We start from the raw sequence: 144,179 nt of genomic DNA, 5'->3' as shown, positions 1-144,179 counted from the left end.
CCACTTGTTGTTGTTGTTGTTGTTGTTGTTGTTGTTGTTGTTGTTGTGGTTGTGGTTGTCATTGGGGTGGGGTTTCAAGTAGCCCAGGCTGGCCTCACACTTTCTGTGGGGCTGGGGATGAGCACATACCCCAGATCCTTCTCCTTCTGCTTCTACCTCCAAAGCACTGGGGTTGCAGGGAGCATTGCTACACCCTACTCCTGTCTCACTTCTAAGGGCTATGCTTGCTCTTTGAGCTTTCCCCATGGATTCCAAATCTCCCATGAAAAGAGCAAATCTCCAAAGAGCCAAACAACAGTGTTGCTACCCTAGAAAAGAGAGCTGCTTCCCTCATGCTATGCCCTTGCTCTTCCTGCCTCCGTATTTTTCTGCTCACCATTCATACTAAGCCTAGTCACTGTGATCTTTACCCAAAGCCTGGCTCTGTGGCTCTTCCTGTGGATAGACCTTCAAGGTCTGCCCAACACCTGAGATGTTTCCCCTGTACCAATCATATCATGTCAATTATATTTCAGTCATATCTCATGCATATTAATATGCTAGAGATGCCATAACAATGTCACAGAGATGACTTATACAACAGAAATTTATTTCTTCTTGGTTCTAGAGGCTAAAAGTCCAAAATTGCAGGCTTGGTTGCTTCTCAGGCCTCTGTCCTTAGCTAGCAGATAGCTGTCTTCTTACTGGTCCTGATACTGGATCCTGTCATAAGCCTGAGGCTTTAGTATGTACAACTCCCACCACCACCCACCACCCCTGCCTCCTGCCCTCACAGAATGATGTCATTGGCTCTGCTGAGCCCGGATACCCATCCCCCACTTGCACTTGATTCACATTCCCCTCATGACTGAATGGCCCTCTGTCCCTTTGTGTTCCTAGTGATCCACAGAAGAGGTCTCCTTTCCAAGAGAGCCTCCCTGAGTTATAACTACACATTCTCTTCTCTACATCTTTGGTGACATAGACTTGTTTAATATATATAAATGTTGACGTTTCATTACCTTTCTAAAACTATAAGCTTCCCAAAGCATAGAACCAAGTCTCTTTCATCTACTTTCAAGCCCACTATTGGAAAGGGCTCCATTCTAGTAAAGGAACAGTCGGACCACTCCACTGTGGGATGTCACTGTTTATTGACATATAGGTACCTTTGAATTCTACCTCCTGTAACTCAAGATAGAGTGACTGTAAGCCACAGTGGCAATATTCCTCTGTGTATGCCCAAATGCATGCACATGCAGAACATACATCTTCATGATGACACTGTGTAGTCAGAATGCTTACCTTTTAGCTAAACAAATACTTTTCCATACTAGGAAGCAATAGAAGGGAATCTCTCTCCTTGTTGGCACCAATGTTCATTCTTGGGCCAGTATAACAAACTATCACAAACTAGGTGGCCCGAAACAACAGAAATGTATCCATTCATATTTTAGAAGCTCAGTTCAGAGGGTAATATCCTACCTCAAAATCAGGCAGTCTAACCTTTTGACATCATGGCAAGATGTTCTCATTGTTCTCTATAAAGTTCATGCTTAGGAACCATGAGTTACAAAGCAAAATCTCATATTGTTTTAGGTAAGCTGATGATTTTGTATTGGGCTGCCTTTGTAGCCATTCACTCAGCTGCATGCCTTAACTCTTGTGGCTTCTGGTGGTTTCCAGAAATCTCGAGAGTTTGTTGGCTTGTATATGTGATGGATGGTTAGTCTTAATTGTCAAGTTAACACAATCTGGAATTATCTGGGAAGTGTATCATTGAGGGATTTTCTAGATTAGGTTCATTTCTAGGAATGTCTGTAGGGTATTATCTTGATTCTATTAGTTGAGGTGGGGAAACCCACCCAACTTGGGTGGCAACATTCCCTAGGCAGAGGATTCTAAACTATATAGGAGTAGACAAGTGAGTCCAATCATGTATGCATTGCTCTCTTTGTTCTTAATTATTGTTGCAAGGTGACAGTGATCAGGTCTCTCAGACTCTTGATTCTGTGATTAATATACTATGATAGACTGTAATTTAGAACTATGAACTGAAGTAAACTCTTGTTTCGCTAAGATTGCTTCTGTCAGGGTATTTTATCACAACTGGAAATGAAACTAAAGCAAGATGGGTGCCTTAGTCAGGGTTTCTATTCCTCACAAACATCATGACCAAGAAGCAAGTTGGGGAGGAAAGGATTTATTCAGCTTACATTTCCATGTTGCTCTTCATCACCAAAGGAAGTCAGGACTGGAATTCAAGCAGGTCAGGAAGCAGGAGCTGACGCAGAGGCCATGGAGTGATGTTACTTACTGGCTTGCGTCTCCTGGCTTGCGTAGCTTGCTCTCTTATAGAACCCAGGACCACCAGCCCAGGGACAGCACCACCCACAATGGGCTGTGTCCTCCCCCTTTGATCACTAGTTGAGAAAATGCCTTACAAGTAGATCTCATGAAGGCATTTCCACAACTGAGGCTCCTTTTTCTGTGATAATTCCAGTTTGTGTCAAGTTGACACACAAAACTAGCCAGTACAATGGGTCATCCCAATCCCGTCCATACCTGGCGTCATTTCTACCTGTCTCCCTTTCCTGTCTCTTCTCTGTAAGGACACCAGTTACATTGGATTGTAAGGTTGCCCTAATCTAGCATGGCTTCATTTTGTCTTGGTCATGACTGCAAATATGCTACTTTTAAGTAAGGTCACATTCACCAGTGCTGGAACATAGTGTTTCGACACAACTTTTTGGAGATGAAGCTCAAAACCGAGCCTCTTGTCCAGCAGATAAGTGAGAGCCTCAACTGATGACTCCCTGCACTCTCTAGCAGAGAGACAACAGAAACCTCAAAGCCCTTGGAAAAGAACCGAGAGTCCCTTAAGAAAACTAACTTACCATAAAAATTATCATATGTAACTGTAGTAAAAATATATTAACATAGAACTTAGCAACTCAACCACTTCTGGTTTCAGGTTCACTGCACTAAACACATTCATTCACACAGCTCTGTAACTGCCACAAAACCACCTTCGTTTCCCTTTTTTCTTTTGCAAACCAAAAGTCAAATCATTGATTGGCCCTAGTGATAGAACCTTCAGAATAGATTGGTATCATAAGCCAATGGTGCAATTAAGAAGACTTTTACATTGTTTATCCCAGAATGTGACTCAAATCCCTCATTTGACTGATGAAAGTATTGCCTAAGCAAAGTGACTTGACTGGGGTCCTTTGGGGGATGTCTGTGACAAACCCTCATGGGAAGTATTATTGGCCCCATTTGAAAGTACATGTCAATGAGTGTAGTCCTACAAATATTTGTTCACAGTGCTTATTGCTTATCTATGCCAGACACTGCTTTACATGTATACCTTAGCTGCATCTCTCACGTCAATCATAAATGTAGGCATTTAATATCAGGAAATATCTCTGGGAGCACATTTTTCTGTTGTTGTTTTGAGACTGGCTCTAATGTAGTCCAAGGTGGCTTAGACATTATAATGGAGCTGGAGATGACCTTGAATTTATAATCCTACTGCTTCTACTTCCAAGGGCTGAGATTGCAAGCCTTCATCACTACTCCTAGCTTAGGCAGTGCTTGGGCTGGACTCAAGGCTTTGTGTGTTCTAGACAAGGGGCTTTACTTACTGAGCTACATCCTCAGAGCTTATTTCAAGTTTTATTTAAAAAACAAAACTTAACCTAATTATTTGTGGGAATGAGGTGGGGTCAGGGTGGTAACTCGTATATGGATACATGTGGAAGTCAGAGGAAAACATGCTAGAGTTGGTTCATTCCTTCCACAGTTATGTCTTTAGGTCTGACAGCAAGCAAACCTTACTGAGCCATCTCTGCAGCCCTCTTATAGCTCATTCTGAATTCCTAACACAGACTTTATCTTTCAGTCTTATGATCACATATCCAATTGCTAACTAGGAGTTTCCTCACAGATGCTGTACTGGCATAATCCTTAAGCATGCCATGTTAGCTATCTTCCACTCTCAATGCTTCTCTTTATTCCATGTCCTCCCTCTTCCCATTTGCTGCCCTTCCCCACTTCTCTCTTCTTTCTCCACTAACATCCATCCACTTATTTTTTTTTTTAACCTCTGCATTAGTGAGACTTGGCAGGGGAGTAACACAAATCAGCTACAGGAAGAACTCTCAGTGCTTTCAGAGCTGGATCACAGGATATTTGGGGCTATATAAGAACTCATTAAAGACTTAACAACAGTCTCTGGTGACCATGACCTTCAGGCCATATGAAGAATTACCATGGAAGAATAGTGCCTAAAAATTTGGGACAGATTCCTCAAAAAACTGACATTCATGTTAGGGAGCCTACTCTATGGTGTTGGGCAAGTGAGTAGACAGGGGAGTGGATTGGGGGCTGGGCTTAGCCCACTCTGACTGTAAGGAGCTGACCAAATAGGAAAACAGGGAGATAAAAGTTGCTGCCACAGGCACCTGCACTTTGGTTCACAGATTGGATAAACTGGTATTAGAGGTCCAAAGCCACAGTGAGCATTTTAGCAGCTAGTGTTGTCTAGCACAGGAATGAGAAGTGAATACAAGTAGAGAAGTGAATACATTTACCCAAATGACTAGTATGCTTCTCTTCAGTGAAAATATAATACAAATACAAAAATACAATACACATGAGAATAGGGATCATGCACCTAGGGTGCATGATAGTTAGGGTTACTACTGCTATGTGAAACACCACGACCAAATGCAACTTGGAAAGGAAAGGGTTTATTTGACTTATATTTCCATATCACTGTTCATCATTAAGGAAAGTTAGGACAGGAACAGGGCAGAAACCTGGAGGCAGGACGTGGTGTAGAGGCCATGGAGGGAGGCTGCTCCCATCCTGGGCTCTATTAAAAAGCAGGCCTAGCAATTAAGAAATTGCCTCACAGGCTTACCTATAGTCAGATCTCATAGCGATATTTTTTCTTTCAGATGCGGTTCTCATCTCTCAGATGATTCCAGCTTATGTTGGCTTCACATAAAATTAGCTGGTCCAGTGTGTATTTTGTTTCTTTCTAAAGCCCTACTTCTTGGCACAGGTAGGCAATCAAGATTATTTGCTGGCTATAAGAATGGAAAAATAGAGGAGGGAAGTAATGAAGGAAGAAGGATAAAAGGCGAAGGAGTGAAAAATATATGAAGGAATTATATTATATTATTAAATTATATTTAGCTGGACTGGAAAGACTTCTGGGATCCATTAGTAATGTCTGTCATGAATGTATCTAGGATTGATTAGCAATGTCTGTCATGGCATAGGAGTGTCATAAACTTAGAACTGCACTGTTAAAAGTATATTAACTACTTCTCAGGTTTGGTGGCAGTGGAAGGAAGTGGTAACCTGATTCATGGCATTTATTAAGCTTATTAAGCATTCCCACCAGGGATGATCTTAAGTAACCAAAAAGTTTCAAACTGTCTCTCAAATCCCTGGACACTTAATAGTCAGCCTCCATGTCTTTATAAGAGCCAATCCCAGCACAGCACTGTATCTGTCAATGACAAGTATCTATCATTGGCCCTGAGCTTGCCCTTTTCTTAGAAGGGAATTGAAATTTAGAGATGAGGAAAACTGAATGAAGACCATACATAATTACCTCAGCACTTGAGAGGAAGAAGGATGGGTGAGAGTTCTGGGCTAACCTGGACAACTTACCAAGATCATGTTTCAACAACAACAACAACAACAACAACAGACAAATGACAGATTGACAGATTATCCAGCAAGGCTTGCACAGGCCTGTTCCTTGTTCAGAGGCCTTTTGTTGTGGTGGTAAAGACTCACAAAAGACTGGCAAAAAGAAACTACTAAGAGATACCCAATATATTCCTACTAGACATGGTCATTAAAAACATCATGTTTTGAGCAATAAAGACCTTGGGTTACAAGTCAAGTAGGCTTGCAGATGCCTGGTTATCTGGAGTCTGTTATGAGACTTCCAATCCTGCCTCTTGCTTGAGATTCCTAGCCAGCTTTTCTCCCCTGAACTTCAATTGTGTCCTCAGGCTACATGGGCCTAAATGAGAAAGCTAAGGACTGATTCACTATGTAAATGTAGTCTGTATTTTCACCTCAAGGATTACAATTTAGGGACATTGCAACATTTAGTCTTGTTATTCAAAGCAGAATTGAATTCAGAATTTAAAAGAACACTTAGAAACACACACACACACACACACACACACACACACACACACTCCTTATATCCATGCTCCTTCTGGGTCATGCCTCTTTATGTTCTAATACAAACGTGTTACATGTTATATTCGCCCCCCCCCCCAGGGCTGTTCATACAGTAAACTTGTAGGATCTTTGGAGATAGGAAGTTGTACCGGCTCATCTAATTATATGAGTGAGCAAATCAACATTTAATCAATCCTACTTATCAGCCACTTTGGATGGTTCATATTGCACAAATCCACATGATCCAAAAGAGATGGATCCAGAAGAAAGGAATCAAGGTTAACTTTGGAATGCCATTGCCATTTCAGTGACAGGAGGCTAAGAGGAACTCACAGCTGCCAACAGTTCTTCAACAGGGTCCAATTAGTCGGATGTGCTCATTCTTTCTTCAATGTCATCGACCAAGGTCTGACCAACTCCAACTTCCTCTGCTCTTGCATGGTCTGGGAGCCAAAGAGACTGTACATTTTAATTTTCTTTATTTCATTTTAAATTAAGTGTATATGTATATATTTATGTGGGTATGTGCATGGGCAGGTGCAGGGGGCCAAGGAGACCAGAAAAAAGCATGGGATTCTCTGGAGCTGGAGTTAAAGACAGTTGTGAGCCACCTAATCTGGGTGCAGGGAACTAAATTCAGGTTGACTGAGAGCACAATATATGCTCTTAACTCAGATGAGTCTTTTCAGCTCCTGTTTTTATTTTGTTTTGTTGTTGTTTGGGGGGTTTTATTTGTTTGGTTTTTTTCTTGTTGTTCCTTCAATTTGGGGGTTGACAGGCTCTTACTAAATAAGTAAATTTGATTGGCTGAAATTTGCTATGTAGACCAGGCTGTACACAGACTCAAAGGCTCATCTGTCTTCACTTCCCACATGCTGGGATTAAAGGTGTATGACAACACAGTGCCCAGTCATTTTTACATTACAAATGTATTTATTTTTTTTGTGTGGAGTAGTTTCCCTGTATATACTGTGTATAGTATGTGTACCACATGCATGCTTAGTGCCTGCAGAGACCAGAAGAGGGCATCAGATCTCTAGGATCTGACATTATAGACAATTGTGAGCTGTCATGTAGAAGCTGGAAATCAAATTTAGTAATGGTCTGAACAACTGACCCAACTCTCCAGCCCCGACTTTTACTTTTTTTTTTTTTAAGGATTGAAAAACCTTGGAAGAAGCTAGGAGGTGGTGGCACATGTGTTTAATCCCAGTATTCAGGAGGCAGAAGCAAGCAGATCTTTGAGGCCAGTAAGGTCTACAGAACAAGTTTCAGGATGGCCAGGGCCACACAGAGAAACCTTGTCTTGAAAACAAACAAACAAATAAATAAAAAGCCAAAAACCCTCAGAAGAATTATGACACATATGAATTTTACAAAATTCAGATTTCATTGTCCATGAACAATAAAGTTTTATTAGATGCCAGCTGTGCTTATTCACTTATGGATTGTCTGTGGCTGTTTTGGTGTTATAATGGTAGAGTTGAATAAACATGACAAATGCTCTATGACCTGTAGTGGTTAAGATAGAGATAATTTGGCTTAAGTGTAGACACTGGGCAATACTGACTCTTAGCTAGGGACTAGTTTGAGTATATTCGAGTAAAAATAAGAATTTCTTATGTTTATAGTTATAACTCCTGGGGCTCCTGTGGTGCGTGCGTGTGTGTGTGTGTGTGTGTGTGTGTGTGTGTGTGTGTGTGTGTGTGTGTGTGAGAGAGAGAGAGAGAGAGAGAGAGAGGGGGAGGGAGGGAGGAGGAGGAGGAGGAGAGAGAGAGAGAGAGAGAGAGAGAGAGAGAGAGAGCATGTGTGTGATGATGCTGAAAGGACTGCCATCAGTGTGTCTTTCTCAGAAGACATCACTTTTCTTTGAGATAGGATCTCTTACTGCCTTGAAATGCACGGGGTGGTCTACACTTGCTAGCCCAGTGACACTCAGAGGTCTACCTGGCTCCACCTCCCGAGCTCTGGTACAAGTGCACATCACATCATCCAGCATTTGGTTGTTGTTTACATGGAATCTGGGGATCAGACTCAGGCCCTTGAGCTGACACCTTACCCATGGAGTCATCTCCTCAGCTCTCCAGACCCCAAGAAATCTCAGGCTTGTGGTCCTGCTGTACCAGCGATGACCATATCTGTCTTATTTTTTTCTTTTTTGGCCTCACTGTTTCCCCAGCTATAATGCAGGCATGCGACACTAGAATTTGGAGATGCTCCTCTTATTTACCTATTTTACAAAGCTTTTCTTAGTACCTGTTGCATTCCAGGTTCCACATTCATTCTGGGGTTTACAGATCACATTTAAAATTTGGGACGATGGTCTCTGATTTCCACTGAAATAAATAACTTCTCCTCAGAAAAGGAAGTGAAAAAAAATCACCCTTGTGATTTTTATAATTATATATTTTATAATTAATAGCAATAATTTATTAATTTATTAATTAAATATATTATCACATATAATACATCATATATAACATGTAATGTATAACATAATATATAATATAGCATGCAGTGTATAATATATAACATATATACAGTATATGGCATATAACATATACTATGTAATATATAGCATATGTGACATATAACATATGATATATAACATGAGATACAACACATAATATATACAATATCAAAATACTATTATTGATTAATATATTTTTGAGAATTCCCCTCATTATCTTCTCCTAACACCTATCATACCCCAACATCCCATCCCCACAGTTCTTCTCCCAGTTTCATGTCTCTTTTTTAATGAACCACTAAGTCCAGTTAGTGATGTTTCCATTAGGTGTGGGGTCACTCACTGGAACATGAAAATCCTCCCAGTGACTGCATCCTCCAAAAAGAATGATTCTCCCATCCCCAGTGTCTTAGTTTGTCTTTCTTTTCTGTAAAGATATACCAGGACCAAGGCAACTCTTGTAAAGGAAAACATTTAATTGGGGCTGGCTTACAGTTTCAGAGCTTCAGTCCATTACTTTCATGGTGGGAAGCATAGCATCATGCAGGCAGGCAGACTTGTTCCTTTAATCCATGTCTACTAGGCCCTGTTCCCAATAATCAGGGCTTTCTTCATCTACTTCCATTCGCAGGGCTTATGTTCTAAGTATGCCACCAACATAAACCAGAGGAACAGTCACACCCTCGAGCCCCTCAGGTGATGCCTGCTTCTCCCATAGTCCCTGCTAAGGATCCTCCTTAGGTGACCAATTTATGGCCTGACCCCTTCCTTCTATTATCTTATTTTATCCAAGAGCAGTTAATGAATGATAACACTTTAGCTGCCAAGATCACTTCTAATGGAACTGAACTTTGCTATGAGAGTCTCAAAAATGAAAGCCAGAAGATGCAGACAGATTCATCCAACCCCAAGTCGGGGCTAAAAGTTCTAAAGAACAGAAGTACCTTGAGCTTCAAATTAGCCAAAGGTATGAGAGGAACAATAATCCGTGAATACACAGGATCAGAAAGACCCACAGGAGCTTGATGTTTGCTACAATTATCCCTGCAAACGACAGTGTCAGAGGTCCCACTGTTGGTATTCAAACCACAGAAGGGGCCTCTGTGGTTTTCTCTTATGCAGCCGTAAGGGACAGCAGTCTTCCTGTGAGCATGTTCCATTTGCCATGACCTTGCACACAGTTTTCACCATGGAGACAAACGTTGATTTTCTGAGCTTCTATGTCTTTCCAAGTTTTACATCACTGGACTTCCATTTCTGGAAGAAGTGCAAGGTAAGTTGTAAATGTTTTGCAATCCCAGGGGCTTACAAAAGATCTCAAAAATAGTTGGCAAGAGTGGGAGTCAGGGTAGCTCTGTGGTAGAGTACTTGCCTTATAGGCACAAAGGCCTTGGTTCAAAGCCCAACAATGCAAGGAAACAAAGTTACCAGTCGATGGCAGTCTGAAGGCTGAATGACAACCATCAGTTGTCTATAATTCCTTACACTAGACTTTCTAGGATGTTGGTTTTTTTGCTTTATTCCATTTTGTTTCTAGTTAAGCTTGTGATTGGGAATAGATATTTTGGGCAGCAGGCCTAAAAAGCCTCTGGGTTAGCTACGAGCCTCTAACCATGAGCCATCTACAATCTATAACAAGATCACCAAGGCCTTTCATGCCAGGCCAGGGAGTGCAGATTCCATCCTGTCAGCACAGGCATTGCCAAGAAGATAACAGGGATTTGCTAGAAAAATGCAGTTCTGATTCTAGCGACTTCTTTATTAACAATTACTGTGCAGAGGCCCCTTCTGTGGTTTGAATGCCAACCCTGGGACCCTTGTTGCTGTCATTTCCAGGGATAACGGGCAGGGCTGATACAATTCTAGCAAGCATCAGCCTCCAACACAGTTGTCCTTGTGGAGTTCATTGCTTTTGAGGCTAATATTATTTATTTTCCTGGTCACTCTCTGTCCTTATCGAAGGCTGGTGGCATAACAGTGCCAACATTTCCCACTGTCATCAGCTTTAGCACCTGTGCCAGCGATGTGTCAAACAAGAGGTGATCAGCTTCGTGGGGGCCAATGGGTCTCAGGGAAGTCAGTGTCTGTCACTGGAGAACCCTAAATATGGCTTGTAAGTCATTGGTGACTTCACATGATCCTATCAGAGCCCCGGTAGAGATGGGTAATTGATTTTATTTCTTATTTTGTTTCTACCAAAGGCTATTTGTGACCTCTCATTGAAATACTCTATAAAGAATTATGATCAGGCTCAATGGAGAAGTGTGTCGTTTTCAACTAGTAATGTCTGAGAGGGGTGAAAAGGAACAGTAGCAACACAGTGGGGATCACAGGCTGGGGACAGATACAGTTTCCTCCAGAAAAATAACCGTCGTTGCCCTGTGACAAACTGGAGGCACCTAAGGGTTAGACTGTTGAATTCTTCCACAATAGTTTGCTACTTTCTTTAAGTTTTCGAGCAAGGGGAGAAGCAGAAGAAGGAAATGACTGAGCCTCTAGTCAGTTAACCTATAGTAATGCCTTGCCCGAATGAGAGTTTTTTTTCCCATGGACAGTGCTGAGCTCCATCCTTTACTGGTCATGTCACCGTTGTAAAACTTAATCTAGATGTCTTCTTTTTTTTTTTTCATTAGAAAAAAGGAGGTAGTCTACTAAGTAGCCCTTTTCCTTACCATTAAAGCCATCCTCCTGGAGTAGAGACTAAATAGGAGAAGATGTTAAATGTTTAAGCTCTGCAGCTAAAGTAAAGCGGAGCACTCCATGGCCTATGAATTCTGAGGAGCTTGCAGGATTTACCATGAAAGATCACAAGGGAGGCGTGTGCAAGCCTAAATCCCAGTGCATACACAGGACCCTTCCTGTCATCAGCTTGGACTTGGAACCGTCATCCCTTTAAATGTCAAAGCAAGCAGATACCAAGGATAGGGATGACTTTGCTCAAAGAAAGTGGTGTCTGCTGGCAAGCAGGATCTGTGTGGCATTGGGTTTAGTTTGCAAGAAAGCTATTTAGGACATGCAGGATCAGGAGTCAAGACCAGTTTCTAATGCCTCCTCAGTTCAAGCCAGGCCTGAACATGGGATAGTCTGTCTCAAACAACCACCAGCACTCCTAACAATAGGTAGGTCTCTGTCCCCTTTCATGTGTCTAAGTGGTTTCCTGAGAATAGTACAGCCATCTTGAGACAAAGACCCAAAAGCAGATGGACGTAGATTCTGACTCCACTGAGCTGCAGTGTCACTCTGGAACCTTCTGCCTGCAGACTGCTTGCTACATGAGAAAAATTAATGCTGCTCAAATCAGTTCTGGTCATGTGTCTTATTGCCTACAGCCAAAACCCATCCTAATTGATGTTTATATAGAGAAAATCATATCTACCTTAGGGGATGTTTCAGTATTATTCCTTCTAAGAAGTCACCCAACCCTTGTAGCATGAAAATATACCCACTGGTTTCTGTTCACAAATTCTGTGGATTTGGAAAGAGCACAATAACATCGATTTGTACAGCTTGTGTTCCTGTAATGTCTACACCTAAAAAGTAGATGACAAAAGTCATGTGTAACTCCATTATCAAGAGTTGGAATACTTAAAAGTCTTGTTCTGGTAGGTCTAGTAAGTGTCACCTCACACCTTACCCAAGACACCTGTGTAGGAATTCTCCATGTGGTTTCTTGAACTTCCTTAGCATGGTAGCAAAGTCCTAAGCATGTACACCTGAAGAAAGCCTAGGGAAGCCATATTGTCTTCTGTAACCTACTCTTGAAATGGCCAAGCTAATGTATGCTATATGTGTAAGCCCACCCATACTCGAGGAAGGACTGTGGACACCCCACCCCCATCCCCCAGTATAAGAAGGGCCAGGTAAGAAATGGAGGTGGAATGCAGGTATTTTTGTAGCCAGCTTTGGAACCAGTATCTTCACACATGCTCACTCTGAGGAAGAAACAAGAGCATTATGTTGTACCCCGCATATCCCTGCTGTCTAATCCCCTTCTTCCTCTTACCTATGTCCGTCGTCCAGGCATGTATCCTGGGCATCTCCTCAATACCACACTTTTTTTCTGACGTACTTATTTCTCTGACACTCTCATTTTAAACACAGTAGGAAAACCTTACAGGGACTATTTGTCAGGAACTAAACCATTAACTGGCTCTTACTAAAAAAAATCTGAGGTAAACAAAAATTCTCAGGTATCTTGCCAGGATAGGCTTCCTTTAGCCTAGGGAAGAAAATTATTTTTGCAATTGGTAAAGGGATAAAGTTTTTCAAGATAATTTTGAATCCAAATTTTCTGTTTTATAAATTTTAATTATGCATTTATTTTATGTGGATAGGTATTTTGTGTCCACATGAGAAGAAGGCATTGAGTCTTATGGAGCTGCAGGTATAGATGGTTGTGAGTTGCCATATAGGTGCTGGCAATTGAACTCAGGACCTCAGAAAGAACAGCCTTAATGTAGCTCTTAAGTACTGAGCCTCAAATCCAAAATTTTTCTCTCAGATATTTTCTCTTCAGCCAGGAGCTGGACCTAAGGTCTCATTTTCTTGGTCAATATCTTTTTTTTTTCTTTATTAACTTGAGTATTTCTTATTTACATTTCGATTGTTATTCCCTTTCCCGGTTTCCGGGCCAACATCTCCCTAACCTCTCCCCCTCCCCTTCTATATTGGTGTTCCCCTCCCCATCCTCCCCCCATTACCGCCCTCCCCCTAACAATCACGTTCACTGGGGGTTCAGTCTTGGCAGGACCAAGGGCTTCCCCTTCCACTGGTGCCCTTACTAGGCTATTCATTACTACCTATGCAGTTGGAGCCCAGGGTCAGTCCATGGAGTCTTTGGGTAGTGGCTTAGTCCCTGGAAGCTCTGGTTGGTTGACATTGTTGTTCATATAGGGTCTCGAGCCCCTTCAAGCTCTTCCAGTCCTTTCTCTGATTCCTTCAACGGGGGTCCCGTTCTCAGTTCAGTGGTTTGCTGCTGGCATTCGCCTCTGTATTTGCTGTATTCTGGCTGTGTCTCTCAGGAGAGATCTACATCCGGCTCCTGTCGGTCTGCACTTCTTTGCTTCACCCATCTTGTCTAATTGGGTGGCTGTATATGTATGGGCCACATGTGGGGCAGGCTCTGAATGGGTGTTCCTTCTGCCTCTGTTTTAATCTTTGCCTCCCTATTCCCTGCCAAGGGTATTCCTGTTCCCCTTTTAAAGAAGGAGTGAAGTATTCGCATTTTGGTCATCCGTCTTGAGTTTCATGTGTTCTGTGCATCAGGGTAATTCAAGCATTTGGGCTAATAGCCACTTATCAATGAGTGCATACCATGTGTGTTTTTCTGTGATTGGGTTACCTCACTCAGGATGATAATGACTGTAGCCTGAGAAGGATTTTTTTTTTTTTAAAGAAAATACTTAGTACCAAGAACCACCTAGTACACAATTTATAACTTAACTCTAGGTCTTGGACTCTTGCAAATGAGAAAAATCTCCCTGTATCTTTATGCAGGCAACGTTAAAATGTTGGAGAGGACCTTCTAGCCAGTATTCCATCATTATAATGAAATGCCTGGAGTCATCAATATTTAGAGAGAGATGATGTATTTTGGCTCACAGGTTTGGAGTTTCCTGTCCATGATTCTCTGGTCCTGTTCCTTCAGGGTCTCTGGTGAGGATGCCAGATGAGGATGGCTATGGATGGAGGTATAATAGAGTCAAACAGTTTTTCTCATGGTTGACCAAGAAAGGGGGTAGGAGTCCAAAACCTCCTTCAAGGGCACATCCCAGTGATCTAAGCCACCCTTCCAAACTCTTCCTATTTTTTAAAAAAAGATTATTTATTTATTTAATGTATACAGGTATGAAGAGGGCATCAGATCCTATTCCAGATGGTTGTGAGCCACCATGTGATTGCTGGGAATTGAACTCAGGACCCCTGAAAGAATAGCAAGTGCTCTGAGCTGCTGAGCCATCTCTCTAGCCCACAAACTCTTCCTCTTAGTGGTTCCTTTAGTAGCACTTTCCTGAGGGATCCACCATCATAGTGGACACCGAGGACCCATTGAAGATCTAAACTATAGTAGACTCAGTCTCAAACCCACACTCCATAGAGTTGTCTGATTATTTAGTCATTGCCAGAGAATTAGTAATCGACATGCTTTTGGTGGAATGGCCCCAGTATTAGTTAATTAAACTGACTGGCCCAACCATGCAGATTTCACTAATCCTTTCCAAGACATAAACAGTATCTTCTAGAGCTTGGAAATGCTTTCAACTGCATGTGTCCATTCAGCACACATAATGACCCCTGCTATGTTGGGCACAGAATCAGGCATTGATTCTCATCTTTGCAGAGCCCGGGATCTAGTGGAAAGAGAAGAACCAGGTCAGTCACAGCCCCATTGTTCCGTGTCTTCTCCTTTCACTCTGGGGGTGCATAGAGAGAAAGAGTCCAAGGTGTGTTTCTCAAGATGTGTCTGGGGAGTGTTTTAAGCTCTGCGGTAAGCAAAAAGAGAGGAAATGTCCAGGTTAATTGCCCAACATTCTAGTGGGACAGTCTAATTTTTTTAAAAATATTTTTAGGTCTACATTTTAATACAAGATAACAACAAAATACTATCACTACTTTTTAAAAAAATGCCAAGTGGGGACATCTGCATTTAGAAAGATGGAATAGATTGATGATTCCCAAATTCTTCCTAATAGTGACCACTAAAACACTCTAGAATTTATATATAAAGCAAATACAAGAACATTCTGAAAGACACAAAACCAATCCAGGAGTGGACCCTGAGGAATGACACATGAAATGTTCCTGGAGTTTCCTTTTGTGTATCCCATGTATCCCAGACTTGGAGCTGAAGAAACTATCCACCTAAACACACACTGAAGAAGCAGCCAAAGTCAGACATCTAGCCAAAGAGCCAGGAAAGGCAACAGGGACTCCAGGCAACGAGTAAGGCTGTGTACCTCCAAACCACACACCACCTCCAAGGCCACACACTAGCAAAGACATAGCCTTCCACTACAAGTATTATAATTTTAAATTGACATCAAATAAATGTTCAAGTACCTTAATGAAAAACAACAAAAAGAATATAGAAAATCAAAATCTTTTTTAAAAAAATAAATATTTTTTATTTAAAATTTTTCTAGTTTATTTTGATGACATTCTTCCCCAGTTCCTAACTCCTTCCAGATTCTGCACCTCAACTCTCTCATTCTCTCTCTCTCTCTCTCTCTTTATATATATATATATATATATATATATATATATATATCAAAACAAATTTAAAAAAAACCTAGAAGGACAAACAAAACAAAAGCTGCACAAACAAAAACAAAACATAAAGCCTATTTTAGATTGGCCATTGGCTAACTACTCGGGTATGGGAGCGACCCTGGGTGTGGTTGACATATCCAGTGGTACTCCATTGGAGAAAATGGATTTCTCCGGCTGTAGCTGGTATCAGTTGCAAACAGCTTACTGGTTACTGTCAGATTTTGTATCCAATTCCTCTTCTCAGTGTGGAGAGTTTGTCCATTTGACCTGTGCAGGTCTTGTGCGTGCTGTCTGGGTCTCTGCGAGTTCACCTGGGTATTACTTCTCTTCAGGGAACTAAAACCAGAAAATAAAATCCATTCACATTGTGACCATATCAACAGCTACACTGACTGCAAATGATCTAAGTTTAGCAATTAAAATGCAGAAATGGTTAGACTTGATTAAATAACACAACCCAATTATCTGCTACCTCAAAGAAACTCATCTCAATTATATCAGGCAAGTGAGAGTAAAAGGAACCAAATATTAATCCAAAGAAAGCAGGAGCTGGTGTGTTAATATTAGAGTTTGGGACAAAGGAAAGCAGAGACAGAATAGGATACTACGTCATGGTAAAACCATCAAGTTGCCAAGAAGACCACAGCCCTAAACTCATGAATAAATACAAAAGAAAAAGAAATAAAATAAAAACTAGAGAGAAGAGGTGGGGAGAGGGAAAGGGAGAGAGCACAGACCTGAAAATATGTGAATTAAAACAGGCAAGACTGAGAGAAGTTGACATGTCAAGGCACGGCTATATTTAAAACTGCAAAGACCTTATCTCAAAAGAAAAATTAGACAGAAAAACCAGTAAGGTTAAAGAACAACAACCAAACCAACCAAGAAATCCTAAACCAACCTCACAGTCAACACACACACACACACACACACACACACACACACACACACACACCTAATAACCAACAGAACCTACCAAAAAACAGTGTATACTATTTCTAAAGGCCAATGAAATATATTTCAAAATAGGACACTTTCTGGACTACAAAATAACCTAGACAAATTTAGAATGAATGAAATGATATAGTCTGTGTTTCCTAACCACAAAGGGGTCAAACGGAAGTTAATAACTGAAAGACAGCAGTCTTCCACCAGCAGCCGTCAGATGAAGATGTAGAACTTTCAGTTCCTCCTTCACCATGCCTGCCTGGATGCCGCCATGCTCCCTCCTTGATGATGATGGACAGAAGCTTTGAACCTGTAAGCCAGCCCAATTAAAAGTTGTCCTTTATATAAGACTTGTTGCCTTGTTCATGGGCTATCATAGTAGAAATATAAAAGACTGAGAGTGTTACTGAGAGTGATTTGAACTGTTAGGACCTGGCCCAAGAGGGTTCAGTGGAGAAGAGTTTCAGTACATGGCCTGGAAACTGTTTTTTTTGGTATTTTGGGGGAAAATGTGGCTACTTTTTGCCATTGTCCAAAGAGTGTGTCTGAGGCTAAGGTGAAGAGATTTAGATTAATTGCTTTGAAAAAGGAAGTCTCAAAACAGCCTGATGTAAATTCTGTTGCATGGATACAAAACTTCACTCTTATGAAGAGTATTTTAATGGAAAGGAGCAAGTTGATAAAGTAAAAATACAAAATATATGGTTTGAGTATTAAAGGGATACTAGGAAATGAAATGGAGCTGAATCCTGTGTTCAAGAATATTACATTGAATTAAGGGAGTAATTAAGTGACCTTGGAGCAAGATTCCACCCAGCTACATTTAGGTCCAGGTATGGTAGCGTAAGCCTTTAATCCCCTTTAGACAAACAGATCTCTGAGTTTAAGACAAGCCTGAGACAGAGCAAGTTCTAGGTGAAGAAAGCTTTAATACAGGCTTGGTGGACCTCACCTTTCATCCCAAGGTTTAGGAGACAGGCATGCAGATCTCTTGTCCTGGAGCAAGCTTAGGCAATAAAGGAATTGGAAAACAGAAAACTGGTGATAATGTAATAGAACAAGGAAGCCATGTTCTAACCTCTGCAGCAGGAGAACTCAGCAGCTTTGGCCACATAGCTCCGGCTTTAGAGTCAAGAGCAGAAGGGACTCCTGGGACAATTGACACTGGTTAGCTGGGGCTAAGAAATTAATGGTGATTAAGAAGAGACCAGCATCACTAAGGTGAAATCATCTGGGAAGTGTTTCCTGAGAACACAAAGAAGCTATGTTCTGTAGATAATCAAGGTTGTACCTCATGCTGCAGGTGTACTTGGTAATATATAAAAGTCACCCAGGTGGTACTGGTTTTGAAGGCATGAAGAGCAGCTGAGGCTTGGCACTGTGAGAGGGTATGGAAAGCCATTGGTGAAGGTGTGGCCTCAGTTGCAGTTGATGGCCCAGGACTGAAGGGGGTATGCAAAGGATTTGAGGTTTGGCACCATGAAGAGAGCCTATGAGAGGCTATTGGTGAAGCCTAGTTGCAGTGGAAGACCCCAGCATGTTGGATGATCACCAAGAACAGCAGCAACAGTGGAGTGGATCATCCTGAGCTTAGAGTGCTACAGAGGGCAGAGCTGGAGAGGAGCCCAGAAGATCATGTGTGGATCCCACATGTTGAAGCAAGAAACTGTAACATTGAGGTTGCCTTGGAGATCCCCAGATGTTCAAGATACCAGAGTCATGGTCTATCTGCTGAGGAAAACTGCTGACAGGGAGAGGAACCAGCCCAGGAGAAAGAAGTTTGTTACTGTCAATAAAGATGAAAAAAGATTTGGAGATCTGAATATTGCTTTGACATCAGACATAGAGATGCAGAGTTTGGAATTTTCCCAGATGGTTTCCTATCTTGATTCAGGGATTATAGTTAAGTGATTGGATGGATCTCAGAAGAGACTTTGAACTTTGGACTTTTAACATTGTTGAAACTGCTATAGACCATGGGGACTTTTGAAGTTGAATTAAATGTATTTTTGCATTATGCTATATTTAGACAGAGACCCCATAGACTCATACATTTGGATAAGCCTATGGGAACCAGGGAGTGGAATGTGATGGTTTGTATATGCTTGGCCTAAGATGTGGCACTATTAGAAGATGTGGCCTTGTTGGAGTAGGTGTTTCACTGTGTGTGTGTGAGCTAAAGACCCTCACCCTAGCTGCCTGGAAGTGAGTCTTCCACCAGCAGCCGTCAGATGAAGATGTAGAACTCTCAGCTCCTCCTACACCACCCTGCCTGGATGCTGCCATGCTCCCACCTTGATGATGTTGGACTGAAATTTAAACCTGTAAGCCAGCCCCAATTGTCCTTTATAAGACTTGTCTTGGTGACTGTTCACAGCAGTAAAAACTTAACTAAAACAGGGTGTAAACCCAAGAAAATGGTATCTGTTGGTAGCTGTTTCCACTCTAAAGAAATTGTTAAGGGATTACCTTTTATTCTCTACAACTAAATAACAGACTCACTGTGCAAAGTGAAACTTGATTCTTACCTCCCAAAGATCCTGCTGCCATTCTTTGTTTCTGTAGATTGATCTTTCTGTACAGGATTTAAAGTTGTTTCATGGGGTTAAGATAGCATGTATTTTTATTTTTTAAAAACAATATTACTGTGATATAATGCATATGGCTTATAATATTCAAATTTGAGTTATATGATTCAGTGCTTTTCAGTGTATTTGAAGAGTTGTTCATACATAACCACAAATAATTTTTAAACATTTCAAAAAAAATAACTGAAAGACAACAGTAAAAATCTCCAAACACGTGAAACTAAACAACATATTTCTAAGTTACTCACAGGTTGAATAAGTCTAAGGAGGAAAAATTTAATTCATAGAAGTAAATAAAAATAAAAATGCAGTACTCTAAAATATACAGGACACAACAGCAGCTGCTCTGAGCGGGAACTGTATATCACTATCTGCTTATGCTAGGAAGGAGGATGGATGGCAAGATGGCTCAGCCATCTAAGCTTTCCTTAAGGAAAAAGAACAGTAAAATAAAATCAAAACAGGAGCTGAAGAGATAGCTCAGCTGTTAAGAGCATGTCTTAGGGTATTATTGCTGTGAAGAGATACCGTGACCAAGGCAACTCTTAAAAAAGCAAACATTTTATTGGGAATGGCTTACAGATTCAGAGGTTCAGTCCATTATCCTCATGGTGGGAAGTATCCAGGCAGACACGGTACAAGAGGAGCTAAGAGTTCTACATCTTCATCTGAAGGCAGCAGGAGAGACTCTCATTCCATGTTGTGTGGAGCTTGAGCATAGGAGCCTTAAACCCACCCCCACAATGACACACCTCCTCTAACAAGGTCACAACTTCTTCAATAATGTCACACCTCCTAATTAGTGCCACTTCCCATGGGTCAAGCATAGTCTAACCACCACAGAGCACATATTATCCTTCCTGGACTCAAACTCCTTTTCCCACATCTATGTCAGGCAACTCACAACTGCTTATAACTCCAGCTCCAGAGGATCCAATGCCTCTAGTCTCCCTGGGTACTAGAACTCATGTACATGACACACCCCCACACATTAAAATTATATATATATATATAATATAATGAAGAAACACTGCTCCAAAAATGTTCACCTTGAAAAGACTAAAACTGGCAAACTTCTGACAACACTGGTAATAAAAAGGAAAAATGCAACCCAAGAACTAAACATTAAGATAACCGAAGCAATGATGTATGGCTGATATGAATAGCTTCACATACATGGACCATGTAACTGCACTGACATATGTAAGTCATGTACTTCTCCAGCTTGTCATCACAAAATGCTTTCGCAATCCTATAACTATTAAAGACATTGAAGTCATAGTCTTAAACTCTCCCCTGGAGGAAATTTTCTTGTCCAGATAGTTTGCTGGAAAATTCTAACAACTGTATAAACAAAAACATGACCATCAAGAAAACAGGAAGGGATCCCCCTCCAATCAGGGCACAAAGTACTGACTGTCCTGATAGCCAAACCAGATATAAAAGAGAAAAATAGCTCTTCCAAATACAGCTGACAAAGTCCTCAACAAAATATTGGCAAACAGAATTCATCAATATATGAAAAGAATTATGTGCAATGAGCAAGTATATTTATTCCAGGGAATTTTTTCCCAGTATTTGCTCATTCGATACAGAGGACCACTTGAAAAGGTTAAAGAAAAGTCATGCAACAGGAAGAGTTTTATAAAATCCAACTCTTAACTGGTGACTAAAGAGATAAAATGTGAGTAGTGCTGCTGGGAAGGTTGGTGAGTGAGGATGTGTTTGAGCTTCCTTGCTTACTGAACTGTGGGCATGGCTAGTTGGAGCTGAGCAAACAGACTTGTCTTCATGTAGCATTGTCAGGTGGGCACTTAGAGGAGAAACCAAGGTGCATATTGGTAACCTGGGAATTGGTGCTGGAAAAGAGAAATTAGAAAGAGCTTTCAGTTACCAGGTTTCTTAAGAAGAGTATGGACTATCAGAACTCCTCCAAGATTTGCCTTTGTGGAATCTGAGGATCCTAGAGATGCAGAAGATGCAGTAAGAAGATTGGATGGCACGTTGACCGGTGGTTCTCCAGTAAGGATTAACTGTCAACAAGCGTGCCTCAGTGGGGGATGATGTCACAGGTGAGGCAGGTCCAAGATAGAAGGAGGCCTGTCATTGGATGAGAAGGAAGGATGGGCGGGAGAAAAGTTTGAGGGAGGAGGAGGAGACTGAAACAGAAAGGAGGAAGAGACAGGAGGGACAGAGGGAAGCTGCATCGGAGAGAACATGGAGGCTGATGTTAAGATTCCACTCTGTGTATTTACAGTTGTTATGAATGTTCTTAAGGGATGGATGTGGACAGGGCTTTGTATGTTCAGGTGGGCAGTTATATCTTTTTTTTTTTTTTTCTTTTTTTTTTTTTTTTTTTTTTTGTGTTGGGGCCCCAACCCAGGGCCTTGCGCTTGTTAGGCAAGTGTTCTACCGCTGAGCTAAATCCCCAACCCCGGGCAATTATATCTATCAATTGGATCAGAGGTTATTGTGTTGTGTGTTCTTTCATGTGGAGAATTGAGTTTGGGAGAGTGTGTGGGACGCCACAGAGTTGGGATGTGTGTTTCTGGCATGGAAACCCACCTTGGGAACTAGATAGGTAGAGAGATTGCTGCCAAGCTCAGAGAGAGGCCTTCAGCAGTGTGATATGGGATGGAGTAGAAAGGGTGAGAAGCTTTACTGATTGAGACTAAAATACCTAGCAGATATCTTGGGGCACTATGGTTCCGGACCTAGAGCAGGATAAAAGACAGCATTTTATTTTCTATATTTTTGCAACAACACCTCAGAGATCTTGTTTTTTTAGGCACCTGCCTGATGCCCCTTGGATCCTAATGACAGATGTGTGAGTGTGGTGAAAAGGGACATTATGGTTATGACTGGCATTGCTGTAGCCATCCAAGGAGAAGCAGAGAAGGATGAATCACATTCCCCACCCACAGGAAGGTGGTGGTACTCTCACACAGCAAGAAGTCAGGGAAAGGGTCAACATCACCATCTCCTGGACAATCAAGGTCTGAGTCTCATTTGTCTCTTCATAAATCAAGGTCAGCTTTCATAAGTTTCAAGAACCAGAGCTATTTCACATCCAAGAAGTAACCAACCAAAATTCAGATCTCTGTGGCCTAAAAGGAATCATTCCCTATAAGGAAGACCATGCAGAAGTGAAGCCCTGAAGGAGTGGACTGAAGTTCTCAAGTTCACCCTTTTGGAAAGAGTTGTTTGTTGATATTATTATTATATGGGATTTGTTTTGTCTGTAATATGTAACCCAGGAAGGATCTTCAACCATCTAATCAAAATGGATTTGGATTACTCTGTAAAATTCAGAGCAGTAAAATAATTGCTTTTGTTGAACGTATTGGCATCTTATAGTCCAAAAATGTGGGGTTTATCTGAAATATTAATATAAAATGTTTCTACTAGAAAAAAGGGTAAAATGTTATAGATGAAATATTAGCCATAAAAAATACAATTATGGGGTTGGGGATTTAGCTCAGTGGTAGAGTGCTTGCCTAGCAACTGCAAGGCCCTGTGTTCGGTTCCCAGCTCCGAAAAAAAGAAAAAAAAAATACAATTATCTAATATACAGGAAACCGATAGTTAGAACTGAAGATCATTATAGTAAGTGACTTCAGACAGATACAGAAGGACAGACATTGTAAGCTGTCCTTCATATATACAATCCAGGTATTTAAAAATATATGTGAAAGTATAAGAGGGCCATTTTGGTGATGGAGAGAAATAATGGAAGTATATGATATATATCTTTGAAAATGTCAGAATAAAGCCTACTTTTCATATGCATATTAAAGATTAATTTTTTTAAATTATTCTTATGAGTACACTGTAGCTGTCTCCAGATACACCAGAAGAGGACACCAGATCTCACTACAAATGGTTGTGAGCCACCATGTGGTTGCTGGGAATTGAACCTAGGACCTCTGGAAGAGCAGACAGTGCTCTTAACCACTGAGCCATCTCTCCAGCCATAAAGATTAATTTTTTTTAAAAAAATGACAGACTTCTGGTCTCTAGCATGATGAGAAAGTAAAAATGTGCTATTGAAAAAGAAAAAAAAACCCTAAAACAAATTTAAGAAGCCCAAAACAACAACAAGAAATAGAGCTTAGCACAGCCCCTTGGCCTGGCCTTCAGGGCCTCTGGGCTATCATCTTGGGGGTGCCACCTCCCTCTGAGTAGGAACAGAATAAATGTTTGTATGAACTTTAAAAAAAAAAGAAGAAATAGAGCTTAGCAAACTAGGTATGAAAGGGATTTCTTTGAATTGGTAAACAGTCTACACAAAATAGTTAACAGTGGACTAAATGTTGAAGGATGAGTAATTTTACCCATGACTAGAAGCAAGCCATGGATTGCCCTCTTTTTTTTTCTTTTCTTTTTTTTTTCCAGAGCTGGGGACCGAACCCAGGGCCTTGCGCTTGCTAGGCAAGCGCTCTACCACTGAGCTAAATCCCCAACCCCATGGATTGCCCTCTTATTCAATGCAGTCCAATGAGGATGGATGAAACAAGTTAAGAAATAGGGATGATGGGCACTGGAGAGATGGCCTAGCAGGTAAGAGCACTGGCTGCTCTTCCAGAGGATCTGGGTTCTATTCCCAGCACCCATGTGGCAGCCTGTAACAGTCTATAACTCCAATTCTAGGTAATTATACATGCAGATAAAACACCAATGCATATACAATAAAAATAAATATATTTAAAAAAAGAAATGGAAATAAAACTTAGCAGCTGCAAGAGTAAAACTGTCCATATTTGTAGATAACACAGTAGTTCATGTAGAAAACTCAATAAACCTGCCCTCCTGAATCTCAGAGCTGATGCATGTGAAAGTTTATTTACTTATCTTGAAGTCTTACATTTATTTATTTATGTATTTATGTATTTATTTATTGTTATGAGTGCTTTCCTGTGTGTGCTTACATATATCACAGGTATGCCTGGTGCCCGAGGAGGTCAGAAGACGGAATTAACTCCCTTAGAAATGGAGTTTCAGACAGTTGTGAGTTACCATGTGATTGCTAGGGAAGTGGAACTCAGGTCGCCTACGAGAGCAGTGAGTGCTCTTAACCACTGAGTCATTGTTCCAGCCCTCTTTGTAGACTTTTTTGGGTGTGTGTGTGTGTGTGTGTGTGTGTGTGTGTGTGTGTGTGTGTGTGTGTGTGTGTGTGTACAGGATCTCACTAGGCTGGATGGCCTGGAATTCAGCTGTGATGGCTTTGAGTTGGGAGACCTACCTGCTTCTGCCTCCTGAGTGTTGGGATTAAAGATGTGCTCTACCATGCTCGTCTTAAAGTAGTGGATGATATTCAGATTACTGTTTTATTTGCGAACTTTTTATTATGTTAATTTATTTGCAAGGGGAGGCCAGAGTTAGTTCACTCCTTCTATCAGCTGAGCCTAGGATTGATCTCCAGAGATCAGGCTTAGGGACAATCACCTTTTCTCACCGAGCTACTCTACCAGACCTTCACCTGAATTTCTAGACATTAATTACGAACACGGAAACATTAAACTTCAAGATGCAGTATTCTTAAAATTGCTCAAAACAACTTAGGTAAATCCAACAGAGCGTATGCGAGGCTTGTGACTGAAAATGCACATTGGTGACAAATATTAAAAAGGATATAAATAAATGGGTTCATGCCTTGAGGGCTCAGCATAGTTCAGAAGTTCATTCACTAGTCAGTACACTGCCTTAACGCAATCCTTATCAAACTCAGTAAGGTTCTTTTGTAGAGATAGAAAACTCTCGTGTGTGTGTGTGTGTGTGTGTGTGTGTAGCTCAAAAGACTCTCGTGTGTGTGTGTGTGTGTGTGTGTAGCTCAATAACACTAGAAAGAGCTAAGAAGTCTCTAAATTAGGATAGTGACGTGGAAGGGATCTATCAATATCTAATCAAAACTCATCAGACTACTTGGTGTCAAGACTGTGGTGGTTAGGAACAAAGAACCACAACACAGAACAAAGAACACAGAGTCATACAAAATTATGTATGCCCAACTGATCTTCAGTAAAAAAGCAAGGCAAGTTTTTGTTTTCCTGAGACAGTGTCTCACTATGTAGCCCTGACTTGTCTGTAACTTGCTACGTAAGCCGACTTTAAACAGAAATCCACCCATCTCTATCTTTGTTAGGATCAAAAGTGTGTACTACCATGTCCAGCTAGGTTTTTCAATAAATATTGCTCAAGCCACTGGAGTTCTAGGGACCAAAGATAAAATAAAATTTAAGGTTCATACATTAGACTAAAGTTAAAACAAAATTGTAAAAAATAAAAAGTAAAACGTAAAACACAAAACCCTCAGGGGGTGGGAAGTGAGAGAAAAATCTTTGGCATCTGGGGTTAAGTAGCACATTGCGGGTGTGAAGTTCAAACTACAGTCTGTGGGAGGAATGGCGAATGAGCTGAACTTTAGAGAGCTGAGAACCCTCGCTTTGTGAACAATCCTGAGGGGAGACAACTAAGCACACTGAAAGAAAGGAAAAAGTTGTCTGACAGAGAGCTACCTAGAATATTCAAAACTCAACAGTAAAAAAAAAAAAAAAAAGATCCAATTATAAAATTGGCAAGAAACATGGAAAGACATTTCAGCGCAGTGGGTTCACAGATGGGAAATATGCACATGGCGGTGCTCGACAGCATTAGCTGTTAGAGAAATACAAATTAAAGCAGCAGTGAGGAGCCACATACACCTATCAGGACAGCTACGGTGAGAAGCAGACAAGACCAAATGGTCGCAAGGAGGCGAGAAGTACATATTGTTGGTGGAAATGTAAGCTGGCAAGCCACTCTCGATGACTTTGGCACTTAAAAAAAAAAAAAGAAAAGGAAACATAAAATACCATATGACCCAGAAACTGTACTGCGAGGCGCTTAGCCCAGAGAAATGAAGACGTACTGATAGAGAGATCTCTCTGTATACGTCCTGGTTAGTTTTTCTTATCAACATGACATAGAGCTAGAGTCATTTGAGAGAATAGGAAACATTTGAGAAAACTGTCCCCATAAGATTGACCTATGGGCAAGCCTGTGGGGTAATTTCTTCATGGTTAAGGTGAGAGGGCCCAGTTTACTGTGGGTGGTACCATCCGAGGGCAAGCCCTGGGTTGTATGAGAAAGCAGACCAAGCAAGTCACAAGGAGAGAGTAAGGCAGGAAGCCCAACTCTTTCATGGTCTCTGCTGCAGCTCCTGTCTGGACAATTCCCTGACTTCCCTTCCGGATGGACTGTTAATGGGACAGGTAAACAGGTAAACTGAAACAAACCTTTGTCTCCCCAAGTTGCTTTTGGTCATGGGGTTTTATGACAACAACAGAAATCTTAGCGAAGACAGTACAGTCGTGATAACCAAAGATTAGAAATAACTTTTCACGTCCTTGAATGAATGGATGGTTAAAACGCTGTGGTACATTCATATCTTGGGCTAGATCTGAGGCCTGAGCGGAACTGCTGGCACTTGCTGAAATGTGATGAGTCTACAGAGAATTATCTTGCCTGAAAAGAACCAACTTGAAAAGTTACCCATTGTTTGATTCTATTTATATAAGTCTTAAAATGACAGAATTATAGAAATGGAGAACAGGTGCGTGGGTGGCTGTTAGGGAGGAGGGAAGGAAGAAAAGTGTGTGTGTGTGTGTGTGTGTGTGTGTGTGTGTGTGTGTGTGTGTGTGTGTGTGTACACGCCATGTGCCTGCATGCCTCTGCCACAGGGCGTGAAGGATCCTTGTGGAAATGCCCTGTCTTGCCAAGATGATTCTCAATATCCTAAAGAGTGTGGTGTTGGTGTGTAGTATTTTCCCTATTTTCCCAATGAAATGAAAGACTCTTTCTGCACAATTTCTTGCAGCTAGATGTATTTAAGCTTTACTTAAAAAACAAAACAAAACAAACAAACAAACAAACAAACCCCTGAAGATCCAGTTCAGCCATTTCACACTGAGTTTCTGATCTTGGGCTTCCCTTTTACCTCACTTCAAACTGCTGTGGGCCGATTCTCTAGAACCTCAATTTACAATTGCTGGGAAACCTGAGTCCAAGCACTTCTCTCAGGTCCTGACCACGACTCATCCCACACTTCAGCTGCTGTGGAAGGAGATAAAAGGAGAGAGTCACAAGAGACAGTGCAGATGTATCTCGTCAAAGAGTATCTACAAAACACAGGACCAAGACGGTCAAGAGAGAGGGCTGAGAAGGCTCTTGATTCCAGAGGATTACAAGGGCAGGAAGGAAGAGGAAGATGAGCAACCCAGTCTAAAGGCTCAGAGAAAGGACTCAAGCAGCAGAAGCAGGATTGTTCAAGGACATTCAAATTTCACCTCAGTTTGTTGGATTTTGTTTGTTTTGAGACAGGGTCTCTTCAGGCTGCTCTTGAACTTGAGAAGGTCCTCCTGCCTCATCCTCCTAAATGCTGGGATTGCAGGTGTGCACCACCATGCCTGGAGGCCTTTCAGTTTTATTCTTGCAAAAAGAAAGCCAGCATGGACCCAGGATATCAGAGATGACTTAGACAGGAATGAAGACAGTCAAAGCAGAGACAGCAATCTGACTTACTTACCGAGGTGTGGAGAGCCTGTACGGAACTGAATTAGAGAGTACTAAAGCTCAGATGGATTATGGAACTCTGTGTGTGTGTGTGTGTGTGTGTGTGTGTGTGTGTGTGTGTGTGTGTGTGTGTGTGTGTGTGTGTGTGTGAAAATAGCTCAATCAGTAAGATCACTGTAAGTCTAAGGACCTGAGTTTGATCTTTAGTACCTAAGTAAAAAGTCAAGCATGGTAATATGTACTTGTAAACCCAATGCTGAGGAGGGAGACACAGATTATTCCTGGGGCTTGCTAGCCAGCCAGCTTAGCCTAATTAGCTAGCCCTGGGTCCTAGTGAGAGCCCTTGTTTCAGAAAAAACAAAATACATGGCACTTGAGGAGGAAGGACATCTGAGATTGTCCTCCGACCTCCTTATCGACATGAGTCCACACACACACCTGCGCGTGCACACAAGCACCCACATCCACAGGGAAGGAGAGAGATGAGGGGACGGCGGGAAGAGTCATTTCTGTCATGGTATCCTGCATGTCAGAGCTGATGAGAAACTGTGACCTTCCTGAAGATGGATCGGCACTGTCTGAGGAAGTGCCTAAGAGTCTAAAAGCACAGCAGAAACATCATCTATTGACAGTGGCTTGCAAATTGGCTTACATCCAAAAAGCAGGTGGCAGCTTTCGAGACCAGAAACCAGTTAGAAACTAGAGAGTACTTGCCTTATGGGTGAGCATTATGGACTCTTTTAGTCTATCCTATATAAATAGCCCATAATGGGAGTGTAATTTTGAAAATGGAGACATTTATGGCTGGCATAATTGGAACGGAAAGGGTGGTGACCCAGGCATAAGGAGCACTCTAGGACTGGGGTGGGGCATGTCTGGGAATTTTTTTTCTCCCTGTGAAGTGGGTCTCTGCTTCCTTGAATTGATGCCAAAAATATTTTGTTCTGAGAGCAAAATATCACTTTGTGCTTCATGGAAATGTCTCAAAGGATAAGCCTGCTTACGCTGTTCATGGAGCATGGGAGAAAGCAAAGGAAAACCACTACTAATCCTGAGGAAAATGGGGGAATCTTACAATCGACAGCCCAGTGAGTGAGCGTTTCCAGGGTATTCTTGGGCCCCACCAAGGACAGCATCGGCAAGCAGCTTAAGTACCTTCTCCAGGGAGGATGGCTCCCAAAGCTTAGAAGAGGACTCTCTATGGGGATTTGGTGTGAATCTTACCATAGAGTCAGAATGAGAAGTCAGCGAAAGGGAGGCACCAAGAGGAGGAAGGCCAGGATAAAGGCAGCAGATGCATCCGGGGCCTAAGTTTGACTACAGTGTTACAGGCTGTTCAAACATAGTTGGCATGACTGGTTGTCTGAGGACAAACAGAGGAGCCCAGCTGAAAGGCATCTGGTGAAATCCACAGGGACAGGGAGCAAACCACTCTAACAAGGCCGTAGGTAGCACAGGCTGGCACCACACATTTGGGATCACTTATGTGTGACAGAAGCAGCCAAAAAGATTGTGGGGCTTGTCACCGAAAGACACACAGGCCTTTGCTGTCACCCTCTCTAGATCAGGATTTCGAGTGACATCTGTGGTGATCATCAAAGGAGAGGAAATTTGTGGCATCCTGTGGATGACTATTCTGTCTAGGGAGCTCCTGCGAGACAAATTGGCTCAGGATAGGAATATCCACTTCACTTTCAGAACAGAAACATGAGAAACAATGCCCTTCCCTCTGGCCCGGTCTTATGTGAAGGACCACAACGGTCCTTCCTCGTGGGTTCTCCATATACATTTGATAAACACATGAGGGCAGAAAGACACAATTAAAGGAGGAATTTATTCTCTCTCTCTCTCTCTCTGCAATGTGATATTGTGATATAGTTACTACTGATGGATTTCACATTTGACGCGGAATGTCCTGGCTGCCACGGTAGAATGGTAAGTGTGTTGAATTACTTATTCCTCACTGTCTGGAAGACCATACACCATCCCCCGAACAAATTCCAGAGCAAACTGATGATGAGTCCTGGGCTGGCTTCTAAGGTGGTTCTGCAGCAAATATAGCAATAGCTTTATGGCGACTATTTTATGGGGCCGGGGGCAGAATTCAGTGGTAAAGAGCATGCTCAACCTATTTAAGACTTTTCCCATGCCTATTCTCCACAAGGACCTAGCATGGGATCTTTGAGCACAAGTTGGAATCTTTTCCCAGTAGGAAGACAGAGTGATGGGCTCTCCGTGCTTTTTAGTGATCCAGCAGAGAGCTCAGAGCACACTGTAGAAACACTACTACACATTATCTCTACCGCATGGCATCAAATCCCGACTCCCTACCAGAAACAAGTAGAAAGAGACTTGTAAACTGGAGCTAGAGAGGGTCCTAAAATTGCGCAGCCTTTAAGTTGTTCCAGCACTGATGTTTGAGAGCTAGAGGAATCCCAGAGCTCAGAAGGGTAAGATAGGAAGATTTCAAATCAAGGCCAACCTGGGCTACATAACAAGATCCAGTCTCAAAACCAACAACAGGGTGTTGGGGAGGTTGGTTGGCTGTGATGGTCAGGCCTTTAATCTCAGCTTTGGGCAAGTGGAAGCTGGAGGATCAAAAATTCATCATATTTAGCTATATAGGGTATTTAAAGTCAGGCTCATCTACATGAGACATTATCTTAAAAAAACCTCAGATCCCCAAAGGCTGAGGATGTGGCTCACTGGTTTGATTCCCAGACGAGAAAAACAGAATCTTCCACTACCATCCTTACACACATTATCACTTAGCAGATGAGTTAACACATAGCTAGAGATCAGATCCTCCTCCGAGGACCACAAAACATTTATTCTTGGTTGCTAACGTTTTAAAGAATACAAACAAACCCCTCAGTTCCTCGGAAAACGCCCACCTGCATTTGATGGGTCCTGGCACCCTCTCTTTTCATGGTCTCCCAAGCATGAGATAAGATGTTTGGGCAGTTCTGCCCTTGGGAATTTTGGCGCTGGAAAACTTACATTCTTTCATGTCTCAGGCAATGCAGCCACTCCACCCCTTCCTTGGGATCCCCTATCTCCCTGGACTCCTCCTCCCCCCTCTTACCCACCCCACCACAGGTACCCCCATCCTTCATCTTCCAAGTTCACACTCATCTTGTGACGTCCATTTAAAAATCACGTCATGTAGGAAGCCTTCCTTTCCTGTACACATACTTCCACAAGGTTCTCTTGTCGGTTCCCTCCTCCCCCTCCCCAGGCCTTCCCGTTCACTAGAGCCACTGAAAGTTCTGTGAGGGCAGACGCTAGTTACTGTCTTTCCCTCTGTCTCTGATACTCAGAATATAGAGCCTAGCTCACTGTAAAGGTCTAATCAACATTTATCAAATGGTTGAAAGATTCCCTGGGTGGCCGTGTGGCACACGTGAGAAACTTGAGGATCAGAAAACGTTCACCTGAGGTTCAAATGAGGGCCTTTCAAGAGAACCAGCCTCAGGAATGAAATAACAGGAATGTACTGACTCTTCATGAAGTTTCTGGCACCGAGCTAAGTGCTATTCATCCGTTATCTGGGTCAGCCCTCATCAGATGACTATGAGGTCATTTCAAAGGCCACATGCCACCTTGGAGTTCTTGCTTCCCCACACCCTCTCACAGTCTGCCAACTCCACCCACAAAATATATCCCATCTCTGTCCTCTTCTCTGAGTCTCTGGAACTGATTGCCCAGGTAACTGTAGACAGCCACACGGTGATCTAACACCTTCTCCCCTTGGCCTGTGTGTTAGCTGCTTTTCTTATACCTGGGCAGAACACCAGACAAAAGCAACTTTTTTAAAAAGACTGATTTGGGTTTATGGTCTGAGAGAATATGGTCCATCATGGTAGAAGAGTCACAGCGGTGGTGACTCTTTGGTGACATGAGTGGTCACAGCTACGGCAGCAAGATCATGTGGCCGCTAGCTTACATTTCAGCAAACCAGAAGCAGGGTCAAGCTATAAGCCTCAAGATCTTAACCCCAGCAACCCTCTTCTACCTGGGCCTCAACTCCCAAAGGATCAACAATCTTTCCCAAACAGTGCCACCATCAGAAAGCCAAGTGTTCAAAGAACACAGGGGACATTCCATAGCCAAACTATATACAACAGCACCTCAAAATTTTCTCCCACTAATGGCTAGAGAGTTTGTTTACTTTTTCAAAAATTTATCTTCGTGTACTACTTGTATATGGGTATGATGCCGGTAGAACATCTTTGGGTGTCTGTCTGTAGCCTTCTAGCTCAGTTGAGGCAGCAGCCCTGTTGTTTATCTATGCATAAGCTGGACTAGCCTCTGGAGATCGTCTGTCTCTGCCTTCTATTCTGTCACAGGAGCACTGGGATTAGACAAATACTATCATACTTGGCTTTTGTGTGGGTTCTTGGGATTTGAACTCAGGTCCTCATGCTTGGAAAGCCAGTGTCTTACCTATGGAAAAGTCTTCCTAGCCCCAGAGAGATATTTTAAGAAATATAAATCAGAATCATGGGTAGTGGCTTATGTCTGTCATCCTATTGCTCAGGAACTGAGGTAAGAGGATTGTTGGACATTTAAGGACAACCTTGGGTTACAGGGTGAATTTTTAGGTCAGCCTGGCCTGCAAGGAGAAGACCCTGTCTCAAAAACAAAAACAAGTAAACAAACAAAAAAACCCTCAAAAAACATAACAAAAAGAAAAAGAAAAGAACAACACCCAGGTCAGACGCCATTCTTGAGTCTACAGCCCTTCCAGCCTTTCTACTAGTCAGTAAAGAACCGTGACTTTGCAAGCCACCAGCTCTGGCTGGGGCCTTGTTCTCTACTCTCCCCACTCCTTGTATCAGCTTCGCCATGCTGGTCCCTTCATCTTTATTCCCTGAGGTCACACAACTTGCTCTTGCTGTTGAGGCTTTGCCCAAGCTGTCCCATGAATGCTGTGGCACAGGGGGTAGGGGTGGGGAGCAGCTCTGTCCTCAAAAGTTCTAGCATCATGGAAGTCATGCTTTTTCATGCCATAAGCACAATGCTCATTTCTGGACTGTTCTCCCGACTTGCTCACAGTTCAGGCCAGATCCTGACACACTGGCTCATCCACATCATTCCAATATTTTTCAAAAGCCTCTATTTCAGAGAGGTCACCCCAACCTTCCCTTCATATAGTCCTCCTTAGGTACACACCATGCCCCTTTTCTTTATAGTTTTTGTCACTTTTGGAATCTCTGACCATCACTAATTACCTGCTTTCCTCACTACTGTGTTGACCTCGCCTGAGTTACTATCATCCTCCAAGACTTCCTCTGCCACATTTAGCCCTTGGTTTCTATACACTGCATGCCCTGAGTATGGCACTGTTTGAGTTAATGGTGAACAGTCATTTTTCAGATATGATAACTGAAGCTTAGAGTTCTCTATGCCCACACGTTTTAAAAATTGCAGAACCAGGATTCACCCACATGCAGCCTGTCTCCAGAAATTTTGTTCATCCTCAAGGTCCCCATTTCCCATCTCTGAGGCACTCAATGCTCAAATTTCCCTAGCATTCGTGATTATGTTTGTTTGTTTGCTTGTTCGTTTTTCCATCAGGATTTCTCTGTGTAGTCCTGGCCATCCCGGAACTCATTCTGTAGACAAGGCTGGCCTCAAACTCAGAGATCCACATGTCTCTGTCCTCCAAGTGCTGGGATTAAAGGCATGTGTCAGCACAAGAGGCTTGCATTCATGATTCTTAAATGGGAGGCCTGGGTAGCTTTCTTCTGTGATGGCTCTAATCCTCCAGACAAACTATGAGAAAACATCCCTGCCCCCATCAATTTGAGGAATTATCAAACCAAGGTCCTAATGGCCACACATGTCATGCAACCCAAGTGAGAAGACACTCCAGTACCTCCTACTGCCCTGGGGAGCAGCTATCACTCAGCCCTGTTCCCTGGGCTCAGCTGGGGAGAAAATTGTCCTCCCTGCTTTGGAGGAACAGCTTGGGAGACGGTGATATGTGCAAATGTACCTTGTCTGTGACTTGATGTGTACACAGGTCTCTCTACAACATTAGTTCTGAGAGCCTGAGATCATGCACAAAGCAGGCAAAATGGTGCAAGGGACTTCCAATGACGAAGTGCTATCCTGAGTCCATATAGGTCCGGCAGGTAGAGCAGAAATGCCCCCTCCCTACGTCCAAGCTTACTTCTCTGTAAAATGGTCATGGTAAGCCCCATTGCACAGCTCCTGTATGGTCATTGGCCAAATGATAAAGTCGAGGAGGGAGGAGTCAGAGGGAGATCCAGTCCCAGCCTTCCTTCTAGAACTGATAAAACATTTCCAGTGGCAGGGATTTGAAACATATTAATATTCCATTTCCCTACACTGAACTGTTGCGTCCAATGTACCTGCTCACCCATTATCCTTATGCTATCTGATGCATCTCAGATAGCACAGCCCTATTATCATAATTACTCCCATGAAGGTAATTAGGCAGATGATAGCCAAAAACTATAAGGTATGAAGGCTCGGAGATACACTGTTGTGTATTAATAGGTAACAGTAATGAGAAAACAAAGGCTGTATTTCAAGTTATCTAATATTTCAATCCATGTTGACATCTCTATCTGTTACTTACCTCTTCTATAAAGTGACTGAGGTCAGTCCTGCTCTGCCTGCCTTCCCAAGCTCTGGCCTTACGAGTGACAGGATTTCAGATGACCATCATGTGGGAAGGAAACATTGTACCTTGTCCCATTGGGGGATGTCATTGGTTTCTGCCTAACATTTTCTAAAGAAGAACTGGTTTTCTCAGAAAAAAAAAAAAACGACTTTGTGCTGCTTTCCAGAATCTGGGAGAAGATTCTAGCACTGTCTAGCATAGTCTACTCTTAGAACAGTTTGGTATAATTGCAGACTTGAGAAATATGAATCTGAGGTATCTCAAGACTCACAGCCACACCCAAGAGGCCTGGTCTCCCCACTGAGTCAGCACTCAACATAGGCTTTGTCTTCTCTGGGAGGAGGTCTCCCAAGGATAGGACCGCAGGCCAGAAATCTGCCCACAGAAGACAACTTCACCACAAAGCTGAAAGAACCGGTGCCTAAGCAGTCGGGGAAAGAGTCAGGCTGCCTGAGGGAACTGATTGTGCTCACTCTCAGGCTGAAGGGCCACAATTATTCCTGTCAGTCCATGCCCTGTCTGCCCCCGAGGCTGCATGTGCCACAGACAAGCCCCTCAGCGAGTGCTCTGTTGGTGGCCCCAGGCCCAGCACACTATGGCCCCCTGACCTCCACACACCATGCCTTGTCTTGCTCAATTCTCCACTTATTGTGCCATTTAGCAACAAGAGAAGAGGCATGGCCTGCCCTGGGGAGTGTCTGTGGCAAGAGCAAGCTCTGAATTGATTTTTAAGATTAACTCTCATCCCCAGCTGGGAGGCAGCATGGCCCAGAACTGAGCAATCTTCCTGGATTTCCTCCTGCTTCAGAAACACCTTTCTCTGCTAGGTGTCTGGCAAGGCTAGATTAGTGGATCTTGGAAGATCTCTTCTTGACACCGATAAACAAATGTCCAGCATGCGTGCACAAGCAAGTGCCAAGAGAGCTTCTGATATGATCTCACCCCACGAGTGCTCCATCTTTGCTGTGTGACCCTAGGCAAACTGCTATCCTATCTGAATCTTAGGCTTCTCCTCTAGAAACAGTCAATAACTATCCCCCCCCCCCCGTGCATAGGCTTGAGAAATTAGAGATAGTTTGTATCATGTGCCCAGTCCAATAAGGTTTTAATAACATGGCTGATAGTCACTACGCAATCCTCACTTCCCTCAAGTAACCAATCCCATGAAGGGCTATTTTCTCCAACTGGGTTATTTCCATTTTCACCAGTTATGTAAAACATTAGTGAATATTTGGGAGGTAGAAACAAGGAGAGTGCCACATGTTTGAGGCAAGCATGGTCTGCTTAGTAGTTCCATGTTGGTGAGGGCTTCATGGTAAGACACGGTCTTGAAAAGCTAAGAATGAACAAATAAGCAAAACAACAACAAACAAAGTAAAGAGAAGCCAATGAACAAATACTTTGGCAAAGAAACTTCTGTTGTTTCCATAGCTGGAGCTCTTGATTGTTCTATACCTTCGCCATTCATCGCTGACTTCTTCGCCAAATGCATCTGCCCATCCTTATTTATTTATAGGGTACACACTAGCTTGACTTCCCTGTGTAGCCAAGAATGCCCTTAAACTTATTCTCTTGCCTCCCCCTCTCAGTGCTGAGATCAAAGAAATGTACCACCACACCCCGTTTATGAGGTGTTAAGGAGTGAGCCCAGGGTATTGTGCATTCTAGGCAGGTGCCCTGTCAACTGAACTCCCCTGGTTCAAATCCCCTGGTTCCCATCTCACTTTTAGACGATTCAGGTCTCCAAAAGGGACCCAGAGATTATGTGTTTCCATCTTGTAGACCACTGTCAAAGCTCTTGCTCATAGCTGTATAACTTGTTTTCTCTTGTAATCATCCATGTCCTGTCAATGCACCCTTTGGCAAAGGATCCCACTCCCCACCTTAGTCACAGAATGCATAGTCACAAAACATCTGTTGAGAGTCAATAATGCTGTTGGGGATATGAATGCATTTTTTTATTCACCCCAGATAGGACACTGGCAACAGATAGAAGATATGACATGTTCTCCATGTTCTGCCCTCGACCATATCTATGCCTAGTATTCTAATTAGCTTCTTTATTGCTATGACAGGAACTAAAGGCAGGAACTGAAGCAGAGACCATGGGAAAGACATCGCTTTCCGTGGCTCGCTCCACTTACTTTTTTACTTTCTTATATAACCATGGATTGCCTACTGAGAGTGGTACCATGCAGAGTTTGACAGTCCCTCCCACATCAATAATTAGTCAAAAAAAATGCCCTCACAGACTTGCCTATGGGCAATCTGATAGAAGAAAGTCCTCAACTGAAGTTGCCTCTTCCCAGATGGCTCTCATTGGCATTAAGTTGACAAAAATCTAGGCCACACACCTAGCCAAGCATAATCTCTAAGGTTGAGGCTCAGATCTGCTTATTTGTCATTGTGCCTAAGGAAGTTTGAGGACCACTTAAGTGGTGCAGCCAAAAGAACTTTTGTCTGTGGGGAGAAGTGCATAAGCACATAAGTAAAGCAACCTACCCTGAAGAAGTGCTTGCTACATATGAACTACCTAGGATTGCAGGGAAAGGGCCTACTTCTTATTCAAGCTGTGTGTGTATTCATTTCCCAGCGTACAGCTCTGTGCAGCAAAAATTGTCCATCCAATGCTCAGGTCGTGTCTATCTTTCAATCTGATGGGCAGAGGAGGTAGAACTTGACTTTGACTTGAATATTGCCAGAAGGATTTTGTTGTATAATAATAATAGATTCCTTGATACCTACATGTTTGGTATGTTACCTATTTGAAGAAGATGCAGAGAAATGCCCATTTACCTCAGCTGGAAAGGTCAACAATAGGCCAGAGAAACAACTGCTTCTAAGACCAGCTTGAAGAAATGAAGTCTATTGGAGATACTTACGGGAGCACGGTGGAAGGATCACTTACAGGTAGGGCAGCTGCATTATTAAAAGCCCATGAAAACTGCATCATCTGAGTCCCCTCTACAACTTGCAGACAGCTGCAACATAGTCTATTCTCGCTCAGCAAGCTTTTGCTGCTTGAATAACCTCATAAGGGCTCTGTGAGAGTGTTATAAGTTCATGTGCTTCCGGAGTCTAGGCTTTGCCAGCTTCCATCCTCTCTTGAGGAGAGAATATTTGAATCGGGAGAGAAACCATGCCCGGCAGTACTGAAGGTGGAGACCACCTACAGATCAATCTCAAGTTCACTGGCCAGCCAGCTTAACTCAATCCATAAGCATTAAGTTCAATCAAGTTCAACCTTGTGTCAAAACGTAAAAGTAAGGGGCAAAGCAAAGATACTCAAAATGCTCAACAAGTGCACATGTACCCCCCAAACACACACACACATACAAGTGCACACACCCACACTTAATAACATATACATACATACATATATGGGGTCATGGATTTGGAAAACAAAGATATATAGTGAAAAGAAAGTAATGTTTATACTCATAATGTACCTAGTAGTCTGTCTTTGTATAATCATATGCCCACCCCCAAACCATCTGAAATAGCAATTATTAGTTACATCTTCATTTAAAAATGTTGTGTAATGCTGAATAATTTTTCCATTGCCCTGAGCTATTAAACAAAGCCCGTCTTCAAACTGGAGTCTGATTCAAGCTCAGCATTCTATCTCTTTTGCCTTTGTTTCTCTCCTGATGTATGTTGGGATGGTTCTTGTAGTTAAGAAAGAATGTCTATGTAAATCAGGCTCTACCAGAACACATAAAAGAAAGGCATACATCTCTATCGCGAGGTTGGGCTACATTTGAAAAGAGATATGGCACTGCAGAGGCTCAGAAGAGTTGGTACCACCGTGGGAGCTGGTGGTGGGGACTGGCCTGGAAAGATTGCCCCAGGGGAGAGAGAGAGTAAGCAGGCATCCATCCACCCTGGGAGCAAGAGCACAAGTAGAATCACACAAAGGAGGAAATAGTGAGTAATCCAGATTGACTGAAACAGCTGCTAAGGCCCCAGTAAAGGAAGGAAATGGGGACTTATAATATGGCCACTGGGTATCATTTTATACTTCTCCTATAATGCTCTGCACCCCTGGGAACTGGGGCAAAGGAACAATAGTGGAGTTTGTTGAGGTAAATCTGACCAAATGTCAGCTGCTTAAGGATTAGCAGGGGTGTTTTATGATTGGGATGGCCGACTCTGAGGCTTCATGTCTGGAAGGGAAGTTGGGATGAATCATGAGAACAGGAAGGATGGATGATGAAGAACAAATGTCTGTTTGAGTGGGGTAGTAAGGGGACGCCTTCAGCTTCAGGGACCAGAAAACTCTAAAGGAAACTAGTTTCAGTGATGATAGAGTATATGTGTCAGCCTAAATGGCAAGTGCTCCATAGGTAAGACACATTGAATGCATACTGGAAGAGCTCCAGTTCCTTTAATTCCCAGGCTAGTAGCAAAAGAACTACAGAGGCTATCTCATAAAGTGCATTATCCAGAGGAACAATTGTACTACCTCTTTTCTTAAAAAAAAAAAAAAAAAAAACTCTTATTAAGAAGGAGGAAACATTTCTCAAAACCACCAGATTCCCTCTCATGTCTCATCAGCCAGAATTAGGTCACCTCACCACCAAGTACAGCAGAAGACAGAGATTCCCATGACTGATATTAACTGGGGTAGAGGAGATGGTGAGACTCAGCTAAGTGGTCCTGCAAGGGAAGAAGGAGGGACACACATTCTCTGACCATGCCATTGGATGTCCCTTAGTCCCCAGTCATGTCCTACCACTTTCTCTTTACAAATAAGAAAACAGATGAGCTGGGAGACAGGCCTCTGCCCAGGGTCCCCACAGCACTGCCTACGCTGAAGTCCCCCATTTTTCTACTACTGCTCACTGCAGAATCTCAGAGCAGAGTGCAAAGACAGATGCTGTGCCCAAGAGGAGATTATGAGTGTTCAATGCTCTCCATTTCTTTGAAGTGTTACATGCTTGGTTGGCTTCAATGAAGCCCTTTAGGACTGAAGACTGAACACTGCAGTTGAAAGCATAAAAATGAAGACCAAAAAAAAAAAGCCAAACCAAACCATAAAATAACTCAGAGTCCCCCAACAAGACCAATAGGATTAAGGAAGATAGGTAATCTACTGGACACTCAGTGAAAAGGCACAGGCCAAGACTAGGCATGTAGCTCTGCTGACAGAGTGCTTGCTTAGCATGAACCTAAAACCCTGGTTTCCACCCACCAGAACCACAGAAAATTGGACATGGTGAGACACAATGTGATTCCAATACTTGGGAGGTAGAAGCTGGAGGATCCGAACTCAATTATACACTGAGTTCAATTCAAGGCCAGTCTGGGCTTTTTGAGACCCTGCCTTTAAAATGTCACATGGCTTGAGTTGTGAGGGAGGGAAGCTGGGTGTTTTATTATTATTTTCCCCCCTTTATCTTACTAAATAAGGACTCAGTTATCAGCCTACTGGCTTCCCTAAAGAACTCAGCCTTAAACATCATCCTACAGAAGATGGGACTTGATGGGATTGTGTCATCGCTTTCTTGAGCATCCACAGTACGGCTAGCCATGAGAGTGACCATCTGGTCATTTTGACATAGAAAAAAGAGTCAGGAACTACAGAAGTTGAGCTGTTTCTCTTGGGTCAGTAGAAGATAAGAGTCTTGAACCAAGATCTTGGCCTTGCAAACCAGTGTCACCTCCTCTGAAATTGAGGATTGCTATCGTGTAGTTGACAACAAAGATTGGTCACCAGCCTGGTATGACGGCCTAAGCTCATAATTCCAGCATTCAAGCAGCAGAGGCAGGAGAATTACTGTTTATTATTCAAGGCCAGCCTGGTCTATATTGTGAATTCTGAGTCGGTAAGACCCTCATTCCTAAGTAGATAAATAAATAATTAATTAACTATGAAACACAAATGTTTTCCTTAGAGTCCCAGCCCACTGCCATTGGTGTCCTCAGGTAAGCAAGCATGCTCACAGTTTCCCTGCTGAGTTGGCAGTTGACTCTTTTCAAAATCAACACTGATAGAATTTTCTTTATCGCTCAGTCTTGCCCTTGTTACAGCAGGGTCTACACAGGCGATGTGTCACAGTTTACTCTACAGCTATCCCCTGGACTGTTCCAGTAGTGTCCCCTTCCCTCTAGCAACCTGACACCACGCTGCAGTTTTGCTCTTTAGCCACTTAATCCCCACTCCATATTAATAACCCGGGGCTAACCCATCAGGAATTATTGAGGTTGAAAACATGTCGGCAGAAGTGGCCTGGACTGACAGCTGCTCTTTATTTAGGGCAAAGGTGATTACAATTCATCAAGAGCGATGAACTAGTTTGGAGGCTGACAGACTCAAAACCAAAGACTGGGAAGATTTGAAAGGATCCCAGATCTTGGACTCTAAAGCTTAGAAAACTGAGGAAGCTCTGCTGTCTTCCAGTCCCGAGTGGTGAAGTTCCTGTCTGGCTCTGAATCCCGTTAGTCTTGGTGATGGAAATGAAAGTATACAGCCTACATTCTCAGAACCTGCCTGCATTCCAGGACTGCTGGCCTCAAAGTTGGTTCAATAGCAGAAAGCAAGTAGAGTTAGTGACATCCCAAGGCATGCTTCACAACACCTGCAAGATGTCATCAGAATGTCTGGGGCTGAGCCCCAGTGAGAGGATGGGAGGAAGACATGGGCTTTGCTCCACTCTCATCTTCTTCACTAGAACAATTCTGATAATTAATGGCTCCTAAAGGAATGCTCTCCCCCATAACCTGGTTACTTGTATTCACCTCTGTCTCTCTCTAGAGTTGATCATGTCTTTTGGGGAGAGATCCGATTTATATCTGTTCTTTGATCCAAAGTTCCCTCAAAGTCTTAAGCATGAGAGACAACCCCAACATAGAGAAGATCTTCCTCTGACTGCCTTTAAATTCTGCAGACACTCTGGGCTGCCTCACCCTGTTCCCTGTATCATTACCCTCTGAATACTTCAAACATGGGAGGTAGGTGGTAAATATTTGTTTGCTCTGTCTATGTTTTAAAATCCTCAAATGTCCCCCATCACATGCAGAGGAATGTCAAGACTCTGTAAGGTGACCAGCGCTGCTCTTTGGAGCCAGTGCCTATCTCATTTCAGGCTCAGAAACATCTATTGTTTCATATTTCATACTCTAATGATCCTTAGCTCTCCAGTGTCCTCCTTCACAGGGTCTAGTGCAGAGTTGGCATTCAGTGAAAGATTCTAAGTAAGTAAATATGCAAGGTCCAAAACACTATTACAACACAGATACGAGTCCACATGTCAGAGGGGAAAAAGCTAAGTAGGGGGCAGGGCTGTAGCGAAGATGGCAGATGCCAGAGCCTAGAGACCTGGATGGGAATATCAACTCCCTTGGGGACTGAGTGCATGAAGAACTGGTTTCCTCAATTATTCAGCTGAGAGAGAACCTAATTCATTGGTTGCTGTGTAGAATTACAAAACAAAATAGTTCCTGTGAATTTGTAGCATAAACGGTTGTCACCTCTAAGTGCTTAATAAGTGATAGTTAATGTTCTTACCAATGGGAAACTGAATCCATTCTTAGAGAAGTATTTATAAATCTACTGACTACAGCTGAATGTCAGGAGGGGACAGTGGCACAGAGCTTGCATGTAGATGCCTCCAGTTACCATGAAGAGTCCAAGTCCTCCCATTATAAGGTGTCTGCCAAGACCAGGATAGAGAGAGACGCCTTTCCAGCCTGTAGTGTCATCCAGGAAGATGCCATCAAGGCAGAGAGACTCAGAGTTGAGGTTCCCCTGTCTCGGGAGCAAGACCCTGCACTAGAATTTGTTCCCTCATTACTTAGTGTCTGAGCCTTGAAGAAAACATGTAAATTATGCAGAAAGGCACCATATTGTCGGAGGCAAATGAGACCTTCATTATCCCTGTGTGAGCATGGCTTAGCCAACAGAGCAGAGAGAAACAGTAAACCCTTCAAGGTCTGGCAGCACAGATGGGTGCTCAGAAAGGTTCCAGGGACCCTCCGAGCAGGGCCAAATGCTGTCATTATTCAAGTGATTAACACATGCCCAGGCACGTGGTACGTCCCTAATGATTCTGCTGCTCTCCAGCCTTCTCCAGAGGAGGTAACTCATCTGCCCACCATGCTCACCACCACATTCTTAAAACAACCCACAGCCCAGGGCTCAGCAGTCCTCGCCCACCCCCACAGCTGTTAATAGGAAAGCCCATTCTCATGCGCGCCAAACAGCCTCCTGCCAGCCTAGTTTGTTCAATACCAGGCTATACTATCGTCTCCTCCTCCAGGGTTCCCGTATATCAATCCACTTCTAGTCTTCAGGTTTGTTGGGGATGGTGATAACCACTGTCCATGACAAAGCACTCATTCACCTTTGGCTGAACTTCGGTATTGATTTATGGTTTTATTCTCTACCTCCCTGCAGGGGCCATCAGGATCTGTAGAGAAAAGATTGTCCCAGCAACTCATCCTCCAAAGTATTGCTTTTGTTGTGAGGCAAAGTGCCGTGTAGGTGAGGCTAGTTTCAAACTCACCACTGTGTAGCCAAGATTGCCCTTGAGTTCCTGGTATTTCTGCTTCTGCCCCTCAAGTCCTGGGTTATAAGCAAGCACCACAGCCTGAGCTTTATCCTTCACAGTCCCGCTCTTCTTGCATCATTGGCCTTCTCTCCCACTCCAGAAGTTCTCATTCATAACCACAATTTGTACCTGCCAACATCTACCTCTAATATCTTAACCTTCCAACATCGTAAATCTGACCATAATAATCTTTCATTCTCCCATTCCTCTCAGGCTTGATCAAAACCACCACCAATTTCTCCAAATCCCATACTTCATTTCTTCTGCCACTACTCACAGGAAATATCCACACATATAAGTCTTCCCCATGCCTGGTGGAACCCCTAACAGGTCTTCCAACTCTTTCATATGGACATTGACTTTCTGAAAAGTGCACCATTCAGCAACCCTGCTTTTGATTTCTTACCCCATCTCTGAAGTTACTTCCTCCTTGTCAGATCTGATGGACTTTAAAGACTTACCATTCACTGATTTACCAGAAGCATTTGGCAAGCTTGGATGCTTTGTCTTTCTTAGAACTTTGCCTTTTGAATTCGTCTTTGTCTTGAGTTTCTCTCCTCTACATTCATCTTTGCCAGTGACTTTCTCTACTCTTTGGTTGGGGTCATTTTTTTTTTTACCTGTCAGTGTCCTAAGGGAATCTAACCCTCCATTCTCGGCTCTTCTCATACAGTGGCTTGAGCATGGCACTTATTCACATGGTTTCTTTTCTGTCTTGGTCCCTGCCATAACTCTCACATGTCTCCAGACTTCTCCCTGGAGCTTCAAAGACATGTATTCATCCACACATGGAAATGTTCACCTGGGTGGAGGATCTCCACTGCTAAAGACCCTGTGTCATCTGTTTTAATCGTCTCCACTGCACTGACTGGTTCTGTGTCAACTTGACATAGTCTAGAGTCATCTTGAAGGAAAGAACCTCATCTGAGAAATACAAGCTGCCAGCAAGCCTGTAGAGTATTTTCTTAATTACTTATTGATGTGGAAGGAGGCCCATCCCATTGGGAGCAGTGCTAACAGTGAGATGGTGGTCCTGGGTGCTACACAAAAAGCAAATTGAGCAAGTTATGAGGAACAAGCCAGCCAACAGCACTCTTCCATGGTCTCTGCCTTGACTCCTGCCTCTCAGTACCTGCCGTGTTTCAGTTCCTCCCTTGATTTCCTACAGTAATGAGCAGTGTACTGTGGAAGTACAAAAAATAACCCTTTCCTCCCCAAGCTGCTTTTCGTCATGAGGTTCCATCAAAGCAATAGAAACTCTAAGACCTTCATTCTCACATCTCATTTAAAGCCCACCAACCATCTCAGACACGTGAGCAATGATCTGACCTGGCGTTTTTCTTTACTGACCTAGATAGGTAGCAATGAGATCTGCAGCAACAGTGGAATGTCAAGTAACTGATACTACAGTGTGAAGGAGCTCACCCCCACCCCCACAACCCCCAAAAGAGGAGCTTACTCAGAAAAGGAGAAGGCTGGAGATAGGAACATCTTGGCCACTGGAACTGAGAGGCAATCCCCCAATAAAGCCTATTCTTTCCAGGAATTCTTTCTCATTTGGATAATATACTTGGAGTTTCTGTCTATTGAGCTCTGGAATAAAGTAAGTGAAGTACCCATCCTGGACAACCTCTCAACAACTCCTGCTCCCACCCGAGTCCTATCCACTGACATGACTGGTAGAAAGAAAGTAAAACTCATGTTTGCACATGGAAATTCAAGTAGCTAGAAGGGCCATGGCCACTGACAAGTAACTTAGCACTAGAGGTCAGCCTGGGCTATATAGAAATTTTCAGGCCAGTCATGGCTACCTGATAAGATCCTACCTCAAAACCAAATCAAAACAAAAAACAAACAAAAACCCACAAAAAGTAGATCGAGCTAATGAGCTCTACAGCAGCTACTCACTAGCAAGATCAGCCTTTTAGTTTCCAAATCTGTGTGTGTGTGTGTGTGTGTGTGTGTGTGTGTGTGTGTGTGTGTGTGTGTGTGTGTGTGCGTGTTGTTCATGTGATGGGTATGTATGTATGTGTGTGTGTATGAATGTGTGTGTATGAGTGTGTGTCCATGTGGTATGTGTGAACACATGCACATATGTTCTCTTGTGTGGGTAAATGTGAATGTTTGTGTAGATGTCTGAAGAGACCACAAATAAATGTAGCACGTCTTAAAAATTGCTTTTCACCTTATTTTTCAGACAGGGTCTGTCTGTTTGAACTAAGAGCTCACTGAGAAATAAAATTGGGCTGCCAGCAAGCCTGTAGAGTATTTTCTTAATTACTTATTGATTGGGAAGGGGCCCACCCCATTGGGAGCAGTGCTACAGTAGCAGTGAATTCTTGTGATCTGCCTGTGTCCATGTTGCCAGCACTGGGGCTACACAGGTATATGCTACAGGGGCTGGACTTTATGTGCGAACTGGAGATCCAATCTCAGGTCCTCATGCTTGTGCACTTTATTGAGCAAACCATCTCACCAGCTCCCTGATATTTGGAGAACAGACTCTTGCTATGTGGTCCAGGTTAATGTCACACTCTTTCTGCCTTAGCCCCCTGAATGCTTGGATTATAAAAATGTGCCACTATGTATGCCTGGCTGAAGAATTTGCTTGTGTTACTGGAGAGATTTACACTATGAGCAGGGCAGTATTTCTTTTGTATTCCATATTAGTCACAGGTAATTCACTTCTTCAAACAGTTGGCGTTGCATATAATAAGTACCACATCAACTTTCAAGCCTTTGTATGTGGCTGGTCAGTTCCTCTAAGCTGTGACTGGCTGAATTTTTTTTTTTTTTTTGGATGAATCTGATGGAGTCTAGTATCACATATGATGCAAGTTTCCAAGATAGCAGGTGTGATGGTTTGCATATGCTTGGCCCAGGGAATGGCACTATTAGAAGGTATGACCTTGTTGGAGGAAGTGTGTCCCTGTGGGGGTGGGCTTGAAGACCCTCCTCCTGGCTGCCTGAGAATGTCAGTCTGTTCCTGGCTTCCTTTGAGTGAAGATGTAGAACTCAGTTCTTCCTGCACCATTCCTGCCTGGATGCTGCCATGCTCCCACCTTTATGATAGTGGGCAGAACCTCTGAACCTGTAAACCAGCCCCAATTAAATGCTGTCCTTTATAAAACTTGCATTGGTCATGGTGTCTGTTCATAGCAATAAGACCCTAACTAAGACAGCAGGCTTCAGTGATGATTCCTGATATGATATCTGACAGAAGAGTTGTCTATGGAACAAAATACTTTTGAGTAAATATCTGGAACAATAGATGGTATGTTTCCCTACGTCTGTAATCACTAACAAATGATTAACCAGCATCAGGTAACACTCATTAGTTTCTACCCATTACAAACTCACCCACTGTCCAATTGTTCTTGATCCCTTCAACCCATTGCTTTTTTGCTTCAGAGGAAAAGAACTGCTTACCAAGTCTGGACATCTGATGGCCCTCTCTGAGGGGTCTCTCTGATCACACCAGCATCACAGTGTGATTGTGATGGATCTGTCATAGATGCTAGCATGTCATCTGTCATAGAAGTCATCATGAATCTGTGTCTTGTGTATTTTATGTGTGTGTGTGTGTGTGTGTGAGAGAGAGACAGAGAGAGAGAGAGAGACAGAGACAGAGACAGAGACATAGACAGAGAGATAAACAGAGACAGAGAGACAGAGGCAGAGAGACTTTATTATCCCCATGTCTTCTAAGAGCAAGACTCCATGAAGCCATCCAACTAATGTGGGGTGGAACAGCAATGTGTACCTATGTCAGAATGACTTCTTGTCCCTGGGCTCCTTGGAGCTCCTTATACATTGAGTCCTTTTAACATCCAGTAAGGTTCCCAGCAGGACTGAAAGCCTAGGCAGCAGGTAGTCATTCTTTCATTCTGCAGCCTAGATGATGCATCTTTTCTAATCCTTGGCAGTCTTCTAACTGGACTAGAGTCTTGGTACACTCCCTTTCTACCCCAATTCAGTTCAGTGCCTTCTCTCATGTCTGTCACTGGAGATGGTTATAGGCTAGGGCTCTCTATTCTCCACTATAAACACTTTTCTATAGTGACACTTCCTGCTTGTCCCCTTATCCTTGATATTTATACAGAGTTCATATCCTACCAAACACTGAAGGTTGAGCTTGTCATTACCAACTCTAACTCACTGCCATACCACTACTAAGCATGACCAAGGAGACATGCACACGCATACACACACACACACACACACACACACACAGCTTTCAGGATGAACAGAGGTGAGTCAATAATGAACGTGTGAGAACGGGAGAATGGGAGATTGAAGCAATGGTTGAAATACAGGACGGTTAAAACTCCAAAGCAGCTGTTCCACAGAGTGGTGAGGTAGGCTTCAGTGCGAACCATGGAGGAAAGAAAAAATGTGCAACATCAGAGGATTTTTGAGTGCAAATGTGACTCCAGCTCTGAGGACCATTTCCTTGTGGCCCTGCATTTCCACTCAGCTCCCTTTATGAAGAAGTGCTCCACCAGTTTCTGGAGTCTGACATGTTTGGAAGGCCTGAGTCTTGACTTCTCTTTCCACAACTCCACACCTGTCCGCTGGATGAGAAAGTAAAATCTGCATGCATCTCTGAGACTCAGACTACCATGACTCATTAACATACAACCACAACACAGCCGCACTGTAAAGGATGATATTCGTGTGCACCTGCAGTGTGACAGGCTTCTCCCACACTTGCTTAGCTCTCCCAATGCCACCAAGATGCAAGGATTTCACAGAAGAGGACATTGAAGGTTGAGAACTTCATAGTTTCCATAGAGTCACGTGTCTCATACCTGACAGAGACAAACTTTAAGCTCTTATCACCCTGCCCTACTGTCTCTCACCAAGCTCTCAGCTCATCCCACGGCTGGCTTGCAGCCTCCCTTCCTTTCTCCTGAATGGAGCGCTCCTCTCTGGAGACACTGACTTCATAGGAACCTAGCTGACTAATGGACCATTTTGAATCTCATTTTATAAACAAGCATGTTAAGGTTAGTGAAGACAGTAGAAACGGACAGTTATTACCTTCATTGACATATTCCCAAAAACCATGTTCTTTGCAAAGTGTGCCACATACCTCAGAAAAGGCTTTTATAGTTTTCTTTCTCATAAAGTGGAAGGTTTTGAGGTTGTAGGAAGAGCCCTGTGTTTGAAATCATACTATTTGTAGTCTGGTGATTTTCCCCTGCGAGCTACATTTTGGGCACATCATTTAACATTCCCAAGCCTCCATTTCCTAATGTGGAAGACAGGGCCTAACCATGACACTTTATAGGATTGCTGTGAGCGTTAGACAAAAGGCTGATGCCCAGGAAATCACCATGCAAACTTTTACCTGCCTAGAGAAGGGATTTGATGGTTATAATTGCACTTGTCCTCAGAATGAATAAAATGAACCTCACAGAGATGAAATGACTGCAGTAGACACAGAGAGTCGTTCATTAGACCAGGAATGAAGCCCAGATGTCCCTAGGCAGAGGTCCATGTGCCTTTTGCTTAGTGGCCAAGAATCATTATTTTGCAAGGGTAAGCGTCTGCCAGCACCACGTGCCTCCCCTCTTCCTACATACCTCATCTTCCCCTCCTCCTGCCCGCCCAGCTCTTTCAAGGCCCCTTGACATTCAGGGTAAAAACCTTTTTCCATCTTCGCTTGGCTTAACTGTTGAATTAAGTGGTCTTATTCTGTTAAGAAGTTCTACCCAAAATGAGCAATTTCAAGAGAAGGCAGCGTGAGTCTGCTCAGGCCAGCTTGTCAAGAGCCCTAGCGCCTCCGCTAATGAACATCGTTTGGGAGCTGGCTGGGATTAAGCCATTATCTGTGTGACCTTCACATGACCCGTTATAGACCCAAATTCATGCATCCCAATTCCGTGTCTAACTACGAAGGCCTTGCAGCTCCTTCCCCTCCACTATCATTCCTCTTCAATCTCCAGGACCCATTATACAGCAATTTTGCTTTCTCCAATTTCATTTTTTACTTTCAAAGTAAATGCCACTTGTCAAGCAACCCACATAGTCTTTGGATCCCTATCTGCTAAATTATTCCTGAACTTGATTTTTCTGGGGGGGGGGCCCACTCTAGGTGACCTAAATTCTTCTCTGTCTTCTACACTTTTCCCCTGAAGGCAGCCACTTGTGGCTTCATTGTCCGGAGACGTGATTCTGGAATCATTTATCTGTTAGCCCAGTCGGAGAGTTATCCTTCCTAGCAGAAATAGCTAGTATGATCTCTTATCCAAACTTCAGACAGAGCTGATCCTCTGAATGAGAACTATTGGTCGTATCACTCTCAGATGATCTCTCTAGAGCTAAGATCCAAGTCTTAGGCACATCTAAACACAAGCATTGTCTCTGCGTATAGCTTTCAAAAGACTGTGGCTCTCTTGGAAGGGTGAATCCCAACTAAGTTCTCTTCTGCCTGCAGCCCATCTCGTATTAGATGGCTTGTGCAGACTCTCAGCCTTCTGCCTAGTGCTGCCAGCTGGAGACAGAACATGTGATGGGAGAAAATGGTTCCCGTCTAGCAATGAACAAGTATATATAATTGCCTTCTAGAAGTAGCAGCTAAGAACTCCTACAGTGAAGCCATGGCTGTTAACACCTGGTAAAATTGACCCCACATGAAGGCCAACAGCTTTACTTACACTCTACTCTGAAGAGACAAGGGGCAGAGCACTGGGCTGAGTGTGAAGTACTCCAAATCCAAAGGATACAACCACATAGATAAATGCTCCAGGAATAGCCAAGCTTGTGAATCCAAAGGGCATGGCCACATATATAAATTCTGAAGGGAATAACCAAGCTTGTGACCAAAGTATGTGAAGCATGGATACAAGAATTGAAATACGTAGCCTGGAACACAGAGTGTATGTGGGTTAAGCCAAGTGGAAAAGTTTGTCTCGGTCTCCTGTTTTACAAATTAGAAACCTGAGACTTAGCACAGAACCAGGGAATAACCCGGGCGAGCTTTTTAAAGGGTAAGTGAGATCATTTTGTTTTGCCATCTAAAACCCTCCAATGACTTTGCCACTGCTCTTAGAATAAAGGGTCAGCACCAAGCCTTGGCCCCCACAGAAATTTCAAGTGATGGTGGGTGCTAGCTTTTCTGGGTTAGGGAGAGGACCAACACTAAGCTGCACCAATCAAGAGGCACTCCCACCTTCCCAATACCAAGACAGAAATTCACTCTGCTCTCTTATTATCAATGACACCATAAGCTGTGGCCCAAACCAGGCTGTGAGAAGTCCCAGATAGCAGTCATTGTAAGCTGATTTTCAGAAGCACATTCGTGCATGAAAAGGAGCTCGCCCACTTCATCTCCAGGATGATGAGAAACAAGAGCAGCCCGGACCAGAAAGTATGGAGTGACAAGCCGTTCCAGGAAGACAATGCACATCTCAAAGGAATGAATGATGACACCAGTGCACAGATGTAAGCCCATGAAGCCTCTTCCATTTCATTCTAAATAAAAAAGCATGATAACAGAAAAATCAGAGGTGAGTGCTTAAGGGTAGACAAGAAGTCTCTACTATCCCAGAGGTAAAACCTCTCTGGCTCCTGGTGACTCTTCTGAACATGGTCATTTTGCAGTCAAGTTAAATGTCAGCCCCACAGGAGCATTCCCTGCCCATGCTGTCTGAAGGCATGGGGCCTTGGAGAGCTCTGCATCAGCTCAGGACTTTGTGTATTCATTCATAGCACTTGTTGCCGGCTATCCTCATTTATTTACTTGATGGCTACAAAACTATGATCTCCATAAGGGTGGGAATCTTAGCCAAAATACTTAAGGTTATTAGTTTTCTTGTACTGCTTAACAAAGCATCCCCAGATAGAGTATCATCAAATAATAAACCCTGATTGTGCCGTTAGTTGTGAGTCTGGGATTCAGAAGCAGGTCTGCTGGACCAGGCCGTCTCTCTTCACGGGGCAATAGGTACAGTTCACTGAAGTTTTGGCTGGGGCCACAGCGCTGCTGTGTTCCAAAACAGCTCCTGCATTAGGGCTGCTGCAGGCGGGAAGCCTCAGCTTCTCCTCACATTGTCCTTTTTCTAGCTCTATTGAAGTGCATTTCCCCTCAGTCATCCAAGGGAAAGCAAAGCAGAAGCCATATTGTCTTTTATGATCTAGCCATGGAAGGTGCACATTGTTGGAGATTTTTCAAAAACTACTTTATATCTATAATTGCTGTCTTTACTTATAATTCTGACAATGTGGGTAGTAAGTTTGATCTAAAAGAACAAGCTAAAAAGTAGGCAAGAAAACTCCCAGAAGATAATACAAGTATAATCTGGACAAGTATTCAATGTTTAAGCAAATAAGACAAAGTGATGCTTTAAGTGTGTGTGTGTGTGTGTGTGTGTGTGTGTGTGTGTGTGTGTGTGTGTGTGTGTGTGTGTGTGTGTTTAAGAGGTTTAGCTGTCTATTTATAGATAGCACCACTGGGCAGCAAAGTTGGCTCATTGGGTAAAGAGTATATTGGACAAGCATTAGGACTTGAGTTCAGATCCCCAGTGCTCACATAACAAAGGTGAGTAGGGAGAGCTTGCCTGTGATCTCAGCGATAGGAGCTGGAGAAAGGCAGAGCCCAAGCTCACTAGTCAGCCTGCCTCCCTGAAATAATAAACTCCAGTTTCAGTAAAAAGTCCTTTCTCAAAATCAGGAAGGTATAAAGTGATAGAGGAGGATATCTGATGTCAACCTCTGGCTTCCACATGCCGCATACACTCTCAAATACAAACCTGCTATATATGTGTGTGTATGTTTAGATACATACATATGTACATATACATATATATACATATACATGCATATATACACAAACATGCACTCACATATACATTATATAGATATAGTACATACATAAATACATATTATATGTAACATATACACATATCATATTAATATACATCAATAAAGATTTAGCACATTTATCAATATAATAAATCAGAGAACATTTTTGAAAGGCCCAACTATAGTAGAGTGCTAATTTGCATTCGGTCGTAGGCACAGCCCCTGCCTTAAGTCGCTCGATTCTAAGGCAGAAGGAAAGCCCTTGATGATGATTCCTTCCCAGATTTTTGTGGAGATCTATGAACCTTAGCTAGGTTAGAAACGGAAGAAAGTGGTGGGTAGATCAATGCACCAAGGGTGAGGAATGGAGCCACAGAGTCCTAGGGCAGAAAGGACAGTGTTAGCAACATAAAGAAGTGGGGTCCCTGGAGGAATAACAAGACTAGAGTGTCAACATTATGCATCAGAGGGTAAGTGTTAGGAAGCACGGCAAAGAAAACATTGTAGGGGCCTGGATTCAACTCCACAATAGGAAGAAATACCACCCAGCACTATCATAACTTTGATTTATTTTTATCTTATGTTCATGTTTGCCTAAGTGTATATATGTGTAGCATGTGTGTGCCTGATGCTGATAGAGGCCAGAAAAGGTGCTAGACCCCTGGGACTGGAGTTACAGGCTGTTGTGAACCACCAAGTGGTGCTGGGAACAAACCTGTATCCTCTTCAAGACTGGTAACTGTTCCTAACCACTGAGCCGTCTCTCCAGCCCCCGAACTTTAAAAACCTTGGAGTTAATTTTTTCTTTATTTTTATTTGTTTATTTTGTTTTGTTTTTCAAGTCAGGGTCTCTGTATGTAGCTCTGGATGTCCTGTAACTTGATTTTGAGAGCAGGTTGCCTTCAACTTACCAAGACCCACCTACCTCAGCCTCCCAAGTGCTGGGACTAAAGGCGTGTACCACCACCATCCGGCTACGGATATTAATGAGGTTCACTGCTTTGACTGCTGGCAAGAAGGACCATGGTTTTTGTCTTGTTTTCATAAGAGTTTTGATTGACATAGAAGTATTTGCTCTGAGTTTACTAAAGCTGGAACTGATAGAGTATTTTTAAAATCCTACTCTGACACCAGGAAGATGTTTCTGAGGCAGTTGCACTCACTGTCACTGTTGCTACCTTGATCCTAGCTGAAGAGGTCCCAGAAATACTTGAATAACAATTTGCCTTTCAGAAGGCAAGCCTTCTAGCTACATCGGTGCCTTAAACACTTGATGACACTGAGTCTTCCAGCCCATTTTCTCCTTGAAGGTTAAAAATGGAATCCAACATTAAAAATACTAATGTGTTTACTTTTTTCCAGTTCCCCCCATAATGACATGACGTACTGTGACTTCTGTAATATCTTATTACACCATAGACTGAATCAACAATGTGAGGGGGGCTCATTCAAGGGTGAGTCTGAGCTGGAGTCCAGTGAGCTGCCTTGCAGGTCCAGCTACCACTCAAATCCTGTTTTGCAGCTGCCAACATACTGTTAGCGCATGGTAGGTTCCCAGTATACACAATGCGTTTATTTAACAAAAGAAAGAAGGATGGAACTCAATGTTACTAAGATCTGCAGCTGAAGTCAGGTGTTCATTCTCTTCCTATACAACAAAGCTATCTTTAAGACTTCCCTACCCTCGGGGCTAGTGGTTAAGAGAACTGGCTATTCTTCCAGAGGACCCAGGTTCAATTCCCAGCACCCACATGGCAGCTCACAACTGTCTATAACTCCAGTTCCAGGGGATCTGCCATTCTCACATAGATACATATACAGTCAAAACACCAATGCACATAAAACAAAAATAAATCATTATTGCAATTGACTCTCTACCCTCAGCTCCATTGTCCAACATCATCACATATATCATCATCTTTCCCAGATGTGCCAGAACAACAAACCCTGAAAATGAGCAAAGAAATGAACAAAGATACCATTGTGAAGAACACAGAAGGGTAGGACAGGGGTTCTGCACGGTGGAGAGGATGTGGGATGTCAGATGCTATTAACAACACTTTATCGCCAAAGCCATCACTATGACACTTCATCCTACAAATAGCTCAGCAGGGCATCAGCTTGGCCAGATGTCCTGGGTGGAGCTTAAGCTTCCACTGAGGTGATTGACAGGAATTTGAATTGCTGGTGGTAAGAGAGAAACCATCCCACTTCTCCAGTAGGTATCACTGAGGACAGCCTTGTGGAGGATGCTCACGAGAGGAATCCCAGCCATAAGCCTACAGTGTGGACAGAAAACAAACCAAGGGAAGATTAGGGGAAAGGTGGATGTCGAGGCCAAGACAGCAAAATGACTTCCTCAGTAGTAGCACCCTTGGGTAGGATGGAAGGATTATGGTTTTTAAAGGGCTTGGGGTGGGGGAAGATGTATTTGCAGGAATTGATGCATGTCTGCATGCACCTGTGTGAGCACATGCCCGTGTGTGTGCATGCATGTGTAAGTTAGCGTCGGGTAGCGCCTGCGAATCTGAGTCATTTAACTTGTTTAGAGTCAATTGCAATAAACCAGGTGGCTGTGTGTCACTCATGCAAATCACTTCTCCTCACACATGGTTGCAGCCCCAGCTGCCAAAACGTTGTCATGTTCTTGTCTCCAGAGCCTTAATAAGAAGAACAAAAAAACAGTCTGGAGTATAGATGTACCAGCAGTCCCTGGATAGCACTAAGCTTGTGTGGCTACCTCTGAGCCTGTTAACAGCTCATGACCAGTCTCTCCCAAGACACAAGAGGAGAAGAGAATGCAGATGGTGCTGCAGGCTAATGGGTCCAGTCTCTGAGGTCAGAGCATCTGCTGACCTACTTGGGGTATTCTTTATTTGAGCCACAGAATCTCGAATAGGGAACTAAAATCTCACCTTCCTGTCCTACATGAGTATGACTGACTAAATTTGGGCTCAAACATTATTGGTTCCAATATTTTTTTGTGAGAATTCAAAAAATCAGTCAAGATAACCCAACTATTTGATTTTGTGGTTTAGAAGACAATATTTAAATGGTCCACTTCTAGAAGGGACATTTAGTGAAATCTCTTAATGAAATTTTCAGTGTACAGTACTCATGGTTAGCTACAGGCACTGTGTTGTATGAAAAATGCCCAGAACACACCTTCTAGAACTGAAACTGTATACCCACTGAACAGGAGCACTCCGTTTCCTTTCTCCCCAGCTACTGGCAATCGACATTCTCCTCTGTTTACTTGACTATGTTGGGTCCTTCATACAAACAGATTCAACTGTTTGTTCTTCTGTGACTAGCCTGCTTCACCTAGCACAATAGTCCTCTATTTCCCTGCATGACATAGCATGTTCAAGATTCTCTCCTTTTCTGGTGCTAAATAGCATGCTGTCTTTTGGTAGTGATGACTGAGAGAAACTGGAACTTGTTTTCTTTTATATACTTAATTTTTAACTTAAATGTTTGTACATATGACTTATGTTTGCTATAGAAAAATCAGACAATATATACAAATAAAGAGGGAGAACCCCTCTGTAACTTTTCTAAGGATCTATTGTCATTACTATTTTACATTATGTGTATACTATGTACCTCTGTGTGGGTATATGCACATGAGTGCGGATGTCGTTCAAGTCCAGAAAAGGACTTAGAGTCTTAAGAGCTGGAAGAACAGGCAGTTGTGAACCATCCAAATGAGTTCTGGGAAGCAAACTCCATGCTCTACAAGAGCAGTACACAATTTTAATCACTGAGCCATCTCTCCAGCTCCCGTCTGTAATTTTTATAGCAGGTATAGCTAGGTACCTATTGCAACATTTTCCCCAACATGAATTACAATTTTTAATGTCACAATGCACATGGTTTTATTATCCGCAATGTTTTACATATATCATTCCCTATTAATAAGAACCTATAACTGTTTATGGCACCACTGTATAATATTCCATTGTATGAATCCAGCCTAGACTATGAACAGCTTCCTTTTTATCTTTTTCTATTGCAGTCAGTCCTATGCTCCCTGGTGTTAATCACCAGGCAAAGCTATATTAGCTCTGTTGTCTAACTCCGGCCTCCATTCATAACTCCCCTGTCTGTCCCTATTATAAATAATTAAAGTGTTTTACAGTTTATGCTTATCAAATTACATATTAATGGCTCCTAAGGCAAAAGATCATTACTATGATTAATTACAGCAGAGACAGTCGGTTCACACGAACTGAATCCTCGCTTCATATCAGAAGCAATGCCTTCATCCGCAGACTAAACTTTATAGGCCAGAAGGATCTTTCTCAAGAACAGATGTCATTCACGATCCTCTTTAGTAAGGACAGAATTACATCATTATTTAATAATACAGACAGGAAAAATTAAGTTGCAAGGTAAGAGGATTGGGTTAGAACAGTTTGCTAGATTATAACCAATATTGAAAGGTAGAAATGATGTGAGCTTGGATTAAATGCAGTGAAATGAAAGTTTGGCACGAACCCTTGTTTGCTGTGGGATGTTGAACATCTGACTTCTTTGAGCCTGGGCGTCTTTATCTGTAAGATGCTTCTTACCACTGAACGCAGGGTGCTCTCGTTTGTTTTTTTTTTTTTTTTTGTTTTTTTTTTTTTTTTTTTTTTTTTTTCTGCTGGGATAAAACATTATGATCAAAGCAACTTGGGAGCTAAGGATTTGTTTGGTTTACACTTCCAGGCCATAGTTCACCACTGAGGAAGTCAGTGCAGGAACTCAAGCAAAATCTAGTGCAGACGCCATTGAGAACCCCTTCCTAGCTCGCATTCTCAAAGGCCCATGACTAGCTAGCCTTTTATACAGTTCTGGACCACCTACCTAGGGTATTACCCACAATGATCTAGGCCCTCCTACATTGATTAGCAATTGACCCATGTCCTGATGGCATGTCTAATGATTTGGGCAATCCCTCAGTTGAGGTCCCCACTTCCCGTGTGACTCTAGGATGTATCAGGGTGACCATAAAAACTAACACAGAGTTATTTAAAAAGATTAAAATGATATTAATAATATCTATGTGGGGTTTCTTTTGTCATAGATTGATAAGGGGAGAGAAATCTCTTCCTATGCAGAAAGCTACAGAATAAAATAGAGTAAAATGTTCCCTGTTTGAGTATCAGGACTGGGAAATCAAGATTTTTCTGCAACTTAGAAGATACTGTCTCAGTCTGTTGTTCCTGAAAACTTGGAAGATTCCTGACAAAGTCATCACATATTGCTGGGTCTCATTAATAAAAGAATTTAATAATGGATTTAAAAAAGAAGCTCAGGGATCATTTTATTAGAGTTTAAAAGAAAAACTCTGGGGCAGGCAAGCTGTGATCTTGGCAGCTGCCTGGAGGGGGGAGATGGGGAAAAGACAGAAAACCATGCCATTTGGATTAAACCAACATGGCGAAGAGTCAAATGGCAGACATTCAAGCATGTGGCTGGGAGGGAAGAGTTAGAGAAAGAGTAAAGCCCAAAGAGTCAGGGACAGGATGCTTAGAAAAGGAGAAGACACTCTTCAGAATGATCCAGAATAATGCAGCTACAGCTTTCTAAGTGAGTGCCAAGGGAGTAGGAATTCCTGGAAGAAAAAGCACATTGTTTCCTTAAAGGGATAATTACTTCTCCTAGTTCTTTAACATGGCTCAAGCCCACCTTCCTGGAGGTGGTTCCTTGGCCAAATGATTGACTGCCCCACTGTCAGGTCTCCATTGAGCCAGGTATTCTATTTTCTTGATCTAAAGAAAGTAGTCTTTCTATTAGGGGAAGCTACTGTAACACAGTTCTATCTTAAGTACCTCAGACAAGCAGAGTCCTCCATAAAAGAGCAGGCAAAGTATTTACATCCACACCGAGACACTTTTCTAGACTTAACTGGGATATTATAAACAGTTGTTTCAGGCAACAGGTACAGGTGTGATTCCTTCTGGGTAGACCAGCCTTCTTGTTTAGGGGGAGAGGTGGGTGGGGTGCTGGGAATAGGATCTTGCTTAGGATAAGCACATGCTCTACTGCTGAGTGCAGCCTCCCAGCCTTAGCCATCTTGGTATTAACCTATTTACACCAATCTCTAGGAGGCAAAAGGGAAAATGAGGCCATTTCATCTCAAAGTACTCTATTGTTGCCCAAGTGATCAAGAAAAATAATCAGACACAGAAGCGTGCAGCTTCATTTAGTTCAGCCAGAATGATCTTCAGCAACTTCCTTTTGGAATTATCAAGTCTCAGTCTTTTTTTCATACTTCTTTTCCACTCGACATTTTTTACACATGCATTTTATGCTGCTCTAGGCTGAATCTACTGGAACTACAAAGATGGCAGAGGCATCGTCCTTGTTTAAAAACAAAACACAAACCCTTACTTTACTGTTAAGCCTGGGGGTGGGCGGGGGATGCAGGAGTCACTAACAAAGTTGTACAACACTGTCTGGGGAGATGGATCAGTGGTACAGTCCCTGACTCACGAACATGAGGACCTGGATTTGAACACCTGGTATCCAAATAAAACTCTGTGTGTGGTCATGTGTACCAGTGATGCCAGCATCCTGGGCAAAGACAGGCAGACCCCCCAGGAGCTTGCTGGCCAGTCAGCCTCCTTGAAACATACAGCTTTGTAACTGGCCTCTCTGCCAGGAATGAACATATTCTAAGGAGACACTGACACCCCTCTCTTTGGCTACAAGACCATTGGAAGACTAGACACCAAGAGCTTAGAATTGTTCCAAGAGTGTCTGGCTGGAAGTAGATACTGTTGAAGCCCAAACATACACAGAATTTTATATCTCACTGATGACCCTGTTTGAGAGAAAGACTAAATGCTGGAGAGCCTTGAGGCAAGGGTGGACAGGGGTCACACCTTAGTTGGACAGCTTAGATTTTATCTCTTGCTTTCTATTCAAGCCCTATGCTGTTATGACCCTCAAAGATGGACTTGGAAGGGCTGCTGGATCTCTCTGAATCTCTTCACAATGTGATATTAAATAGATCTTTTCTCTTCTGCTTTTCACCATGTTTGACTCTTTGAATTGGCTTACTGAGGATGGATGTCTAAACCTGGCTTGTTGGGGACACAAGCAGTGAACCCTAAGAACAAGATCCCTGATAGCCTCCTCTCACCTCCTCAATCTACACACAAGTAACCACATGCACAGATACACAGGAGCATACAGACACACACCGAACACAAACACACCCACAAAGAGACAATTTTTAAAAGTAAGCAAATGAATACATTGTAATACAGAAATTCCAAGATGATAGGTCTGAAGCCATGGGGGAGGCAGAGAAGAAAGCCATCAACCCCTCCAAAGTGGCGTCCCTGGAGTAGTGAGGTTTGAGATGTCTCAGTGCTTTCTAAGTAGGTAAGGAGGGCAGCAATGCATCTGGGCAGGTGTGGGGAAGTCTGAGAGCGTGTTGTAGGAACTGGAACCCTGTGAAGCAGGGTAATGAGCTGTCCTCCACACACTCTCCCATTGGCTATAACCTTCTCCAGCAGTGATATTCTAGCTGGGATTATCTAGGCTTCCAACCTCAGCCACCTGGAACTACTAGCCCAGAACTTCTCAGAAAGCTCACACCCATCCATTTTTGAAGTCTTTAATAGCGATGTTCCTTTCCTTCTCCATCTTAAAGTCTTTCTGTGAGCATGCACACGTGTCAATGAGGCCATGCGTCCACTGAGCTCCACTGGACTTCTGACATGCTTCTGTGCAAATGAAAGCTTTCTGAATGCTTGCTGCACCCTGACCTTCAAAACACTTATGCGTGATTAATACTTGGCAGAGTTTCTCTTTATAAGATTTGAGATTGTTATATTTATGTGAGCAACAAATGTGAATGCAGCATTCACCCCTTTTAAAGGCTTTTCCACTATCATTCACACAGGGTATAAAAAAAAAAAAACTAATGCAATTCTAAATAATCCTGACCTCTGGAGAAGGCAACAAATGCTGTATCTGATTCAAAATAATTTTGTTAAAGGCAACTGAGAAAAATGAACAGTTCAGCCATACGGAGCAGTCTGACCTATCTCAGAGGTCCCGTTTCCACACCAACAGAGATAAATGGGTGTGGTCTGTGATCTCTGACCTGGAAGAGCTGGACAGAGGGAAGGAAGGAAGAAAGAAGGGAAGGAGGAGGGGAGATGGCCTAGAGTTCTGTAAATGGTCCCTTACTAAGCCTTTTACTTATAAAGGACAGAGACTCAGTTCAAACTGCACTCAAGGAGAACAATAGAAGCTGGGTGCAGTGGGGTATCCTTTAATCCCAGAACAGGTTGGCAGAGACAGGCAGTTCTGGAGGCTGGGAATTCTGAGATCACGTGCCTGGTATATGCCGGCAACTATGTCATATATAGTACAGTACATATATAGTATAGTACCTCCCTCTTTTCCTCTCCCCACCCCCACCCATGGTTGTAGATCGAGATGTGACCTCTCATCTATTTCTTCACTGCACCATCATGGATGCTAATGTTCTGAAACTGTAAGCCAAATTAAATGCTCCTTGTATAAGTTGCCTTGGTCATGGTATTTTACCACAGCAATAGAAAAGTTACTAAGATAAACCAACAAAAGAAAGCAGAGGGATCTTCCAGAGGTAATGAGGCCATGAGGACTCCGGGAATGTGTTGGTGGTGGGAGTGATAATGACCCAAAGTCTGAGTTTGTTTCAGGATTGAGTTCTTCCCAGTTTCCTTCTCAGTATCATGGGTGATTATGTACTCTTTGCTGTGCTGTACTATATGTGACATAGCCCAAGAGCCCTTACCAGTTGCCACCATATACCAGGCACATGATCTCAGAATTCCCAGCCTCCAGAACTACAAACCAAGTAGATCTCTACTGTTATCAGCGGTCAAGAGCACTGGCTGCTCTTCCAGAGGACCTGAGTTCAATTCCCAGATCCCATTATACATGGGATCTGATACCCTCTCCTGGTACACAAGTGTACATGCAGATAGAGCACTCATGCATTAAAATAAATAAATAAATATTTTTTAAAAAGACAATGGACCTACTCAATGTCCTAGTTAGGGTTTTGCTGCTGTGAACAGACATCATGACCAAGGCAAGTCTTATAAGAACAACATTTAATTGGGGCTGGCTTACAGGTTCAGAGGTTCAGTCCATTATCATCAAGGTGGGAGCAAGGCAGCATCCAGGCAGGCATGGTGCAGGTAAGGCTGGGAATTCTACATCTTCATCTGAAGGTTGCTAACAGAATACTGACTTCCAGGCAGCTAGGGTCTCAGGTCTTAAGTCCACGCCCACAATGACACACCTACTCCAACAAGGCCACACTCCTGATAATGCCACTCCCTGGGCCAAGTATATACAAACCATCATACTCAACTAACCAAAATCTCAGATAAGAGAGGTAGAGGATGGAAGGCGGGTGCTTAGAAGGCACCACACAGGCCTTTTAAGCTGAGATACAAGACGCATGACTTACTGGTGATGACAGTGACAGGATTCCTCATCCCAAGTCTGTTTTCTCCTTAGACAAACATTCTAGTTGTGCCTTTCAGCCTCCCGACTGCTAGATATGACCATGAGACTGAGTTGCAGCCAATGGAAGGTGACAAAAAGTAATACAGATTTCCTTTAGGCCCTTGAAACCTGTCAGGGGCATTAGAAGCCTCCAAGAGAAAACCAAAGTCGTGGGAAGGCAGAAGGGCCTGGGTCCTTATGTCTTAATGATTTGGAAGAATGATGAGCAACGTGCATTGTGAACATTTTAGCTTGTTAGGAAATGTGTTTCAAAGGGTGTGCTTGTTATAGCAGCTAACATTAACTGGTTGAGAGGTACACATATGGACAGGAAAGAAAAGGATGGGTTTGTAATTGAGTGGGTGTAAGCTAAGCAGTTCCTGTCCACTGTAAACGTGTACCTGGAGCTTGAGATTTCAGCCATCCTAATCAGTCAGTTACCATGGTTTGCAGAGTGCTATGGTCCAGTAGCCTGCAAATATGGCTTCAATGCCTGACTGCTACCAGGCAGTGCCCAGCCATGGCTCTGTCACTTCCCACCAACCCTCTTTTTCTTCATGTGAAGTGTTGATGGAAAATCTGCCTGACTGTGAGAATCAAGTATAATGATGGTAATTCCAGTGTGAAGTAGACTACCCAAGGCTGGCCTCTGTACAGCCTGCTAATGACTTAACGAGCCCATTTCACTTGCTACTCACAGAACCTTAAAACTTAGCTAGAGAGATGGCTCAGTCGGAGAACTGGCTGCTGTCCCAGAGGATCCAGGTTCAAATCCAGTCCCCAGCTCCCACATGCTAACTTACATGGACCCCAGACACGAAGATGATCCATAAACATCAATACACACACAATAAAGTAAAACATAAAATCATATTGACACCAGGCTAGGCTTTGGGGGAAAAAAGACCTGCTACATACCTTGGTCTCTAGAGAAGGACCACACAGCCATGATCAACTCTACCATAAGAAAGCTTGAAGCTTCCCAACCCACTCCCTGTCTCCTTTCCCCTGGTGCTCAAATGCTATCATATGCTTATTCATTTGTCCCAGTGCTCCTTCCGTGGACATCATCCTCTCCTCACCTGTACTATAAAATCCAGCCACGTTCTTTGGTTGCAGACTGTCAAGTGAGACTTGTAAAACCTAATCATGTCCTATCTCTGGGAATAGAAGTCTTTGCTCTTAGTCCTTAAATCAAAGGTGCATGAAGCTCCTCCCAGCATTTGGGAACGTTCGCAACGTGTCTCAATCTACTCTCAACTCAAGCCAAGCACTAGCCAGACGATACTTTGCTGCATTCAGAATGGTTGGGACCAGGAGTCCAGACAACAGAAGAGCAGAGAATGCAGGAGGGATAACTGGAGTTGCTCACTAGACAAGTAGAGCCTAGACAATGGGTGGGGCATGGGGGTGGAGAAGAGAAAGAGTTAAAATGCAGCAGGGAAGGGTACTTGAAGAAGATTGATGGTAGGTAGGAAAGCCCTAACCACTGAAGGAGGGAACTCAAAGGTGTGGGTATGGAAGAATCTAAAGAGAGGAGCCACTCAGAGTACAAGTGACAAGGAGGCAGGGGGTCCTGGCTCCAGTGCTGCAGGATGCTCAGAGAGGCAGTGGGAGAAGAAGGTCATTGGGTCTGGCCAAGAGTTTTTACAGTGTTTTCACTGGAACAAGGTGGGTGGGAAGAAGCCTGCTGTTCTGAGAGAAGAGAATAAAGGAGAAGAAGAGAGAGGGGAGAAGGGGAAGGGGAAGTGAGGGGAAGGAAGGGGAAGGGAGGGGAAGGTACAATGGGAGGAACTGACCCTCTTCAGGAGAATGGCTGAGGTAACCTGAGTCCACCCCTTAAGAGGCAGTCCATTGTTCCCGACCTGTGGTGGTGGGAAACAGCTCCTTGTCTCAGCTCCTCGGAGATTTCAGCGGTCACCACCTGTTCCTTGTGGCCCAGCCAGGCAGCTAAAGCCTGAACATTACCAGAACTGGTTCAAAGGGACCGAACGGCAGGTGTTAAAATCCCAGTCACCTCAGGAGCACCTTCCTCCTCTGCCCACCTGGCTCACAAAATGTCTTCCCTCCAGAGCTCCTGGTGGATAGACCATGATGCTAATTCCATCCCAGCGGCGACCAGCAGCAGGATGGGACCTGAGCACAAGTTCCCGGAGAATCTAAACACAGTTCCTCTACTCTGCAGCTGTGTATGTTGCAAGGCAGGTCACGGTCCTACCAGACCCTCAGTCTCTTCTTCTACACAACAAAGACAATGGAGACACTTAAGGAGAACAGACCTCAAGGCCAGATCAGAAAACATGGCAAACCCTTCTCTAGAAGGTTCGTTGTCCAGAATGTGTGAACTGGTGATGCTTATTTGTGGGAAGCTGCAGCTGTCCCATTCACAGGTGATTCCTCTCTCACAAACTACAGCCAGCACTGTGACCACTTTTGCTTTTCTGTGCACCACCAGACCAATGGCGTCCCACCTCCTCCACTGCGACCACTGTAGTCAGCAGCTATGGGGACATCATCGCCATCCGGGAAACTACAGTCTCTGGACTGCTAACTTTGGGACTTAAGACCCTGCATCTGGGATTGGAGAGAACACGTCTGACCTCTTTGCACACCAGGCACACACGTGGTGCACAGATATACATGAAGGAAAAGCTCAGACTCATAAATAAATTAAATACATACATTTTTCTAAAATCCTGCAGTTGTGGGCTGGGGAGGTGATTTAGTGATAGGGAGTTTGCCTAACACACACTAGACACTGGACTGTATCCTAAACACTTAAAAAAATCCTTCCATCATGTCAACCTGACGTCAAAGCCTTTTCATTGTGTTTATAAAAAGGGGGGCACTAAATCTGCACCTCATAGAGTGCTATATATGATATGCCCTATGATGTGCTATATATGCCCTATGATGTGCTATATATGCCTCATGGAGTGCTATATATGCCCTATGATGTGCTATATATGTCCTATGGAGAACTATATATGCCTTATGGAATACTATGTATGCCCTATGGAGTGCTATACATGCCTTATGGAGTCAAATATATACCCTATGAAGGACTGTATATGTTTCATGCGTGCTATATATACCCTATGGAGTGCTATATAGTCTACACTGTGTTATATAGTCTACACTGAGTTTATGGGTATCTTGTTGCTGCATAACCACTTTCAGCCCTTCTCTAGGCTTTTACTCTGGCACAGCCTTACTTGTTTGTGCTTTATCATATTCAAGTCTTTGCTCAACCAATACCTTCAAGGGCCCACACGTTATCTTATTACAAACTGCACTCCCATGACCTAGCTCCCCGTTCCAGCCTTTACCCCAGGGCTATCATATTTCATCTCATTTTCCTATGGGCCGTCTCTGCAGAATCCTGACTATGTTGTGTTTACAAGGAAGCCCTTGTTTGCTGGGACAAGGGATTTGTTCTCTCTGGTTATTCTGAGAACCTAGGATGCTTCCTAGCAGGTGCTAAGCCTTCAGTATCTGTTGACTGAAAGAAAAAAAATGGATGAATGTACCTCCCATGTCTGTCAAGCGAAGGGATGTTCTCTATCCTGTCTGGCCTACCCCACAGTGCCCGGCTCCATATACAGATGGAGCACTCCCTCTGAAGCCTAGGCAGTACCCACTCTAAAGTGCAAATTGCTTGATTTGCTCTGTGGAACTGCTTTGCCTCAGTATCATGTCAAGCTTTGAATCAGCAGCAACAAGAATACTCTTTCAATTATTTTTATTATACAAACACTAAATTGGGCATGATAATTCACACCTATAACCCTGGGGACAGCAAAGCAGAAGGGCCATGAGTCCCAGGCTAGCCTGGGCTACAGGGTAAGACCTTGTATCAAATAAATAGATAAGATGAATAGAAACCAAGGGGCTAGAGAGATGACTCAGAGGTTACGAGGTTGACTGCTCTTCTAGATGACTGTGGTTCGATTCCCAGTCCCCACATGGCAGCTACAAAGCCTGTAACTCCAAGCCTAGCAGATCGACTACCGTCTTCTGGCCTGTGTGGACACCAGGCACACACGTGGTACACTGACATACATATAGGCAAAACACTCATACATATTAAGTAAATACAATGAGAAGGGTAGGCTGACTCCATGACAACTTCAAGTTGGCAGTTAACGAGACTAGGCCTAAGAACTGGGCAAGCCCAGACAGGTCAATTACTAATAGACCTTCACGCCACAGCGATGGTTCTGGAATGCCTAGAGATAGAGTAAGATAAAGCTCATCTACCCCAGACTTCCTCAGCAACAGTTTCCAGCTCCCACACCCCAATAATGAAATGACCCAGCTACCTGGCCTGAAGCAAGGACAATGGGTCAGCAAGTCTCCAGACCTCTCCAGTAACAGTTCCAGCCCTCACTCCCTGGTAATGAGATGTCCCTAGAGATGGAGTAAGATAGAGCTCACCTATCCCATAATGTGCTTTAAATCAGGCCCTCGAGCTCAATTGGTAGTCTCTCCATCTTGGTGATAGGAGACCCCAGCAACCTGGACTTCTGCAGAATAAAACACTCTTTGCGTTTACATACTGTTTGAGTCCGGGATATCATTCTTTGGCAGATCATGGACCCTTACAACATAAAGTTTAAAGTTAGATTAATCAAAAAGTATTGAGAAGTGGATAAATTCATTATAAAATACTGTATTCAAAACAATTAATAAACGTTTCTTCCTTCATCATTCTTCTCTAGTCCCACACCATGTCCCATCAAACACCACTGCTGTGTATCCCTGAAGACTCTTCCTGTGCCCAGACACAGGTCTACATACATTTAACTCTCTCTTCTAGAAGTCTGTGTATTGTGCCCAGTCACTCAGTCGCACGCTTTAGACATCCTCCTACCTGCTTTCAATCTACATTGCTGCTAGCACCTGCCTGGTGGTCCTGACCACAGATCAGGCCTTAGTGTAAGTCCTGTGGAACACATAGGCGAGCTCCCATTTGGGGCTAGGACAGATCCTGCTGCTGCCAGCTGTACAATGTGCTGCATATAGACATTTCTGTAGAAGAGTTACCTAAAAGACCAAGGGAGGTCAGAGAATACAATCATATTGATCGATTGGTTGATTGATTGATTGATTGATTTTTAAAATAATGGTGACTGGAAAGACAGCCGTAGGTGCCGAACTCTTAATATTTTTGGTTGTGACCCTAGCCTTTAATGGAGCTATCTTTCCAGCCTGTAATTGTATTTATGAGCAGTTGAAAATGTTATTAAGTTAAGGAATAATATTTCGTTAAAAGACTCACAATGTATGCGACATAGTGATATACGCTAGTAATTCTAACAGTTGAGAGCTAAGAGCAGGAGGATCAGGAATTTGAGGTAATCTGTGGCCATAGAGCCAGTTCCAGGCCAGCCTGGGCTACATGGGACAAAATAAAGTAAAGCAAGCAAGCAAACAACAACAAAACCACAGAAAATACCAACAAATCAGTTTACCAAACCCTTGGTAACAAGTTTGACGGCAGAGGACAGTGATTTGATAAGGACCCTCTTGTGGGTATATCACAATATTCCCGGCAGCTACTTTGCAAGATGGCGTTGCTGCTGTCCTTTGAAATCTGAAGAAATGCAGGTCTGGATATTGAGATGTCTTGTCTAAAGTCCCCCTCAATTAGGTGGCAGAACTGTGGCCCAAACCTAGGCCCTCCAAACACACTTTGGAGTTTCCACCTTCCCTGCCCCCTAGCTAATAGAAGAAAACACTGGTCTGTGAATCTTGGTCAGCTGCAAGTACCACTCTGAGTCGCCTGCTATTCCACCTAAACACAATCTTTACATTCTCACAGCTTATATGAAACCCTGAGGACCAAGCAAGGTTAAAAAAAAATCCCTGTGTGGCTTTCCCCAGGAGAGAGTAGAGAAAACTCTTTGAAGCTGCCTCCCATTTAGGAAAAGCCGGTTTCAACTGCCGCAGCTTTGGTGGATGAGTTTGATCTGGAAGAGTTCTGTCCAGTCCTGGAGCACAGAGTTAAGAGGTAACTGGGGGCCCACAAGCCGCACAGTTAGCCACTGCCAGGAACGGCTCCCTAGGTTCAAAAAGGCTCTGAGATGTTTTAGTAGCTTCATTCCCAAGTGGTTATCTGGCAAACAGAAAAGGCAAAGGGCCCCAACTGTAATCCAGGCAGAAATCCACAGCTGGGAGGCTGGGGAACAAAAGCCGTTGGAAATAAAGAGCCTGAGGAGCCGCTCGATCTGTGGAGTGCCGAGCATGCCTGCAGCCCTCGGTTTGATCCCTAGGACTGTATACATGGGGCATAGTGCGTTAGTGGAGGCAGGGGGAAGAAGGAGTTCAAAAGTCATTCTTGGCTATATATTGAGTTTGAGGCCAGCTTCCAATACATGGGACCATGTGTAAAAGAAGAAGAAAGGGGGAGGGGTGGGTTATGTAGAAATGGGCTGATGGATTTAGGAAGCCCCAGCCGGATGCGGGCTGGGAGAAGTGGGCTGGGAGAAGTGGGGAAGATCTGCCCATGTGACTTCCTCTCCTACAGAGATTAGCCCGCAGGTGTGCCTTGCACCCTTGATTATTAACCCTTCCCTGGGGACTCTGAAGCCAGCCTCCATTTCACTGCCACCACTGGCCATGGGTCTGCTCCTCTGGGACCCTCCCAGAACAATTTCAGTCGTACCACCCAGATACAGCCTTGGCAGCCTGGTGATGCACTGAAATTCTCCAGCCTCTAGGAACCTTCACAGCTGGGCTGAGGGGTCCAGGAAGGAAGCTTTCTTAACAAACAGGTCTAGCCTTTCTGGTTAGCAGCCTGCCGTCCGGACAAAGAAAACCAATCCCGCCTTGTCTTTTGAGTCTGCAGCCAGATTGGGAGGGAACAATAGCCTGGGAAGAAGTGGGGGGAGGCCCTGCCTCTTCACGTCTTAATGAAGGTGTGAACTTTGAAGCTGTATTATGAGCACTTGAAAGCCCACCCCTGCTTAAGCTCCTTTCAGCTGTTCACAGTCGCCCCGGATAATGAGGCTGCAGCTGTGTGGGAAGCACTAGGGCAGAGAAGGGGAGGACAGGGTTATCGAGGCAGGAGCCCAGAGGACCCTGGCAGAAAAGCCACCCTTGGCTTCAGCCCTGCCCTGTGACCAGGCCTCCGTTGCTCTCAGAGACAAGGAACTCTCTGTTCTAGCCAAAGGAGGGCAGCCACCTTGTTACAAACAGGAGGACGGCTGGGAGTCCTTTTGAAAACTTCCTCAGTGATAAAATAAAATAAAATAAAATAGTCACCCCTGGAGGCCATCTGATGTCCTCGTGTCATACTGATGCACACAGGAGTCTCTGTGGGGCAGAAGGGACAGTGGCCCTATATATGGTCACTTGGTCAATCAGTGGCAGGTCAACTAGCTCCAATTCAAGTCTTTTCCTACTCCACAGTCAACTCTTCCCTTTGAAGCCCTCGAGTGTCCACTGAAAGATCAAACTATAACTAGGGGCCAGCAAGATGGCTCAGCAGGTAGAGGAACTTGTCGTGTGAGTCTGGAGATTTAAATTCACTCCCCAGACCCCACGTAAAGATAGAGGAGAACACTGTGACACATGCACTCTGCCTGTCATGCATCCAATTGTCTTGTTGTTGTTGTTCGTTGGTTTGTTTGTTTGTTTGTTTGTTTGTTCCCATCTGGATGTACTTGATCACATGTGGGGATGAAATATGTTAGGTTGTACACTTGCCCCTGATTGGCTGGAGGCCCACAGGCAGGAAGAACATAGGGATATATGCTTGCTTCTGATTGGATGTAGGCAAAGGAGGTCCGCAGGCAGGAAGGACATCAGGATGTATGCTTGTTCCTGATTGGATGTAGGCAATGGAGGTCCGCAGGCAGGAAGGATGTCGGGATATATGCTTGCTGGGCCTGACTGGACCAGATAGGAGATACGATGGCCCTATTGGTTTGCCAAGGAGAAGGAGTTCTTCCTTAGGCTAAGAACGGAGTGGGAGTGGGAGGTTCTCAATGTGAGGAGTAGCAAGATCTGATTCTCAGATTATCCCTCCCTCCGACCCCCCATTCCCGCACTTCCAGTTAATGGGTGCCAATTGGATTGAAACAATTTATGAGAGTATAAACATGGAAGCTAAAACAATAGCCTGGGGCGAGGAGCAGACCAGAGGGAAGGACACTGGAGCTCTGGCTTAAAGAAAGAACCGGAGCTGGGCATGGTGGCACACGCCCTTACTCCAAACATCCCAGAGGCAGAAGGTTTGCTTACAAGTATGAAGCCAGCCTGGTGTACATGGAAAGTTTAAGGCATCAAGGGCTACATAAATCAGATTGTCTCAAAACAGTAAAGAGATGAGAGGGGAGGGAAAAGGAGGGGAGAGCAGGGGAGGAGGGGAAGGAAGAGAGAACAGGGGGAGGGAGAGGAGAAAGTGCAGGGGGGGAGGGGAAGGGAGGAGGGAGGAGGGAGGGGAGGAGGGAGGGAGGAGGCAGAGGAGGAGAGGAGAGGAGAGGAGAGGAGAGGAGAGGAGAGGAGGGAGAGGGAGGAGAGAGAGGAGAGGAGAGGAGAGGAGAGAAGGGATTGGGGAAGGATTAACTTATTAGCCATGGAGGTATAGGACAAAGGGTTTGGAGTAGAAGGAGCATTTGAGCAATGAAATTCAAGGTGTTCTGAATCTGTGCTGAAGAGCAGGTGCTTGTGGGGTGTGAAAACCTACGGTTGCCTGATCACACAGGTCTCATATCTTGGACTGAGGAGCTTGGACCTTAAATGATGCTACCAGGAGTATTTCTAAGATTTTAGTTTTAGAAACATCCCTTCAGCAAGAAATGCAAAGGACGCTTGGAGAATTTGGAAAGAGATAGAGCTCAAGAGACCACCCGGGAAGATGTTGAATAGTTCAGGGGAGAGGTGAGGCCAATATAATTTCATGACTACCAAGTGTTTGGGTGTAGGCTAGGCTAACATGGCTCAAATGAGACAGAAGTGTTTCTTTCATTGATTGAGGCCAGGACTGGATTTGGGTGACTGACGGTAAATAGATGGCTTTGCTTGACAGTCATAACAGGATCTAACTGCCTGGAAACTTCTGGCAGTCCACCATGTTGAGGAAGGCATATATGGTTAAAGAGATCCCTTCTGCTTGTAACTCCAAGAGAGGTGAGAACAGGCTGTCCTTAGTTGGGTGGTCATGTGTTTACCTGAAAATCAGGACCTTCTTTTAATCAAAGGGCACAAAGACAATGGGTGCTTGATAGAGTAGTCATCTCACAACTCCAGTAGAGAAAACTGTCAGAACCAAGGGCAGTGTTAAAAGTTGTATGTTTCAAACTCTAAAAGAAAGAATTTAAAAGGTTTCTACCACAATGAATGAAACGTTTGTGAATACAAGATGTTGAACCTACATGTGTGGACATGTATTTGTGCACCAAAACATCTCATATTTTGACATGGTACCCTAGCCTTTTGAGAGAAAGTTTCACTGGATAGTTCATGCTGCTCTGAAGTTTATGACTCTCTTGTCTCAGCCTCCCATGTGCTGGGATTGCAGACATATGCCCAACCACACTTGCCTTCTTTTGGATCAGGCAGTTTCTCAGACTTTCTTTGTTTATGTTTCTGACAGTTGTAGGAAACACACGGTCAGATATGCCCTGGGGTAGCAAAATGAAAAATAAATATAGCAGTCATAAAAATAAAGCCACAAGGAGCTACAACCACAAATATCATGTGACATCCTGGATAGAATCCTGGACCAGAAAAAGATGTATGGGAGAAACCCAGAAAAGCAGTTCATTTAATTTAAGATCAAAGAAGTTGTAGTTGCTAAAGAGATTATACCATTACAAAGAAGGCAAGTTCAGTCAGTCATCAGAGTAGATGGTAAGGCCCTATTGCTGAAGATACCACACACATTGCTTATAAAGAATATAGATAAAGCTGGAACTGAACTAGACCTTTCCTCCATGCTGGGCAGTGTTCATTGTACTGGGAAATGGTGTTAAGTTTCTGGGGAGAGAAAAAACATCTGTGGACCCTTTGTATCATAATACCAACTTCTCAGGTAAGATGTGTGGTGCCCATTCGTGCAATAGTCACATGACTATCTGGGATTATACATGGATATCTCTGTGTGCCGTGAATGCAGAGCTGCTTGTTCATGCTTCCTCTGATGTGTTTTGCCTTAATCTGGTTGTTGTATTTCATATTACTATTAGAATGGGTTTGCTCTAAGCCACTGGGGACTATGTAACTTCAGTTACCATATACTTAAGCTCGTGGCTAACGCTACCTTCACTGTCAAAAGAGACAAAGTTGGACTTCTGAGGAAAGGTTGGTATGTTGAGAATTGAGGACTCTAGGAGGTAGACTAAACTCACTTCTTTCTTTAGGATGGACATGACCTTCTGAGGACCAGGGGCAGAATGTTAGAGTTTGAATACAAAATGTCCCCAAAGGTTCAGCTTTGGTGCTCAGCTGGTGGTGCTACTGAGAAGTAATTGGGTCACAGGAGGGCCAACTTCATCTGGGGATTAACCTACATATGACTTCATAGCCAAATGGGCTGTTAGAAGGTAGTGTCTATTTGGAGGAAGTGGGTCACTAGAACATATTTTTGACAGGTATAGTTTGTCCACATATAATCCCAGATAATCATGCTATGATTGGGCACCACATATCTTTCTCTTCTCTCTCTCTCTCTCTCTCTCTCTCTCTCTCTCTCTCTCTCTCTCTGTGTGTGTGTGTGTGTGTGTGTGTGTGTGTGTGTGTGTGTGTCCTTCCTGTCATCCCATCCCCCTCCTTCTTTCTCTTCCTCTGGCCCCAAGAAGTAAACAGCTTTCTTCTTACCACATTCCACACTGGTGCTCAACCAAAACTCAGACTAAAAGCAATGGAGCCAGCTGACTGTGTGCTGAACCCTCTTTGTACTGGTCGCTTCTCTTCTTGCTATGCCCAAATACCTGAGAAGTTAGCTGCTTTAAGAAAGAAGAGGCTTGTTCTGGTTCACAATTTGAGGACCGTGAGCAGGGAACAAGACACAGTACAGGAAGCAGTCCACCTCAGCGGGGAAGGCATAGCATTGGTGACTGCATAGAGCCAGGAACATGCTGTAGGAAGAGGGAGGTGAAGGAGGAGGTGGAAGAGGAAGGGGAGGAACAGGAGGAAGAGGAGGAGGAGGTAAAGGAGGAGGCTGTGGAGGAGGAGAGGGAGGTGGAAGAAGTGGAGAAGAGGAAGTGGAGGAGGAGGAGGTAGAGTATGAGGATGAGGAGGTGGTGGAGGACTGATGAACTAATGAACCAGGAATCAGAGAGTGGAGGTTGATGGTCCTTGACCCTCAGCTTGTTTTTCCCTCCATTATATTATATTCCATTAGGGACCCCCCCCCCCAGCCTCTAGGATGGAGTCACCCACATTCAGAGCTGTCTGTACCTCTTTAGTTAATTCCCCCTGGAAAAGCCCACACAGACATACCCAAAAAAGTGTTCCTTCTCAATGCCCTAGGTGTTTTGTTTTGTTTTGTTTTTTAATCCTATGAAGTTGATATTTTTTTTTAATGGCTATAACAATCTGAAACTGTGAGCTATCTTTATTCTTTACAGTTGTTTATCTCAGGTACCTTGTCATGTGACAGAAAGTTGTGTAGCACAAGCCCTAATGGGATAGGAAAGGTTTCCAGTGTAAAGCATGTAGAAGGACACCCAGAAGTTGGTGACGATGAAATGAAAGGTTATTGGTGAATCCTGAGACACACGAAGTTTTTTCAAGATGATACCCATGGGCAGTGGTGCTTTTTAATTAGACTCACAAGTGCTGATTGGTAAAATTCTGGAATCTGGCCAACCATCGGACAAAGCCCAAGTAGCCTGAAATTGGCTGAAGACTTAACCATCTACACAACAGAAATTGGCAAACACAATATACATGGGCATTCCTTTTTCTGGAAGCTGGTTTAGAGGCCACTGTATTATTATTATTATTATTATTATTATTATTATTATTATATTATTATTTCTCTCTCTTATAACACAAAGCAGCCTTGTGGATGTGGAGCAAGGTCACTATTCTTATTTCTCAGTTTTCTCTTTCTTTTCTAGGATAGTATCTCTCTACATTGCTCAGGCTAGCCTGGAACTCTTGGTCCTCTTGCCTCAGCCTCCCAAGTGCTATGACAGCATCCTCGTATTCCAGAACAAAGCAAATGAGAATTAGTTCAAACAACTTGACTGCAGTCAACAGCAAGCCACAGATATTTCCCTCCCCAACCAAAAGTCCTGGGGTAATGTTTACCCTACCACACCAGCAGGAATCTATCAATCTAGTGGAGAGCCCTGAGCTCACACAGCTTCTGTCTTGGTTTCTGGCACTCGTGATCCTTTTCCAGCCACTTCAGTGGAGATGTCCTCTTCTGGGGGCTTCCGTTCCCTCACAATATGGCTTTACTTTCACATCAGTAAGCCAGAGCCCTCTGCTACCACAGAAAGGTTAGAGGGGTCCCGTTCCCTCTTCAAGGCTCCCTGTGTTAATTTCTCTGTGTGTCTATAACCACACTTCTGTGTATTCCTCACTGTTTGTGTAGCATCCTTATGTTAAGTGTCTTCAAGGATCCCAGAAGCGGCTCATCTCTCCACACTACAGTGGAGAGAGGGAGAGGTCAGAGCCTCTATTTTACAACTGAGGAAAGTTGACTTGGCCAAGGACACCTAAGGAATTGGAGGTAGTGGCAGCTGGCTCTCTTTTCACTCTGGTCCCGGCTATCCCAACCACTGGTGAAGGTAGAGCAGCAGTTGCAGCGGCTGCAGTTGTTCTCCAGAAGGAGGAGAAAATGTCAAGGGCTATCCAGACTCTAGCCGCGAGGCACGAGCTTATTACCAGTAGGGTTAAGGATAGAAAAATATTCCCTGCTTCAGGGATACAACCTACCAATTATGAACTTCACGGCAACAGTGAAGCATCCGCAGGGTTCACAATCAAGACTCTAAACCCATCCTGGGTGAGGGCATAGTTTGCATTCTCTGGCTATGAGACAACACTGAAGTAGATCTGGAAAAAAATAAATAAATAACACAGAGAGGTTTGGGCTGCCAGATTATTCGAGCTGACATTATTACTATCACGCCCAGTGATTAAGAAGAAAATAAAGGCTGAGTCCCACTTGTCTAATTTGATTATCAGAGAAGCCCTGTGTTGATTACTAACGTCTGCTTGCAATTGGGGGCAGAAAAGAGCTGGCAACCAGCTGAAAGCCAGGCAATCACACACAGGGGCCTGAGGTCTGCCTAAATGAAATTTAATAATAAGTGGGATGTGCTCCCAGATAAAGAGGTAAATAACAGACAGCGAGAAGGGAGGTTCGGCTTGTATAGGCAGGAAGGGGATGCTAGCCAAGCTGGCATGTTTGGAGAAATGGCCTATGTTGAAAGAGGAAGACAGGCTCAGGGCAAGAGGAAGGGGGGAGGCAGAGGACAGAAAGCAGACGGTGAATTAGAGATGAGGCTCTCGTGAGTGGGGTCTCAGGAGAGGATTATAAGTGCATTCAGGGTCATGAACAAGAAGTGTTGGTGTACAGAAGGGATCTGTGGCCGAATCACAAAAATCTCGGAGCCAAGAGAAGAAAGATTGCAAGATGGAAGGCCACCAGCTGCTGCTTAAACACTGCCTTCATGTGGCAAAAGGAAAGAAAGGAGTCATCTCAGAGGCTGCTCTGCTCCAGGACTAAGGAAAAAAACCAAAGAGTCAGGCAGCCCTGTGGGTACCAGCAGATCCCACTTGAAGTCACCAAGCCATCCCATAGCCTAAGGATACTTGCAGAAAGTAAAACCTGCAGTCAGATGTCCCAGAGGAACACCTTCTAGATGATGCTGATACAGGAGGGAGGAAAGGATGCTAAGCTAATGCTGGACCTGAAATTGTTCTGTTTGTCTGTCAAATGAGTACAGTTTCATAGTTCATATTGGAAATAAGAGAATGAGAAAGGCATTTAAAATAAGGGGACTAGGCTGGGGATTTAGCTCAGTGGTAGAGCCCTTGCCTAGGAAGCGCAAGGCCATGGGTTCGGTCCCCAGCTCTGAAAAAAAAGAATCAAAAAAAAAAAAAAAAAAAAAAAAAGGGGACTGAGGTCACCCTCTGCAGATTGTTAAAACTGCCAGATCTCAGCAGACATAATCAAAAGTCCCCCGCCCCTAAACCATAGTTCTCAACCTGTGGGTCGCAACCCCTTTGGAGTCAGAATGACTTTTTCACAGGGGTCACCTAAGACCATCTGAGAAGACAAATATTTACATTACGATTCATAACAGTAGCAAAATTATGAAGTAGCAACAAAAATAATTTTTTGGTTGGGGGAACCACAATAACACAAATTGTATTAAAGATCACGAGTTAAGAACCACCACTCTAAACAGTCAAGAAAGCACCAGGCAGGGTGGCTCATGACGTTAATCCTAGTATTCAGGAAGCTTAAGCCAGAAGACAGAGAGGTCACAACCAATCTGAGCTACATAGTGAGACCCTATCTCAAAAACAAATCAAACAACAAATGCTGGGCATGGTGGTGCACTTAAGGCCTGTACTTGGCAGGCAGAGGCAGGCAGATCACTGTGACCCAGAGATACATAGTGAGACCCTGTCAAAATAGATAGATAGATAGATAGATAGATAGATAGATAGATAGATAGATAGATAGATAGACAGACATATGGATAGACAGACCTAATGATACTGAACAGAATTTTGGACTGAATAGGAGATGAATCCATAGCAAAGAGAAGGAGTAGAGGCCGTACCTCTCCAGGAAACTCAGTTCCCGGACCTAAAGAGTTCCAGCCCCCTGAACAAGACTGTCCCTACGGAGGCCCTCTCAGTGCAAGGCAATTGCATATTCTAGCCATCTAACTCCACATCTTGGCTCTGGTCTCAACAATCTTAGCTTAAGCTTGTTTTATTCCATGGGGGAAATACTCTCTTAATTTAGAATCTCCCCAGCGCTTGCCCCTATAGCCTTCCTTAGAGAGCAAGGCCTATTTGTCCCCAACGGAGAAGGGAAAACACCACACCACCTGAGTTCTGAGCCTCATTCTCTGTGTCCTGCTGGATTCCCAGGTAGAGAGCTACAGCCAGCCTTGAGCTTTGCCTATGAGGAGAGCCAGTTTATGGGGATGTCAAGCAGGAACAACGATAGGATGTGGAAAAATGTCTCAAAAGACCTGCAGCTGAGCCACTCAGTGGCTGTGAGTCTCCTACCTGTAAAATGTGTGTGCAAGGCTCTAAACCAGCAACATGCACACCGTGATCTCTCAGGTCACGATAACCATGAGCAGACCCACGGTGCAGGGTAGAATGTGCTCTTTGTGCCCACTGTCCTCTTGACTTTGGAAACTTATTTCTTAGTGCCACTTTTTTTTAAACAGCTGTACTGTGCTTTCTCATTACAGATCCTATACAATTATCAGGACAGACACCCTGCTGCATGAAGAAAAGGCAAACAGCTTTGTTTAAAACTGAAACAATCATTTATAAAGTGAGGAACAGAAAGACCTTCTAACACATTCACAGGTTATTTTAATATGTTCCGAATAAATGCTAAGAAAAGGCAGTGTTTATAAATAGTCTTCAAAACAGCCCCCTCCACTTTGTTGATGAATGTGCTCCAGCTTGTCAATGTCCCTATTGTGCAGGGCCCCGAGCTGAATATAATTAAATCCTATTACCCAGGAAAACTTGCAGCATGGTTGGTCTGACAAATTTGATAATTCATTAATTCAATCCTTAAATGTAACAGGATGAATTCTGGGCCTGAGAGTTGGGGATGGATGAGGTGGTACTGTGCCATTCCTCCCCTCAAAGAGATTATAATCCAACAGAGGGCATGCCCATAGAAGTAGTTAGACAGTCCCAGTCAAAAATGGGTGGTCACTAGGACCCAATCAGCAGCCAGAAGCAGCAGCCTCTAAGCTCTTAGGTGACAAGGTTTTCTCTGCCTGCCTGCCTTCCTTTGTAGTAAGAGACAGCCCAGGAAAGTACCTGCATTTGTGACCTCCAGTCAGACTGGCAGGGTGTCAATCTGGTGGAGTGTGACTCCAGCTCTGGGCTCTTGCTTTGAGAAGTGGTTAACATCTGTCAGCCACAGTGTCCTCGTTTTTTGAACTAGGACCGACAGAGCTAACTACTTCATAGATTGGATAAAGAAGGAGACAATGGCCACAAAACAAACAGCAAAAGTGGACGATGGTTTAGTTGGTAAAGTGCCTCATCTCACAGGTATGAAGCCCCCAGCTTGGACCCCCAGAGCCCATGTGTGGTGGCTATTCTTGAGCATCAGTTTGACTACATCTGGAACTAAAATCCAAAGATCAAGGGCACAATCGTGGGGGACTTGTTTTGGTTTTGCTTTATTTAAAGTAGGAAGATCCACTTCTACTCTGGATCTCTGAGTTATAAATCACACCTTTAATCCAGATCTTTCAAGCTGGGAATCAGGATCTTGAAGCAATAAGATAACGTCATATCTATCTTTAATCTGGACCGCACCTTCTGCTGGAGGTCTACATGAGGACACAGAAGACTGAAGCCTTTGCTCTCTGTCTTCTTTCTCTTGCCTTGTTAGCGAGTCCATTCCTTCATTAACATTAGAGCCTGACTCTCTGGGATTCCACCACAGATTGAAGGTCAGCTGAGAAAGCCAGCTCGGTGAATGGAGCAACTACTGCATTCTTGGACTTTGACTTGACTACCAGTCATTGTTGGATTAGCTGGGCTGCAGCTTGTAAATCATTCTAATAAATCCCCTTTAGATATGTGTATGTGTGTATATACATATATGTGTGCATATATATGTATATATACATACTTATGTGTGTATACACACATAGATGATGGACAGATGATAGATAGAAGATAGATAAATAAATGATAGATAGATGATAGATAGAAATATTTATTCTATACGGTCTGATACTCTAGGGAACTCCAACTAATATACTATAGAAAAGGCTGGGTGAGGCAACTCCAGGACTGGGTTAGGGCATGGAGATAGGAAGATTCCTGAAGCTCATTGCTCAGCTAGCCTAGCCAAATCCATGAGTTCCAGGCTCAGTGAGAGACCCTGCCTCAAAAACTGAAGTGGAAAGGAAATGCAGGAAGATGCCCAATGTAAATCTCTGACCTCCACATGAATACATGTACATGTATACCTGTGTATACACACACACTTGCAAAAATACACATATGAACATGTACACACTACACAGACACACATGATAACACATGCTACATGGCAAATCAGTGTTCATCTTATCCAGCTCACTTTCCCTCCACACCTATCCTAAAGATGATTTATAGTGGGCCCCACTATTAAATGAGTAATGAGGCATAGAAAAATAAAACAAGGAAATAATGAATAAATTATTTAATGAAACTGTCATGAGAATAAAAGTGAGAAGAAGGACTCCTGTTGTTGTTTGTTTGTTTGTTTGTTTGTTTGTTCTATAGCTGTGAGAATCAATCCCAGGCCTTGTACATGTGAGGCACGGCTCTACCATAGAGTCACTCTCTAGGCTTCAGAGTCATTATTCCTGATCAGAAGCAGAAAGAAGGTTCTCAGAGGGCACAGCATTTCCATGACCCTTGGAGAGCACAGTAGATATGCGTGAAATAAGATTGTAGCCTTGGAAAGAACACGGGGACTGTAGAATACTTTGGTGGGAAAAGCGGGATTTTGGCAGAGACTTGATAGGATACTGACTTTTTCAGTGCCATTCTGGTCATACACAGAGAATGGTAGCTCTCTCCATATAGTTACAGGGCACCCCCATAGTTCAGGTGGGAAACAGAGAGGGTTGTGAGGCAGAGCAAATAGAGCAGCTGTAAGAAAGGGAAAGAATATAGGTGTGGGTGGCAGCCAGGGATGGGGGCGTGGGGAAGTAAATAAGGTCTGGGGGCTTCTTGCCTAAGTGGTCTGCACAGCTTTTACTACAGGAATCGTTATTAAACCACAGAGAGAAAATGATGCATAAACCAAACAATTGTTCAGCTATTTCTCCTGAATCTCATAATCCTAGATTATCGTAGATGAGACCAGGCCCCCAAACATTTACCATCTGCTGCTGCTTCGATTCTGCTCATCTGCGTCCTAATTCCAACAACCTCAGAACCTCTTTAGTTCTTGGAAAGACTAGCCTTACCCTGTTAAGGTGTACCTGCCCATCATTCCCAATTCTTGCTTCCAGCTTGGAGTTCTGGGAACTGGGACAATTGGGACCCTCTTCTCCACATGACTGTTGTGTCAGACACAGTCACTTTAGTAGATAACCAGGACTGGCACTACAATGTTTTAAATTGTCCATAAAAATAACATGAAATGCCTTGCTGCAAATTTGGCTGAAGATAACATGCATGGTGTCTGCCTTGATCTGCTTTATTATTTTATTCAGTCTGACCTTAAAAAACAAACAAAAACAAATGTTGATAGCACTGTTCATGAAGCCAGACATGAATGACCATCCATTTTTGTATAAGTGCATAGGAACAATTTGTGTAGTCATCACAAAGTTGACTTTCAAAGGTCAAGTTTATAAGAATGTGTTCTTTCTATATGTGCCTGCCTGTCTGTCTGTCTGTGTCTATCTCTGTGCATATCTGTGTGTGCATATCTGTGTGTGCATATCTGTGTGTGTACATGTTCAAAAGTGTGTGCGAGTGAACACGTGCACATGCCTGTAGACTCCACATCAACTTTTGTGGTTGTCCCTCAGGAGCTGTCCACCTTGTTTACTTTTCTGAGACAGAGTCTCTCACTGTGACCTGGGGCTCACTGATCAGTATAGGCTGGTTCTCCAGTGCTAGAATCATGAGTGTATGTGAGGGTGCCTGAGTTTTTACATTGCTTCTGGAGATTGGACTCAGTTCCTCATTCTTGCACCCATGGTGCTCTTTTTGGCTTTTTGGCTTTTATTTTTAAATTTCTATTCCAGTTATTGCCCCCCCCACCTCCCAGTCTACCCTCCCATGGTTCCTCATCCCATTCCTCCTCCCACTTGCCTCTGAGAGGGTGCTCTCCCTCACCATCGTCCAGGCATCTTCCTTCCTTGGGACCTCAAGTCCTCAAGAATTAGGTGCATCTTCTCCCACTGAGGCCAGATCGGGCAGTCCTCTGCCACATATATGCACAGCGCTCTTATATTTTTATATTATTTATTTATTTTTATATGAATATACTACATCAAAAGAGTGTATCAGATCCCATTACAGATAGTTGTGAGCCACAATGTGGTTGCTGTGAGATATCATGTGGTTTCAGGGAATTGAACTCAGGACCTCTGGATGAGCAGTCAGTGCTCTTAACCACTGAGCCACCTCTCCAGCCCCTCTTTTGTGTTGTTAATCACATGAAATCAGTAGACTCTTGCATGATCCCTACCACCACCGCCACCACTAACACACACACACACACACACACACACACACACACACACACACACACGTTGCCATGTGTATAACTGGTTGTGTCTCATCTCTGGGTTTCAACTCCAAGATATCCATCTACCCCCAGGGAAGTAATCTTCTCCATAACTCTGATGGTACAATACTTTTACAAGATCTGAAATAATTTTACTATTTGTTTACTATAAATAGAAGTTTCCTCATAACAGAGCTGCTGCATTTTTCTGGTTTGGGGTCCTAGCACGAGGCATGCCTACTGGATCAAGCATGTGCTGAATTCAGGTGACTACGACCACTGGCTTAGAATTCAATTGGCCCAGCCTCCTGTGTTTTTGGCTTTCACAAAGCCCAGGGTGACACTGCTGCTCTCCCCAGAGGTCCCTGTCATATCCACTTTGCTAAGCAATCTTTTCTACTTGGTCAGAATTAAGTCCAGGACAGAAGCTCCCTAAATCTCTTCTGCTTCTGGCTGAAAGATGAGATTATCAGCTAAGTTGAACAAGGCAAAATAGATCTGATGCCCTGGGTAAGACTGGATGAAGTGCCCAGAAGTTACTATCCCATACTGGTTGTCAAATGAAGAGTCTATATCCCTCAGAGGTCCCCTAACACCTTATATGCCCCCAACTTCATGAAAAGGGTGGATCTGCTCTGCCATTGTCAAAACCAAGTTCTCCATGAAACTAATGCTAGCTTGTGATTTGGGGCTTTGGTGAGTGACATTAGACCATGCTGATAGCTACCCATGGAGTTATAGTTCAGGGAAGCTTTGGTTGTATGGGTAAGAAATCACTCAGACTATATAAAACAGGAAGTAAATAATTGAAATTCAACAGGGCCAGTCATAAAGCAGAGGCATTAGACAGCAAGCTATTATTGTTGGCTCCTCCTTCTCCACCCTGTCTCCATCAGAAGCAACACAGCCTTGCATCTGTCCTGTCTTCTAGAGCTGAGTCACAGTTCTTCACCTACAGGGTGGCTTCTATTCTTATCCAAGATTCTTGTTCTCCCAAAACATTGACTTATATGTGTTATGCGTTTTTTCCCTTCATCATATTGCAAACTCCATTTCAAGTTTATGAGACCTTTCAGTGTAAGTACCCACCAATGAGGACTGCAGTCTGCTGGGTCAATTACTCAATGGACATAATTGTCAGAGAAATCACTAGCTAGTTAATGTGGGGACCTGTTTTGGAAGCTTGTTCTTGCTTTGGTGTGATGGGTAGTGCTGTCAGTTTGACAGAATCTAGAGTCATCCAGGAGGTGGGTCTCTAGGAAGGTCTCTGGGGGATAGCTTGATTGCATTTATTGAAGCAAGAAGACCCACCCCTTGTGGGTGACATCATTTCCTGGCCTAGATCCTCTACCCTAGATACAGTTGAGGAAAGAGGACTTGATTAGTAGCACATATTCATCACTCTTTGCTTTCTGATTATGGGTCTAATGTGCTCATCTGTTTCAAACCTCTGCTGCCTTGATTTCCCCACAACAGATGGACTGTACCCAGGAATTGTGAGCCAGAGTAAACTCTTTCTCCCTTAAGTTGCTTTTGTCAGAATATGGTATAGCAACAATAGGAAAAGAAACTAAGACAAGAAATACAGCTAGAGAGGTGTGATGTATAGGCTGCTCCTTCAAGTTAGTCTATTTGTTAGAGTCTTGGAGATGGACTACAGTAAGAGAGATCTCAAAACATTCTAAACACGCAGCATGATACTCTTGCTTGGTGGTGTTTCATGCTTGGTCATGCTTTGCCTCTGTGGTTTGAAGCCCACATCAAAGGTTTGCTCCATCCTCCACCTGGACATTTCTTCTCAAACAGGAAGTGGGCTTCATCTGTACGATGGACTCTCACAGTGCTTCACTGCTGTGTTTTACTGTATGTAGCATCACCGGGCACACAGTCACCTTTGGGTGTGGACACCTTCTGTACTAGGTACCAAGGCTCTCAATTATGAATGACAGCACCACCACCACAAGGCACGTCTAAAACTACATGGAGTCCTTTCAATGACTGAGAACAGCTACTAACCGTCAGTGGACAGGGGCCAGGACACCTCAACTTCCTACAGTAGGTAGTAAGTCCCTCTCAACAAGGACCTGTCTTTTCTAAAGTATCAGCAGGAGGCACACTGAAAAGCATAAGAAGTTGGAAAATCACCTAGACATCAGTGCTCCTGCTCAGTGTCTTTATCATTAAAATTTCAATGTAATTGAATCTGCATATTATTTAGAAATATGGAGAGAGATTCCAGAAGATCTAACTAGAGTTGAAGTGGCTGCTTATAGGTAATCGGTGGAAGGGCTGAAGTTTGCTAGCTTGGTAGAACCTCTTAATAGCATTTAAATATTTGGCTATGTATTCATACTATCCTTCCATACAACTTTAAAACTAATGCAAAGTAATTAAGCCTGTCTCGGGGGAACATGCAAGATGCTATGTGTTTATTCTTAATGTTCTAATGTCTCTACTTAGTAAGGCTGTAAAAGGTTTTGGTAGGTTATGTGGAAAGTCCTGTGAAATCATATCAGCCATCCCAACACAGAGTAAGCTGTGTTCAAAAAGCTTGCTTCTGTTTCTTAGCACCTCTGTTGAAAAATGTCCCCATTAACTCATTCAGCTGAGGGCAGAAAGTCAAACTTCCAAGAATCCCAGCACTGACAGACACAGTGTCGAGAACACATAATACCTACCAGAGGGGTAGGCATTAAGCGCTTGGAAGAAATCTAAGAAAGAGGAAGTGAGAAGAGAGAAAACAAGGAAAAACCAACCCTTGAGTCTGCATTACAAGGAAAGGAACACCAGGGACTCCCTGTGACTTTGGTGATCGTCCACTTTCTTATTTTGACTGGTTGCTCACCTGCCTCCTCCTTGTCTAACTGCAGGTTCCTAGCAAGAATTTGCCACATCTCGGTCCAGACTTCAATTCCAGCTGACTCTCTGGAGCCTAACGGGGCCCTGCCCATGCTCCTCACATAAGAGAGAGTCATTCCATGTTCACACCTGCAAGACCCTGTTCCACAGTCTTTCCCTGTAAGAGCACAGCTGTTTCAGCAGATGCTTTAAAAGGCAGGTATCTTTATCTCCACTGAACAGAGAATGGGATAATCACATTGCATTTCCCTGAAATCCTAGCTGTCTTATAAAATTTAATTTATAATTTCCCACATCAGTATCTATTGACGTATGTATGTATGTATGTATGTATCTATCTATCTATCTATCTATCTATCTATCTTTCTATCAATCATCTATTTACCTTTCTATTTATTATCTATCATCTATTAAGTTATTTCTCTCATCACTCTAAAAATGCAACAGAGGAGAAGGAAAAATGAGCTAATATTTATTGAGCTATTGTTTTACGCGCTCAACATTTGGAATATGCTATCTAACTGAACAATTTTAATAACCACTTGAGTCGGATTTCTTTTTTAATCTTCATCTTGCTTGTGAGAAAATTGAAGATGAGAAAAACGAAAAGATTGTCTTAAGATCCTGCAGATGATTAATTGAAGAAGCAAAGTTTGAGATGGGGTCTATTGGAAAAGCATATATTTCAAGATAGCCAGCCTCTAATATGACCTCCAAAGCTGCTCCTGGCATAAACCTTGATGGAGTTCTCCCCTAATTATCTCATGGTTATTCTACATGACCATCTGAAAGGATGATTTTTCGCTTTAGAGGTTAAGGCTATAAAAGACCAACTTCCTTCAAGTCTTCTGATTGATTTCCGTGGGCTAACAACTTGTACTTGATTGAAAACTGTGAAAGACTCTGAGCCAGAACCATGCAGTTAAGCTGCTCTCGGATTCCTGACCTTCAGAACCCATACAGAATAGCGAATGTTTATTCCAGGCTGGTAAGTGTTGGAATAATTAGTTACATAGCAACAACATCGTTCTTCCTCTGACAGGGTCTGAGAAGCAGTCATTTCTATCACATTTCCTCAGCTCCACAGGAACACTGTCTGCTTTTCCTGAGTCCAGGGCTACCGTGAAGTCAGCAGTCCAAGAGTAGCCACACATCTACAATAGCTTCATGATCAAGGTTAGCCTAGAGCTGGAACCAAACACAGTAGGCACAAGAGCTAACGAAGCCACTTTGTGCCTTTGCATCCTGAACCTGGACAGGAGTTTAGTGACATACAGAGAGAGGTCTTGTTCATCCTTCACATGTGTAATTTGTAACTTCAAAAGAAACACAGGAAATGACACAATTTAAGTTTTGGGAAAAACACAGGACATCAAATTTAATATATATTAAATTGGGGTTATGTGGCCACGAGCAGACAAGAGCATTTTTCAAAGCCTGCTGCATTCTTGCTGTTTTTTTCTTCATTAATTTATTTACATATTCTCTTTATATCCCAATATCTGAGTCCCCTCCCTACCCCTCCCCTCACACAGCTCCTCTCCTGCATTCTTGTTTTGTAGCAATTCACACAGCAGTAGGGACTGCAGAGTGGGCCTGCCTGTGCTTAAATAATAATCCTAAAAGAGTTATTTGTCTTTGAATACAAATTCTGTGAAGTCAGAAGACCAGGCTAGGTGATAAACTGAACAGAGTATGGGTGGTTCAATCAGCTTTGAATTGTTGAGATGATTAAATAAAAATACAGAAAGTGCTGAGGGAAATAATGAACAAATGAATGAATGGATGAATGAATGGATGGATGAATGGACAGATGGATGAATGGACAGATGGATGAATGGACAGATGGATGGATGGACGGATGGATGGATGGATGGATGGATGGATGGATGGATGGATGGATGGATAGATGGATGGATAAAAACATAAATGGCTAGCAGGGGCAACAATTTCCAACCTTACCTTTGTCTCCTGGAGTTTTGAGAAGCTATCATATAGATTAGGAATAGAGATGTCTCAACATTTTACAATCCACTTGTGAGAGTTCCCAAAACAAAAGTGTAACACTCAGGCCCACTGCTTCACCCATCAAAAGGGCCTAAAATTAATTCCTGCATCCCAGGATGGTGACCAAAGGGAAGTATGTGATGAGACTGCACTTGAAAATCTGGAGCTGGATGTGATGATGCCCTCCTGCAGTTAGACCACCCAGGAGGCTGAGACAAGAGAATCAAAAGTGTTAAGACCAGCTTCGGCTACGAGATCCAGGCTCAAACACAAAAGCAAAAAAAGAAAACAGGCAAAAATATTGAATAGAATTCACTCCGTCCAACCTTTTCTTTAGTTCTAACCTTCTCTCCCACCCCCCACCCGACAGTCAGATTTTCCACAACCAGGCTGCCCAACCCTTAGAAAGTGTGTGCTCAAAGAAAAGCGAGGTTCAAGTCTCATGTTGCTGTTTAAGTTTATTGCTTAAAACAAGCATAAAATTTCATGTCAGAAGCTTGTGTTTTAATCCCAGGTCTGCCACCTACTGGCTGTGTGACCTCAGAAAGCCACCCCACCTCTCTGAGGCGTATAGCTTCTGTCAGAGTTTAATGAGCTAACAGGTATAATTGGGGAAGATCAATGACCCGGGACAGCATGATCCTGTTAGTACCGAGTGGAACAGCAGTTTTGAAGTAGAGCTTAGCCTGCTGTGTCTTGTGTCCTGGCTTTCTAGAAAACAGAGCATGGCTGCCTGATGTGTTTATATCTCACCTCCTTGTAGAAGCCACTTAAAAAGATGCCCTCAAACCCTTTGGGATGGTCCCATGGACCATATTTTGCTCAGGTGAGAGAGTCCACCCCAGCAGCCAACCTCGCTGCCCTAATCTTGTTCTCGATATTGGTGCTCTGTGGGTCCAATGACCTATCATTGAGGATCCTTTCTCTCTTTGCCTATGACTCAAGGAGTCTCTATGTGCTAGGGAAATGATCACCTCAGTAGTTAGGATACTTTATGGGTATTTCACAGCTTACAGCTTCGTAAGAACAGTCTCTGAACCAATGGAGCTTTGGGTTCTGTGGCATAGCAGTTTGAATGAGAAATGTCTACCATAGGCTCGTGTATTTGAACACTTGGTCCTCTGTTGCTGGCTCGTTTTGGAAAAGTTATGAAACCCTCAGGAGGTAGCCTTACTGGAAGAAGAATGTCACTGGGAACTGACTTTGAGCGTTTATAGCCTTTTCCTACCCCCCAGTTCCTTCTCTCATTCCTGTGTGAGCAGTTGACAGATGCTCTCTCAAGCTTCTTGCTCCTGCTGCCATGCCCTGTCTGCTGTTATAGACATTTAGCCCTCTGGAACCATAAGCCAAAATAAACTCTTCCTTCAACTGCATTTGATCACAGCAACAAAGGTAACTAATGCATGAGGCTTGGACAAGCTGTCAACGTCAGCTGCCAAAACCAACAGCACGGTCAGCCCCTCCCCAACTCATAGAAATGCATCCATGCCAATAGATGCCAAGTTTTCAACCGTAAACTTTTTCTTGTACCCTAGGTGCCTATAAGGACTTTGCGATGCTATACTCTGGCATTGAATGTGTCTCATGTATTGAGCTAGTTTAAACTTTACATATTGATATTTTAAGGGTGTTTTGCAAATAGTTCACTTCAAGGTGTATATAACTCAACTATGCTGTTTTTCCTATCCATCTTTGTCCCCAGCTCACAGGACACACTAGCTATGAAACCCTCAAGGGAAGATAATGACACAATACTCTTTTCATGAGTTACCTCTGTGCCTGACTCCACTGTGTAATGTATCCCATACCTTCCCACTTGCTTGTAGAATCAACACTCCTTCACAAAAGGCTCCCTTTTTAAAACTTCATTTTTTTTCTGCATGTGCATGCGTGCATGTATGTGTGATGTGTGGGTAAGTGTGACTGAGGCCACTCAAATGACATGGCAAGTTTGAGAAGGTCAGAGGAAAACTTTCCCTTCCACCTTGCTCTAAGGCAGGGTCTCACTTGCTGCTTGCTGCTGCATACACCAGGCTAGCTGGGCCCAAGCTCCTTGTTTCCCCCTCCCATCTCACTGTAGGAGCACTGGGAGTGCAGATACAGTGCCTGGCTTTTGTATGGGTTCTGGATATTTGAACTGTGTCCTCACAGTCCTAGGGTAAGCCTTCTTCCCACTAAGACACCTCTTTAGCTCCCCAGCTCTTCATAGAAAACTGCTTCAATAGCTGTAGAGGCTCAGCCGCACCACTTCCTCCCCTTCGTCTCTCAAAGTCACTGTCCTTGGGTTTTGGGCTCCATCATTCCTATGGAAGAGTTCTCACCAAGGACCCCATGACCTCCATGTTGCAAAATCCAGTGTCTTTTTCTCGATTTCTCTCGTACCCTGGGTCTCAGCTTCTTCTTTCTTGGAGCAATTTTGTCACTTGTTGTCAGGACACCACTTCTGCATGAGTCTCTGTGTCTTGTCTAGTTCTTGGGGTCCTTTGCATGCTGCCTCTGGTGCCTTGGAACTCGGCTCTTAGGCTATGTGTCTTCTGTGTCTACTCTCACCCCCAGAATGATGACAATAATTTCATCCTGTACCATGTAGAATCTGACAACTGACTATGAGTAGCCCCAAGATTAACATGCCAATGACATTTTAGACCTCGCAAATCCAATCCCCAACTTCCAGCTCACATATGGCTGTTTTGGGTTTAGACTCATTCTGCCAGGTACCCACACATGGCATTATACCCTTAGTCTTTCATCTTCCAAATGCTCTTGGTGTCTGACTGCCTTTTGCCTCTCCGTGGTGGAACCACTGTCTCCTCTGCCTTGGTTCCACACAACAACCTTTTTTCTTTTTTCTTTTTCTTTCTTTTTTTTTTTCTAAACCACTATAACATGAGGAAGAAATATTTGCATTTGGCTGATGACTCTAAAGGAAGAGTCCACAATGATAGGAGAAGCATGGAGGCAAGAGGCTAGAGCAGGAAGCTGAGCGATCACATCTTAACTACAAACGCAGGACAGAGAAAGAGAACTGGAAGTGGGGACATACATCCTTCAACAAAAGGGCATACCTTCTAAGGATTCCATAAAGTCCCCCCAAATAACACCAACCAGGGACCAAGTGTTCAAATACATGAGCCTTTGGGGGCATTTTTCATTTGAGCCATTTCAGTGATCCTGCGAGAATGTTCTCTTATCCTAGTCCTTCTTCGTTCAATACATATCCATGGCTTTCTCTATCAAGTTCCCGATGCAGAACTCCATCTTACTACCACCAATCCTGTTCAGCACACTGCACCCCTCTGTCCTCACTCAACCTGATTCTTATGATTATTTCTTTGCCAGATATATGTATCTGTCTCCCTATGGAGCTAACGCTTCCTCTTTTACACTAACTACCTTATCCTTAACCAGAATAGTGTCTCATTCAGAGTACATATTGTTGAATGAGGCACTGACCCACTGGAGCAGAAGCATGAGCACAGACTAGGGTCTGACGTCAGGATGGAAAAGAGGTGGTTGGAAGAGCCTCTTTCAAGGAGAGATATGGCATGCTATGCAGTCATTGAGTGAACAAAGTAAAACATAGACTTAGATGCAATTCAAGCATCTCCACCTTCATTAAGGTCGTCCTTTCTGGGTGGTAAAGTGGTCAGCTGTAGGGGTCTAAGGATGAAGCTCAGTGGGTAGAGTGCTTGCTTAGCTTACAAAACAACCCTAGGTTTGATCTAGCACCTCACAAACCAGGTAGTGCACACCAGCGATCTAAGCACCTTGTAATCACAGCACTTGAGAACGGAAGCAGAGGGATCAGAAGTTCAAGGTCATCCTTTGGCTATATCAGAGCCAGCCTGTGTTATCTGAGACCCTATATAAAGAAGAAGAATAAGAGAAAAACTATGACAGACATCCACATTTCTTTCCTATAAAGAGATCCTACGCTTGGGGTGTCCGTTTCCAGTTGAAATGAAGACTTATGATGTCAGTATGTTCACATCCGTGATACTTCATTCTTCCACGAGCAAAAGAAAATTCACTCAGAGACTTTAATAAGTCATGTGTGGCCAAACCAGACCTAGAGGTTCCGTGTTCCTGGAGGTGGTTTGTTCTAACAGTGTTGCTGCACCACCACTTAGGACTGACTCACACTGACTGGCACGCCAGCCTGCCAGGGGTCTACATAGAGATGGTTAATGTCAGCAGCTGCCACTAGAGGGCTAGTCACAGCCAGGACTCAAAGGAGGCTTTGGGCACAGTGTGCTCTAGGACTGCCCCCACGGCTCAATGAACTTAGCAGAGAATTAGTCCTACTACTGTGGCTTTGATGTCCCTAGAACTCCATGTAGTGCCTCTTCTGCTCCCAACTCCCCTCTGGGATCATAGAAGGACACCCTTAGAAGTAGGACATCCGGGGTTGGGGATTTAGCTCAGTGGTAGAGCGCTTGCCTAGCAAGCGGAAGGCCCTGGGTTCGGTCCCCAGCTCCGAAAAAAAGAAAAAAGAAAGAAAAAAAAAAAAAAACAGAAGTAGGACATCCATAGAAGTATTACCTTCCATGGACCTTGGTAAAAGATGGAGAGACAGGAAGATGGTTTCTGTCACTCGAAAAATAGGTCTCTCTTTAGTAGCAGCGTTTGCAAAGACTCCAAACAAAAATTCCATGTTTTACGCTATAAATATTAAAGCATTTATGGGCTTCCTAAAAACCACATCTTTATGCAAGAGTTGAGAGCTCACAGTCTGAGAGACTCTCTTAAGAATCTTATGAGTAATGAATTGATAACTGGGAATAATACATCTGTTTGGCATACTCATGCCTGGGGCCTTTTGTTAAGTGGTTCTCAAACTCCTGTGGGGACAGATTAAAAGTACCAGCCCGGTGTATTTCAGACCTGAGCTACACACCTGGTGCACTTCCATTGTGGATTTTTTTATTAGGGTTCACAATTTTAACTATTTTAAACGTCACAATGTAGTAGTCTCTGGCACATTAATGTATTCAATCTTCATAATTATATAACTCCAGCCTAGGAAAGAAAAATATTTCTTAACACCTCTCTCACCCCAACTCCCAAAAATCCTGTTCTCATTGAATGATCACTTCTCATTCCACCCTCAGTCTCCTGGGCCCCTGGCAATGACCAATGTAGTTTCTGTCTCTATGATTCGTCTTTCATGCACACTCTGAATAAATCCCATTGTACAGTATGTGGTTTCTTAAGTCTGGCTTCCTCCACTTATTATGTTTTCAAGGTTCAGCCACTGCTATACATATCAGGACTTTATTCCTTTTATGACTGAATAATATCCTGCTATACAAATATATCCCTTTCCAAAGGTTGTTAATCCATTCGTTGGCTGACATTTGAGGTCTGTTCACTTCTAGGCCATTTTAACGATGCTGCTATAACCATTCTGTACAAGTTTGTGCTTGGATACCTCTTGTGTTTCTCTTCAGTATGTGCTGGGAGTTGAGATGTAATCAACACTGAATGGGTATCCTGGGCATCGGAGCACAGAGACAAAAGACTTGGTTCTTTCCTCCCCCCAAACAAAGTCTCTCCTTGCTTCCTGGGGGCTGTTCATTTGTACAAGTGCCTGCCAGACACTGGGAATACATCATACATCTGGGGACAAAACCAATGAGAGTCAAAGTCCTCGTGAAACTTGTACTCTTTACTTTCCTTAGGGCTGTGACTGAGAAAACTGACAAAAGCCGCCTAGGACAGGAAGAGCCTGTTGAAGCTCACAGTTTGAGGGCAGACCATTCCTGGGGGAAGGCAAGGTGGCAGCGCTGTGAAGTGGCTGACCACATTACATCCGCAGACAAGAAGCAGGGAGCCATGAACGCTGATGGTCAGCTCACTGTTGCGGTTAAAACTAAAAACAGCAGAACTGGTTCCCATGTGTACCCTGGCAGTCTCGCTCTCGCGTTCCAGCTCCAGCGGGTCATGGGAACTAGTGCTAATTTATCTCGGCGGCACCACATTACCCCCAAAGGACTCTCTGACCCAGGTGGGTGGCTGCCATGCCAGTTTTGTACAGAGACTGCCTATCTCGTGGCTCTCTCACTGTGGACTCTGTTCACATTCCCAGCTTCTACCCGCTGGTCCCAGCGGCGGCTACCCTCTCGGAACTCTCTGCCGCTGCTCTGTTTACAATGCCAACATCTGCCCCTAAGTTATGTATAAACTCCCAACAACCTGTTAAAATCAAGGCTCAACAAACTACAACCCATTGATAAGGATATAATTTGCCCATCTAGAAAACACAAAATCCTGTATACATCCCTTAAGATTAGTCATAACAACCTGTAACTATGCATAGTGAAGAATTTTAACATCTGCCACCATGTTCTCTCAGCTGTTTTCTTCTTGCTCTGGCCTCCTCTGCCTCTCTTAAACTTTTTTCCAGCCCATCCTTCCTTCTCATCCAATGACAGGCCTCATTCTATCATGTACCTGTCTTCACCTGCATAATGACATCAAACTATAGCTCACTTTTTCCATTTTTATTCAGTATTGTCCCCCAGTCCATGGAATGGTGCTCCCAAAGTTAGAGTGAGATTTCCCACCTGGATTACCTCAGTCTAGAGCACTGGTTCTCAACCTGAGGGTCTCAAGTCCTCTGAGGGTTGAATGACCCTTTCGTAGGGGTCACCTAAGAAAACCAGAAACCACAGATATTTACATTACGGTTCATAAGAGTAGTGAAATTAAAGTTATAAAGTAGCGATGAGAATAATTTGATGGTTGGGGATCACCACAATGTGTGAAACTGTATTAAAGGTTCGAAGAATTGGGCAGATTGAGAGCTTCCACTACAGACATGCAAAAAGGTTTGTCTCCTAGGTGATTCTAGAGCTACCAAGTTGACTAATCAGTATAGCTCACAGTCGAGAGAGGAGATGGGAATGAGGCAGGTGAAGAGATGAGTAGACGTGACCATTCGGATGAGGACACTGACAGGAAACAGTGGCTGCAAAGGCTCTGGGAAGAGGACAAACCTGACCTGTTGAATGACCCACCTCTCAGCCTCAGCCCTCTTTCCAGGACCCTGATGGCTGCCCTCTGTGCTCAAACTTACCAGTGGCCCCTACTCACCAGCCACACTCTCCTGCTTCTTACCTCCTTCCCCTTCTACTGTCTTCTCTCAACAGCTAGACAGAAATAAACCATTGACACTTGGAAATGTTGTCCTTAGACAATAAGCCAACTCCCCATTGGGTGTTTTCCAGCCATTAAACCACTTTTCCCATTCTCTTTACCCTGAAGCATATCAGGGGATATCTACAAAGGAATGACCATTCTCCTGCTGTTAATCCTTCAGTCTCCAGCACAGCAAATTGCCTTGTGTCCCTCAGTAAGAAGTCCCTGGATGTGTCTCCCCAAGGTCTCATTCTATTTGTCAAACCAAGTGGTACCTTTTCTGCCTTAGTTAATCTCTTAGCTATAGTGGAGACCCCTGAGCACTTTTTTTAAACTTTGTTTTCAATGAGAATAGATTTCTTCAATTTATTGTGATTATGGTTTTCCTCTACCAAATGCTCCCAGATCTTCCCTCCCTACCCAGCTCCTGAGTGCTTCTCACCTGTGCATGCTGTGAGTTATAGGTGTGAGCACTCCTTCCACTCTCCCTCCCACATACCTTTCCTGTTACCCATTTTTTAAATGTTGGTGACACTCGGGGCATATTCTAACCTCCCTTTTACTTCGTAATCCCTTCATGAGGTGGTATCAATCAATTAGTCATGATATTGAATGGATCATCCACATCACTCAAGAACTTTATCACTCAATAAACTTTCTCCATAATCCCATCATCTTTTAATGTCACGACGAACACAGCAACAGGAAGTTTAAGGCATCTGCTTACAGATTCCCAACTGAGGCTGACCAAGGCAGCACTTTGCCTTCTTGTTTTAGTTCTTAATAATTAGCATATTGCAAACTGGATCACCATCTTCATCCCATTTCTCCCTAATTCTCTGTTTCTCTTGGCTGTGTTAATAACTAAAGCAAAAGCATGCTTTTACTTCCGCGATCTATTTAGCAGCTTCACATTTTTGTCCATTCTCTTGTCCTAATCACAAGAAGTCCATGCTATGCCTTACGGAGAAAATATATTTTAGAAAAGCTTTATTATGGAATGATAATTTGGAATGTTGTTGGCCATGATCTCATTAGTCACAAGTCAACAATATTTAAAAAAAAAAAAGATGTTCTTAAGTGAAAACATACGTAAAGTTATATATTAAAGAGAGATGAAACTGTTGTGAGATTCACAAGACCCCCACTCTATCTTTCTGCTAGAAGCAATGGCTTGGTATTCCCTAATTTAGTGTTCATGGTAGCTTTGCAGAACTCTAATAAAGAGAATCAATTATACGATCCAAACAAAAATGCCCCTGAGAGAATTTTATCTGCCACTCAGGTGTCTCATCTTTTGTAAATTGAAATATTCAATTGTTGGGATGTCTAATCTTGACTGTCAACTTGACATGCTTAGGAAGAAGACAACACATCTGAGAAATTGCCTCTATCAAATTGTACCCTGGGCTTGTTTGTGGGAGCATTATCCTTGTTGCTAGTTGATGTGAGAGAGCCCAGCCTACTGTTGGTGGTACTATCCTTAGGTAGGTGGGTCTGAGCTATAAAAGAAAGGTACCTGGATGTGATGCTTGAAGCAAGCCAGTGAGCAGTGTTTTCTGTGGTCTCTGTTTCGGTTCCTGCCTCTAGACTCCTGCCTAGAGTTTCTGCCATAGTTTCCCTCAATGAAATAACCCTGTTCCTTCCCAAGTTGTTTTCAGTCATGATGTTTACGTCATAGCAACAGAGAAGTAAATTAGAACAGTTGTATACTGGAAAATTCTCCTCAGTGACCCCAATAACAATAATCAGCATATCCAAGACTGGACTCTCATCTCGGCCCCATCTGTTCCTGCCTTATTGTTCATCTTTGTAGTTTCTTTGTCCCCACTCACGACTATCTAGCAATGGTCCCAATATCTTCAATCTCTAGTCCCCGTATCTCAGCATAACTTCAGCATTGTCGTCATTGCAGCTTAAGCTCTCCCATCCAGCCATACACAACTCTTTCCCCAGCAGGAAGAACACATTCCTTTGTGCTTCCCTGGGCATTCCAGAGCTGCCTGATGTTCTGTCTATTTTTCCCTCCACTTGATCTTCCATTTTCACACATTCTGTCTTCTCCTAGCTTAAGGTGATAAGCCACTGCCTTTAACATTCTACAAATGCTGGGTTTTGTTTTTTTTTTCCTATAAGGATAAGTGCTTACTTCTACATCTCCAGGACTGAATGCTTCCTTCTAAAGATGGACCTCTGGCCAAGACATTAGCTTCTCGGTTTCAAGCTGCCTTCTGTGAATGAGAACTCGTCCTGTGTACCTCAGATGGCATTACTAAAGGCTAAACAAACAGCACCTTGAAAATTAACCAAGAATTTGGACGAAGAGACACTTAAACACTGCCACTACTCCCCAGTGCACTGCAGCATAATACCCTCTACCATCCAATTGCTGTCCCAAATGTCTTACTACTGCTTCTTCATTTCCCTCAGACACAATGCTATATGGATCATCTGTGATCTAGATTGTTCGCTCCCCACCCCTGATTCTAACTTTATTTATTTGTTGCCTATGGAGATGTGTTGAATTTTCTCTTCATTTCTTTTTTTTTTTTTTTTTTAGCACCAACATCTCTTTGTCCATTCTCAAAGCTGTTCCACCCTACTTTAAGGACTGATGTCCTAATGCTTGGATTATTGGTTATAAATCTTTATTGGTCTTCCTACTTTCACTACCCCAACTCTCCATGCTTTCTGGTATGGCGACCTGGTAGTGCACATGGGAAGTAGCTACCTTCTTGGTTGGTAATACTGAAAACAGTGTGACATCCTGCTCTTAGTGTACTGTGATGGCTTCTGGGGGCTGGAGAAATTCTTTCTGTCATGGTGACCTGCTCAGCATTTGGTTAAGGTTATAAGTGAGTCACAGAGGAGGAATACTAAATGACAAAATGTCTGGGAATAATGCAAAGAATGGGATTTCCTTCCCACTCCAACTTTCCAAACCGGTAAGTAAGATTAGCAAGATGCAAAGGTTAATGAGCTCTCAGGTCAACTTCCAATCATCACATACCACCCTAAGGGTCCCTCTTTTAACAATAGCTCTCATGAAAGAGGGAGGTAATGCAACTGCAAGAAAAGAGAATAGAATAGAAAGGGTGTGAAACACTCCGGAAGTCATTGACCTTTTGTTCCCAGTTCTGCACAGATAAGATGTGCTATGTGGGACCACACCTGAAGAGGAACACAGACCAACTTCACAGCCCTTTTGAATGAGCAATGACAATAGAGAGGCGAAGGTGCTAACAACAGAAACCATCAACCACTATTTATTCCAACTTGGTAGGCAGAACCTCAGATGGATCTGCATTATATCATTATACTAAAGGCCAATTTTATGCAAAGCAGTGAAAAGCAATCACCTAAAAGACAGATAATATGAAGGATCACTCTCGATGCTTTCAAAATGGCACCTCAGTTTTGTTTATCACCCACTGTGATTGCTTCTACATTTGGCCAAACTTAGATATTCATTCAGTTATGTAATTTTTTTTTTTGCATTGAACCAAATAAGCAAAAATCAAGCGTGTTGTCAGTCAGACTGGGATAAATAATGTTTACTACTAAACAGAATGGAGGCCGTGCTAGAGAGGAAATGTTTTCTTTGGAAGATTGTTGCTTTCCTGTCAGTGGTACATCTACCCAGCCTCAATTTGTTCTTCCTGCCTCCTGCACCAGCTTTTCTGAGATGCCAAATTGCTCACATCTTGTTGGCATCTAATACAAACCTAACAGATGTTTCTCTAGCCCAGCCTTCCACAAGCCCCTCAGATACTCCGCACCAAGGAGCTGTGTGTTCTCCTTTACACAGCAGACTCGGCACACCTGCACTTGTCTGGCTGCAGATGTGTTCCCTCGTCTTTGGTTGGCGAGCATCCACATACCAAATGTGTGGTGAGCCTCTGCTGGATGGCTAAGAACTGTACTTTTCCAAGAAAGCCAAGGGTTGCCTGGAGACGAGAGAGGAGCTGGATCAGTTCTATAGCTACTGATCTATATACTTCTATAGATGGGAAACAGAAATTAGAAAAGAAGTCTAGTTAGCAGAGGTTGGACCAATTGTGTATAGAGCACCAGGTTGTCCCTTCTCCATCACTAAAGGTCTCTGTGAAGTTATTCCAAATGGCACAGAATTGGAGTGGACGTGAGCCTCAAGTGAAGCCTCCAGACTAGAAGTTCTTGAACTGTGTGGCCTTGCTCAACCCAACAAAGTAAGCTACTTGTGTTACCTCTTTGTAAGACATTGAGCTAAAATTCATATGGACAAGTCATAGCTGGCAATGAAACCAAAAGGATTATCAAACATTACCTCACCCTAGGGGGAACTGGAGGCTCGTGACAGACAAGGAGAAGCTTGTCAGCGTGAGGGAGGAGACCAGAGGCTACATGTCAAGGGCAGAAGAGATGTCCCATGTGTTTGAGAAGTACAACAGACATTTTGTGCAACAACGGCCTCACTCCCATCTCTGTGGGTGATAAATTTAGACTTTTGTCTCCAGTCTCCTGATCCTCTCTGTTGATCGAGCTAATTCTTATCGATACATTAAAAGCCCTGCTCTGGATCACAGAGGACCAGGAAGCCTTTAAACAACCAACCTCCCAGGGCCAGTAACCAAGAGAGGAAAATAGAAAACAAAGGGAAGAAAGTGGACGTTATCTTTGTGGATTCGGGGTCGGATCAGCTAGGAATGGATAGCAAAGTCTAGGCGCAGGCAGTAAGATTCCACGTGGCACATTGTCAATGATGCCATTGTGCTGCTTTGCAAGGCATGATGACGCCCCTGCTGAAGCCAAAGAGAGAGCTGACTCCCTGGAGAAGCCCCACCACCACTATCCTCCAGTCTGCACTGAGAACCTTCTTCGCACCTTGTGACCCCACTTTATTTATCCTCTAGAATACTTACCGTTCTCCCTCCCCACTGCAGAAGTCCGTCCTCTAGCGTATCCTCTAGACTAGTGGTCCTCAACCTTGGGATGCACACTGCACCCTGCTCTTGACACCAGGTAGTGGTCATCGAGAATCCTGGAGTCAAGCATGCTGGTGCTGCAGCTCAGAACCCTACTCTAGATATTGACAGGAATCCTATGTTGTCCGTGCTGTCCCACGCAGTCGGCTAGCCACATGCAGTCACCGTACCCTGGAATGCAACTGGTGCGACTGAGAAGGTGCATTTTTTAAAATTTTATATTTAATTCCAACAAGTTAAATTTAGATAAGCACAAATAGTTTGTGGCTAGAGCACAAACCAAGCTCTTCTTCAACAGTACTCTAACTATAGTCAAATTTCACAGCCTCCTCAGCAAACTAGAAGTTCCCTGTGGGCGAGGAATGTGCTCAGACCCTCCTAGATGAACTCAGGCGTGGTCATCCGTAATGCTCCGGCTGTTGTTTTTCATAAAAAGTCAACATTTTTACAAACACAAGGGACTGCTGTCCCTTCGCTTCAGAGAGCTACCCTCTTGACAACCTCCAAAGCGCACGTTCTTTGTGTTCGGGACCAAAGGACTGCAGCACGCTCCTGCCACCTGGTGGTGATGTATAAAAAATCAGGCAAAGGCTCTCCCCTGTGAGGTGCTGTGATAGGACCAAAAGGCAGGACAGAAAACGAATGCTTTGGGACTTGGGACAAAATTATCTGTTAATGGAGTTATAAATCAGAGGGAGAAATCTGTTTCCAGATGAGGAAACTAAAGGGGAGACTCACTTGGTGACTCACTCACGTATAACATCAGCCGGGAACCCAGCCACCTCCAACCACGTGTTTCTTCCCCTCTGAATAATAAATTTTTCTCTCTCTGGGGTGAACAGAGACATTAGTGACAGATAAGAACTGACCTCTGTCTTAGGTGCTTGTTCACCACGGACACCAGTCTCTCTGAAGAGGGTACCACTTCAGAAGTGATAAATCCTGCTAGAGCTGGTTGATAATTGGCTCTTTTTGTTTAATTGACATCAGGTAGCTATGGGTCATCAAAAACCAAACGAGTAAATCCTTCCCTTCTGCTGAAATGGGCTACACGTTCATTTCTGATTCATGCGTCAAATATGCGTTCAGTGTTCCTACTTTGTGCTGGCTGTGACACTAGGTGACAGGGGTACAGGAAGGGGGAAATCCAATGAGGTTTCTGCTCTTGGGAAGCTCACAATTTGCTAGGCTCCCATACAAACTCTGTGCAAGGTAACAATAAGGACAGCACACATGGAGTCAGGGTGAGGAGATTAGCTAGGACCGAAGAAAACAGCCATTAACAGAAGCAGGATCAGTTACAGTCACCAGATCCGCAGAGGGAGCAGTGTCTCACAGAGCCAAAGTCCCAACGTTGGTGGTACCCAAGTGGCCAGTTTCAGAGTGTTAGGTGCCATTGACCAAACTGAAGAGTCAAGAAGGAGTGGCCATCAAGAAGACAATCTACGTAGACCTAAATTAGATCTGTGTGTCTAACGGCTCTGTCTGAGGTGGTAACAGGCTGGTCAGAACGGTGGGCCTGGGAAACCCAGTAGACAGGACTGAGGGAGGGTGAGGATTGCAGCACATCTTGCCACTTGTGTTCATTTACCTCAATGGTTCTCCACCTTCCTAATGCTGTTGACCCTTTAATACCGTTCACCCCAACAGTAAAATTACTTCCATTGCTACTTCATAACTGTAACCTTGCTACTGTTATGAATTGTTATGTAAATATCTGATGTGGAAGATATATTATATTCGACCCCTAAATGGGGTTGTGACCCATAGGTTGAGACCCACTCGTTTAGCTTAAAGCTGTTGGCTGGGGTGGGTGGGGGAGGGTGTCAAGGTGCCACATCTTCAATTTGATTTATTTTTCAAGCCCTTGATCAGCTGTGTTTATGAGCACTGATGGTCAAGGACATGTCTCCAGGGGAGGTCATTGTGGCGCTTTACAAAGCTGTTAGAGAAACAGCCTGGGAAATCCATTCTCTCCAAGTCAGTAGAACACCAGTCCGTAAGAGCTGAGGTCAAGCTGAAATGTTGGGTCCTTTAATGTGTCTATTCCAACATCTTCCTGGGAAGAATATTGATTCATTAAGATAAAATTTAGTCTGGAACAGAGACAAATGGAAAACGGAGATTGGCTGATTCGTGATGTCATAACGTGTTATCTATTTGTTGTCCTTGGTCTCCCCACCGTAACTTTCCACACCCCAACCCTGACCTGGGACCTTGATCTTGAAGCTCTGAGGTGAACTTCAGCCTCACTGGCTAAGGATCTGTGTCCATGGGGGATGGAGCCACAGGGCAGCATTGTGACCCTGTAACAGTTCTAGCTCATCAACTTGGCAGGCCCTGAGATAATTTTTAAAACAGAAAAGAAAAAATTACTGCTGGGCCCCAAAATAAAACGTTATCCTAGATATTAAATGTTGTCTAACAGACAGTAAATTTAATGGCTCTGAAGTGGCTTTAGACCTCTGAGAAGATTTTACCTCTCAGTCTTGGCGGGGACACCAAGTACTGCTCTTCTATTTCTGCTCTGCCTTCCAACTGTCATAAATAGTTAACTGTGTGACTCCTTTCCAAAAAAAAAAAAAAAAAAAAAAAAGCCTCCCAGGAGCATCTGACAATAGCCTCCAGGGGCTCGATGCACATTTCCTCGGGTCCTCCTCTTAATCTCTCCATATGGGTGGCTATGATTTATTGCTACTGTCACCCTGTAGACCTGCAGAAACAAAGGCAGCCAGGTTGGAAGGCAGACAGAGGTATCAGTATAGGGAGGGTCTCTTGAGAGATGGAACTGAGCATCCATACCGGATGAGAGTGCAGGCTTCAGAGATGTCACCTCTCCTTTTCATGATTTCTCTGCAACAAACGGAGAGAGGAAGGGATGTCATCCTGTCCCAAGATGCATTGAGACTTTCCCCTCAAATGTGAAGCTTCAACGGAGTCTCCCACAAGGCAGAACCTGCCAAAGTCCAAGGACTAGTATGACAGGGCAAGTGTACACTCATTACAAGGGGCACATGTCACCTCTGCCGTTTCCTATCTCCAGGCCAAAAGTGAGCGCTCTCCTGCCAGTTTTCCAGCCCAGTGGCATGACCCGAGGCTGGCTGTCCATCAGTAGCAGTTTGATACAGAAGGAGAAGGGGAAGCCGGGCCCAACTGAGGCACCTGCCTGCTCTTGCTGGCCGTGCTCTCCTTCCTTGTGTTTATCCACAGCACGGTCACCACCTCTGCGACACTGAGCTCATCCTCAGGGAAGCAGTCCCTGCCAATAGACCACCAGCCCAGGGATCCCCTGTTGACCCAGGAGGAGGATAGGGCAGGAACCTCCCCATCTGTCTCTGTGCCTTCTGTTTTCCCCTCAACACTCCTAACAATGCACCATGATTAGTTGCAGCTCAGGCCTCCTGACACCCCTTAACCTGGAAAATCAGGCAGACTTTCGAGACGGCAATCAGCTCCCAGACACATCCAACCGTAATGTGATTACTCCATTTACCAAAATGCAAAGAGAGCTACTTGAGGCGTTTCTGATTAGGGCTGACATTATCTCTCTAATGGGCCATGGCATTAATCAAAGCTGTTGCTATGACTATGGCGATGCTGGGGAAATAACCCCAGCTTGATTCTGGGCCTACCCAGTAGTGCCACTGAAGAAGAGGTCAGCTTTTGTTAGGGACACGGCGAGAGAATTGCTTCTTCCTGCCTGAGAAGGGTTTTCTGTTGAAATCACACCACCAGCCAGAAAGAGGCCTCTGTGTTCTCTCATGACGTTGGGTACTCTGGTTCCACAGTTCAAGATGACTTGGTGGCATTGTCCCAGGAGGAACTGTGTGTGCCCATGAATGCTGGGAGTGGAGGTACCAGGCTGATCCGTGAGCCTGTCAGAGGCTTCTGCTGTCCAGCGCTATGTCTTAATTGTCCACTGACACACCCCCAACCCCCAAGAACCTGGGGAGGAGGAGAAAGATCCTTGGAAAGGCCAACTTTCCCATGGCATCAATGCTCTGGCCTCTGCTGCTCTCTCTCCATTCCAGACCTCAGAAACATTTGGCAGAGACAAACCCGTAACTACAGAGCCTACATGAGCAGATGGAAAAACAGAGGCAGAATGAAATGGGTATGACAGGCCCCATGGAAAACCCTCTGGCCTCTGCTCTAGATGGCAGGGAACTCATGATCTGGAAGAGGCATACAGGGATCAGATGATGCCACTGGGGCCGGCCATCAGAACCTGTTCTCTTTTGCTAGTAATGAATTCTCCATAAACCCAAGTCTCCAAGTCTACTTTTTCTTAGGTGCAACTATGCAACTATGATCAGAAGAGGACACTCTGAGGGCATCGATATAGAGTGAGCACATGTACACACACACACACACACACACACACACACACACACACACACACACACTAGTTCTTGTCCAAATCTTTGCAGAATTTTCTCCGAGCTTTGGTTTTCCCTACCTTCAGGACGGGCACAATGGAAATCGACTCTGCTCTCCTCACAAGGGAGTAAAATAAAAACCATTGCAATTTGAGAGAAAGTGGCTTATAAAGTCTAGAGCACAGTCAGGGTTAAAGCTCTGAAGGGGGCCCCAGCTTAGACACTCACAGGTCTGGGAGGTACCTTGCACAGGGGAGGGAGGGAGTTTTGAAGCTCCCAGGGAAACCACTACCTCAAGGACAGTAACAAGCAGTACCTGGTCTGAGCCCTATTTCCAAAATGCACTTATATTTTTTAATGGGGACAAGAATTTTTAAAAACAAAAGGCCTCTGTGAAAAATCAAGAAAGAGAATGTATGTGAAAGTACGTATAACCCTGCACCCTGGATTCCTAATTAATGTTCAAGTCCCTCATTCTCTGCTTGGGGGGAAAGGTCTTGTCCTCAGGGGTGAGACCTCGGACAGCACCTTACTTCTTAGCTGTGTGACTGAGCCCAGTCGGGACGCTGAATGACAGCAAACACTTGTAATGCTCGCCATGCTTGATCTCACGTAATTATAGCAACAGCCTGGTGAGGCGGGCAGGGATCATTGTCACCAGTGTGAAGGGACATCGTAGGTGACTCAGGCTGTCAGTGATACAGCTGGGATTTTAGCCCAAATTTGTCTCATTCCAAAACTGAACTTCTTTCCATGACCCTCTTGGCTAGAACTGACCTGAGTCAATTTTGTTATTCACTATGTAGATGGAAGAGGTCGTCAGGCCATGGGTCCCTGTGCGCCGTAATGAAAGCAGGTGCCACAGAAAATCCTGCCACACGGGCTCTCATTTATTAGCGGAGCAGGTGCAAAAATAGGCCTGTGTCTCTTGCCGTGTGAGCTCAGACACATTCCGAAACATTGTCCCTTTAGTATTCCACCAGAGCTTTGCATGAAAGCTTTGCTCAGGGCATAGGTGACTTTTCTTTTTCTTTTTCTTTTTCTCTCTCTTTCTTTTTTTTTTTTTTCTCACCAGGATCCAGCTAACTTCGTCATAGGGTCATGAGGGAGAAAAATGTCTCTGGTCGTCAGCCAGATAAACACAGGATCCGTTGGAGTCCTGAGCTCTTGGTACTCTTCCATTTAGCAAACGCAGGAAAACCAGTCAGAGAACTGCCGGAGCATTCCAGACCTGGGCTGATAGCTCTGCTCATAGCTGTCGGGGAGGAAAGAGGGACTAGATTCCTCATAGAGCTCACTTAACACGGGGAGCCCCAAAATGCCACACACGCCACCAGTAAATGGGCTTTTTCAGAGTTCTGGAAGCCTGGAACCTACAACCAAGCTGTCCCCTCTGAAGGTTCTGGGACAGGTCCTTCCCCTTCACACACACACACACACACACACACACACACACACACACACACACACACACACAGTCGCCCCCCATTCCTCTCCTGGCTCCTGGCAGATGCCAGGAATGCTTGGTATTGCCTGGCTTCTTGTGTCCATGTTCCAGCATCCATTGTTATTATTGCTTTGGTTTTCCATATGTATGTATGTATGTATGTATGTATGTATGTATGTATTATGTATTATGTATTATGTATTATGTATGTATTATGTATGTACATGTGTCTGTGTCTCTGGGTTTCCTCTTTTATGAGGTTTCCATTATAGTGCATATAGAGACCTTCCTAATCCAAGGCGACCTTATCTTAATTAATTACATCTGTAAAATGTTTTTCTGTACTCACACACTACGGATCTGAGTGGACATGAGAGTCAGGAATCATATGTGTTTCTGAACCCCAACCTAAGTTGCAGACAAATCATCTTCCTTTCATCTGACCTTGACAGTGACTGTGAGTAACCCCGCCACCCCACCGGCAGTATTTCTTTTTGCAACACAAAAGACTGAGTCCAGAGTTTCACACATGGTAGTTCATCCTGCTAAATCTCCAGCCCTATTCACCTCGCTCTAAGCACCTTTTCCCCTTCTAGGCTGTGGTCTGTGTAAGAGCCTATTCACTACCAAGGAAGTGCTTACAGCATGCCTCCTGCTGAGGGAAACAGTGGCAAAGGAAGAAGGGATCACAGTGGGTTTGCACGTCTTTAATCTCGGTGCCCCAGACAAAGGTGGGAGTGGATCTCTATGAATTTGAAGCTCAAAGTAGTGAATTCCAGGCAAGCCAAGTCTACATAGTGAAACCTTGTAAACAAAACAAAACAAACAAACAAAAAGAAAACTTAAACCAATCAACCAAACTCCCACAATGAAAAGTTGCCCTTGGCTTGGTTAGCAATGTCAAGGAAAAGAGGTAGGTGGAAACTCCCCTGGGGTAGTAAACTGTGTGGCTAGCACAGGACAGGTGAGGGAGATAGCCCATCCCAACCCAGAGGGTCTTAGAAGTGACCTTTGGTAAGAGGAACAGAGGCAGCAGATTGGGAAGTAGGTTCAAGGGTTTAGCTGTAGAGGTAGAGGTGTGTTCTCTGAGGCAGGAGGATCTGAGGTAGGCAAGATAGATGAGGCCAAACTGATAGAAAGAGTAGAGTATGAAGTCTCTCCTGTGTGGATCTGAGAAGGCTGGGGTTCATCTAAAGAAACACAGGGAGCTGCTGGCATTCTTTAAGCCAGAGAGGGATGTAGCACCATTTGTATCGATAAGCAAGAAAATAGAGAGATTGGAAAGGTCTATGGAAAAGTCAAGGGCAAAGAATGATCTAGTCCTGGTATGTGTCAGCGACCCTAGGTGTGAGCAGAAAGGAACTGTCTTAAGCTTTATTCAGATGAGGGAGTCTTTGATAGATGAGAAAGAGGTGTGAAAGGGGAGCTAGTGAGTGCATAGGAGGAGTTCTGTTTGGGGTTTGTTCCTTTCCACTCTTCAGCTATCAGGAAATGTGTTCAGGTCAGAGTCCTGGAAAAACGTCAGCATTTAAGACGACACCAATCAGAGAGCTGGGAGAAAATCAGAGTCGTGTGAGAGGAGCCTGTATCTGCATTTGGGGGCTGTAAGCACAGAGCCGCTGGACAGCAGCTCTGATTAGAATTAGCACCCTGGTAAAGGAAAAGGCTGTCTGGCAGAGTGGCCCCTGAGAGGTTTAAAGTTTAGAAAGGAAGCTGAGTGAGACCAAGACCAAACAGCCCTGCACTGGGAAGCCATGGCATCCCAAGATCAGTGGGCTCGGGGCAAATGTTGCAACTGTTTTGTTTATTCTCTTAGCTTCAATGACCAAGCTCTTAGATTTCCTTGGGGCTGGTCCAGTTTTAAATCAGGGATCCTAGCATCCCCCCAAAAAATCTCCTCTGCCCCGGGAAAGGCAGGACAGCCAGTCACTCTGGTTCACAAGTAAGTCCTGCACATCTGCTATGCACCCAAAGTCAGGGAGAGATGTACAGTACAAAGAGCAGGCTCTTACACAGCCCACAGGGTAGGAGGAAAGGTGGATTACAAGTGCTTAAAACCTGGTAGATGGGGCTGGGGACTTAGCTTAGCAGCAGGATGCTGGGCTACCTGTGAGAAGCGCTGGACTCACCCTTAGTGTCTCAGAAACAATAATGCTGCAGGGTGGCAGGGTTGCTCAGTGTCACTGTCAGGGACAGGTTAAAGGAAGAGGGTTTGGCCATACCTTAGGTTGGGGTTCAGAAATGCATCAGACTTGGTGTGCACTCAGAATAGTATATGGATAGGAGAAATATTAATTTCTATTATCAAACTGGGAAGAGGCAAGCATTATCACACACACACACACACACACACACACACACACACATACACACACAAACTGATTGCAGCAGTTTCTTAAGAACTAACAGGAAAAAACTGTTTCTCTTATAAGGCTGTAGATAGGTAGGACCTGAAAATATATTGCGGTGATTAGCAGCAATTTCAGGTACGATTAGAGGGACTTGGTTACAGCTCAGAAATGAAAGCCCCTTTCAGTGCACACCCTTACCCCGGTGTAAATTTCCAAAGTTGTAAAGCACTGTCCCATCTGAATGGCTCAACACTAGAGGAATTCTCCCTCTCACAGCTGTGGAGGGCAGAAGTCCAGCATGGAGGTATCCTCAGGACTCCAATGGAAAGGCTGATGCTGGCCTCCTACAGCTTCCAGAGGCTGTTGACATAGACTGATTCTCTTTGACTGTGGAACTCCACCTCCTGCCTCTGTCCCCTCTTGGCCATGTTTTTTTGTGCGTGAGCTCTTCTCCCTCCCCACCCTTTCCTTTATTCATGTAAAGACATCTGTTACTAGGTGTGGTTGTGCATGTCTATAATCCCAGCACTTCGGAGGCCAAGGCAAAAGACCATGAGTCTGAGGCCAGCCTGGGCTATGTGGTGAGCTCCAGGCTCTAAAATAAAGACTTGTGTCATTGGGCCCACCCAGATAATCTAAAATGATCTCACCTCAAAATCCTTCAAGTACCACATTCTGCAAAGATCCTTTGCCCAAAAACGGCCATATCACGGGTCCTGAAGCCTAGGACTTAGTCATGGACTCTGGGAACCTCGGTTTGATCAACTACATGTCATTAGTATAATTTGAGTCCAATTTCCCTTCCTGTGTATTACAAAAGGTAAGGAGAGTCACCGAATCTCATGAGCAGAAAAGCCAATGACAAAGGCGCTCCCCTACTTCCCCAGTGGTGTGCCTGCTTAAGAGGGCTCATTTTTACTGATTTCAATTAGGGTCCCAATAACCCTGGGACATCCTGGCTGTTGACATTCATTGCTAGATGTCGTAATTAGGGCTCCTATTGCTGTGATGAAACATCGTAACCAAAGCAACTTGGGGAGGAAAGGCTTTATTTGACTTACACTGTTATATCACTGTTCATCGCTGAAGTTAGTCAGGACAGGAACTCAAACAGGCAAGAAACCTGGAGGCAGGAGCTGATGCAGAGGCCATGCATGGATGCTTACTGACTTGTTCATTATGACTTGTTCAGCCTGCTTTCTTATAGAGCCCAGGACCACCCATCCAGGGACGGCCCCACCCACAATGGGCTTGGTCGTCCCCCATCAATCATTAATTAATAAAATGCCCTACAGGCTTGACCAACAGCCTAATCTTACTTACAGAGGCATTTCCTCAGTTGAGGATCCTTCCTCTCAGATGACTTTAGCTTGTGTCAAGTTGACATAGAATTGTCCATCCCACCAGGACTGCCTTTAGTGGTTGCCAATAAGAGGACACAGTCCCAGCTAACCACAAACACTTTTCATGATCCTGCAAAATCCATCACGCCTCAGGAGAAATGGAAGAGGAACTGGTTACTTCTATGGGAAAGTTGTAGCATGAAGAATGGTTAAAAGGGACCACAGCCGGGTGGCTTCCCTGGGCAACCTCTTGTGAGTACGTCACTCTCTATGTTTAAAGCAGACAGGACTGAGAAGCTAAACGGAGGCCTATTCCCAAAGCTGCTATCCCCTGTCCCTGTACTTCATGTTATTGTCATTTGACATGTCGTTTTCTGTTGTTGTTCTGAACAGTAGCGCTCATATCAAAGGCTGTTCTTGAACATACTGTATAGTTGAAGACAACGTTGAACTCCTGATTCTCCTGCTTTCACCTCCCCAGTTCTGGGATCACAGGTGTGTAGCATCGTGCTGGGTTTATATAGGGCTGAGACAGGGATAAGGGCTACCCGCTGTAGTGATACCAAAGTCCCTTAGGTATAACAAATCCCCAAAGCCCTTCTCTGCCATTTTATTGAGACCCGACAATGATACACCATAATACACCCATTTTACAGAACAGGAAGTTCAATCCCAGAGAAATTAAGACTTTGCTTAGAAGGAAACTGGTCAGTTTGGTGGGGTCTAGGTCGCAGCAATGAATCTTCAAATTCCAGTTATTCCCATGTTTCTGGGAACTGATAGGCTGGGCTCTTATCAAAAGCCCCTCAGCCCAAGTCATAGGCGTGTCATTTAACACCCCCCCATGACATTTTTCTCTGTAAATAAAATGGAATAACAATCATCTGTGATGTCAGCACGGAATAGCCAATAAAAATGATTAAAAAGCAATCAGCAATCATTGAAATCAAACAGATAATAAGAAAGTAAATAGCTGTGTTCTGTTGTCCATGGGAACTTAGATATAATTAAAAAAAAAAAAAGACCAATCTCTGGATGTCTGCATGAATTTGTGGGAGTCATTAGTGAGTTAGAAAGGAAAGTACATTTTCTTGATGGTTTTATTAATAAGAAAAAATGTAGAAGTATACTGTGTGTCAAAAATTGAGATTTTTCTAGTAGCATATGGTAAATTAATCACTACAGCTCTCTCATGGCTCAGACACACTTAATATGTTCTCTGCGGTGTGTGTACAGAAAACCTGCACAATTCCATTACAGTGACTATTAAATGATTCATCAGGGCCACTTCCCCAGTAGACTGAGAATCCGCTGCTTATTCATGCTTCCCTCTTGGTAAGCTTTATTATCTCAACTGTGTTTGCCAGTGACTAATTAGAGGTGATGGTCCCAGCTAATTGCTAGAAATTTTCAGAATGGTGCAGAGTGTTTATTTTGGGGTGGGGGAGGGAAGTTGGGGTGTTACCATTCCATCTTTGGCAGCAGAAAAGAAGAGACTATGATAACCACGATGCATGGCTGTGGGTCCTGGAGAGGCTGGGAGCAGGTAAGCAAAGAACACGATTGGCTGATGGTCTGGATCTGGAGTTTAGATGTGAAGATTGCTTTCGATAGCCAGGGTCATGCAGGCCACGGCTGGGTTCAAGCTTGGTGACTTCCAATTCTAGAAGCCTGGGTTTGCCCTTGAGAACCTTGACTTGGCTGAAGAGATGGTTCCGTTGGTTAAGTGCTTGCTGTGTAATGGTGAGGACCGACGGAAAATAAACAAGCTGAGCATGGTGGCATGCACTGCTAATCCCACCTCTGGAAGAATGGAGACAGATCTGGAAGACTTGCCAGCCAGCAAGAATTGTTGGCTAATTGGTGTGATCCAGACCAATGAGAGATCCTATCTCTCAAAACCAAGGTGGCTCGTGTCTTGAGGAATGATACCTGGGGTTCGTTACTCACCTACAAATACACGCGCCCCTGAGTCACACACATGCACACACATGCACACACACACACATGCACGCACACACATGCACACAGGCACACACAAACACACAAACACAAAAAGAGAATCCTTTCACTTATAACTTTTAACCAGAGAAAACCATGGAGATAACAAGAAAGTCAGTTTCACTGGGGATGCCAGAGGCAGGAGTGATAAGAGGAGCAGGTAATAGAGAAGCGTGCAAAACAGTAGACAAGGGCAGGTTTCAGAGACACAAGGAAAGCTCCTGTGTCGGAAACAAGGAAATCCAGAGAAGCCATGTTCGGAGTCCATGCTGACAGTCCCTAGAAGTATGACATCTAAGATTCTAGAATAGGAGGCAGGAGGGAACAAGTGTATCACTATATGAGGAAGAATTCATGACATAAGCATGGCCATAGCGAAGACCCCAACTCCTCAGACCTGTGGGAATGGCAAGGCCTTCACAGGTCAGGCTTGGGAGAATGAATAGTAGGACCTTTCCCAGATGGGAGGAAGGATGTTGGCTCCGTGGATAGACATTATCAAGAAGAGTTTCCTCCTCAGACCACTGTAGCCTGAAACTACAGAGACCCCCACACATGATTAGCCAACTCCTTGAGTTTCCAGGCTGGTGCATCTCCACCAGAGAACATGGCCTATCTGATCCCAATTTCTATGTATGTGTGTCTACTGTTTGCTCATTCCTCATCCCCTCAGTCAGCTCATCCCTAAGCCATCTAGATGATAACAAGTGGGACAAGATAGAGGCTCATTTCTAGAGAGAAAGAAGAAAGAGAATGAATATTGAATCTCATAAGCAAAGGGCGTCCTGTGAGGAAGGGGAAAGATGCTTGATGCTGGTTCTCTGAGGCTGACAGAGCGTCCTCATTCATCATAAAGTTACATTGACACCTCATTCTTGAGCTATCTGCTTGGATCCAGCAGTGTCGGATGCACTCAACATCTGGTTCCCTCCCTATGGGCCTTATTCCTTTTGTGGAAGACAGGAAAGAGAAAGTGACCCTTTAACAGGTAGCACTTGCCACGTCTCCTAGTCAGGGTTTCTATTCCTGCACAAAACATCATGACCGTGAAGTGAGTTGGGGAGGAAAGGGTTTATTCAGTTTACACTTCCACATTGCTGCTCATCACTGAAAGAAGTCAGGACTGGAACTCACACAGGATAGGAACTTGGAGGCAGGAGCTGATGCAGAAGCCATGGAGGGATGCTGCTTACTAGATCGCTTCCCCTGGCTTGCTCAGCCTGCTTTCTCATAAAAGCCAGGACTACCAGTCCAGGGATGGCACCACCCACAATGGGCCCTCCCACCCTTGATCACTAATTGAGAAAATGCCTTACAGCTGGATCTCATGGAGGCATTTCCTGAAGGGGGGCTCCTTTCTCTGTGATAATTCCAGCTTGTGTCAAGTTGACACACAAAACCAGCCCGTACACCATCCAAGTTCTTCTAGCAAATTAAAGGCACTCAAACCAGATCTAAAGTATGAAGTCAAGTAGACATCAGTTTCCTGTTCCTACCAAAGCTCTGCTTAGAAGTAGTGGGGATCAAGACTAGTGGCACCCCTCACTTTTGCACTGCAAAGACTAGGGCTAATTAATAGCCTTGCTTCTGTGTTCTGAAACCCACCCCATATCCACCCTTACTTCTTATACCCACTCTCAGCCTGTGATGGAGCTCAAAAGAGACTTGGGGTCCTCAGGTAGGTGATGCAGATGGATGGTTTACATATACACACTCATATTCTCTCTCTCTCTCTCTCTCTCTCTCTCTCTCTCTCTCTCTCTCTCTCTCGATTCTCTGGTGTCAATTGAGAGAATTTGGTAGAATATTGTCTGCAGACCTCTCCACTGGAAACTGCTAAAGGGCAGCTTCCTCTTAATGTTGTCCCTTACATGTTCAAGGGAGAGGAGTATAGAGAAAGGACTTAATATCAATTTTTGCCATGTCTTGCTTGGTTTTGAATTAGTAGTATGTGTACTAGGTCCTCTTGGTTGGCTTTCTAATCTACATATCAAATATTTTATATTCTGCTTTATTCAGCATATGTCTCATCTCATTTTTCATACACACACACGCACACACACAAATCGTATATAAACAACCCCATTTTGCAGATGAGAACAGTGAAGTCTGTGGAGTTTGTACAACTTTTGCAAAACTGCATGGCTACTCAAGCAGAAGTTTTCTTCACAACTCGCATGACCAGCACCCAGTTAGGACCCCTAGAAGGTGTTTCACATGTAGTTTACTCTACATTTATACTAGAATGTATCTATTCTAATATATACTCAGAGGGAATGCCAGTACCCAAACCTAAGCTCAGCAGAGTTGACTTGGATAGAAACTGGGAAGCTTCATGGTTGCTTTGGAGCGTTGCAGCCATATCTATACTGACTACAAATACTTGGTAGAACACATGACATGCCGTCACGTTTGAAGTTTCCATAATGAAAGGGTAGTTTTCCTGGGCTCGCAGCCATATTTGGAATATATTTATACTGAAATATCACTTTTGTTTATTTGAAGTACTGGTTTCCTCAGGTGTCCCATATCTTCAGCTGTTCATGCTAATGATCCCCACAGTAATTAAGAAGTCTTCCCAGGGAAGCAGGGTTACCGTGTCCAAAGCTGTGGTGTGAAGTACCAACCTTTTTTTTTTTTTAAAAAAAAAAAGGACAACAGTAAAGAAAAGCAGCTAAGCCGCTCAGCACATTGCTCTGAAGGAGACACTGGTCCCACATCCTGTAATAACTCATGGTAGCCTAAGAAACACCAGCAAGACCAGCATCTCTGTCCCGTTCATCTCACAAACAACTGAGGAAGAGAAACTTGCCCCAAGACTGGCGGTCAGCAAGCTGGAGGGCTGGGATTCAACCTATGGTGTCAATTGCTAAGACTAGGTATCTACATACTGAGTGTTTTCATGGAAAATGACATTCCCGCAACTCCGGCTTCCACAAACACAAAGTTTTCCCACCTGTCAATAATTTAGACCCTATTTCTCCTCGAAGACATGCCACTCCTCAGAGTGGCAGGGATCTAAGAGGAACTTGAGTTTGTTTGTTCGTGGACAGGGTCTTGGCTGCACCATGTAGACCTGGTACATGTGACTCAGGAAGTGCCACCTGCCTTCTGCCTTGTGAAGGCTGGAGTTCAAGGCCTGCACCGCAATGCCTGTCATTTTTAAAACACAACTTTCTTGTTGTTTTTACAAATATGCAAAATCAATGTGTCATATATTAATGCTTTAAGATTTTAGACTTTAAAAATAAATACTAAAAACGCCAGAAAGTATGAAGAATCTAAAAAAATTGCCTTCTTTCCCTTGTTAGCATGCCACAGTCTTCCTGTAGAAAAGTATGTTTTCTTAATTTCCTTTTTAAAAAATTAGAACCTCTTTTATTTATTTATTGACAATTTCATTTATGTGAACGAGGTATCTTAATCACACCCCCTAATTCTCTTCTTCCACTCCCCGAGGCACCCTCAATATGCTCCCTCCTCACCTCATGTCTGCTCCTTTTGGCTTCTGCAACTCCACAGTCCAGTTAGTGGTGCTTGTTGGGATGCTGGCTGATCTTGGTGGCTTGATTTTGTGCAGGTAACCAGGACTGCGGTGAGTTCCTGGGTGCAGTGGTCACATCATGGCCAGAAGACAGCCTTTCACAGCACTCCTTCCTGACCACCACTCCTCCCTGACCGCCACTCCTCCCTGGCCTCCACTCCTCTCTGGCCTCTACTCCTTCCTGGCCTCCAGCTCTTGTATTCTTTCTGCCTGCTCTTGCTCGGTGTTCTCTGAGCTTTGGGTTGGCCATTAGTGCAAATGTCCCATTTCGAGATGAGCTCTCCAGTAAACTAAGTCTCCAGACTTAGTTTCAGCATTTTGCCCAGTTATAAGTCCCTGCCTTAACTGCTAACCACTGCAGAGACGCTTCTCCAGCCTAGGTATGGCTGCGCACTCGGCTGCTTGTAAATACAAAGCCTGAATCTGAACCATAGTTAAAAATGCATTGCGAGCGCATCTGTCTTTCTGAGTGCTCACAGAAGGCTATGGAATGTACCCACTTCCAAGTTTATATGCTGAAGTTCTAACCCTGATGTGATGGATTTGAAAGAAGGAGTGATTAAACGAACTTGTAAGAAGGAGGCTCCACTGGATTTGTGTCTTTTTGTTTTTAATTTAACTTTATTTTATGTGTGCAAGTGCTTTGCCTCCATGTATGTCTGTGCACCACATGCATACCTGATGCCTGAGGAGGTCAGAAGATTGGATTTCCTGGAACTGGAGTGGCAGACAGCTGTGAGTCATTGTTTGGATGCTGGGAATTGAACCCAGGTCCTCTGGAGGAACAGCCTGTGCTTTTAGTCCATGGAGTCATCATTTCTCCACCTCCGGGATTTGTGTTTTTATAAAAGGTAGCCTGCAGCTCCCTTCTCATCCTGCCATATAAGGTTACAGTAAGAAGGTGGATGTCATCTCATAGTGGGAAGGGGCACCAAGGCCTGACACTATTACTGATGCTATGATGTGCTTACAGACAGGAGCCTAACATGGCTGTCCTCCGAGAGGCCCTACCAGCATCTGACTGAGACAGATGCAGATAATTACACCCAACCTTATTGGACTGAAATCCAGAAGCCCTATGGAGGGATTGAAGGAGATGAAGGGGAGGACAACCTCATAGGAAGACCAGCTGTCTCAATGAACTTGGACTCCTAGGAGCTCCCAGAGACTGAGCCACCAACCAGCATCAGCAGGTTGGTCCGAGGCACCCAGGACATGTATAGCAGAGGACTGCCTGCCCTCAATGGGAGAAGATTTGCCAAATCCTTGAAGAACTTGAGCCCCCTCTCAGAGGTAAGGGGGAGGAGGACTGAAATGAGGAATTGTGGGAGGGGGACCAGGAGTGTGAATCAATGGATGGAATATAAATAAAATAATTAATTAAATTAATAAAAAGAAGAAGCAGAAGCAGCAGCAGAAGAAGAGGAGGAGAAGAACAAGAGGAGGAAGAGGAAGAGGAAGAGGAGGAGGAGAAAGAAGAAGAGAAGAAGAAGAAGAAGAAGAAGAAGAAGAAGAAGAAGAAGAAGAAGAAGAAGAAGAAGAAGAAGAAGAAGAAGAAGAAGAAGAAGAAGAAGAAGAAGAAAGTTGGATAGTTGGATTTCTGGAATCCAGAAAGAGAACCAAGAAACCTGCAGTATTTTAACCTGGAGCCTCCAGCCTCCATAACTACAGGAAAACACATCTGTGTGGTTTAACTCGTTCAGCCTATGATACCTCATTTTACCAGTCCTAGCAGAAAAGGGAATTCATGGGCTTTTCAGAGCTGTAATGCTCCAACTGACAAACATACCAAAAGGTATTCAACAAATTTCCTATTATAATCCCATAACTTCCTCATAGACTTACCTTCACAAGCAATCCCTCTTAACTTTTCCTGGCTCCCAATATAGTTTTCTGGAGGCAGAGTCACTGTCAGAGTAATCAAGTGTCTATGTTCCTTGCCCTAGATATTTTCCATGGCTTTGTATTGAAAATCCCATGTCTTAGGACACCCCTCAGTCAGTCCTGGTAAACTGGGACAGTTAGCCACTCTACATGCTTTCTAGGGCTTTCTTAAATATACTGCAGAATCTTCCATTAGACCTAAACCAAATGCCACATTCAGTACGTATAAGATTTAGTGACTTATCTGTCATTTACATGAACACATTTTAGCAGAGGTAGCAGGATGTACACTAGAAATGAACAGTCATCTGTAACCTGGGAAGAATTAATTCATCTCCAAAGCACCCTAATCAGGAATCCGCATTCCAGAGGTGGCTGGTTAGCATTTGAAAGCCCCTAATCAGGAGCCTGCACTCCAACTGCACAGCTTGCTACAAGCGCTAACACAAGTGCTTGTTTTAAATACCACTGGGTGAAGCTGCATGGGGAGCTTATTAATTAGTGTAAGAGATATTAGGAATAATGTTTCAGTGGCAAAGTGCAAACTATCCAAAGAATACCTGCCTTGTATTAGCAGAACATTTTGACAAGCCAGGTATCAAAACACAGAAGCCCAGCATCTTTGGAGCCGCATCTTGGGACCAAGAGCTCTGTCTTATCCATGATCTCTACATTTATCAGAAAACTTTAGAGATTTAGACATGGGATGTGGAGGTGTCTTGCAGTTTTACCACAGTGAATAGGGTTAGCAGAATACATTGTCTAAGTCCAGGCTAACTGCCCTACAGTGCTCAGAACAGACCAGCATGCAGAATGCCATGGATGCTGGGAGGCTTCTAAGTTATTGTCAAAACTTTCTGATATTTTTACCTCAAAGTAAACTTTCAAGATCGGATGACCCAATAACAGATGACCTACATTCCAATGCATTTAGACAATAAACCTGGTTTTGTGTCTTTTTGTTGTGATTATGTTAAGGCCTTTTGTCTATTATCTTCAGTGTTTCATGTGTCTGTGTGATGGTTTGAATATGCTTGGCCTAGGGAGGGGCACTATTAGGAGTTGTGACCTTGTTGGAGGAAGTGTGTCACTATCAGGGTGAGCTTTGAGACCCTCCTCCTAGCTGCCTGAGAGACAGTCAGTCTGCTCCTGGATTTCTTTGGATGAAGATGTAGAACTCTCAGCTCCTCCTGCACCATGCCTGTCTAGACACTGCCATGCTCCTACCTTGATGGTGATGGACTGAACCTCTGAACCTGTAAGCTAGCCCAGTTAAGTGTTGTCCTTTATAAAGAGTTGCCTTGGTCATGGTGTCTCCTCACAGCAATGGAAAACCTAACTAAGACAGGCTGGAAACCAAAGACCTAGGGACCAGGAGTTCTGATGTGCAAGTACAGTAGAAGATGATGTCTTCACTTAAGAGGACACAGTGCATCATGCTTTGGCCTTTTTTCCTTTACTTGATCCTCCACAGACTGAATGATGCCCATCCATATGGATGAAGGTAAACTTCTCCATTGGGTATGTAGAATCAAATGCTAGTTTCTCTGGGAACCACCCTCACAATCACATCCAGAAGTGGCCTTTCACTAGCTATCTTGCCATCCATCCTCCCAGTCAAGTTGACACATGGAATTAACCACCACTCTTGTCCACGAGAAGATCCACTGAGAACTTGGATAGGCCACGGTGTGTGTAGAGCAACAGAAAGGGACTCATGATATTTAAAGAGGTATGCAAGGAGAGGGCGAAAACTGAGATTAGAGGGTTTAGGGAGAGGAAGTTTGTTGGTACTGGGGGACAGCCTGGTGCCCCTGGCGGCCAGTGTGTAGGAAGTTCCAAGGGGCAGAACTAGCCCTGTGTAAATTCTTCTCATCACTCAAAGGAAGAACCATGGTGCTTTTCTCCTCCTAACCCCTTAATTCCTACCTGCCTACCACTGGGGCCATGCATCTCTAGGCAATAGTCCTTCATCCCAGTTGTGCACTAGAATCACCTAGATAAGTGTAAGGTCACAGGGCTCAGGAAGAGACTCTGAGTTAGTTTTCTGGACGAGGTCTAAGCATATTTGCTTGTTTGCTTTCTGTTTGTTTGTTTGTTTGTTTGTATTGTGGAGTTTGACTGTTTGTTTGTTTGTTTGTTTGAAATAGTGTCGCACTATGTAGACCAGGTCTTGAACGCACAGAGATCTGCCTACCTCTGCCTCCTAAGTGCTGTGTTTATTTGTTTTAAATGTTCCTCCAGGTAATCCTAAGGGAGACTAGTATCTAAAATATGTTTCACAAAACCTCAGCAAAGAGTATGTACTACTAAAGAAGTTTTGGATTAAGCCATCCTTCTTGATGTAGGCTATAGCTAATGTCACCTAGGGAGCTTTTATGATTTCAGTGTGAAATGTCCCTAACAGGCCCATGTTTGGACATTTGGTCACCAGAGGTGTGGTGTCGTGAGAGGCTGTGGATCCCTTGGGAAATGGAATTTAGCTGGAGGAAGTTGGTTACTGGTGACACTGGAGTAGATGCACTGATGAGTTATAGGTCAGCTCTGCTTCTAGCCCAAGGTTTCTGCTTCCTGACTGAAGACATGATGTAACCAGCCACCACACCCTTCTGCTGCCACAGCCCTGCTGTTTCAATTGTCGTGCCTTCTCTCCACAATGGACTGGGTCTCCTTCAACTGTGGGCCAGGAGGAGACCCTCTTCCCTCAGGTTACTCCTTCTGGGTGTTTTCCATGGCAACTCCAAAAGTAACGAGTACAGGAACTTTTAAAAAATATTGATACCTGGATCCCACCTCTGGAGGTTATGACATCTTCCGTCTGCAGGCACAGCAGCAGTATCAGTGGCTTTAAAAGTTCCTCCAGTTGGCTCTAATAAATGGCCAAGAAGAAATTTACTACATCAAGTTCTAGGCCAGAAACTGTCAGTGTACTTAAATGTACAAAGTTTATAGGTGGTTAGACAGCACTTTAATATTGATATGAGCCAAGCATGGCTATAAGTCACATGCCTTTCATCCTAGCACTTAGTAGGCAGAGGCAATCAGATCTCTGTGAGTTTGAGGTCAGCCTGGTCTAAAGGGTAAATTACAGGAAAGACAGACCCTGGCTCAATCCCCACCAGAACATGTTTATCAAGAGGGAGCTACCACGTGTTCTTTATTACCCTTCTTCAATCAATCAAAACTGTACCAAATGGGTTCTCTACTTCAATACAAATTGGTCCTATAATGAGTTCTATACTAGAGTTACTTCCTACCTCATAGAAACATAGGATGAAAAAATATTATAGTAGAAATATTATAGGGCCAGAGAGATGGCTCAGTAGTTAAGAGTACTTCCTGCTCTTCTAGAAAAGTTCGGTTCATTTTCCCAGCATCCACACTGAACAGCTCACAGCTGCCTCTGATTGCAGCTTTAGGGAAGCCAACACTCTTTTCTGGCCTCCTCAGACACCCACATCCATGTCATACATATATATAGACGCACACAAATGAACATAAAGAGAAAAAATAAATTTGAAAAAGAAATATTATACTAGCTATTTTCTTAGGGATATGTTGTCCCAAGGGCCTTATATTAAAAGGTCCCACATCTTGTTACTAATTGCCAAAGGGGTTGGCTGCCTAATGAAGGCTTGAGAGATGACCAGATCTTTGGCCTTTGAATGACTCTTTAATGTACAAGTTGAATACATCATAGCAGATCTTTTTAAGCCTTTGCACCAGGTCATGTGAACTCTTGTCCCAGCTTGCTAATAAGCATTTTTTGGATAAATATTTGTACAAATGGCAGAATTTTTTTGTGAAGTTACTTGAAACCTGTTGGGGTATAACTATTTTAGTGTCATCCACCCCATACTGGAGAAGCCCCTAATGGCTATCAGCTTCTCAGAGCAAGCCCATCGTACCCTCCAATTGAACTTGCACAAGGCCTCTCTGGCAGTTATGAATCAAGATGAAAGCCAAAAAGACCACTCTGGATTCATGACTAAGCGCAAACGCACAACCAAACCAAAAAACTGTCTAACCAGTATCTGGTTCTCCTCCATGCTTTGTCCTTTTAGCTGCATCTGCTCCTCCCATCCCTTAGATAAAATGGTAAAAGGATTCTCAGTCATAGAATGACCACAACTCTGACAGCATCCAAACCCTGATCACTCATCTCCCTGTAGATCCCCCTAACAGTTAAAAGCAGTAACTGTTAGCTGTAGTTAAAAGTCTGTAACTTCTGTACTAAAACACCTCATTTAGTTTTATCCACCTAATTGCAATGAACCAATTGTATTTGTTTTCTAAAATAATTATTTGTTCCCATATAAAAACTTCTCATAGATAGATGTTTAGAAGCACCAAAAGGCAGAGCAAGAATAGTGCATGCAGGCATAATCCCAGCACTCAGGAACTGAGGCAAAAAAGTCACACGTTCAAGGCCAGCCTGCCCTAAATACTGAAAACTTTTCTTAAAAAGAAAAAGCCCACAGACATATTGTTCCACATTCTCCATAGCTTGGGAGTTTAAATATGAGCAGTTAGGTAGGTCCTCTGCATAGATCCTTACAAGCTGAAATCAAGGTGTCTATCAGATTATGTCCTCACTCGCCACTTGTCTTTATCCCAAGCAACTCTGGGTAGCAGGCAGTTCCGTTCTGGGTGCATGTAGAATTCTGGCTCTGCTTTCTTTCTCTGAGCTCTTTCTGTTTTTCTTTTGTGATACAGGGTCTCACGTAGCCCAGGATAGCTTCACATACAATGTATAACTGAGGATAAACTTGAACTTCTGGTCTCCACCTCCTACATGCTGGGGTTGCAGGCACACCTCATTCATGCCGTGATATAGATTAAACCCAGGGTCCTGGGCATTCGAGCAAAGCACCTGAGCTTCCTCCCAGCCTTTTGCTTTCTCAGTGGCTGTTGATCAGGCATTGCTTTCTGCTCCCACAAGCCACCTTTGGCTTTGGCTATGTGACCTCACCACAACACCACCTGCAGTAATTCATGACTTGTTCTTGCCTTGTCTGAAGCTGACAGAGCAATCTCTCTGGCACTTTAATTCCCTTTAAGAGCTCACCTGTATAAGCCAAAAGCATACACATTAAAATAATCTACCTTTGGGCTGACTCTAACCCAGTCACGGGAGTAATGTTCCCATATATTCATTTTTCCCATTTGAATTTAATTCAGATTCAAGGATAGAGGGTTATAGAGGTCATGGCCACCAGGGTGGCAGAAATCCTGAGTTTCATCTGCCCATCACACCATTACCTTTAACCTTCTTCCTAGCCATCTATTTTATTAAAAGGTACCAGCACTTTTTAGCTGTGATTTCTAAACAAAGAATTTAAGACTATATACAGTCAAGTTGTGTCAAGTCAGTCCATAATATTGGAATGAGAAACCAACAGGCAGATTTACAGGTGCCCCACCTGGAGTCATGGGTCTTTTCTAATAACAGAAGCATTTAGCACCTTTGACCACCAGAAAGGCAAGTGAAACTTGAGAACTAGAGTAGTGAAACATCACAGGCTTAACATGAATCCTTTGCTCAATGATCTAGTCACCAAGTTTGAACTATTTCTTAAATGATTCATCCTCAAATTATAACTTTACCCACTTGTTAAAATTTATCTTAAAGAAGTTCTGGGGGCATAGTTCAGTATAGCAGCATATATTTACAAATCCTGAGTGATTCTCCAGTCCCGTTCTTGGGAGGGTGAGATGACTCAACAAGTAAAGCTCTTGCCTAGAAAACCCGATGACCTAATAAGCTTGATCCCCAGTAAAAAGATACACACAATAAAAAGAGAGAACCAAGTCCTGACAGTTGTCCTCTGACTTCCACACATGTGCCACCTCCTACACATATACCCACAACAACAACAATAATTGTAAAAAAGACTAATCTTCTTGAATAAATTTAGTAATGTTAAACATATTATACTCAAGCGGGACACGACTAACACTCCCCTCCTATGAAAAGCAAAGGAGTTTTGCTAGCTGAGCAAATAAAAAATATTTCTATGATTTATAATTCTTAGTACTTCCAGTCCCAGAAGTCCATTGGAAGAGAATATGATTGGCTAGGGACCCGGAATTCCCGCCCACTTGAAACATCTCTGTGAACATGTTAGGTTGTCCCCAGAGGAGTCAATTAGCCTTTAATTGATGTAAACACATCCAATTACCTTCTTTTGACCATTCTTTCCTTCATTTGCTCACTCCTCGAGTCAATGGATTTTTGAGCACCAACTATACACCAGGTGCTCAGTATGAAGAGAGCAATGAACTGTGGACATTTCCTTATTCATAGAACTTTCAGAAATGTAACAAAAACAAACATGTGCAACAAATGACCTGGAAGGAAATACATAATTATTCATCCTGGCAATTGCTGTGTAGGAAAAAAAATGTACAAGGAAGACAAAAATCTGTGGTTGTGATAGCTATATTAACCTGGGCATGGAAATTGTGGATGTGCATGTTTTCTCTTCTCCCATTTCTCTGCAAAGATTGATTAGGAAGATACTCACCTTCCTGAGAAAAGTAAAGAGCAGTTACAAGGTACATCCTACCCAGGAGAGAAGACATTCATTCACCGTTTCAAGGACTGAAAAATGGATCAACTCCATCACAAGGCCTTTCACACACACACACACACACACACACACACACACACACACACACACTGCTAAAAATCCTCTTGTCTCCTGATGGTACACAGTGAAAATCAATTTTGTTGCTAAGTCAGCTAAGCCAAAAGGCCCTCGTTGAATAAGAAGGTAAAGGGAGCAACATTGGATACAGAAGATGACCATTAAGCATGTATGAAAATCAGGGATATGTCCATTTTAGTTTTTTGCAAATCTTAGGTCTTAAATAGCACTGTGCAATTTGTTTCACTATGTCCATTTGGAAATAAGGGTCCTCCACTCTAATTACCCAGGCAGTCAGTTACTCTCTAAAACCTCCCTTAATTTCCCCAGGCACAGTTATTAATGGCCATGTCCTCTGTGCTCCCATGAGCCTTCCATTTCAGCTCACTTTTGCATTGTGCCATAAATATCCTGAGGTCTTTGAAATTATTTTTCTGCCTCTCTTACCCAGTTGAGGACCTTGTAGAGAGCAACTTGGCCATATTAATTTGTGTGCCCTTAGTAGCTGGTAGAGTGGCAAGTGGATAGGAGTAAAAGTCAATAAAAGTTTAAGTACATGGGGGAACAAAGATTGAATAGATGGAATCTCATTATAACGCACAGAGAAGGGTAGGATGTGACTTTTGCCTCTGACCCTGAATGAAGAGATTCTCATACAAAATTGCCGTGGAAATACAATTTATGAGAGACTGGGTGTTAGGGTTGTGAGCGGAGGAAGGAATACAGAGGAAGGAGACTACTATGGCAGTGGAAGAGAGTATGGAGCAAGAGAGCAGAGGAGAAGGCAAACAGTGTCACCATCTAGAGTCAGCAAATGGGCTATGAGTGTGTTCTAAGCAGAAGAATTGCCTGACACGGTTTATAGTCTTAAAAGATCACTCTGGCTGTTGTTTGGACAATAGGTTCTAGAGATGCATGTTTGGAAGCAAGAAAACACTGAGATGCACGGAGCCATATTGGATTTGGGCCTAGCCGCTTTTTGACTGCATGGTTCAAGGTGACTCTGGGCTGTTTGGCCACAGAGACTCACCCCTTAGATGACTGCCATAAGTCTTAAGATTGTTGGATAAAGCCTCTCCCATGAATTTACGGCACAGGAGTATAACATTCAAGGGATGCCTCAGCTCAAGCAGATACCAGTTATCTCCTCAGTCAACACCCAGTGTCTCCACCACCTGACCTCATCGCCTGACTTCTTTGCCTCCAGCTATCACTGCCTATACCCTCATCTCCCCCTCCTTCATATTTCACAAAGGTCACGCCCCCTACCTGAAAGCCTTAAAAGCTGCAATGTTCATCCCAATAAACGAGACCTTGACAACAGAACTCTTGCTTGGTCTCCTTCTTCTCTTCACCCTCATTTGGCCCACAGGTAGAAAGCCTCCTGAATAACTGGGTCCCTGCTGGGACAAGTGGCGCCAACACAGGGACCCAAGCAAGGCCGACTACAGGACGACGGAGATAAGAGAGCTGCAGCGAGAATCGAGGACTCTTCAGGCCGTATAGCTCGTGCGTCGCTGGAGAGGGAGGTAAGGACCGGTCGAATAATTGTCGTCTAATTGCCATGGGGAAGGTATGGATTTAGGAGGCTTGTTTCATAGGAGAGATCAAGCGCTCACTCAGGGAGAGAGGATTAAGAGTTAAGAAAAAGGATTTAATCAAGTTCTTTTGTTTTATTGATGAAAAGTGTCCATGGTTAATTTTAAGTGAATTTTTTTTGTCTTTGTGTGAGAAACTTGTCCTTGGTTTATTATTGAAGGAGCAGAAATTAATTCCTATAGTTGGAATAAGGTTGGAAAGTGTTTAAATGTCTTATCCTAAGAAAAAGGATCCTAGGTGGTTCCGATTCAGGAGGTAGTGTTGTCTGTGTCTTTGTGTCTTTGTGTTTTGTGCCGGCTAAACTCTGGGTCTGTAGTTGCTCTCAAGTTCTGGGGTTCTGGAGTTCTGGTTTTGCAGCTGCTCCCATCTCAGGCTGAGAGGGAGGATCATGTCTCAGGAGAGACGCAAATGTGAGCGGTAGATGTGCCAGGGACTCACCAATTGCACTGCCCTGGGAGACGTCCCAGGAGGTAAGAAGGGACCCCAGGGACGCCTGGGAGATTCCGCCTGGGTGTCGGTGAGGATTCATTTCTCATGGATTGGAGAAAAGACCCGCCTTTCCGGCTGTCTGTATTTCCAGAGTGGTCTTTGTCTGTGTGTCTTAGGTCTTTGTTTTGTGTTACTTGTGACTTTGACAATGGGAAGATTCTGGTTGGGAAGGAGGAGTGACGTGGAATCTGCTCCTGTTCATTTGTCTTTGCTGAGCTCATGGAAGCTTCCATCTGGCTTCCATCTGAATCAGCTCAGTTTTGTGGCAATCTTGTGGCGGCCGCTTGTTTTTTGTTTTGTGCGCACTTTTGTTTTTTTTTGTCTGTTAATCTTTTGGTTGTCTTTCTATGTGACTGAATGCTTTTGCCCTCTTCAGCAGACCTCTATTTTCTGGACTCTCTTCTTGTTTTCTCGCCATCCCACTTGGGATGCTTGTTAGTGGCTGTTACAGGAAATCTCTAATGCTCACTTGAGTGTGCTTGAGAAACAAGAATTTCAGGTTTGCCCTGGGTTCCTTTGGGATAGGTGTGGGGATAGGCTTGATTTCTATTGCAAATGATGTAACATTGCATATGTTAGTACTCCTAACACTTCTTGGGACTGTGCCTCTGGGATCACAACCTGTATAAGTTTAGAAGTTCTAAAAGGCAGTCATGACCTTTGTGTGTAGGTTCAGATAGTGTCCAGATTGGAATCCTGATGCTAAAGACTTAGTAAGACACAAAAGAGAGTTGAGAATTACTTAGGGCTATCTTAAGGCGGAGTCCAGATTTATGTAAACTAGCTGCAGGAGGAAATTCTTACTGGGGCCTCGCAGACAAATACTTACCCCTAATTGAAGCCCCTCATGGGTCTAGTTTTAATGAAAGATATGTCGGTTGTGACACTGTCCATCGACGCACCAACATTAGGGAAACTGACTTTTACGTCTGTCCCGGATCCCACAGAGATCGCTCCCTAAACTATAAATGTGGATACAGGGATCAATTCTATTGTGCCTCCTGGGGGTGTAAAACCACAGGAGACGCATACTGGAAACCCACCTCCTCTTGGGATTATATCACAGTAAAAAAGGGGTGGCATAATTCTAACAGAAACAGTACTCTAACCCAGGAATGCCGGAACACTGAGCCTTCCAAGGGCTGGTGCAACCCTCTTACAATAACTTTTACTGATGCTGGGAAAAAGATCACCCCAGAAAACTGGCATAGGGGGTTTGAGTGGGGTCTCCGGATGTATGTTGCCAATAGAGACCCCGGAGTAACCTTCAAAATTAGATTATTTAAAACCACCCCCAACTTACATAAGGCCTCCATTGGGCCTACCCCTCAATTGCATAGCCAGGGTTCCTTGCCACCCAGGGTGGTGACTCAGCCCCCCTTTAACACCTCTAGTCCTCCAACTACCCTTTTTCAGCCCACCATACCTGTTGGGCCAATGTCCCCCACAAGCCTGATTTTATCTGTTCTTAACGCCTCAGCTCTTGCCTTGGTATATCATGAACAGGAAACAAATACCTCTATTTATGAGGAATGCTGGATGTGTTTTTCAGCTAACCCTCCTTTCTATGAGGGTATAGCCACTTTTGGCAACATCACATATACTAATAACACTGGTGGTCTCTCTTGGAACACCATAGAACTCACTATCACAGAAGTCTCAGGGATAGGAAGCTGCCTCCTCGGGAAGAACATGCTCCTCCCTAAACAATTATTAGAAATATGTAATCATACCATAATCGTTGACAATCAAAATACATATTTACAAGCCCCCAAGTATACTTATCTAGCATGTTCCACTGGTCTAACCACATATGTTATAACATCTCAATTTTTAAAGACTAAAGATTACTGTGTGCTGGTTCAATTATTTCCCAGACTCAGCATACATGAGCCAGAGACTTTTCTTAAATCCTGGGAAAAGGGCTCGAGATGCCTCCAAGGTAAAAAGAGAACCAGTAACTACCATCACTCTCGAGGTTCTCCCTAGGTCTAGGGCCTCGGGTGGGCACTGCATCGCTTCCCTCACTTCCCATCAATACTATTACCAGCTTAGTGAAGCCATAGATAAGGATATTGCTGAATTAAGAGATGGATTAGCTAACCTAAAAGACTCAGTTGCCTCGTTGTCTGAAGTAGTCTTACAAAATAGAAGAGGCCCTGACTTAATCTTCCCACAACAAGGAGGATTTGCACAGCCTTAAAAAGAGGAATGCTGTGTTTATGTAGATAAGACTGGACTTGTAGAAGACAGTCTAAAAAGGTGAGAGATAGCCTAGAAAAAATGAAGGAGAGAGAGAGAGCAACAAGAGTCTTGGTACCAAAACTGGTTTTCTACATCCCCATGGCTCCCTACCTTGTTGCCCTGCAACACAAGGCTTATGGAGATAAAGCTTCAGTTGTGTTAATAAAGAATTGTAGGCTAGAGTCTTGAAAGTATTTAAAAAAAAAAAAAAAAGAAAGAAAGAAACCTGGTAAAACATATCTTATTCCAAACAGCAATTAAATTGGTTATTACAAAATACTGATATTTGGCCTATCACATATACAGATTTTTCAGGCAAAGTTGGTAATTTTACTCTTTGCATGCTTTTATATTTCCTGTAAATTTGTACATACAACCCATAGGAAATGAGCTTACTGTATTTATAGGTGGTTCATCTAATGAAAAGGCTACATGTATGATTGGATCACTTGTTTATTCTCTTGAGTTTCCCCTGCTTCAACACAGATTATTAATTTACGTGCTGTAGCCAGTTTTTAAAATGTTAAAAAAAAAATCAAGCTTTCAATTCATATACTGATAGCCAATGTGTGGCTTGTGATTTACAATTGATTTCAATTAGTTAATGCTTTATTGGAGACAAGTTTTCTACTTGAAATCAGTGAGTGATGATTTCAGTGTAAATGTCTGACAACTCACTTTCAGTGCTCTGACTCAGACAACTAAACCAAACCATAGACCCAGCTCTTTGAAAATGATAATGGAGTTGATAACATTCCCTCACAAAAAGAGGAAGACTCCATTTGCTTACTTTCAACTCCCAGCCTCACCCTGCCGGCTCAGGGATTTCTAGTAAGACTGAATCTGGACAGTATTTATAGGATTTGGCATCTATAATTAATGCTTATGTTTAGGTAAATAAAGCTGGTGAGGGGCTGGAGAGATGGCTTAGTGGTTAAGAGCACTAAGTACTGTTCCTTTATAGGCCATTTAAGAACTCAAACTGGATTGCCTGGACTCCTTAACAAGGGAGGACAATGATACCAGACAGATTGTAGGCCTTACATAAGAACAATTAGTCAAAAAATCTCATTCTTTATATATCCAAAACAATAATGCTGGAGAAAATAATTTGGTATAAAATTCAACTTATAAATACAAGTGCTCAGTGTCCTCAATTTAATCCTCAAGGACTTATCTTAATAAATAATATCTTAACTATATCTTAATAAATAAAAAGGGAGTTATCCTGTATGCTAAAATATGCCCTTTTATTTCAATTTTAAAATTTGGATGCCAAGGAACACTCTGAGCTTATGGCACACTACAACTAGGCATACTTCTGCCTAGGTGAAATAGAAAGATCCACATATTGGCATGATCCTGTTCAGATATTTTATATGGGGAAGAGGGAATCTTTATGTTTTTTCTACAGGATGCTACAAGAGTATGCCAGCTGCCAGAGGTGGTTGCTGAGACTTGCTGATCCTGGGAGCATGAAGATTCAGCTCTCCTGGTTTGGGTCCCTGGAGTCATTCCTGTGTCCTTGGAGGAATATGGAGGATTCCCACTCATCTTTTGTCATCACAGAAATTCTGGCGTTGCTGCAGTCATTGTGTCCCATCCCACCGCGGCCTGCGCTCTAACCCTCTGTGTACTACTGCTTGTTCCAGAGAAGAATGACTGATCCTGAACTGTCCTGGGAAAGACCTTGCACTTTTCTGCTATTGTAGCAGTTATTACTGCTGCAGCCATTGTTGTCTGCAGTGTCTGGAGTTACCCTCACCTAATCTATTGTTAGGCAGGCACAGTGGGTGAACTTTCTGGAGTAGTTGCTAACAATTGGGAATTCTAAATTTTATTACAGGAGAGGCTTGACTAGGCCCTTGGTGGTATGGCCATAGCAGCTGAGGAGAACCAGATGAGGTGCCCACTACTTATCGGGAGAGGCTCAATTTCCACAATCTCTTATATTAATGCCATCTGGCCCTTGCTCTTTCGCCCCTGGGCTCAAGTGAGAGGAATGAGAAGATGACCTGATGTAGCTATCCTCAGGGACGGGCAACTTCCTCTGACCCTTGACCAATCTAAGACAGGAACCTTGGGGGCGACAAGGTGATCCTATGACAGATAAGGCTGGGGTTTGAGAGGTCGATCCTAAGACAGAGGTGGCTACACCCCGTTTAAACGTGCGGGCCGGTCAAATGCTCCTCTGCCCAGTTTCTCCACCAATAAAACACACGTATAGCCCAGAACGGTGTGTTACAGCATAAGTTCATTCCTAGCCATTGGGGTGCAGTCCTAACTGCAAGAGTGGCTCACCATGGCCGAGCTGGGCACACTGTGAGGCAGGTCTGATCTCTCTCAGACCACTACTTCCACCTAATGGTTTTTTTTTATAAAAGAAAAATGGGGGAGATGCACGGAGCCATATTGGATTTGGGCCTAGCCGCTTTTTGACTGCATGGTTCAAGGTGACTCTGGGCTGTTTGGCCACAGAGACTCACCCCTTAGATGACTGCCATAAGTCTTAAGATTGTTGGATAAAGCCTCTCCCATGAATTTACGGCACAGGAGTATAACATTCAAGGGATGCCTCAGCTCAAGCAGATACCAGTTATCTCCTCAGTCAACACCCAGTGTCTCCACCACCTGACCTCATCGCCTGACTTCTTTGCCTCCAGCTATCACTGCCTATACCCTCATCTCCCCCCTCCTTCATATTTCTGAAAGTCCTCCCCCCTACCTGAAAGCCTTAAAAGCTGCAATGTTCATCCCAATAAACGAGACCTTGACAACAGAACTCTTGCTTGGTCTCCTTCTTCTCTTCACCCCCATTTTGGCCCACAGGTAGAAAGCCTCTTCGGGACCCTGAATAACTGGGTCCCCGCTGGCGGGGACACTGAGAGACCATAAAATAGGTCTAGGCAAGAAATGGTGATGGTTGGATATAAAGTGGAAACAATAGGAATAAAAAGCAGATAAATTGGATACCAGCCAGGAGAGTCTTCTCAGTTGACTATTGAAACATTTCTATACTGGTTGTATAATGGTCAATGCCAAGGGTCTCTAAGTGGTACCTCACCCCAGTACCAAAGATGTGCCCTAAAATTAAAACCAACACATAAGTCTTGGCCTGGTGGAGCCCTTCTTCCTCATGACCCCTGTAGCCTTGTATTTGGGCCCAGACTATACTGTATACTAAGAATCACAATTGGATTCAGAAGATGTGTGGAGAAACAATAATATTAGGAAAAACAATGATTCTGTTAAAGTTGATGCTTAGTAGACACAGATGGGGAGACCAGCAGGCCAAGTGGAAGCTGTCAATCACTACCTACAACAGCAACAAAACTTTAGGGCAAACTTGAAAATAATCTCAGGGGTCATCTAACTGCAAATGAGTCCACATCGTGGTCCCTGAGGTTGTGAAGTACCCCAGACACTAAAAATCCAAGGTCTCTTCTTTACATTTATTTATGTCTGTGTTTATTTTATGTATGCATATTGAGAGGGGGCGCACATGCCCTGACATAGTATGGAGGTCAGAGCACAACTTGAAGGAGTCAATTCTTTCCTTCTACCACAGGAGTTCCAGGGGTGCAACCCAAATCACCAGGGCTTGGTGACAGGCACAATCCCTTTGATCTGTGATGGAAGATGAGTATTAAGAAAACAAATGCCAGGCAATGGTGGCACATGCCTTTAATCCCTACTCACTAGGCAGAGGCAGGCACATCTCTGTGAGTTTGAAACTATCATGGTCTACAGAATGAGGTCCAGGACAACCAGGGCTACATGGAAGGAAGGAAGGAAGGAAGGAAGGAAGGAAGGAAGGAAGGAAGGAAGGAAGGAAGGAAGGAAGGAGAAGAAAGAAAGATAAGGAAGGAAGGAAGGAGAAGAAAGAAAGATAAGGAAGGAAGGAAGGAGAAGAAAGAAAGATAAGGAAGGAAGGAAGGAAGGAAGGAAGGAGACATAGACAGGCAGTGTGGTGCACATCTTTGACCCCAGCACTTGGGAAACAGAGGCAGGCAGTTAGAGGTCAACCTGATCTACAGAACAAGTTCCAGGACAGCCATGGCTACACAGCAAAACTCTATCTCAAAAAAAGAAAGAAAGAAGAAAGAAACAACAGACAGCCAGGTTGTATGGTTAACAACTTTAATCCCAGCACTCAGGAGGCAAAGGTAGGCAGATCTCTGTGAGTTTGAGGACAGTCTAGACTGCAAAGTGAGTTCCAGGAAGAACAGGCCTAAGTAGAGAGACCCTGTCTCATAAAAACAAAATGAAACAGACTAGGAATAATGATGATAAGAAACTGAAGCAGTTGGAAGGGAGAGGAAACATGGTAGAGAAGGAAAATCAATGAAAATCAAGTATAATTTTATACATATTTATTATACATTTATATATATTATATATAATTATATATCATTTATTTCACGAATATTTTATGTATAAACTCGCCATGATAAAACCCATTACTTCATAATCTACTGTAATTTTAACTAAAAAAGTTAAAAACAAATACAGAACTTTCCAGAATTGGTCATTATGTTGTTTTATTGCCATTGTTGTTTATTTATTATTATTTATGTGTATGTGTGTATGGTTTTGCATGTATGCCATATGCGTGTAGACACCCATAAAAGCAAGAGGCTGTCAGATCCTCTGGAGCTAGATTTACAAGCACTTGTGAGCTGCTCAAGGTGGGAGCTTGGGTCCTCTGGAAGAGCAGCGGGTGCTCTTAACTACTGAGCCATCTCCTCAGCCCTTTAGGCATCTTTGAAATAAAGAATCAAATATCATCTTATTCAAGGGGAGAGAGGTAGACGAGAGAGGGAGAAGCAAGATAGAGACGGAGAGAAACAGAGAGAACAATGACTCTCTTTGACCTCAAGTTCCTCTGAGTATTCACCTCATTGTTTTGGCCTCTTCTGTCTTTCAGTTACCTCACCTAGTTTTAGCAAGAATTCTGACAAACTGGCCAAATGAGGGTTCCATATCCTTTATATCTCATAATTTTTGATACCTGACTGTGTTCCTTATCCTCTCCTTTTGTGACTTAGTATAGATCTGTGGCTTGTCGTCAGAGTCAGTGGGATGTGATTTAAAAATATATTTATTTATTTATATATAAATATCTATATAAATAAAAATAAATGTATTGACATATTAATAAATACAAATACATTTATATTTAGTTATAATGCATCTATTTTATGTTTGTATTTTATGTATTAAATATACAGATATATTAATATACTCCTATATAAAAGTTCATATTTTGTTAGCATTTCTTGACATAAAACTCCTGAGATCTTTAGGCTTTGTGTATGGTATTTTTGGTATGCTGATAAACTTGATTCACAGTTCCCAGATAACCTCAACATGGATGCTGGCTACTAGAGAGACAACTGCAGGACTGAAGGATCAGAACTTTGAGCCTCGTCCTCCAACCTCCTTGAAGGGAATGGGGCTGAAGGATATGTTGGCTGTCAAAGACTAGAGATTTAATCAATCATGTCTGCAGAATGACACTTCCACAAGAACTCAAATGGGGTTTAAAGAGCTTCCTATAGCCAAACACATGTCGGTGCATAGGGGCTGGCATCCCTGACAGACCATGAAAGCTCACTTTCCTTTCCTCATCCCCGTGCACCCCTTCACCTGTATCCTTTATAAGGAACCAATTCCTATAAATGTTTCCCTGGATTCTATGAACTGCTCAAACAAATAAGCAAACCCAAGGAAAGGATCATACGGACCCTAATAGTGGCACAGGTGAAGATCCTACGGCTTGTCATAGTCAACTACAGAGCTCAAGGGCAGTCTTTGGAACTGAACCCTTAAGCCATGGGATCTGACACTGTCTCAAGGTAGACAATGTCAGAACCGTGCTGTCCTAGAGGGAACTGATGGTTTGTTTGCTGCTTGGGAGAAAGCTCCGCATATTTGGGAACTTTTGTCTTCTGTGTTGATTGTTGCAGGGGGAAAAGAGAAGATTCTTCCCACCCCCACCCCTGCCACACAGTCATTTCAGCAAGAGTCGTGTTGCCCGTAAGAACTCATCCTCTCTTAGACGCTCATCATCTCCAATGCCTTCACCACACTCCTTGCTGATCGACCCCCACCCGTTCTGGTTTGGGATTGTGCGTGTTCTCATAGCAGAGTCCTGACCTGGTATCAGGGACCTGCCCCATTCTGGGCATTCACTTGATTGTTACCGTCAGTCTATCTATAGACCCAGAGAGACAGTTATTATATCAGAACACTATAAAGAAGCATCTACCTCCTATGCACATTATACAATGTATCAGATCAAAGCAAACCTTAGTGAGAACTATGGGCTTGGAGTGGCAGTGATGCATCCTGGTTGTGACAAATGTCTCTCTGTGTAGGTTATGTGGCTAATGGGGACACAATGCCTATATAGGAGATCTCTGTCTTTATTTTGATGTGTGTGTGTGTGTGTGTGTGTGTGTGTGTGTGTGTGTGTGTGTGTGTGTGTGTGAACAAAAGACATTTCTAAGTCAACGAAACCTTTGGTCCTATGATATGGCTCAGTAGGTAAAGGCACTCACCTCAGAAGATTTGCAACCTGAGTTTGAGTCCTGGGTCTCATGATGACAGGAAAGGACCAACTCCAGAAAATTGTATTATGATTTCTACACATGTGCTGTAGCATGTACACATCCACATCCACACATCTCATACACAAACATACACACATCCAAAACAATACATGAAATAATGGTTTAAACTAAATCTCAGGGAAGAGGGGGAGGAAATGGACAACTTAAGATCACACAGCTGTCTTGAATGTTGGGAGGAGGCTGTGCAGCCAGATATCAGACATCGGAAACTGCGTCCTTTTTTCTCACTGTACAATAAATGGTGCAGACAAGTAATGCATGCTCAACAATTAGCCTGGCACGTCTATATTTGCACAATTCCTGTTGTCCTGTGGTAAGAACACTTAACATACATTATAGTCTCTCAGCACATTTTTTTTTTCTTTTCTATTTTTCGGAGCTGGGGACCGAACCCAGGGCCTTGCGCTTGCTAGGCAAGCGCTCTACCACTGAGCTAAATCCCCAACCCCCTCTCAGCACATTTTTAATTGTGTAATATGTGCTGTTGTAGACGCAGTTGCCTAGCACACCCCTAAAATGTATCCACCTTGCCTAACTGAAACCTCACACACACCCGACTTCACCCTCCCACCAATCCCTAGAAAGCGCCACTCCATACTCTGCTTATGTGTACAGTCCTGATCAATTTTTTTTTTTTTTTTTTTTTTTAGCACAGTCCTCTGCAAACTAAGGGAATCATTCAAGAAAGCTAACTCCGGGTTCTGAAAGGTAAGACAGAATAGTTTGCAGAATTTGGGAAAAGGACTATTCCAAGGGAAGAGACAAAGTGACACAGAGAGAGGGAAACTGGGTTTGCCTACCAACAGGCTGTTGGTGAAATCGCTTGGTGCAGAGAAGTACAGTAGGAAAGATCAGAAAGCAGAGAACGCCTGAAGGCCGCGAATACATCGCTGGCCCCTAGTCAGTGAGTCATGAGAGCTTCTGATATGGGTGCCAGAGCTGAGCTGCAGGAACTGGGTAGGGCAGAGGATGAGCTTGGAAGGATGAAGGGAGAAGCCTGGATCAAAGGGGCCAGGCGGGAGGTCATGTTCTGCTGAGGAGGAAGCTGGGCAGGAAGGAGGCATAGAGTGAGAGGAAAATAGATGAGGGTTATCAAAAGGTGACGGGGTTACAAAGAAAAAGGAAAAGCATGGCTCAAAATAACTCAGTCTGCCTTGGAAGCCACAGCCCCACCCCGCTTCCACTTATACCTGCGTTTGCTAGGGGGCAAGGGCGGCCACTGACCAGTAGTAAATTGCTCCTTATCTCTAGATCCCAGCCATTCCACTCTCCTGCCCTGAGTCTGAATAATAAGTGTCCTATTCTTCCAAAGAAAACGGTGTCGTTGAATGAGGGGGGAGTATCAGCAATAGAACGATTTGCTTTTTAGAGGCAATGTTTCACACGGCAGCTCTGAGCACATCTATTTCTTTCCCGGTGACCCTCCTGACCTTGGAAAGTCATTTTCTTCCCTTTTCAGCACAATTTTAAAATCGAAGTGTTTTTGAAAACTAGAGAGACAGACTCGGGAATGAGACTTGCAGCAAAGAAAGGGTGATCGATCTGTTCAAGAGTTCCCCTGATAAGACCGAGTCGGGGCCGCTAGAAGCACCTGAGTGTGGAGCGTGGATTATGTAGCCACGGGGAAAGGGAACTAATCCATCGGTGCGCCTGATGTTTCTCAGTACCGAGTGTGATGCTGGGGATTTAGCAATGCACAGGACAATGTCTGCCTCTCAGGAGTTCACAAATGCACGCGAAAATTACTCGCTCCATGTAGTGAGACACACCTGTCATTGACTAGGAAAAACCACAGCAGGAGGATGGTGAGTTCAAGGCCAGCCTGAGCTACAGAGCAAGCCCCTGTTTAAAAACAAATCCACACCAAAATGTTTCAACAGCTAGTTTTGGATGGAGACTTTGAAACTAAGATGAAAAAAATTCAGGAGATATCATGATTTTCTAATCACCTTTTGCTAAAACATCCAGCGGCCATTTAAGGTTGCATATATAATATATGCAACTATATGTCCTGTAATTGAAAAGATCAGTTTTGAGTAATAGTATTTGAAGATGTCAATCATTTGAAAAAGAGACTTCCTTCTCCTTTCCAGTGAGAATCTAACATGACAGCAGGAACTGGACAAAGAGTGTCTTTACCCCACACTTATCCTTGCCCTCCAAGGTTGGAAGAGGTCCAAATCAGGCAGGAAGGTATTGACAGTGGGAAAGAGTAGCAGGAAAATGTCTTACCCAATGTGTCTTTCTATAATAGAACTACAGAGGGGAAGATGTTCAAGTTGCTTCCTGGAGCAGTTCACTGGTGGGCTTCCACAGTCTATGTCTGGGCAAAAGGCTGCTGGTCTGCTATCACTCTCTCCCCGATCCTTGTGCTCTATCAATGTTACATTGGCTTATCTTCTGTAAAGTCCTCGTTTCCCTTCAGACCAATATACTGAACAGGATAGAAGATAGTCATAACTAGTGTTGGAATCAGGAACCAGCTTTATGGTTACTGGTCACCTCCAAATCCAGCAATGACGCTGACATCACCCATAGGCAACAGGGACCTGCGCATCTGTTGTCATGGCAATCACCATACACTCCCAGTGTCCTCCTGGTTTACCTCCCACCTTTACCTGCAAGCGGTTACATCACGAAAGGCAACCCCCCCCTTTTATTAACTTGAGTATTTCTTATTTACATTTCGATTGTTATTCCCTTCCGGTTTCCAGGCCAACATCCCCTTAACCCTTCCCCCTTCCCTTCTGTATGGGTATTCCCCTCCCCATCCTCCCCCCATTACCACCCTCCCCCAACAATCACTGGGGGTCAGTCTTGGCAGGACCAAGGGCTTCCCCTTCCACTGGTGCTCTTACTAGGATATTCATTGCTACCTATGAGGTTGGAGCCCAGGGTCAGTCCATGTATAGTCTTTGGGTAGTGGCTTAGTCTCTGGAAGCTCTGGTTGGTTGGCATTGTTGTTCATATGGGGTCTCGAGCCCCTTCAAAATCTTTCAGTCCTTTCTAAGATTCCTTCAACGGGGGTCCCATTCTCAGTTCAGTGGTTTGCTGCTGGCATTCACCTATATATTTGCTGTATTCTGGGTGTGTCTCTCAGGAGAGATCTACATCCAGTTCCTGTCGGCCTGCACTTCTTTGCTTCATCCATCTTATCTAGTTTGGTGGCTGTATATGTATGGGCCACATGTGGGGCAGGCTCTGAATGGGCGTTCCTTCTGCCTCTGTTCTAAACTTTGCCTCCCTATTCCCTGCCAAGGGTATTCTAGTTTCCCTTTTAAAGAAGGAGTGAAGCATTCGCATTTTGGTCATCCTTCTTGAGTTTCATATGTTCTGTGCATCTAGGGTAAGGCAAACCCTCTTGATCTTCGCTCTCATTTCTCTCTCTTTTCCCCCTTCATCCCCATCGCCCCCTTTGCCCCCTTTCCCCCAATAAACTCTCAGGTGGAACTATACTCGCCTGGTGTGATCTGTCTGGACACAGCCGCGTTTCTAACACAACACCTAAGGCTGCCAGATAAACAACTCTCTTTGTCCAGTCACAATATGGAAGTGAAGATCTGTAGTGCCATATTGGATTTGGGCCTGGCTGCTTTGTAACTGCATGGCCACAGTTAAGAAGTCATGGGATTGTTGGACAGAGGCCTCTCGCATGTATTTACGGCACAGGAAGAAAAGACCAAGTAGTAAACACCCGTATCTCCACTGCATGACCTCTGCTGAGCCCGGCTGATGCATGTGGAACCGACACACCTGGACCACACCTGGGTGGTGGTCAATTTACTTCTGCCTTTTGCTTCCTCAGCCTTTATCCTTGAGATTTAGGCTGGTCTTCTCGGATTTCTCCCTAATTAATTCAGGTCTCGTAGTTGGTCTTTTGTTACCGAAGTCATGAGCCAGGTAGTCACGAGCCAGGGTTTCCCACTGTGCTTCCCAGTTATTTTCTACCTGGAGACTTGGGTATATAAGTGGTAAATAAAGCTACAGGAGTCTCTCACTCTTCTTCCTCACTCTCACTCTTCCTTCCTCTCTTCCCCTCTCTCTCTTCCTCTCTCTCTCTCTCTTCCTCTCTTCCTCTCTTCCTCTCCTGGCTTGACACGATAACCTGTGTGTGTGTGTGCGCGTGTTTCTTTCATCCTGTAGGCTTTCGCCCGATTCTCGGTACCGTGTCGGTGCTGGCGCGGACAAAGATCAATGCCCAAGAAGGAAACTTCTCGTCTTCTGATATCCTAAAGGGCTGGACAACCCGGTTAGGAGTCAGACAACAGGTTTATGTGTTTCACTGATCGCTCTCCACATGGTTCCATTGATGAAGTAGGGGGTGGGAATAACCCCTATTTCAACCATGATCTCAGGATTGGAAGAACTCCCAATGTAACCACACCCTCCAAAGAAATCTGCCCAGATTTTATATAAATCTCTACTCTTGTGTCCCTAATGTATCCTTGATATGGCTGGAGGTTTGGCAAGATGTGGTTTTCAACTTAATTTTCCTTCTGCCTTGGCATCTGACATAGACTGAATCTACTTCCGCAATCATGCTATTGGGTCACCTACCATGTGACTACCTGTAACAACCTGCCATGTGACTTTCTCTTTACTTTGTAGTCACCAAGTGCATTCCTGACGCCCCAGTACTGAGCCTGTGTAAAGGAATAAAGAATGCACAAAAGACCCTCTTGCTTCCCAGCTCTCTGCTTCTCCCATTCCCCTGGAATGTAATCGATGCAGTGCACACACAGACCAGCATGAAGGTGCACACCACAAACACCAGAGGAAGAGTATCTAAAAGATCTCATTTGACCCTAAGTCAAGCGTTGGGACTTCTAGGCATGTCAATGTAGAGTGAAAGCAATGGGTAAAGCCATTAGGGGGGAAAGATGCTGGATCAGAAGTGACTGAGTCTCATTTCATCCCAGTTGGGAAGGGCTCTGGCTTCCAACTCACAGCCTGAGGGCCTCATACACCTGGCCGTGGCTATGAATAAGCCTCGCACAAAGTGGTGAACTTACTTAAAACACTGCTAGATGGGTGAGCACTGGGAGGGGTAGGGGTGTGTGATTTTTCCTTAATGCAATTCTCAGTATGAACTGCATAGATGACAACACTGAGTCACAATGTCAAAAAAAAAAAAACGAAAAAACAAAAAAACCTGAGCATGCCCAAAACCATCCTCAAAACGGAAGTAACAGAGACTGTGCATACACAAGGTACACTGCATAGATACAATAGGCTTGAGGCGAGAGTGGCCTTACTCCTAACACGGGGCAATCCAAAGCTTCCCAGTCATCAATCGAGTCCCACGAATGGGTACAGGTGTGCCCCTAGACCGTAACCCTTAAAGCCCTGGGCTTGCTGGACACCCACCTCCTGACCAGCTGCATGAACTCACAGAGACTGCAAGCAAAACCCTAACAGTTCCCGCTGCGCTCAGCCTCCACATGCTGAGCAGAGTCAAGGACCAGATCGTCAGGAGAGAGACTGCACTGTTGGCCAAGCTTCTGCAACTTACCCTGATTCTCGAGGACCCCAAGGTACAGCTCAGGGGGACACCTGTCTGTTGAGAGAGGGGGTGATAAGAAGACTGAGCTCCTGGACTTGACTCACCCATGTATTTAGAAATTCTGCCCACTCATCATTGAAATGTCCTTTTGCTGGCACCCAGTCTATCAGTAATGGATCCAGTGGCATTTGAGAATTCTGCATATTAAAACCACATATTGTTTTGAAGTATGAGGCATTAAACAGGTTCCCCAGGTTTTAAAAACATTTGCATTAAGACAAGAACACAATGACAAATTTTCAAAGGATTAGTGGTCAGAATGTGATTACAATTCTATTTCCTATGTATCATAATTTATCAATATGAATCTAATTTCAGCTATTGTGGATTTTGAAACGGTTGCAAACACGAATGCCTTGGTTGAGAAAGAAAGCTCAGAGCTACCTTCAGTACATCCAGTCCCAGGAAGACACTGAGCCTAGATCCCGTCCTCCCCGCAGGTAACTATTCTTAATCAGATCACTGTCTTCTTATTTGGGCAGTTAGCAACTTTTTCAAACAAATGGTAATTTAATAGAATTACTATTAAATTCATTACTAACTCATTGCTTCTGTTATCTTCTCCTTAAAAATACCTTCTCTACTCACTCTCCTAACTTACTTGCTCAACCTGACGTGACATCCCCCCAAGGACTAGTGAGAAGTCACACGTTACTATAAGACTGACTTATAATCTCAACACATAGGAACGGAGGCAGGAGAATCTGTGAGTTTTTGCCCAGCCTGGTCTACATAAGACCCTGTATCAACGAAACAAGACTTGCTTCGTTTTAAGCTACTGCCGGCGCTGCTCAAATACAAGTGTTTACGAGTCTCTCGACACCTTAAAATACTGGCTTTGACTTAACAGATGCGGGGAGCCCAAGATCCTGCATGTCAAACAGGTTTCTCCTTGAGGCCAATCCTTCTCAGCAGGTCCCATGAGACTTCGAAGGCTGACAAGGTCTCACCCAGAAAACCGCCCCCAAGCCCCCAGGATAGCCTGATGTGCAAGAGGCCCAGATCACGCTGTCTAGGTGATCCTACACAGCTGATTTCCCCTTTCTCTGAGTGGCTTTTGATCAGGGTTCCAGTGGATGGCTAGCGAGAGCTAATTACAACCCCCAACTAATTCACTGTGTCGGTTGTTATTCATTAACAAATTATGTTCCTGACAAACTGCTCTAGTGTGGTACCCTAAGTACTGTAATTAAAATCTTAGGAAGTTGCATGTGGGCCTAATTGATTTCCTTAATGTATTACTCAGACTAAACATTCCATTATTCTGTGTCTTGATGTTTATGAAGGGGTGGAACTGCCACTGCCACCCAGGCAGCAGGGAGATCTCTCTCTAGGCAAACAGGGAGCCTTCCCGCTTGTGGGACCTAGTCATTTCCACCCCAGCAAATGCCGTTGCTCATTCCACAGGCAACAGTCACACAGGAAAAATCAGAGTAGTTCCATTGTGTTTCTAGTCTGTATTTCCTTCTTAGGGTTCCGAACTTTAGGAAACCATGCTGATACTTTAGTGTTACCGTGCAGAAATGGAAAGCTACTCACCATGACATCACGGCCTCATATCCCTTGGACCCTCCTTCTGTCACTTATGGCCACAGGGAAGCATGAAGGATCGCCTTAGGGCTGGAAGTTAAGTGTCAATGCTTCATCTACAGCTGTACGTAAGGCAGACAAGTCCAAGCGTATATATCAAATTTAAAATGCCATGCACAGCCAGTACCTGTACAACAGTGCCTTGAATTAAACTGCATGTATTTATCTACTCATGTATTGAAAAGCTCCACGTGTGTGAGCACACGCACACGCATGCACGCATGCACAAGCGCATGTGACAACTTGTAGGAATCAGCATTTTCCTTCCACCACATGAGGCCCAGAAATCAAGCTCAAGCCATCACCCCGAGGTGCTCTAAGTGGTCTCACCAGCCCCCACCCTGTTTTTTGAGACAGTTTCTCAATGGCCTGCGACTTACCAAATAGGCTAGGCTGGATGGCCAAAATGCATCAGGAACACTCCTGTCTCCACATACCCAACAATACGATTACAAGTATGTGCTGACACAGTGAAACTCAGATCTTCATGTTAGCACAACAAGCACTTCACTGGCTTAGCTACCTCTTCAGCCCTCAACAGCCTCTTCAGAAGCACCTAGTCTAGGCAAGCCCAAAGATAGATTTAAAAAAAATGATATATGCAAATTAAACAAAGTATACTAATGACATATACTGTATCCCGGGCACTCTTACAATTTTAAATCTATTAGCTTTTTCCTCTCTTGCTCAGCTCCTGTGAGGGGAAAACTCTTATCATCTCTGTTTTACGAATGAGAAAACAGAGATGCATGAAAACAGAAGGAACTTACCTAGGGTCACGGTACAAAGACTCAGGCCCAGTCTGACTCTGAGTCTCATCTTGAGTCACATGCTGTCCCTCTGCAACGGGATAACAACTAGTGAGAAGACAGTATGTCCTTACCAAAAATTTTACACTAAAAATAAACCCTATTCCTATTTCACAATTAAGAAAACTGAGACCAGAGAGGTTGCTCAGCTGTCTAAAGTCTCGCAGTTTGTAATGGCGGGTCAGAATTTGAGAGTAGGCCCAGCTCCTAGACTCTCAGTCTCTCTGCACCTTCTGTAAAGTGAACACGATCTGAGAAATCATACAGGGGGCCAAATTGGTCCAACCAATTTAAAAACGCCCCAGGGATCTCTGCCCTAGATTTCTAGCAGATGAAGGTATGGGGCAGGCAGGAGTGCAGAGCCAGATGTGAAGCCACACCATCAATAGCCGAGGCTGTACCTGGCCCCTGCATGCTCTCCCCACTTGGACAGCAAGGTTCTCTGATGATACCCCTTACGCCCTCTGCCCTTCTCACCCTCCGGCAGAATTCATCTCAGGGGTGGGTCACAGGTGTCTGAGGATAAACCTAGCAGGTTCACTCTCACCTCAACCCGTCACACAAACTAAAACGCGTGGCTTGGGAACATCCCTTTCACCTCTTTTTCTGAGGACGGGCAATGAAACATAAATGTGAATTCTGAAGGTAGAGGATTTTCCCTGATTCTGATTTTTAAAATTACAGCCTCTGTGAGGTCTTCTGAAAGAGCCAGATTGTTTTAAATGAGCCAGTTCTTATTAAAACACAGATGTGTTTGTTGAGAACTCCTGACACCCATTGGCTGACATAAGCACGGATGAGCTCAGGAGAACACCCAGGTCCTTTCCTTGCCATGGTATCGCAAATTCACCAACTCCTCCCGGTTCCTTCTGAGTTAATTCCTGTGTCCCTGGCTCCCAGGTTCCCTCCTCACAAATTTCTGCTTCTCTCCAACAAGTGCCTTTGTGTGACACCAAGTCCAGTCTTCTAGGTCGTTGACCTCTGGATTCATGGCCCAGACATCACATGTTCATTTCCTCCTGTGTCTAGGGTGACCTCCTACCCGCTGACTTAGCCCTTCCTTCTGCAGAACACACTCACAGCTCCGTGTTTTCCTCCATGGGCATCCCTCCCCTGCAGTGCCCCACTGGTAAGCTGGCTGACCACTTCTATCAGCACACAGAATTCATCAACCGTGTTTTGAGATTCACATATATAGAATATATATATATATATATATATATATATATATATATATATAGTAACAGCACAAATCATAGACATTTATACTTATATAGTTATTTTTATTAATTTAAAAATTAATATTAGCAGTCAATTCCACAAACTAGGCTCTAAGTGTAAAGAATCATGAAATGTATTCATCTCTGCACTCAGTACTGTGAGGTTTTACACAGGCTCTTGGAACGAAAATGTTGAGACCTAAAGCTCACTCCTGGGGCAGGCTTATTTTTCAAGAGGAGAGTTCTTTTAAAACACTTTACAAGTGGCTGAAGAGATGGCTCAGTGCTTAAGAGCCCTGGCTGCTCTTACAAAGAACCAGAGTTTAGTTCTCAGCACTCAAATAGGGCAACTGTTAACCACCTCTCTCTCCACTTCCAGGAGACCCAGTGCCCTCTTCTGGCCTCTGTAGGTACCTGTCCTCACATACATAAATAAAAAAAAAAAACAAGTAAATCGTTAAAAGAAACAGCCAGGCGGTGGTGGTATTGATGCTGCATGCCTTTAACCCTAGCCTTTGGGAAGCAGAGGCATGTGAATCTCTATGAGTTCAAGGCTAGCCTGGTCTACAGAGTGAGTTCCAGGACAGCCAGTGCTACATAGTGAGATCCTGCCTAAAAAAAAACAACAAAAAACAAACACACACAAATTTATAAAAAAAAAAAATACCCCAAACCCCAAAACAACAATAAAAACACTTGACTAATAAGTAAGGGAGCCCAAATGCAACCGTTTTCCTTTGAGATGAGCCGCCATTTGTAAGAAGAAAAGCCAGGAAGCCATCAGGGCAGCTCCAACCATTCTCTAATTTGTCTAATTTGCAAAATCTTTGGCACATTTTTTTCTTGTTTTGGGGATGGGAAATACCAGGGTTGATCATATAATTGCACAGATATAAAAGCAGGTGCCCACTCATTGTCCACACTGACAGCAGCTAAGACACCGTAAATCTGAGTGCTGACACTGTATGTTAAGCAAGGGTTCCACCTGCTGATGTGAGCTGTTAGTGATGAGGCCAAGTCCCACCTCTTGGTCTGTCCTGGTGGCCCGGAAAATAATGAAGGCTCAGCAAGATGGCTCTACATGGCAGTACAATAATGGAAGGTCAGGGTAGCAGGTTTTTACTCCAAGCCTCTCATCATTCAACAACACGAGGGCTGACTAGAAGTGGCTCTCTGGTTTAGAAAGCTGTGCCAGGCTTCATGTATATAATCAGTGTGGAGAGTGATCTGGGTTTGGAGAGCCCAACCCTATCTCCAAAGGAAACTCCAACTCAGGGCCGGACCCCTGGTGCCCTCAAATCACAAAGGTGCCACCCCAGGCTCACCGTCTTCCCTATCTTGCTGTTTTTAGTGTTGGTCATGATCCATTAAATCGATGCCCCGATCTGTAATGCAGTGGCTCTCAACCTGTGGGTTGCCACCCTTGACCCTTTCATAGGCATGACCCAAGACCACCAGAAAACACAGATATTCATACTAGGATTCGTAACTGTAGCAAAATTACAGCTATGAAGTAGAAATGAAACAAGTTTATGGTCGGGGGTCACCACAACATGAGGAACTGTATGAAACGGTCACAGCATTAGAAAGGTTAAGAACTAATGTATTAACCGATTCCAAGTTGTAGTTTGAAAAGCACGACACAATTGCGATTGCTTTCTCCAGGTCCAATGGTCAGCCACATCCTGTTTTGTTTTGTTTGGCGGAGGGGGTGTGAGCAGGATCACCATCTGTGAAGCCAAGAGGCTAGGGGGCTTTGTCCTGTGGAGGGCTCTGGTTATTTATCATTACACATTTTACAATGACAATGAGGTGCTGCACACATCCATAACTTCAACTTTAACTATAAGGTAGTTAGAGAGGTTAATGGGGCACATGAGCCGGGAGCCTGTCCATCAGAGCCTTTCTTGTCAGTATCTCAATCGATATCAAGCTTTGCTAATCTGTACATTAAATAGCAAAATGTTTCTTTTTAAACTGTGACCAATAGCGTCCTGCTGACCCACATGACACCTATCAAAAACGAGCTCTTATTGGTATGATTTATACTATTTGGAGTCTGTGGCTATAACTTACTGGCAGACTGCTTTGCTACTACGTGCAAGGGCCTGGAATTGATCAGCAGCAGCAAAAGACAATAGCAGCCTCTTATTGTCTTTTGTAGCTTTCTACATTCTCAAAGAATGTGTGTGTGTGTGTGTGTGTGTGTGTGTGTGTGTGTGTGTGTGTGTGTGCCCAAGTGCATGATGTGATGCGTACATGGGATCTCAGGTTGTTATTCTTCAGTTGGGGTCCCATTTTATTTTATTTTATTTTTTGAGACACTCTCTAGATGGCAACAATGACTCTCCTGTCTCCACACCTCCAGTCCTGGGATTATAAACATGTATCATGTATCACCAGGCCCTGCTGGGTTTTTTTCTAACATACCTTCTGGGGCTTGAACTGGGGTCCTCGTGTGCTTTTCACCTAACACAAGCACTTTAC

This window comes from Rattus rattus, chromosome 1 (assembly GCF_011064425.1).
Source record: "Rattus rattus isolate New Zealand chromosome 1, Rrattus_CSIRO_v1, whole genome shotgun sequence".
In the NCBI taxonomy this organism is placed as follows: domain Eukaryota; kingdom Metazoa; phylum Chordata; class Mammalia; order Rodentia; family Muridae; genus Rattus; species Rattus rattus.
The sequence above is the reverse complement of the archived record's forward strand: the minus strand, read 5'-3'. Positions refer to the sequence as shown.